This window comes from Balaenoptera ricei, chromosome 11 (assembly GCF_028023285.1).
Source record: "Balaenoptera ricei isolate mBalRic1 chromosome 11, mBalRic1.hap2, whole genome shotgun sequence".
Taxonomy (NCBI): Eukaryota; Metazoa; Chordata; class Mammalia; order Artiodactyla; family Balaenopteridae; genus Balaenoptera; species Balaenoptera ricei.
Genome location: NC_082649.1, coordinates 25,172,936 through 25,311,059, shown reverse-complemented (window position 1 = coordinate 25,311,059; position 138,124 = coordinate 25,172,936). Strand labels below are relative to the sequence as shown.

At 44.8% G+C, this 138,124-nt stretch overlaps 1 protein-coding gene and 1 pseudogene across 2 annotated transcripts; one reads left to right on the top strand and one right to left on the bottom strand.

Moving 5' to 3' along the window:
* Positions 1–45,346: 45,346 nt before the first annotated feature.
* On the bottom strand, positions 45,347–115,559 carry ELOVL5 (ELOVL fatty acid elongase 5). 2 transcript variants are annotated; one of them, XM_059938482.1, is made up of 9 exons: positions 115,398–115,559; positions 84,151–84,187; positions 70,352–70,417; positions 67,018–67,205; positions 53,499–53,576; positions 52,519–52,690; positions 50,714–50,838; positions 48,435–48,569; positions 45,347–47,165 (listed from the first exon to the last, which is right to left on the bottom strand). In XM_059938482.1, exons 3-9 carry the CDS (start codon positions 70,407–70,409, stop codon positions 47,022–47,024), a joined length of 900 nt encoding a protein of 299 aa, XP_059794465.1. In that variant the 5' UTR covers positions 70,410–70,417; positions 84,151–84,187; positions 115,398–115,559; the 3' UTR covers positions 45,347–47,021. The 2 variants fall into 2 exon arrangements, with proteins under 2 accessions (XP_059794465.1, XP_059794464.1); XM_059938481.1 differs by lacking the exon at positions 84,151–84,187.
* LOC132374370 (large ribosomal subunit protein eL22-like) lies at positions 105,112–106,692 on the top strand (annotated as a pseudogene).
* Positions 115,560–138,124: the final 22,565 nt, after the last annotated feature.

Sequence of the window (138,124 nt, the reverse complement as noted above, 5' to 3'; positions counted from 1 at the left end):
AAAAACTCCCAACAAACAAAAATCCAGGACCAGATGGCTTCATGGGTGAATTCTATGAAACATTTAGAGAAGAGTTAATACCTATACTTCTGAAGCTATTCCAAAATCTTGCAGAGGAAGGAACACTTCTGAACTCATTCTATAAGACCAGCATCAGCATCACCCTGAGACCAAAACCAGACAAAGATACCACACAAAAAGAAAATTACAGGCCAATACCACTGATGAACACAGGTGCAAAAATTCTCAAGAAAATACTAGCAAACTGAATCCAACAGTACATTAAAAGGATCATACACCATGATCAAGCGAGATTTATCCCAGGGATGCAAGGATTTTTCAATATCCACAAATCTATCAGTGTGATACACCACATTAACAAACTGAAGAATAAAAACCATATGATCATTTCAGTAGATGCAGAAAAAGCTTTTGATAAAATTCAACATTGACTTATGATAAAAACTCTCCAGAAAGTGGACATAGAGGGAACATACCTCAACATAATAAAGACCATATATGACAAACCCACAGCTAACTTCATACTCAATGGTGAAAAGCTGAAAGCATTTCCTGTAAGATAAGGAACAAGACAAGAATGCCCACTTTCACCACTTTTATTCAACTTATTTTTGGAAGTCCTAGCCATGGCAATTAGAAAAGAAAAAGAAATAAAAGGAATCCAAATTGGAAAGGAAGAAGTAAAACTGTCACTGTTTGCAGATGACATGATACTATACATAGAAAATCCTAAAGATGCCAGCAGAAAACTACTACAGCTTATCAATGAATTTGGTAAAGTTGCAGGATATAAAATTAATATACAGAAATTTGTTGCATTTCTATACACTAACAACAAATTATCAGAACAAGAAATTAAGGAAACAATCCCATTTACCATTGCATCAAAAAGAATAAAATAACTAAGAATACACCTAAGGAGGCAAAAGACCTGTATTCTGAAATACTGTAAGACACTGATGAAAGAAATTGAAGATGACACAAACAGATAGAAAGATATACTGTGCTCATGGATTAGAATTAATTTTGTTTAAATGACCATTCTATCCAAGGCAATCTACAGGTTCAAGGCAATCCCTATTAAAATACCAATGGCATTTTTCACAGAACTAGAACAAATAATTTTAAAATTTATATGGAAGCACAAAAGACCCCAATAGCCAAAACAATCTTGAGAAAGAAGAACAGAGCTAGAGGAATCACACTCCCTGACTTCAGACTATACTACAAAGCTACAGTAATCAAAACAGTATTGTACAGGCACAAAAACAGAAATATAGATCAATGGAACAAGATAGAAAGCCCAGAAATAAACCAACGCACCTATGGTTAATTAATCTATGACAAAGGAGGCAAGAATATACAGTGGAGTAAAGACAGTCTCATCAAGGTGCTGGGAAAACTGGACAGCTACATGTAAAAGAATGAAATTAGAACATTGTCTAACACCATATACAAACATAAACTCAAAACAGATTAAAGACCTAAATGTAAGATTGAATACTATAAAACTCCTAGAGGAAATCATAGGCAGAACACTCTGACATAAATTGCAGCAATATTTTTTTGGATCTGTGTCCTAAAGTAAAGGAAATAAAAGCAAAAATAAACAAATGGGACCTAATTAAACTTAAAAGCATTTGCACAGCAAAGGAAACTATTGACAAAACAAAAAGACAATCTACTAAATGAGAGAAAATACTTGCAAGTGATATGACCAATAGAGGTTAATATTCAACATATATAAACAGCTCATACAACTCAACATCAAAAAAACAAACAACTCAATTAAAAAGTGGGCAGAAGAACTGAATAGACATTTTTCCAAACAGGAAATGTAGATGGCCAATAGGCACATGAAAATATGTCCAACCTCGATAATCACTGGGGAAATGCAAATCAAAACCGCATGACATATAACTTTACACCTGTCAGAATGGCTGTCATCAAAAAGAAAACAAATAACAAATGTTGGTGAGACTATGGAGAAAAGGGAACCCTCATATACTGTTGGTGGGAATGTAAATTGGTACAGACACTGTGGAAAACAGTATGGAGGTATCTCAAAAAACAAAAAATAGAAGAAAAAATTAAAAAAAAAAAAAAAAAAGAAGAAAAAATAAATAAATAAAATTTTTAAAAAAGAAAAAAAAAACAAAAGAAAATAAAGAGAGAGAGAGAGAAAAAAGTAAAGAAATATAGAATTACCATATGACCCAGCAATTCCACTCCTGGGTATACATCCAAGGAAAACAAAACACTAATCTGAAAAGGTACATGCACCCCAGTGTTCATAGCAGCATTATTTACAATTGCCAAGATATGGAAGCAACCTAAGTGTCCATCAGGAGATGAATAAAGAAGATGTGGCGTATATATACACAATGGAATACTACTCAGCCATAAAAATGAACAAAATCTTGCCATTTGCAGCAACATGGATGAACTTGGAGGGTATTATGCTAAGTGAAATAAGCCAGACAGAAAAAGACAAATACTGTACAATATCACTTATATGCGGAATCTAAAAAATACAACAAAGTAGAGAATATAACAAGAAAGAAGCAGACTCACAGATCTAGAGAACAAACTAGAGGTTACCTGTTGGGAGGGGGAGGGACAATACAGAGGTGGGGGAGTGGGAGGGGCAAACTATTGAGTGTAAGATAGGCTCAAGGATGTATTGTACAACACGGGGAATATAGGCAACACTTTGTTTGTTTTAAATTAATTAACTAATTTTTGGCTGCTTTGGGTCTTTGTTGCTGCACAAGGGTTTTCTCTAGTTGTGGCAAGTGGGGGCTACTCTTCGTTGCGGTGTGCGGGCTTCTCATTGCTGTGGCTTCTCTTGTTGCGGAGCACGGGCTCTAGGCATGTGGGCTTCAGTAGTTGCGGCACGCGGGCTCAGTAGTTGTGGCTCGTGGGCTCTAGAGCACAGGCTCAGTAGTTGTGGCACGTGGGCTTAGTTGCTCTGCAGCATGTGGGATCTTCCCTGACCAGGGCTCAAACCCGTGTCCCCTGCATTGGCAGACGGATTCTTAACCACTGCTAGGCAACATTTTGTAATAACTGTAAATGGAAAGTAACTTTTAAAAATTGTATCAAATTTTTTTTCTTAATTTTTAAATAAAGAAAAGAAAAAATTTAGGACCCAGCATAACGAGTATTATATATACATATATGGAGTGATGGATGTGCTAATTAATTTGATGGGGGGAATCCCTTCACAATATATATCAAATCATCACTTTGTACACTTTAAATATCTTACCATTTTATTTGTCAATTGTACCTCAATAAATCTGGGGGAAAAAAAACTTATGAAGTTCTAATAGTTAAATCAATGTGGTATTGGTGCAACAAAAGGCAAATAGACTTATAAAACAGAATAGAGACCAGAAGCACACATATATGAATGACTAATTTATAATGAAGGTGTTGCTGTGTATAGTAGAGAAAATACAGTCCTTTCAAAAAATGGTGCTAGGGCTTCCCTGGTGGCGCAGTGGTTAAGAATCCGCCTGCCAATGCAGGGGACACGGGTTTGAGCCCTGGTCCGGGAAGATCCCACATGCCGCGGAGCAACTAAGCCCGTGCGTCACAACTACTGAGCCTGTGCTCTGGAGCCCGTGAGCCACAACTACTGAAGCCGTTGTACCTAGGGCCCGTGCTCCGCAGCAAGAGAAGCCACCGCAATGAGAAGCCCGCGCACCCCAACGAAGAGTAGCCCCCGCTCGCTGCAACTAGAGAAAGCCCGCGTGCAGCAACGAAGACCCAGCACAGCCAAAAATAAATAAATAAATTCATTAATTAAATTTTAAAAAATGAAATGAATTCTCCACCAGCTGAAAAAGATGCTGGCAAGAGAACACCATTGTTTTCTATTTAACTCTTCATGAATATTTTCCCATCAATTCTTAGCCAGACGGCTGGCAGTAAAAATACTTATCTATTCTTTCATTTACTTGGATCAATAGAGTCAGATTCTTTAACAAAAACCTCTGGGTCACTGCTTGTTCCATCCCCGGAACAGGCTGTTCTAGTTAAATCAAGGTGAGATCAAATGTTTCAGTCCTGCTTTCATCAGCCAGCACTTGAGTCTATGCGGAGACTGTCTTCCTAAGAGATTATGAATAAGGTAAGGAGAAGGGGCCACGGCAGAGGAAAAGAAGCACAGCCCAACAAACACAAAGGGAAAAGAGAAGCAGAATTTATATATATATATATATTTTTTTTTTTTTTATATAAGAATTTATATATTTTTGTTTTTCTCCCTGAGACTGTGGAAACAGTCACAGGGAAGCAGTGGTTCTCAAGATGACTCTGACCTTGCACTGGTCAGTGTTTGCAAAGAGTTTTGCTCCGTCTCCAGGCTCCAAGCCTGCTATGCAGAGGATCCCCGTCCTCTCCTTTCCTCCCTTCCTCCCTCCCTTTCTTCCTTAGCTCTTGGTCTCATTCTATTTGTTTTTAAACTCAGGTTAATTAAAGTATACTACTTAGAGTAGTATATTAAAGTAATTAAAGTATAATTACTTAGAGTAAAATTCACCTTTTTTTGGTGCATAGTTCTATAAATTTTGACAAATGTATACACTTACATAACCACCAAGATATAGACCATTTCCACCAGGATATGGAACATTTCCATCCCCACCCCCCAAATTCCCCTTGCCTCTTTGTACTCAGTCCCATCCTCCTACCCTAGGCCCTTCAACCACTGATCAATTTTCTGTCCCTTTAGTCTTTTTCAGAATGTCTTATAAGTGGAATCATAGAGCATACAGCCTTTCGAATCTGGCTTCTTCCACTCAGCACAATGCTTTCATGATTCATCCATGTTGTTTTGTGTATCAGCTGTCTATTCCTTTTCACTGCTGAATAGTATTCCATTGTATGGCTATTGGTTTATCCATTCACCTGTTGATGGACAGACAGTTGGTTTGTTTCCAGCTTGGGGCTGTGTACTCGTAGTTTGTTATGAATATTCAAACATACATAAAATTGGAGAGAGACCAGTGGAGTGAACCCCCCCCCCAGCATTGGTGAAACTCAATAGTATAAAAATGGTGTTGTGTCTTCTATATCTATCCCTTTTTTCTTTCTTGCTAAAATATTTTAAAGAAGATGCTGGAAATCATATCAAATCCCTAAAAGCATGACAGATCTCTAAAGCATGACATTTTCTTATACAACCACAATGCCATATTTACTCCTAACTAAATGACTTTTTCTTGGTATTATTCACTACATCACCCAGAATCAGACTTCCTTGATTATCTCAAAAATGTCTTTTTACAGTTGGCTTCTTGGAGCTAGGGTCCATATTACACAACGTTGTTATTGCCCTTTAGTGTTTTCATCCAGACTAGTCCCCTCTCCTTTGACCTCCCATGTCATTGACTTACAGAAAACAGGTCTGTTTTCTTACAGAATGTTTCCATATTCTGTATTTGTTGCCTTGCTTCCTTGTGGTATCACTTAACTTTCTCCTCTATTTCCTGCATTTCATGTAAGTTAGCTCTGAGGACATCATTAGATTGTTGGGAGTATTAAAAGATAAACTGAGGTATATTAAAATTTTTAAGTCTATCTGAGCAAAAATTGATTCCACATTGGGCAGCATCAAACCAGGGCTAGTTAGGAGTCCTCCACTAGCAGGAGCTGGGAGAGACTTTTAGAGAGAAAAGGCAGAAACAGAGCATGGAAATTACTGATTGGCTGTAGCTTAAAGCCTAGTTGGCTGTTTGTGATTGGTTGTCCTTAGGTTTCAATTTCGTAACCTTGAGGCATTTACAGGCTTAGGTTTTGCTTTGCTTATTCAGGTCGTCATGGCATTAAAGCCACCTCGGGTCTATGGCCTCCTTGTTTCACTGATTTAACAGGAGCAAGACTCCTTCCTCAGAGGGGCAGTGGGCTTCCTGTCCGTCCCTTCAGGGTCCCTTGCCTGCTGTCCCTATTAGTGATGCTAAGTTTGATTGATGTCAGAACACAGGTGGCAGGCCAGGCGTGAAGGGGACCATCAAGCCATCTTTTGAAAATTGTGCTGTTCTATTTGCATGATCCTCTGTGTTCCCTCCCAGGGAATCATGGTACAGATGTGGAAGCCTGGGCCCACTGCTCCTCACTCTCGCCTATACGCCCACCCAGAAGGAACACTTTGTCCTAACAGCTGTATTTGCCCCTGACTGCATTCTACCTGGCTTAGTGCTTGCATTTGTGCCCGCCCCCTTTAGGGTGCAAGGCTTTGAGGGCGAGGCAGTGGTTTGTATACCTTCTTCCTCCTATTTGCCTAAGTGGTGTGATGTTAGCACTAAGAGCACAGCTCCTGAGGGAGACCACCTCTGTTCGAAAGCCTCTCTCCTGCGTGTTGATTGTGCACTATGGACAAATGACTTGGACTCTCTGTGCCTTGGTCTCTACCCCTTTAAAATGGGGATAGTAATAGAAACTAATTCATGGGGCTGTTGTGAGGATTCCATAAAAATTCAATAAAAATTACATATCTTCATCATCCTTATTGTGCATAGTTGGCTATCTATACATAACTGTCTCTGTTGACAGCTCAGACACTGGTATATCTTGTATTTGCTTCATGCTCAAGAATTAGGCACATGTGTACAGTTGATTTTTGCTAGTTCATAGGATTCTGTGACCTCCAAACTGGTGGGTACAAGAGATTATCTGGTCCAGTCCCCAGCCTTCCAGGGTGGGGATAAGATGTTGTTCTCATCTTACAGAGGTTCTAGTTGGAGCCCTCAGATCCTAATTCATTCAAATAAGGGGGAGGGAATTGAAGATTTAATGGCAGATGAGACGTGATAAGCGATGGGATAAGTGGGTCTTGGTGATGATACAGCGAAGAAGTGCTGGAAGAGGACTGGATTTCAGGTTTCCTACTTCCAGCTCTAGAGCTCTTTCTACTACAGCCTAATATTCATAGATTTATCTAGTGTTTGGGTCTTCACTTGTAATTAGTGACTTGACAATAACTGTAGCAATGAGCAAAGACTAAACTGAAGCTGCAAAGACAATTTTGCAGGAAGTCTATTTCTGCAGCACTTTGCTCTCAGCTTTGTCGCATTTTTTTCCTTCTGCCTGTCTGTGATTAATGCTCTCGGTCGAAAAAACGAGAAAAGCGTGCTTTTGCCTGCTTGAATATCTGTATGAGTACAGGAGCTATGGTCAGGCCCTGGTAGATGACTCTATCATCTTCCTACCTTAATCCCTGCTTGTGGGGCCTGGGTGCAGGCCAAACAATTTAGTGCACCCCAGGGGGTATCACCTTCGGGACAAGGCCACCTAACCCTAATGGGTGCACACACACCTCTTCCACGCCCACCAGCCCCTACATCTGAAATACAACTTTGAGAAAGTCTTTCCCTCCAGCCAAGGTGTAGTCTTCAAGATTACCTCATTAAAGTGCAAATGAACCCTAAAGAGATATGAGGCCCATTGTACTAATTAACAATGACTCAGTGCTCCTCCAATCAATCTGATTACCCCTAGGAGAAGATCCCTAACACTTGCTAATCACCCTTTTAACAAAGGATCCCAGCTTCCAGCAGGCAATGCTTTAAAGTAGATTTGAGAATATTGTTTTATTTCTGTTGTATTTACTTTTATGGTTACTTTATATTTGTGGCAAATGCGTTTTCCATTTTAGAATGTCACATAAAATTATCTTTTAAGATATATTTATTTAACTTTGTAGAAAAGTGAATAAGTTTAATAAAAGTTATTAGGCAAATAACTATGGAAAACAGTATGGAGTTTCCTTTAAAAACTAAAAATAGAGTTGCTATATGATCCAGCAATCCCACTCCTGGGCATATATCTGGACAAAACTATAATTCAAAAAGATACACTCACCCCTATGTTCATAGCAGCACTATTCACAATAGCCAGGACATGGAAACAACCTAAATGTCCATTAACAGATGAATGGATAGAGATGTGTTATAAATATACAATGGAATATTACTCAGCCATAAAAAAGAATGAAATAATGCCATTTGTAGCAACATGGGTGGACTTAGAGATTATCATACTAAGTGAAGTAAGTCAGACAAAGGCAAATATATGATATCACTTACATGTGGAACCTAAAATATGACACAAATGAACTTATTTAAAAAACAGAAACAGACACAGAAAACAAACTTATGGTTACCAAAGGGGATAGGGGGTGCGGAAGGGATAAAGCAGGAGTTTGGGATTAACAGATACAAACCACTATATATAAAATAGATAAACAACAAGGTCCTACTGTATAGCACAGGGAACTATATTCAATATGTTGTAATAACACCTATAATGGAAAAGAATGTGAAAAAGAATACATATATATATATAATCATTTTACTGTACACCAGAAACTAACAGAACATTGTAAATCAACTATACTTCAATAAAAAATAAATAAATAAATAAAAATAATTGTTTTAAAGTTATTAGGCAAATAATAACACAGATGGTGCTCAGTAATGGCAAAAATCGGGAAGATTAGGTGTAAAAGACAGAGTAGAATTATGCCACTGCTGACCTAGTAAAAACTTGGCTTAACTTTTTAAAATTAATTTTATTTATTTTTTAATTTAATTAATTAATTTATTTATGGCTATGTTGGGTCTTTGTTGCTGTGTGCGGGCTTTCTCTAGTTGTGGCGAGCGGGGGCTACTCTTCGTTGCGGTGCACCGGCTTCTCAGTGTGGTGGCTTCTCTTGTGAAGCAAGGGCTCTAGGGCGTGCGGGCTTCAGTAGTTGTGGCGCGTGTGCTCAGTAGTTGTGGCTTGCAGGCTCTAGAGAGTTGGCTCAGTAGTTGTGGCGCACGGGCTTAGTTGCTCCACGGCCTGTGGGATTTTCCTGGACCATGGTGCAAACCTGTGTCCCCTGCATTGGCAGGCAGATTCTTAACCACTGTGCCACCAGGGAAGTCCCTAAAATTAATTTTAAATTATAAAATGTGTAACCAATTCAAAGAAAGCTTGGGAAATAAAGAAAGGGAAAAAAAAAACCCAGCTATAAACCTTTCACTCACAAATATCATCTGTGATCCTATTCACACTTGGGTGTTTACTGGGAAGGGTCTCTGGGATACAAGAGACATGGCAGGTGAGTCTGGTAGGCTGAGAAGGGGATTACTAAATTCCAAGGTGACTGCCCAGGAGAGAGACTCCTGGAACAGGTCGGTATTAAAAGATGGGAGGAGGGGGAAGGCATGGGGTAGGGAGGTTGTAACAAGAAGAAAAGAGATTGAAAAGGCAGACGGGAGGATGTCAGGGGCACCATTCCCTGGGTATGCTCAGCACAGCTTTGTCTGGGTGACCAAGTAGGAATTATTTGAAGGAAAATCTATCACCTAATTGCCTAATGGCCAGATGTGACCTTCCATTTTCAAGGACTAGCGACACCTTCCGGAGAAGATGAGGAATAACTAAAATGCATAGGATCTATTGATATACTCAATATCTTGTAATAACCTATAGTGGAAAAGAATCTGAAAAAGAATACATATATGTAACTGAATCACTTTGCTGTACACCAGAAACTAACACAATATTGTAAAGCAAGTCTAAAAAAAAAAAGAATAAGGCTACACGGTGTGCATGGGTAGGTAAGCTTAGTGTTTCAAGGCACTGCCGTTCTCTTACACCTTCTCAGAATAGATATAATTAATTTCACAATTACAAGGAAAAACCTGGTTTAAAAATATAGATGATTCTGAATATTATTCAGCCTTCAAAAAGGAGGAAATTCTAACACGTGCTATAAAATGGATGAAACTTGAGGACATTATGCTCAGTGAAATAAGCCAGACACAAAAAGACAAATACTGTATGAGTTCACTTACATGAAGTATCTATAGAGTAGAGGTATAGGGACAGAAAATAAAATGGGGGTTGGGGAGGTGGGGAAACGGGGAGTTGTTTAATAGGTGGAGTTTCAGTTTTGCAAGATTAAAAGCGTTCTGGAGATGGATGGTGGTGATGGTTACACAACGTGAAGATACTTAACACCACTGAAATATACACTTAGAAATGGTTAAGAAGGTAAATTTTCTGTGTGTGTAATTTTCCACAATTAAAACAATTTTTAAAAATATATAGATACTCTGGAAAATTTGTATACAGATGTGACTAAATGGAACATATCAGATTTTTCCCTCCGTGGTGGAAAAGATAGGAAGTATGAGATTTCTAGGTGGTTAATGAAAAATTTGTTACCCAAAAAGATGGATTTCAAAGACTCGGAGCACTGTTTTCTTTTTTCCTCCAATAGAACTATATCACATGAACTACATTATGTTGTTCTGACTTCCCCTAAGTGTGTTTTTCTATTTTCCTGGTAACAGTTTATCCTATTGTCTAAACAAACATTTTCCAAAAGCCCACGATGCATTGGCACTGCCCCAGGCAGTGGGTATGCGATGGTGAGTCTAACAGAGTCACCTCATTCCCTGCCCTCATTGGCCATAAGGCTCCTGATGAGGAAGACAGCTCGTCACATAACTAACTTATGATAAATGTCATGAAACAGAAATTCAAGAGGCAAGGAGAGACCGTTATTAATAGAGTCTGAGGCTTCAACTGGAGTTATGGAAAGGCTGCCCTCGCTGTGGTAGATTAAAGGTGGCTGCAAATTCTTTTGCCCTTCCCTCATGGAGAGGCAGGTTTACCTACCTTCCCTCTGAATCTAGGCTGGTCTTGCGACTAGTTGGAGTGTAGTAGACATGAGCCCATGTAACTTCTGAGGCAGGACACTAACTTCTGAGGCAGGACACTAACTTCTGAGGCAGGAGATCTGCAGTTCCTGCCTTTGTTGCTTGGAATGTTTTCCCCTGGAAGCCAGCCATCATGGACTTAGGACTGACTACCCAAAGACCACCATGTTGTAAGGAAGCTCATTAGGCATGTGGATAGAGAGAGGCCTCTTGGAGGAGCACCCAGGCACCAGCTATGAGAGTGAAGACTTCTTGGACCTTCCAGCCCAGCCCAACCAGCCCAGCCCAGCCACCTGATGACCCCAGCTGACCCCACATAGAGGAGAATTATTTCACTGAGCTGTCCTGAATTCCTGCCTCATGGAATCATACACATTGACATTGCTAATAAGTGACAGTGCTGGGAGCAAATAAAATCCATGTTGTTTTGAACCACTATGTTTTGGGTAGTTTGTTACACAACTATAGCTAACCAAAACATTGAGGAGGTGATCTTTGAAATAGAAATGATGTTTGAGTTTTAACACATGAACAAGTTTCCTAGTAATGTACCGTGGCAGTGATTTTCAAATTGTGCTTTATAGAACCATTTTTGGATCTGTAAGGAAGAGAAAGGGGTAGGGACCTGACAGTTTGCAGCAGGGTAGGGTTGAAAGACAGTAAATGAAGTAGTCGTTCCTCAAGCAACGGAGACTTGTTTTCTCTGAGACTCACAGGTCCAATGTTGGTGGGATGAATTTGTAACATCTGAAATCAGAAAGATTTGAGAGGTGTTCATAAGGGACTAGATAAAGGTCCCTAATGTTTTCTCTGATTTTGTGTCACCAGGCTATCTGTAAACTTGTAAGCTTCTCGTTCTTTCTGTTAACTCTCCTGATCTCTGGTGTCCATCCCTGAACTTGAATTTCCTGATGCTGCTATGTGCCCAACCGCTAAAAGCCCAGCTGCATTAGGACACTCTGTTGTATACAAAGGGAAGAATTTCCTGGAAGGCCTGACATCTGCTTCTACTGCGCCACCAACCACAACACCTGCAAGGCCCTGGTCCCTCCAGAAGGCGGCACTGGCTGGCCAGGCCTTGCCTCTCCATCTGCCTCAGGAGCTCATGAGTGACAGTGCGGGGAGTGGTCCCTATGCTGAGGGAAGGGCCTTACCCACATGTGCTGCACACCTGTCGGTAAGAAAAGCCTGTGTCCTTTGGGCAGCCTCTCTAGCCGTGGGGGAACATATTCTTTCAGATAAAGTCTTCCTTTAGCGAGTGGGAGGAAGATAAGGTAGTACTTGAAATGCTGCTATCTTGGCACCAATGGCCTTTCCTGAAATGATAAATCTATCTGTTAATGGAACTCATCCATGTATAAATAGCATGTTTTGTATGTGGCATTGTGACGGAGGTTTTGCTGTGAGTCAGAAGACGTCAGTTCTACTTTCCATATGAGCTGGAACTCTGAGACATGCTGCTTTATTAGTCAGAGTTTTCAGACCTCAGTTTCTGTCTCCTTCACTGGACTGAGAAGGATTCGAGGGCAGGGAACGTTCTGGTCTCCCTTGTATCTCTAGCATCAAGTACAGGGCTGAAATTGTTTGAGGGCAGGAAGACATAGGAAGGAGGAGAAGAAAGAAGGAAGGGATCCACCTCGTAGCACCAGCCACGGGGTCGGCCATAGGGAGTAAAACAATTCGCAGGGTTTGTGGAAAGGCAAGGGGTGGATCTGGGTGGCAAGCTTCTTAAGAGGAAGTGGGGCTGCAGCAGAACCTCTTTTGCATAAAGGGCACTGAAAATAGAATGGAAGTGGACATACAATCGAATGCCTTGGCAACCCTGCCTTGCTCCTCCCAAAGCTACTGATGCTGCAGGATGACAGAGCAGTGGCGCATGAGGATGGCAGCTCCGTCAGTGGCAGCTCTGTCTGTCTGACTTCTTTTCAGTTACCTCTGTGGAGGGCAACGAGGATGGGGGAGGTCAAGGAGCCCCCGACACAAACATGGAATTTCGACTTAGTTTCGTGCCAAACTCACCTGATGGCTGTTCTTCGGTGCCCTCAATTCTTCTGATTTTGCAGAGCGAACTCTCATTTTACGAAGTGCCAGGATTTCACCTGGGAGCACCTGCTGCAGAGGGCAAAGGAGTCAAGCTAATAAGCTCTCCCGTTCCGCTTCTTGCAAACGGCTTCAATTTTGAAAGGGAGGGCACAATTTTTAGAATTCCTTCTTGCTTTCATCTGTACCCTGAATGATTGACTCCTAGTGTCTCCCTAACATTAACCCATGTTTCCTCTCCAATTGTTTCTGGGGAGGCAAGAAGTGAGTGCACTTTCAACCCAGACAGAGACCAGATGTCTATTTTTTTTTTTTTTTTAATCCTTTTCAATCTGCCTCCTTCCCCAAACCCCAACTCTCCATCTTCTGCCCCCACCTCCACCCCTCCTATTAAAATCGTCTCCATTAGGTCTCCAGAACTATTAGGTTGGGAGAACCTTGTGAGATAAACCTTTAATAATGTTTAAAATCCAGTCTAACTCATCCTTTGTTTAGAAAAAGTGACTTCATTGGATCTTCAAACAGATGATAGCATTACTTGACTTATGCCATTAAAATGCAGAGGCTGGGGTAAAGGGATAAAGAGACACACAGCTCAGCATTGGGGAGTTCATTTAAAACTTCCACGGCCTTTCACAGAGTAGGCAGGTGAAGTCACTGTTTACTTACAGATCTTAAAAATACTTTAAAAATCTTACTTCATTCTGTGGTTCATTTTTGTTAAAACATTCTTTACTAATCTTAAAAAAAAAAAATCTCAGAGAGAAAATTAGAATTTTCTTTCATGGAGTTCAAAATCTATGATCATCTTTCAGGTAAATTTTCTTAAGAGAAAACTACACACAAATAGTTACATTTGGGGAATGTTTGTGCCTACAACATAAAAACATGCTCTATGTGAGTACTGAATAGTTCCTAATATTGACTTATCTGATTAAATGTATTGTTTCTTTTTTTTTTTTTTAAAGATGTGACTGTGGTGACCAGTAAGAAAGCCAGAAATGGGGTTTCCCTTGTGGCACGGTGGTTAAGAATCTGCCTGCCAATGCAGGGGACACGGGTTCGAGCCCTGGTCCAGGAAGATCCCACGTGCTGAGGAGCAACTAAGCCCGTGCACCACAACTACTGAGCCTGTGCTCTAGAGCCCGTGAGCCACAACTACTGAGCCTGGGTGCCACAGCTACTGAAGCTCGCGCACCTAGAGCCCGTGCTTCACAACAAGAGAAGCCACCACAATGAGAAGGCCGCGCACCGCAACAAAGAGTAGCCCCCGCTCGCTGCAACTAGAGAAAGCCCACGCAGAGCAACAGAGACCCAATGCAGCCAAAAATAAATAAATAAAATAAATAAAAATTTTTTTTAAAAAGCCAAAAATGATGTTTGAGATTAAATGCAAAATCTAAAAGATGTCTGAGATTAAATGCAATGAAAAATGGATGCATTTGGTGACCCTGCCCAAATCAGCTGATGTGTTTTAAAGTTGTACTGAGTCTGGTTATGGTGGCTCTTGACATGTAATGATTAAAATTTTAAATAGACAGAATTTGTCCTTTAATGAGCTAAAGCAAGGTTTAAATAAAGCCCGAATCTGACATTCATTCTTTACAAAGTTCCCAGGAGTCAAGTCAAAAAAGGGATTTCTCAGTTTCTCTGGTATGGCTTCTGAAAATGAAAATTGGCACCTAAGATCTAAAGAACAGAGTGTTAAGCTCTGAAATACAAATGCCTTAAGGCAGAAGCACAGATGGGAGGGGAGAAGGGGGACAAAGAGATTTTTTTTCCCATGAACATATTGTCCCCAAAAGGTGCCTTCTGTACAGTTTTTAAGGTCACTTCGACATGATGGTTGTTAAGACTTTGAAAAAAAAAGTTTGAGGAGGCCAGTGTGAAATGCTGGGATGAAACATCAGCGGTGAAACCACATCTGAGACAAATAAAGGTCACTGAACAGAGAAAGATAAATACTGTATGATTTCACTTATATGTGGAATTTAAAAAATCGAAAGAACAAACATAACAAAGCAGAAACAGACTCAGATACAGAGAACAAACTAGTGGCTGCCAGAGGGGAGGTGGGTGGGGGAGGAGCAAAATAAGATGAAGAGGTACAAACTTCCATCTGGAAAATAAAGAAATAAGTCACGGGGATGTAATGTACAGCATGCGGAACATAGTAACATTGCAATAACTTTGTGTGGTGACAGATGATTACTAAACTTATCCTGGTGGCCAATTCCTAATGCATATAGATGTCGAAATACTATGTTGTACTCCTGAAACTAATATAATATTATATGTTGACTATACTTCAATTAAAAAAATAAAAAAGCAAAATGTGAAACCTAAATATAAAATAAAATGAATATAAAAATATAAAATATAAAATATAAAATATAAATTAAAATGAAATTGAAAAAAAGAAGGTCACTGAAGCTTGGCATCACTTTTATTTTCTCTCTCTCCCACCAAACAATGACTCTGCTCACATGTTAAAGAAGGACATATTTGGTGAGAATACATTCATCCTCATGTGCTATGTGGATGAAGAGAACGTTGCAATAGTGTATGACACAGTGTGTTGGTGCTTTCCATCTTAAGTACCTTGTATTGCAATTGTATTTACTAAGCTTAAGAAGATTGTGCAAGGTTAATCTCACACACACACACACACGCAAACATCAACCTCCCCACTCTGCCAGTAAACCCAAAATAAATCTTATCTGCTCCAAATGCTTTCTTCAATAGCTCCCACTTCTCTCAGGATTTAGTCTGGTCTGGCAAGGCAGGTGCAGCCCCGCAGGAGCCGGCCCTTGGACCCCTGCATCCGTCCATCTCCTCCCTCCCTCCTGATGCCTCATGTTGGCTCTGAGGTCCTGGAACCCGCCCCACCCCTGCACCTCCAAACCTTTATTCTTCCTGCTCCCTTTACCTTCATGTCTGCCTAACACTGACCAGTCCCTCCACATTTAGCTCAATGTCACCTCCTCCTGAGAACAATCCTGGACTATCTCCTTGCTCAAATCAGGATTGGTACCTCACAAGTGTGTTCCCATGCATGCTCTACTACAGTGTGACACTGAATCAAGACTCTTCCTTTTCCTGTTTCTTTTATAGTAGCACAAGTTCCTGTCCCATAGCAAGTGTCCGCATTTGATGAATGAATTGTTTAATCAGAGTTTGTTGTTCATCTTGTTTCTAGCCCACTTTAGCTTACTCGTGTGCCTAAATGGGTGAGGACAAATAAATCTTAAATAGTTTGCTTGACTAAAAAAAAAAAAAAAAAAATATATATATATATATATATATATATATGTGTATATATATATGTTTTTGGTTGCACTGTGTGGCATGTGAGCCTTAGTTCCCTGACCAGGGATTGAACCCGTGCCCCCTGCAGTGGAAGCGCAGAGTCTTAACCACTGGACTGCCAGGGAAGTCCTTGAAAATATTTTCCTGATAGTCATTTGGCAACCTGAAAATTAGTGGGGGAAGTAATGATAGTTACTGAACAGACTGCCTTTGTTTATCTTCTGTGGATCATTTATTTAACCTGTGAATTATTTTTCTTGGGATAATAATAACTTAAAATAATGAAGACCACATTTATTATGGGTATATGCTAAACACCCTTTTTTGTTCCAAGGGCTACAATTGCAACTCCAAAATTTACCTTCTTCCGCCACCGTGTCCACCCCCAACACACCACACACACACACACACACACACACACACACACACTCCCCTAGAGCCACCTTACCAGATTTCATCTTTATTAAATAGAGTCCCTTAAGACAGATGCTAGCACATTTCCAAAGTCATAATGAATCTTGTAAAGCTACAGAAAATGATGATAAAGAGACCCATTCAGTTGGCATATGAGGCTCCCCTTTGACCCCTTCAAACAAACCGAGAAACCAAGAATGAAAAATCCTCTAAGAAGGCAAAACTTGGAATATTCTCCCAGCACCATTAAGTCCATCACACCCAGTCATGTGGATCTGAGTACAAAGTCAGTTCTGCAAGTCAGCTGTTAGAAGAGTTATTTTAGAAAGATAATCCCAGGAAGCTTATTTCTACTCTCTTTGAAGTAATGAGTCCAATGAACTCTTGAACTGGAGACTTGAAGTCCCTAATTGTTCCGGTCACTTGGAAAATTGAGAATTACTCTCAATAATTTTCTATGTAATTTATTGGAGAGCAACAAAAGTGGCTGACAATATTATTAGCTGGACTTTTGGCCTGTTTTGTTAAATACCAGATAAAACGTTTTAAGGATGGAGCTTGAAAGCCTAATTAAACAACATTAAAAATAAATGTCTCAATATCAAGTATAGTTCATATTTACAAATGGACATGAAGGACTATTAGAACATTTTAGCCAACAATTCTGTGTTTCAGAAAATGAGGTTATAGATATGGCGGCGTAGAATTCGGCATAGAAAATTTTTCCACAAGGTATAATAAGAAAGAGCATTAAACCAAGAGACTTGACTCAGTTTTAGGGGCTTTACTGGTGGCGCAGTGGTTGAGAATCTGCCTGTCAATGCAGGGGACACGGGTTCGAGCCCTGGTCTGGGAAGATCCCACATGCTGCGGAGTGACTAGGCCCGTGAGCCACAACTGCTGAGCCTGCGCGTCTGGAGCCTGCGCTCTAAAGCCTGTGAGCCGCAACTACTGAGCCTGCGAGCCACAACTACTGAAGCCTGCGCACCTAGAGCCCGTGCTCCACAACAAGAGAAGCCCCCGCAATGAGAAACCTGTGCACCACAACGAAAAGTAGCCCCTGATTGCCGCAACTAGAGAAAGCCTGCACAGCGATGAAGACCCAACATAGCCAAAAATAAAATAAATAAATTAAAAAAAAAAAAAAAGACTCAGTTTTAGTTTTAGTTTTGCCTGGCCAAGTCACTTCAACATGAACTTGGATTTCCACAGCTACCAAATAAAGGAGTTGGGCTTTTAGTCTCCTTACATCTCTGACCATCTGTGTTCGATATTCCATATACAGATAAAGGAGGCCAAATGTTTCTGGTCATACCAAGTACCATTTAAACAAACGACCCTCTCTCATCTTAGTGGAGGAGGAGGTTATATACATGCCTTGCTGCCCTTCACCCTGGGGAATGCAGACGGATCCCAGCTAGCAGCCGCCAGCTTTGCCAAACTGGCAAAGTGGGAGAGCAGCCAGACGTGCCAGCAGTCAGGTAACCCATCCTCAGGAGGGACAATGGGGCAAGTGCACATGGTTCCAGGGCAACCTCCGTTCAGTTTGTCTGTTCTGTGTGTAGAGCCCAGGGCCCTTCAACTGGCCTCGACCCATCTACCTCTTCCCTCTGCTTCCCACACACCTTCTCGGGGTCTTTATTTCCCTTCTCTCTGTGCAGCTGGCTCCTTGTTGGCTCGTTATAGAAGATAATGTACCCAAGTCATTCACCACCACCTCAACCTTTCTACAACGTCTTCCTTGTTGCCAGAACCCTGATTTTGTTCGAGGGTGTCCCTGGCCCCAGGTGGTTAAGTGAAGGTCTCCAAAGCCTCAGCCCCAGGGGGAAACACTGACTGGTGACAGCCAATCATTGCTCCCATCTCCTACTGTCCTCACTGGTGATTGATTCAGGTGCAGGCAGGTACTGCAGCTCTGACCAGTGGAAGGTCTGCCAAGGACTTCTGGGAAAGCACGTGCTGTCATGTCTGCATCCAATGCCCTGGATGCTGTGGTATCTTTTTTGTTGATGTTGTTTTTCATCTGTTTTTTTTTTTTGTTTTTGTTTGTTTGTTTTGTCTGAACAACGTGGCATGAGGGATCTTAGTTCCCTGATCAGGGATTGAGCCTGTGCCCTCTGCAGTGGAAGTGTGGAGTCTCAACCACTGGACTGCCAGGGAAGTCCCACCGTGACATCTTTTGAAGATGAGAAAGATAAACTGATGGGTGGAGTGGCTGTGTAGATAACTAGAGAGAGTCACCTGGGTCCTTGGTGATGTATTAATAGCTGAGTTGCTTAATCAACCTCGGAGCCCCTCTACCTCTCGAATTCTTGCTATGTGAAGTAACAACTTTTCCTTATGGTTTGAATCAGAAACCAAAAGCATCTTACTGCAGCTCATGCCAGGCCACTGGAGAGGCAAGGAGGAAAGCCAGGGCTTTAGAGTCACGTGGACCTGGTTTCCAGTCTTATTTCCTCCATCTGTAAGTTGTTGCTGAGGAATAAATTACCTCAAAACTTAGTGGCTTCTTAGGGATTCCCTGGTGGTGCAGTGGTTAAGAATCCGCCTGCCAACGCAGGGGACACGGGTTCGAGCCCTGATCCGGGAAGATCCCACATGCTGTGGAGCAACTAAGCCCGAGCACCACAGCTACTGAGCTTGCGCTCTAGAGCCCGTGAGCCACAACTACTGAGCCCATGTGCCACAACTACTGAAGCCCGTGTGTCTAGAGACTGTGCTCCACAACAAGAGAAGCCACCGCAATGAGAAGCCCACGCACTGCAATGAAGTGTAGCCCCTGCTCACTGCAACCAGAGAAAGCCGTGCAGCAATGAAGACCCAATGCAGCCAAAAATAAATAAATTAATTAAAAAAAAAGATATTTAAGAAAACAAAACCCAAAAACTTAGTGACTTAAAAACACCAAGCATGTATTATCTCTCAGTTTCTGTGGGCTGCAAATTTGTGATTGGCTTGGATGGGTAGCCCTGGCTTAGATTTCTTCCTCTGAGACTGTAAACAGGTGTTGACCAGGGCTGCTGTTCATCTGAAGGCTCACCTGGGGCTGGAGGGAACCCTCAGCCCCTCTCACCTGGGCTACTTCTCGGGGCTGCTTGAGTGGCCTTGGTTTTAAATAAAGGTTTTATTATTACTTAGGTATGGCAAGGCCAACAGATCAGGAGATGACTGCCAATGAAAAGATAGCTTGTTATATTTACAGATTCTGAGGAGGGGTACTTCCACTACATGGGAAAGCACTGGGTCAGTCAGGAGGCAGAGGTTATAAGGGAAACACGTGGGCAAGAGCCTTTATTGTGGGCTTCCCTGGTGGCGCAGCGGTTGAGAGTCTGCCTGCCAATGCAGGGGACATGGGTTCGAGCCCTGGTCTGGGAAGATCCCACATGCCGCGGAGCAACTAAGCCCGTGCGCCACAACTACTGAGCCTGCGCGTCTGGAGCCTGTGCTCCGCAACAAGAGAGGCCGCGACAGTGAGAGGCCCGCGCACCGCGATGAAGAGTGGCCCCCACTTGCCGCAACTAGAGAAAGCCCTCGCACAGAAACGAAGACCCAACACAGCCAAAAAAAAAAAAAAAAAAAAAAAAAAAAAAAAAGAGCCTTTATTGTGGTTTCCACAGGAAGGAACAGGCAGGTGGCGTGAGCAGGCTTACCTGTGTCATAATCTACACACCAGTCTTGATTCAGTGTGGGAGGAGACTACACAAAGGTGTGAACACCCAAGAGGAAAGGATCATCGGGGACCATCTTGGAGGCTGGTTACCACATGTTTCAGAAGTTGCTTAACCTCCAGGTCTCGGTTTCTTCATCTGAAAAAGAGGGTAATAATATTGCGTTAGTCACACTTCTTGGTTGCAAGCAATAGAAAATGACTCTGGCTTACTTAGGCAAAAGGGGAACTTATTGGATGAATTTGGAGCAACTCACATAATAGAAAGGAGGGCCATATACCGAGGCTCATAAGATGCTCAGGAAGCAAGGGAGGCCTGGGAGCAGGAAAGGTCACGCAAGGTTGAAGCCTCAGGATGGGTTTGGTTGGGAAACTGGTATTGACATCACGTCCGCTGGACACGGGGCATTGTTGCCAGAGCTGAATTCTCAGCACTGCGCTGTCGCTCTGAGTAACTCTCAACTGCTTCTGTGCCCTGAAAGTTCCACAGCACAGGGACCTCCTGTCCCCTCTGCTTCCAAGAATTCAACAAATGTCCACTACAAAGACCAGCCTCCTGGGACTCTCGTTAAACAAGAGTATAAGTCTTTGGAAAGCTGAGAGCGATCAGTATTGTTGGTTGTTTAACTGAAGGAGGAAAGTAGGCACCTTGGGACGGCACAGAGTGGGTTTAGGGATCTCAAGTTGAAAGTGATCTCACTTAGACCCTGAAGCATCCTCATAACATTTCCAGACACACTGATCATTTCCAATCACACACTCATTCCAACCCTGCTCTTAAATGTATATACACATTTTAGGGAATTCCCGGGCGGTCCAGTGGTTAAGACTCCGAGCTTCCACTGCAGGGCATGAGGGTTCCATCCTTGGTCGGGGAACTAGGATCCCACATGCAGCGCGGCGTGGCCAAAAAAAAAAAATTTTTTTTTAATTGCTGAGCTTTATGTAAATCCTATCTCCGCTCTGATCTGGTTGCAATCAGAGTTGGAGGCAAGAGAATAATCTGTAACCAAAGAAAAGTAGAGTGAACGGGAGAGGGATAAATTGGGAGATTGGGACTGACATATACACACTACTGTATATAAAATAGATAACTAATAAGAACCTACTGTATAGCACAGGGAACTCTACTCAATTCTCTGTAATGACCTATATGGGAAAAGAATCTAAAAAAGAAAAAAAGAGTGGATATATATATGTATAACTGAATCACTTTGCTGTACACCTGAAACTAACACAACATTGTAAATCAACTATACTCCAATAAAAATTTTGAAAAAAGAAAAGTGAAGGTTTCCTGTCAAAATTGCAACCGCGGCCCCTTTGTACCCTGACATGAGCCACGATTAACGTTGCTGTCAAGTGGTGGTGCTTCTTTGTGTCATTACCTTTACTTCTATCTCAGTTTGAGTTGTCAGGGCAAGGCAGGACACCTCTTCGCAGAGAGCCTGTGATTTGTTAGCTGTTGGCATGGGTCTTACTGTTCAGATGCAATTGTTTTGTTCAAAGTGTTTCCTGCCTTGGGTTTGAACTCACTGAAGGTAACATATTTAACTTGTCAGTGACTCTCAGACTTCAGTGTACCTGAGAATCACCAAGATGGCTTGCTAAAACACAGATTGCTGGACTCCACCCCCAGAGTCTCAGATTCAGCAGATCTGGGGTGGGGCCTGAGAATGTGAATTTCTTTCTTTTCTTTTTTTTTAAAAAAATTAATTAATTTATTTATTTATTTATTTGGCTGCACTGGGTCTTAGTTGCGGCATGCGGGATTTTCGTTGCCGCGTGCGGGATATTTAGTTGCGACTTGCAGGCTCTAGTTGCGGTATGTGGGATCTAGTTCCCTGACCAGGGATTGAACCCAGGCCCCCTGCATTGGGAGCGCGGAGTCCTAACCACTGGACCACCAGGGAAGTCCCAAGAATATGCATTTCTAGGAAGATGCCTAGTCGGGCTGATGCTGCTAGTCTGGGGCCAAACTTAGAGAACCACTGACTTGGGTGACTTGACGCTGGTGCTGGACTGCTCTGTAAATGTCTTATACTCTCCCCAGTAATTGCCTTTCATAAAGAAAGCCAAGACTATACTCACAGAGCAAAATTCTATGAGACTCGGAAATAAATATTGAACCACGATTCAGTTAGAAAGATGTTCGATGGCACAGAACAGAAACTTGACCACAGAAGCTTAACCCGATAGCAGTTTATTATTTTCTCACATTCTCCAGTAGACCAGAAGCTGCCCAAAGCTGGTGAGATGATTCCACACGACCAGGGACTCAGGGTCTTGCTAGCTTTCTTCTCTGCCACCCTTGGTAAATGGCTATTGACCTCACAGTCACAATATGGCTGCTGCACCTCCAGGTATTGCCTCTGTACTCTAGGCAGGAAGAAGATGAAAGATGAAGAGGATATGCATGTGGGAGCTTTTCTGGCAGCTCCTCTATAGACTTCTGTTCCCATCTCATTGGCCAGAACTATGTCTATGGCCACACTTAACTTCAAAGGAGTCTGAGAGAAATCATAGTTTTAGTTCAATGCTTGTTGACCCAAATAAAATGGGGTTTAGTTAATAAGGAAAAAAGGAAGAATGGGTGGTAACCAGCAGTCTGTCTCAGCATTCACCTGTTCAACTCCCAAAGGATCCCACACTGCGTACTCAGGCCAAGTCCACATCCTGAACTAAACCAACTACACAATAGCTGAAGGGCCAAAGGAAACACACGGAGAGACTTTCCACACCAGCATTTCTTGTTGCAGGCAAATGGGTATGATATGAAAAAGGTAAACTCTGGGTTAGAACTTGTTTCTTTTTATGGGACCTCTGTGAAGTTTTATTATGCTTACGTATATAATGACTTTCCAAGACAAGGTTAAACATGCTGTGTTTCCCAAGTCATTTGACAGCAGAAGCTTTTAAAGAAATTTCCTGGAGTATCTCCCTGAACTAATTTCCATGGGACTTTTGCCAGGAAACCTGACCCATACAGTATCAAGCAGGAGTATATTTTCAGAGCCCCCATAGTCAGAAAAAGTAAGTGTGCTCTTCTCGACTCAGTGAGAGAGTCCTATTTTTCCTATGGGGAAGGAAATGAAAATAGGAGCAGTTGGTGAGTCAGGACATGGGGTGTGGTTCTGGTCTGCTGTCTGATAATGGAGTGAACTTGACAAGGGCTTGCCCTCTCTGAAGTTCCTGCTCTTATTTGCAAAATGAGATCTGTAGGCTATCACCAGGCTGCATCCCAACAAATGAAAAATCTGCAACATCACAGCTCTTAGAAACATCAGGAAGGAACGTCTGGATAACTCTTTGCTAATGGGAGACAAGAAATAAAGAAAAAGGCTTAAGATAGAAAAGTCTTTTAGAAGTCAAGAATAGTTTTAAGAGGAAAGGAATACCTTAATGAATATGAAGGATGGAAAATGTGGGATTGCCTTAGTTTCCTATGGCTGCCTAACAATTGCCACAAACTTGGTGGCTTAAAACAACAACAAATTGAGTCCTGGAGATCAGAGCTCTGACTTGGGTCTTACTGGGCTCAACCAAGGTGTCAGCAAGGCTGTATCCCTTTCTGGAGGCCCTGGGAGAGAATGCACTTCCATGCATCTTCCAGTTTCTAAAGGGCTGCCCACATTCCTTGGCTCGTGGCTCCCCCACCCCGCCCCCCTCCCACCCCGCCCCCCTGCCCATCTTCAAAACCAGCAACACTGCATCTCAGTGACCACCCTCCCCTGTCACATCTGCCTCTCTGATCACAACTGGGAGAAGGTCTCCCTTTTTAAGGAACCATGTGATTGGGTTGGGCCCACCCAGATAATCCAGGATTACCACCCACCCCCCAAGGTCCCTAACTTAACCACATCTGCTGCTTTGCCATGTAAGGTAACACATCACAAGTTCTGGGGATTAGGGTGTGGACATCTTTGGGAGTGGGGGTGGGCATTATTCTGCCTACCACATGGATGAAATCTATTGTTTAAAGAAGTGCAGGGGTTGAGAAACTAAAGGATGTTACGAAAAATTGAAGTTAGGCTTAACAGTTTTCTGGGTACAAAGGGGTAGTGAGAGTTGATACGAAAAAAAATCCAAGAAAGGAGATAAGTGACAACATGAACAGAAATAGGACAACACTAGTTAACCGTGTTAGAAGCACTGAGCAGAATGGAGGGCTTAGTGTGGGATTGCTTTTTTCTGTTATGTATCAGACCTTCACAAAACAGAACTAAACATCTAAAACTCACATCATTTAAAAAGCAAGACTCTATTAGCATTAACTAAGTCAGTGCTGCAGGGCCTTGCTTGGCTTTCAGGGGTGGAAGGCTGTAGGGGGAGCCCCAAGCATGGTCTGAAATCATCACAGAGCCCCAGACAGCGTTTGGAAGAATTTACAGGAACCCAGTGAGGTGAAGGCAGCCTTGCCTTTGTTTGTGGTTTCGGGCTGTGGAATGGAAAGGTACTTGGTATTTACATCCAAGGTGAGAGTGGGCTTGGGACCAAGGGTGGCTGAAGCATCAGTCCAAGGGTCAGTAATGATGCCGAAAACTCGACCTCTGTGCGTCAGTGCCGAATGGAATCTCGACAGAGTTTTGGGTGAAGTAGAAAAGAATAGCTTCACTGCTTTTCCAGGCAAAGAGGGCCACAGCGGGCTCCTGTGGGAAGATTTGATGAGTTTTATAGCATAGTTCAAGGGTGGGATTGCTGACAAGATTAGGGTGTGTGCAGGGCCTGACTCCTCTAATCTGGTCACAGGTAATCTTCTTGATGAGCTTCTCTGGTTCCTGGCCTCAGGTGGTTTCTTGGCTGTTCCTCCCGTGATTAGCAACTGTTCAAATCTGCCCTTTGGAACTCAGAGAAGGTCGTGGAGGCTGGATTCTGTTCCCTACAAACAAGGAAATGGAGAACAGAAAGTCTCCCATGCCCAGGAGCCCCACAGGGTCCTGCTTGGTTTCAATAAGACAGCAGGAAGCAAATTCCAGTAAACAGATCCAAGTGCAGGTAAACACGGAGTCTCTCTCAGCCTCAGCACTGTTGGCGTTTGGGACCAGATAACTCTTTGTTGTGGGCGGCTGTCTTGTGTGTCGTAGGAAGATTAGCTGCATCCCTGCATTCTACCCATCTGATGCTGGGAGCACCCTTCCTCAGGTTGTCACAACCAAAAATGTCCCCAGGCATTGCCAAATGTCCCTTGAGGGGCAACATCCCTAGTTGAGAACCACTGGTGTAGACTGGAAACCAGCGAGGAGAAGCGGCGAGCCAGTAGGTGAAGCCCAAGAACCTGCAGAGTTTCTCAGCCTGCCAGGACCCTCAGTGAGGGAGCCTTTGCCTGGTCCTTTGGCTGGAGCTTTCGGGCTATCAGGGAGCCAGCAGGAGAGTCCAGCTGGTTTGCATGTTGGTCTCTAAGTTGGCCTCCAGGTCAGGAGAGCTCAGGATCATTTGTTCAGGGGTTGCACTCTCTGGCTATTGTCCATTTGTTCAGGGGTTGCAAGCACAGGCTTCAAAAGGCAATTCACCTGGGCAGGTGACAGGCTTGTTTGCAGTATAAACAGCTTAGGATCTATTGTCTTATTTCACTTCATCTAAGTTAACTGCCAGCTCTTCTGACCCCTGGTTTGTAAAGGAGGGAGAAAAGGAGGACGGTGGAGATTCTGGAACCCAAGCAGGGCCACGTCAAGCCGACACAGATTAGTTTGTTTAGATCGGAAAGAGTGCATCTTTGGTGGGTGAATTAGAATAGCGAGTCCCTCTGGGCGGGTCAGGAGCAGGGCTGGGAGAGCAGATGGCACGTGATCTGCAGCCCTGGGCCCGCTCAGCAGGGAGCCCAGCGAGCAGCTGCCCAGCCCAGGGAGGCCAATCTCCACCTCCCACTCTGCATCCCACGTACTCCAGGAGACAGACGTTCGCATGTGAAAACCTTGGGACTCAGATGCGACACTGGGGAGCCCCTAACTATGAGAGATCCTAAACTTTCTTATTTTTAAAAAAATATTTATTTATTTATTTGACTGTGCCGGGTCTTAGTTGCGGCACGTGGGATCTTCGTTGCTGTGTGCAGGATCTTCATTGCGGCATGTGGGATCTAGTTCCCTGACCAGGGATCAAAGCCGGGACCCCTGCATTGGCAGCGTGGAGTCTTAGCCACTGGACCACCAGGGGAGTCCCAAGAGATCCTAAACTTTACACCAGCAGAATTAGAATTTCATACAACACATGGTTGAAAACAAAGGCAATGATTCTGTAGGAATGAGTGAAAGGTAGTTTAGAAATATTCTAAGTGAGAAAAGGAAAGAGTAAAATGGGCAGTTAGAAGAGGCTGTACCTAGCTGCCTCTGTGCATCTTGCTGGACAAACCTGTTCATTTATAACTTTAGGACCTAGATGATGAGGGGGCCGCAGAGGTGAACAAAAGCTGTGCACTTTTACGAGTGAGGGTAGACCTCTGAGGGCTCTCCTGAGTTTCAAGCACCAATGGCCCAAGGCTGCTAGTTTAGGAGATGCCGTTCCCCAAAGCTACACATGGTCTGCTGCATGCATTTCTGTGAACTTCCTTCGATGACCCTGGAAGACCAACAGTGCTAATCCTCTTCCTGGATGGGCAAGGTGTCATCCTGCCAAAGGGACAGAGAAAGACATTCTATAAACTTTCTTTAAAAAAATATTTGATTTATTTATTTGGTTGCGCTGGGTCGTAGTTGTGGCAGGCGTGCTCCTTAGTTGTGGCATGCGAACTCTTAGTTGCAGCATGCACGTGGGATCTAGTTCCCTGACCAGGGATTGAACCCGGTCTCCCTCCATTGTGAGCTCAGAGTCTTAACCACTGAGCCACCGGTGAGATCCTGAAAAAGACATTCTAAATCAAGAAAACTCTCATTAAGTGCAGAGGTTTCCCTGTGTTATAGATGGAGACCCAGAAGCACAGTCAGGCAAGCTGCGGACACTTGCAGGGCCTGGGGTGAGAGAGGATAACTGTCCTTATAAGACAAACAGAGGACAGACAGAGGGAGGAGAGGGGGAGGCCATGTGACCAGGGGGCAGAGGTTGGAGTGATGCAGCCCCAAGCCAAGGAATGCTGGCAGCCATCCAGAGCTGGAGGAGCAAGAAAGGAGTCTCCCCTGGAGCCTTCGGAGGGAGCACTGCCCTGCCAACACCTGATTTCAGACTTCTGGCCCCCACAACTGTGAGAGAATAATTTCTATCGTCTTTAGTCACCACATTTGTGGTAATTTGTTATGGTAGCCCTAGGAAATTAGGCCTCATTACAATGATTACTAACATGTTGAGCATCTATTAGGCCTGATTATGTGCCAGGCACTCTGCTAAGCTCTCCCCGCTTTTTTTTTTTTTTTTTTTTTTACCAGCATTATCTCATTTAAGCCTCACAAGATATGTGCTTTTATTATCCCCATATTGCAGATGAGAAAAGTGAGGTTAAAACAGGCAAAGTAGCTTGCATGTCTTGTAAGCTGGGGTTGGACCCAGGTCTTTCTGACTACAAAGACCTCCTTTAAGCACTCACGGAAGCCTCCCTGCCTGATTCATCCAGCTGGGTGGCTTCTGGCTGAGTGTCACGTGCTCTTTGCCCCCACACTTAAAAAGAGGCCCAATTCTTTCAGCGCCCTCTCCCCCAACCCTCAGCTCCTTATCACCCCCTCAGAAGTGAGGTATAAATTACAACTGCCTATTCTTCTAACTCAGTGGATCATGGGAACACCCTTTCCCGTTATAAAGAAACATTTTAGGCACACACAATCACACATAGCTCTTTGTACCTCTTTAGCCTCTAGGTCATTGGGGTTTATTTGCAGATGTTGCCAAGATGAATCAGAGATCTGGGGAAACTATCTGTCCCTGGAGAAAGAGAGCCTTCAGGATGTTTTTTTGTTAGTTTCTTTTTGCTGATTTTGAATTTGTGTGAAGACTATCTCCCTGTCCCGGGAGAAATAGTTAGAAAAGTTTATTTTCTTAAGACTTAAAATATATTCTCCAAGCTCACTAAACTATCAGAACATCAACACTGGACTCTGCTGATGGCATGATCTAGGAAGTAAGCATTTCTTTCCTTCTCTGCTTTTGTCCTATCTTTTGGGGACTAGATGGGATGTTTTTCTCTATCTGCTGATGACCCTAATAACCGTGTGTGTACATGTGTATGTGTGTGTGAGTGTATATGTGAGTGTGAGTTTGTGAGTATGTGTATGTGTGTGTGTATGTGAGTGTGTGTGAGTGTATGTGTGAGTTTGTGTGTGAGTGTGAGTTTGTGTGTGTATATGTGTGTGTGAGTGTGTATGAGTGTGAGTTTGTATGTGAGTGTGTGTATATGTGTGTGAGTGTATATGTGTGAGTTTGTGTGTGTATATGTGTATGTGTGTGTGAGTGTATATGTGATTGTGTGTATATGTGTATGTGTGTGTGAGTGTATATGTGTGTGTGTGTGAGTGTGTGTGTGTATATATATGTGTGTGTGTGTATGTGGTGGTGGTGGTTGGGGGAAGGGGGTTTGGATGAAGTGGTTACTCTTATTTTGTTGCCCTTTATTTCTTTTCTTTCACACAAAGCTACCCCGTTTTACAGGTGGAAACGTTGAGTCCTGGTGAACTGAAAGGGTTTTCTCCGAGATAACTCCGCCAGACAGACTTAATTACAAATGCTGGCTTATCCTCCTAGGAAGCCTTCCGTTTAGTGACAATGGGAGCTGTTATACAATGAGTTTTGAGGCTAATTTTAAAGCAAGTCATGTGACCCTCCCGTTGCTCTGACCCAAATATGAAGCAGGGATTCTAAGTTGCACACAAAGGAAACTACAATCAGTCTGGAGGCCCCACAGGAGCAGTTTGGTTGATTACAGGAACGTGAGCCTTGTGTCTCAGCCCCTGCAAGGCTCCATCCCTTGGGATTCACGTGGCATCCAGTTAGGGCCCTGCCTGGGGGACAGTGCAGAGGGGACCCCAGTCCAGTGCCAGGCCCCGGGACTGACCCTGGGTCATTATCTCTGCCAGATACCCAGAGTCATAAAGAGATGCTCCTCTAACCTCTCCTGTGCCTACCAACAGCAGCTGATAGAGGTTTGAAACCAGTACCAAAATGTCCTCTTGACCCCTTTGGGGGGCTGATAGTGAAAGAGAAGGACAGAGCCGGGACTGTCCACAATCCTTAAGGCAACCGGGAGCTGAGAAGCGTTAGTGCAGACAGAGGGCTCTGGTTTCATAAAATGAAAACTTACCCCTGATCTCACCTTTCTGAACCACTTTTTTTCTGTTCGAGGCTCCTGTACACAATCACTGGCTCCGGGAGCTTCCCTCCTCTTTCATTTCTCTAAACCAAAACCTGCTTCCAGGAAAGCATCTGATAAATTCATTTGCACCAAGAAGAATGGACAAATGTTATCTTCTGGGGTGCATTTGCATTGTGAAGACTTAAAGCAAAAGTGATGGGTCTCTGTGCAATGTCAGAGTCAAAGAAATTAGGTAAGAGGGGAGGGACCTGCTTAGGGGCAGGCAGCTCAGCAGGGGAAGGTGGGCAGGAAAATGAGTGGGAAAGCAGGACGTCATTTTCAGAAAGGAAGGCGAAGTCAGGAGAAGGGGTCCAGCAGCAGATAAAGGAGGTGATGGGAGCTGAGATGTGAGCATCAAACACCTTGAACTGAAAACTCATGTTGGAAGTTATCTGCTTTTCCCTTCAAATAAAACATTCAAGAAAAGCAAGTGTGTATGTAAAACTCAACTCATTTACTCTTTCATCCATTCACTCATCCAAATGAAATTGTATTTACTATGTTCCATGTATCAGAGGCAGCCAGAAACAAGATACTTGAGGTCTCTCTACACATGGAACCATGGAACATTCTCTCCGACTAGTGGGTGAGGCTAACAATAAACATAATTTCATGTGGTTGTAAGTGCTTTGAAAAAAATAAAACAGGTAAGGAGATGCAAGGGTGTTGGAGCTGAAGGGCAGTTCCCCGGGGGAGGGTTATCTAGATGAGGGGTAAGGAGAGACTTCTATTTAGGGTGGCTGGATTTAGCAAATAAAAATACAAGACAGACAGCTAAGTCTGAGTTTCAGATAGATGAGGAAAACTTTTCCAGTATAAGTATGTCCCATGCAATATTTGGGGGCATACATGTACTACAAAAGTATTTGTCATTATTCTGAAATTCAGTTGTAACTGAGTATCCTACATTTTATCCTGTAATACCTCTCCTCCTCTGGAACCCCCATGGAGGAGTGTTCCAGGATAGAAAACAAGGAGTGCAAAGATTCCCAGGCAGGAATGAGCTTGGCTTGCTCAGGAAGCCCTCCGTGGTCAGATTCGAGGGAGCAGGGAGGACAGTGGTAGAGATGACCTCACGCAGGGGAGCAGGGGCCAGATCACGTGGGCCCCAGGCCAGTGTGAAAAGTTTGCATTTTATTCTGATCTGTGGAACTTTGAGGAAAGCTCTCAGCACTGCAATTATGCATTTTCACGAATACTCCAATTTAGTATTGTGTTTTCCAAAACAGGTGCCACTCACTTTGCTCTAAGACCAGATTTTAGGACTGGAGAGTAGTTGAAACCAAGCAGGATTCTGCAGGGCTTTCTTGGGGACAGACCCCCATGTCCCCTGCCTCTTGTTTGTAGAAAAGCTTTAGCCTCCTTGTCCTTCCCTGAGTTCCAAAGAGCAAATTTAATGAGAGAAATGAGAAAACACAGAAACAAAAGAAAACGATGAAGCAAGACAAAATAAAAATAGTTGAGCCATAAAACAAAGTCAAGGACATTTAGTTCCTCCTCAAGGGTTATAGATAATATCTTGAGCCATATCCTTGAGTTGTTTTACAGGTACTAAAACCCTCACCAGGTGGAAGAAATCAATTGCTGACCACCAGCATGTAGACCCCAGACCAGTTGGAACCAGAAGGTTGATAATGTTAACTCCTGAAATAACACCCTGTTACCTCACCACCAACCAGTCAGAAGGATGCCCACGAGCTGATCAGGGATCCGGCAACCTTCACCCCTAATGTTACCTTTAAAAACTCTTCCCCAGGGAATTCCCTGGCAGTCCAGTGGTTAGGACTCCATGCTTCTACTGCAGGGGGCATGGGTTCAATCCCTGGTCAGGGAACTAAGATCCCACATGCCGTGTGGTGTGGCCAAAATAAAAAAATTAAAAAAAAAACAACCAAAAAAACCCTTCTCCAAAAGCCATGTGGGTGTTCAGGTCTTTCTAGCATGAGCTGCCAGTCCTCCTTTCTTGGTCCCACATTGGGTGCTTTACAATAAATGTGCTACTTTCCTTCATCACAACCCGGTGTCAGTAGATTGGCTTTACTGCACATCAGGCAAGAGGACTTAAGTTGGGTTCAGTAACATAGGTGACCCTGGCCTGAGGGAAAGTGAGCAATATCTCCCCTAAATTCACTTGACCTCCCCCATCTCCTGCCACCCATTCACTACTGTCTTCAGTTTTCCTAGTACTGGATAGTCTTTTATTATACCATAAGAAATGAGCTTAAAATGCTATTGGGAGAAGAGATTTGGGGGCTCAAATTCTTACTAGTGTGTAAATGACTACTAGAAAGTGTTTTGAAAGTGAGGACAGAGAGAGCATGTAGGTCAAGGGAAGATGGGGAAAGAATAAAGAAGGGAAATTTGAGGGTGCTGATGTCAAGCGCTGGCGGCTTGACCTGTTCGCCTAGCTGTGACCCTGAAGCCGAGTGTTGGCTGAGTAGAACTACAAAGCAATTCGCCCCCCATCTCTGTTGAGATGGCCAAGAATCTCTTGGAAGAACGAAGCTGGCTGTGAACTGATACTGCCAGATGGCAGAGCAGTCAAAATATTTACTGTGAAGCCCACATTGTTTGGGAAAAGGCTGAACTTGCATTCCTGCCGCAGACCTTGGCGGGCTCCTGCCTCCTCTGCCATTGGCCTCCGTGACTCACCGAGTGAATCATGGCTCATCTCCAAAGGGATTTATCGATCTGAACCAGCCTCCCCTCTGGCCTTCCAGTAAAAGATGCCCTGTGCCGAAAAGAGTCCTGACAGCATTTCTGTGAGAATGGCCCTGCCTTACTTTCCATGTAATGTAGGGGTTTAGGACTCAAAAATAATCTTGTGAGGTGAACAGAAAAGCAAGCATGCTCTCCATTTATACATGGGGAAACTGACTACAAACGGACCGTCTTGCCCCAGGTTTCAAGGGGGCGAGCAGGAACTTGGACCTTGGACTTGGGTCTTTTCTAACACAGTAGGGGCTGTCAATTCACCTGGAAATTATCTAACGATTCATGCAAGATCGCATAGCTTCTTGCTGCCTCTAAAACAAAATGTTGTTTTTCTATTAAACCACGGTTTAGACATCAAGAGCAGCATCCTCAAGGGGAAAGAGGGTGTCTTCCATTTTTTGCAAAGCACTCATTTCAGATAGGTTGAATCTCTGGGTGATGGACTGACTGATTCTGTCAAAAAAATTTAATGACTCTCCCATTATACAAATAATAAGTATTTATTGCAGAAACTTTGGAAATTTTAGAAAAACACAAAGGAGAAAATAAAAATCACCTGTAATCTTCCCACTCAGTTACAATCGCTGTTGACATTTTGATATGTATCCTTCCTATCTTTTTACATACACATAGAACCATATTTTAACAAATTGGAAAAAGTGTGGTATAAACTGATTAATAACTCACTTTTTCATTTAATACTTCCATGACCATTTTTCTCACATGATTCAAGTTTTTTCAAAGCATGTTTTTCTTAATATAAATTTATTCATTCATTTATTTAATTTTTGGCTGCATTGGGTCTTCGCTGCTGCACGCAGGTTTTCTCTAGTTGCTGAGAGTGGGGCTACTCTTTGTTGTGGTGCGCAGGCTTCTCATTGCGGTGGCTTCTCTTGTTGCGGAGCATGGACTCTAGGCGCGCGGGCTTCAGTAGTGTGGCACGCAGGCTCAAGAGCGCAGGCTCAGTAGTTGTGGCACACGGGCTTAGTTGCTGCGCGGCATGTGGGATCTTCCTGGACCAGGGCTCGAACCCGTGTCCCCTGCATTAGCAGGCAGATTCTTAACCACTGCGCCACCAGGGATGCCCTTCAAAGCATGTTTGACCCATTGCATACTATCCTACGAATGATGTACCTAATTTACTTAACCCATGCGGACTTTTAGGTTGTTACCTTTTTTTTTTTTTTTTTGGCCTCACTGCAAGGCATGTGGGATCTTAGTTCCCCAACCAAGGATTGAACCCTTGCTCCCTGCATTGGAAGCATGGAGTCTTAACCACTGGACTGCCAGGGAAGCCCCACAATTTTTTTTTTTTTTTTTTTTTAACTATAAACACCACCACAATGGGCATCCTTGGTCTTATAAAAATTTACTGATGTAAAGTGACCCAGTGATCTTGTCTGGGCATTGGTTTGCAAAAAATTTAAAATGAGGGCAGACATAGAGATAGTTAATAGGCTATGATTTTTGTCAGTTGGAGAAGGGAGAGAAGTGAGGCCACCGGTTTCAGGTGTCTCCTCTATAAAGGTCCCCTCCTTCCCCGGTGCTCTCAATTCTGCTCCTCTAACGTGGCTTTCACACTGTGTATCACCTCGGCCTCCTCTGCAGCTGCCACTGCTTTCAGCTGTCATCCTCTGCTCCCCTCCTGTCTCCGCCTCGTGGGTGTGGCTCTCATCACAGCCCCTCTGGTCTCCCTGGCTGTTGATGAATGTTTTCTGGGTCTCGACTCAGTGCCCAAAACATTATTTCTAAGGGCAGCACGTCCTTGAGGGATCCTTGTCACAGTATCTGAAGTCATGCCCACAAAGCTCTTTGGCAAATCACTGCACGGTTCTCCTGTGGTTGCAGCCCACGGCCAGCCAGAGCTGCCCCCGCAAGTGGCGGGAAGCTCAGGGGTAATTAACAACGGGGCCACCTCTGGGTTTCTCTCGTTCCCTCACTGGACCCGGCTAACATCCTTCCATTCTCTTCTCATCAGGCACCATGAGTTTGTTAGTTCTAATAACAAGTAGAACATTTGGAATGATCATTATTTCCAAGCTGTAATTCAAGAAAACAGATGAAGAGAGGTCATAAAATCAAATAAGGCCCAACTGAGGCGCCTTTAAATAAAATCTCGTTGGTTGCAGTCTTCTAAAAATAGTTCCCAGCGCTGTCCCTCACCTTCACAATTATTTTCGTCTTCACTTCTAAATCTGAACGGCACAGAGCAGCAGAATTTATACATTAAGTTCATAAGAGAACAGATAGCTCGTTAATTCTTTTTTTTTTTTAAACGTTGGCTTTTAATTAATTAATTTATTTATTTATTTTTGGCTGTGTTGGGTCTTCGTTTCTGTGCGAGGGCTTTCTCTAGTTGTGGCGAGCGGGGGCCACTCTTCATCGTGGTGCGCCGGCCTCTCACTGTTGCGGCCTCTCTTGTTGCGGAGCACAGGCTCCAGACGCGCAGGCTCAGTAGCTGTGGCTCACAGGCCTAGTTGCTCCGCGGCATGTGGGATCTTCCCAGACCAGGGCTCGAACCCATGTCCCCTGCATTGGCAGGCAGACTCTCAACCACTGCGCCACCAGGGAAACCCTCGTTAATTCTTAACATTGGTGGGATATGACTCTTCACCATCATATGCTCGATTCCGAAATATATCTGGGCCCGCTTTGCTGACATGACTAAGATATCTTATTGATAACCATGGTGCCCTTCTTTTTTAAAAAAATTTTTATTGAAATATAGTTGATTTAAAATGTTGTGTTACTTTCAGGTATACAGTAAAGTGATTCTGTTATACATATACGTATCAATATAAATATATACATTTTTTTTTACATTCTCTTCTACCAGGGTGCCCTTCTTATGAGAGACAAGGTCACAGCTCTCCACCCCCCCACCAGAGGGTGTGAGCGACCTCCACGATAATCATCTCCTGTCCATTCATTCACAAATTCATTTTTTCAAACATTTGAGACTCTCCTATGTGCCAGGCAAGAGAAAAAGCCCTTGTCTTCTAGGCGGGAGACAAATAAATAAATACATAAGAGAATGAAACTCTTACACAGGAAAATAAAGCCAAGTAAGAGAAAGGAGTGTGTGAGGAGGGTGTAGGGAGGTATTTTAGACCTGCTACTTAGGGAGGCCTCTAAATTTAGGGAGGTGGCATTTAAGTGCAGAACAAGTCAAGGAAATAACTTATCTGGGGAGGAGCCACACGGACAAGGCCTCAAGATGGGCAGGGCTCGGCTACAGGGAACCAGCGAAGAGGATTGTGGCTGAAGCCATGAGTCAGGGGGTGGGCGGGGAGGTCTGAGGGGGCCGGGACAGCTCCGGAAGAGCCTGCAGGCCATGGAAAGATCTAGGATTTTTAAACTTTGGGTTTATTTACTTATTTATGGCTGTGTTGGGTCTTCATTTCTGTGCGAGGGCTTTCTCTAGTTGCGGCAGGTGGGGGCCATTCTTCATCGCGGTGCACAGGCCTCTCATTATCGCGGCCTTGTTGCGGAGCACAGGCTCCAGACGTGCAGGCTCAGTAGTTGTGGCTCACGGGCCTAGTTGCTCCGCGGCATGTGGGATCTTCCCAGACCAGGGCTCGAACCTGTGTCCCCTGCATTGGCAGGCAGATTCTCAACCACTGCGCCACCAGGGAAGCCCAAGATCTAGGATTTTATTTGCTGCTGAGCAATTGTCCGGAGGTGGCCCTGAGGTGGGGGAAGCTGGTGACCCCGAGGGGACCTTGGTCAGCTCTACCATGCTCTATTTTAAATGCCAATTCACAGCTGACTCTCGAGTCCCTGAACGCAGGTTTTCCCACCTTGGGTCCCAACAAGCTGGGAACATTTAGGGATTTTTTTTTTCAATTGAGGTATAGTTGATTTACAATGTTGTGTTGGTTTCTGGTGTACAGCAAAGTGATCCAGTTATACATGTATATATCTATTCTTTTTCAGATTCTTTTCCATTATAGGTTATTACAAGGTATTGAATGTAGTTCCCTGTGCTATACAGTAGGTCCTTGTGGGTTTTCTCCTTTATATATAGTAGTGTGTATCTGCTAATCCCAAACTCCTAATTTATCTTTCCCCTACCCCCTTTCCCCCTGGTAACCGTAAGTTTGTTTTCTAGGTCTATGAGTCTGTTTCTGTTTTGTAAAGAAGTTCATTTGTATCCGAGTCCCCCCTGCAGACCCTGTGATCTATGTGTGTCTTCTCCAATCCTGGACAGCCACGCTGAGTTATAGGAGGTTAGGTAATTTGACAAGGTCACATTGTGTCTTAGTTCAGGCTGCTGTAACAGCACCATAGACTAGGTGGCTTATAAACAAATGTATTTCTCACAGTTCTGGAAGCTGGAAGTCTGAGATTAGAGGCCAGCATGGTCAGGTTCTGGTGAGACCCTCCTTCGGGCTGCGGACTGCCGACTTCTTGCATCCTCATATGATGGAGAGAGAGAAGCAAGCTCTCCTGCCACTCTTAGAAGGGTGCTGATCCCATTCACGAGGACTCCACCCTCATGACCTCGTCTAATCCTAATCACCTCCCAAAGCCCATCTCCTAATACCATCACACTGAGGGGTAGGGTTTCAATATATGAATTTTGGGGGTGCACAAACATTCAGTCCATGACACATGGTGAGATTTAAACTTGGATCTAATTGGCTGGAAAGCCTGTTTTTCTTACTGTACATCGTGTTGTCCAGTCCTTCCTGATTACTCCATTCATTCATCAAAACATTTATTGAGCATCTGCTGTGTCTGGTTCTGTGCTGGGCACACACTAGGGATTAGACACAAATAAGAGACAGTTCCTGCCCTCAAGTGTCTTAGAATCGAATGGGCTGTTTATAATCCATACGGCATCTTCCAGAATGGAGTGAGATTATAACACACAGCCTCCACCACCCACCCACCCACACAGTTTTAGTCTTTCTGAAATGGAGATCCGTCTTATTCTTCTCATTAAAGGACCTTGGCAACTGCCAGGCAGGATGCGCCACTGCCAGGCATGAAAAGCAGTGGTTGACCCATTGTGTCCTCGGATGACATTGGTACTACCGTTCACAGTTGGATTTTGCTTATATTTGAATCCTTAATTGTTGCTTAAAAAAATCTTCAAAGACATCACCCTATGGTGCAGGGCTGAAATGACAAGATATCAGTGTAGAAGCCTGCCCGTCACGTGGAGAGCAGCAGGAATCCCAGATACTCACAGAACTGTCAGAGCCCAGCATGGGGCTCACTCATGCTTGGTGAAGGGCCACCGTTCCGGTGGAGAACAGACAGCTCTATCAAGACCTTCCTGATGGCTTCCTAGAGAAGGCGGGAAACTTCCAGTGATATCTTATTCAGCTCAAGAAAATAAGTACCAATTTAAACACATACACAGACACTCCAATATCCCTTCATATGCCTCAAAACCATCTCAAGTATAACAGTGCCTGAGATTATTCTCAATGTCAGTACCCTGCTTATGTCCTTCAGAACAGTTATCATAATTTGTAATTATTTGGTTTGCTTGTTTTTGTCTTTCTTCCAGAATGAGGTTATCTTTTCATTGCTGTTTCCCCAGCAACTGGCAAAATGCCCAGAGCACAGCAGGAGCATCAGCAGGAGTTGGAGGAAACAGCAAGTTTCTGAGACGCCATATACTTACCAGTGACCAAAGCAATTTGGAACTGTCTTCAGTGTCTGAGAGAAACTGACTCAAAAGTTTTATTGCAATGCAGATGCAATAAGTGCTATATTGATATCTAAGTAAATATATGCTACTGTCAGTTCTTTAAAAACAGAACAATGAATGCAAAATGTGATTATTTTTCTGACCAATTTTTTTTTTTTGGCTGCGTCGCACGGCATGTGGGATCTTAGTTCGCTGACCAGGGATCATACCTGCACCTCCTGCATTGGAGGGGTGGAGTCTTAACCACTGGACCACCAGGGAAGTCCCCTGACAAAAATTTTTATTAAATTTACAGATATGATTTGGCGTTACCTTTTATGACTTGGTAGTTTCTTTTACTCAGTGGCATCACAGAAGGAAGAGATAGTACACAAGTGTAAAAGTCCTTTAAATATGACAAAGCATTAAATCAGATAGTTTAATATTTGGGGATCTCTGTACAATTCTCCCAGCATCTCTAATCCATTAACTGAAACTCCTCATTAGATAATGTGTACTTTCCAAATAATTTAAAATCACACTGATGTAAGCGTGGAGGTAAATTATCACGCTGGTTGGAAGGGAAGCAGCCAGCATGGGAATAATGGAGCTGTAATCCTGTGCTTTAGGAGCTGGTCTGAGGGGCTGCCTTCTGGGCGGCTCCCTGCAGGGTGAGCTCATCAGCTTGGAACAGGTGGGCCCATTTGAACTCTGGTGTCACACTCACCTGGTCAGGTCTCGGATGCTCTCTGGGTCTCAGCTTTCTCATCTGTAATGTGGAGACGACAGACGTTAATACCTGAGGCGGGGAGGAAAGCACCTGTGTCTCGTGCTCAGTGGGCGCTCGGTACAAGGCACATGTCTCAGTCGGTTGGGGCTACTGTGATAGAACACCATTGACCGGGAGGCTTATAAACAATGAACATTTATTGCTCACAGTTCTGGAAGCTGGCAGGTCCAAAATCAAGGTGCAGATTCGGTGACTGGTGAGTCCCGGCTTCCTCACAGACGGTCATCTTCGCCCTATAACCTTACCTGGCAGAAGGGACGGGCTAGCTCTCTGGGGCCTCTTTCCTTTATTAAAGGCGCTAATCTCAATCACAAGGGCTCCACCCTCATGACCTCATCACCTCCCAAAGGCCCCACCTCCAAATCCCATCGCCTTGGGCATTACGTTTCAACAGATGAACTTAACAGGGACACAAACATGCAGACCACCGCAGCGCTCCACACCTGACTCCCTTCTGGAACACCTGAACCAAGCTGAGTCCCTTCAGTGATTTGTAAAGCTGGTGAGGGCACCGCAGCTGTTCAGCTCAGATCATAAGAGAAGCTGCTGCCAGATGTAAGCTATTATATATAGAATGGATAAACAACATCCTGTTGTATAGCACAGAGAACTATATTCAATAGCCTATTCTAAACCATAATGGAAAAGAATACTTTAAAAATGTATATAATTGTATAACTGAGTCACTTTGCTGTACAGCAGAAACTAACACAACACTAGATCAACTAGACTCCAATAAAATAGAAAGGAAAAGAGAAGCCTCTAGAACAGTGCTCCTTCTCTGGTGCTTTTATTCCATCAGTGTTCCTGTCTTCTTCCTTTTATCTGAACGTGGTACTTCCCTCTTTTCCTGCCTCTGCTTCTTCAGAAACTTCATCACAAATCCCACCACAGGTCCTGGGACACAGGCTGTGTATGCTTGGATCTTGGGCCAGTGTGGACACTTGAGAGGTTCTTGAATTCCTTGACCTCCTTTCATAAAGGGCCTTATTTCAATCACCTCCCACCCATTCTTTTCTGTATTGAGATATATTTAAAACATACTGTAAAAAACATAAAGTTCTTTCTCAAACATATTCCCCAAACATTAGGGATGAATCTAAAACAGGCCAAATAAAATTATGCTGTATTAAATCCAGACAAGAAGGTCTCAATTTCACACTATTCCTCTTCAGGGCTGTATTTTCCAAGCAGCCCAGGGTCCCACAGAGCCGGAGAGGTTGACTGTTGCAGGATTCTCTGCATTGTACACTGTGTGCTCAACATCTCACCTTAGAGATGCATAGGAAGCATGTCAGTGTCCTGGAGAGGCAAGGGGCTCTGTCTGAGTTCTGTTTTGGAATCACAGAATGTTCCATGGAAGGGCCTAGAACACTCCTACAACCCTCTCATTTATAGATGAGACCCAGAGACTTATGATGTGTCCTACCAGAATTACATGCAGTTAGTGCTATAAAGGATAATTTTTGTTTTTGAGTGACCACTTATGATTAAACAATTCTCCTACTTAAAATCATTTGGTGAGACAACTAAATTTTAGACATCCAATTTACTTTTTTTGAAATCTGATTAAAAAATACAGTAAATCAACTATACGTTGATTTAAAAAGTGGAAAAAAAAGTGGAAAAAAATACAACAAACTAGTGAATATAACGAAAAAAGAAGCAGATTCACAGATACAGAGAACTAGTGGTTCTCAGTGGGGCGGGTGCAATATAGGAGTAAGGGTACTAAGAGGTACAAACTATTAGGTATAAAATAAGCTACAACACGGGGAATATAGCCAGTATTCTGTAAAAACTGTAAATGGAAAGTTACCTTTAAAAATTGTATAAAAAAAAATCAAAAAAAGAAATTTCAGTTCCCTTACCAAAAGCTAGTATTAACTGAGCTTCAACCAAGGATAACCTAGTGGAAATAATTTGTGTTGAGCAACAGAATTTAAAATCTGATGAAAAATTGATGAATGTGCAACATTTCCTCGTTTCCTTACCTATTTGGTCTTTCATCCTTAATAAATAGGTGGCTGTTACTGTAAAGCCCTGTGCCAAACACCCCACATCTCATCTCTGCCTTTAACCTCAGCCATCTCAGTCACACACCCACAGCGCTCTTCACAGTTGAGGAAACTGAGGTTCCGGAAAGTGAGGTGACTTGTTTGTGGTCCCACAGTCAATAGCAAAGCCTTTATTCTAACATGTACTTGGTGCTGGACCACTTCCAGCAGACAGGAGCACTGCTTGCGGCCTAAGACACTGTGCCTGTATCCCATCACACCCAGTTCTAAAATAAGGATGGGATTCAGGACCTAGCTTGGGGCCATCACTTTCCTCTTCTGGAGCCCTGAGGAAAGCTAGACTTGGATCCCCTCTGCTCCCTTGTGTGGGCATGGCCTGACTTTGGGCCTTGGTCTTAAAATACATTTTACCAGGGGGGCTGGCTCTGCGTGAGCGGCACTGCACGGTGAGCAGGCAGGCGGGGTTTGGTCACCCCAAGTCACGTGGCCTTACAAAGGACGGACCACCTCGGCACTTCACGAGGGGGCACAGGAGACACGAGGTTGCTGGAGCCTGGTGTTGATGGTTTGCTACAAATAGGTAGCTGTTTCATTGGGAAGATTGTCAAGGGGAAGGCACACAACTTGCTAAAAAGTGCTAGCTTGGTTGAAACACTGTGAAATTCATCCATCAAGGGAAATCCACATACACACCCATTATTTGAATAAAGAATGCCAGTAGTAATATGTATTGATATAATCACTTAAGAATTTTTTGTTTACACGCCAACATGGAATCCTACCCACGATCCATACCCTTGGGTGCCCCAAGTTTGGTTCGGAGGAATTTTCAGAAGGGCTGAGGCCCCTTTGAGTCTGCCCCATCTGATAAATGACTCCCATCAGTTTATAACTAAGACACGAGAGCCAATTCTTGTTGCAGTCACCCTTGGAGAAGAGGAGGAGGTCATCTGGGCAGGAGGCATAGCTACAGATGATTCTTTCAAGGCTAATTACAAGGAAGGAAGGAAGGGAGGGAGGGAGGGAGGAAGGAAGGCAGGAAGGCGTAATTCCAGAGAAAGAGCCCTGGGAACTCTGAGCAACATTCTGCACACTTGATCAATAGGAACACCCAAATTACACCCTCTTTCCACTTTACCTCTTGTTTTAAAAATAAGCAGTTTCTCCCACACACCCAACAGTTCAGTGAAATGTGTTGTCTCACTGTCCCAGCCTTCTACTCGTTTGCTGTATTTGTTTTCTGAACTTGGAATGCTGTCTCCCCGGTAACTGTCAGCCGCCACCTATTGAAATCCAAGTCATCTTTGAAGGCTCAGATTGAAGGAGCTCTCCTTAATCACCTTGCTAGAAGAATTCTCTCTCCCTGGACTCTTATGATTTGTGTCAATCTCACGCTCTCACCACAAACCACCCTCTGTGGGAGTCATCTGTGTGTATGTTTGATGCCAGTCTAACAAAGGCTCCTTTGGGGACTGCAGTCTTTTCTCATGGATCCCTGTTTGCCCAATACACCTAACTCAGTCCTCTGCACCAGGCGCTCTCCCAGTGCACCAGGTGGTCAACACAAAAAACATATACGGGCAACAGAGGGATGGTGAGCACCCTTCAGGAGAGTCTGAATGATCTGAGAAAGGGGACAGACACTGACCACCATGATTGGCTCTCGGCCACCACTACATCGCCAGTTACTGGGTCCTACTCTGCCTGTTCCTACAACTTCTGCCCCGGAGCCCAAGCTGTCTTCCACAAGCTGGGTGCAAACTATAGCAAAAGTCAGCCTGGGAACTTTCTCGCTTTGGGTGAGTGCCATAAATATGTTGGAAAGGACAGAAAGCGAAGCTTATAAAAATGTCAAGGACGACAAAGATGAGTTTTAAATCTATGTCTGGGGCTTCCCTGGTGGCGCAGTGGTTGAGAGTCTGCCTGCCGATGCAGAGGACACGGGTTCGAGCCCTGGTCTGGGAAGATCCCACATGCCGCGGAGCAACTGGGCCCGTGAGCCGCAGTTACTGAGCCTGCGCGTCTGGAGCTTGTGCTCGCAACGGGAGAGGCCGCGATAGTGAGAGGCCCGCGCGCCGCGATGAAGAGTGGCCCCCACTTGCCGTAACTGGAGAAAGCCCTCGCACAGAAACGAAGACCCAACACAGCCATAAATAAATAAATAAATAAATAAATAAATGGATCATCACGTTTAAAAAAAAAAAAAAGTGAAAAGTTGATTTAAAAAAAAAAAAAAAAAAAAAGATGATTAAATCTATGTCTGCAATGAGACTTAGTGGCTGGTGATTCAATGCTATGAAAGCAGAAAGCAAACTAAGGCAACCACTATTTTGCTGCCATCTTCTCCATCGAAGACAATATTCTCCAAATTAATATTGAAGAGAAGCTGCTTAGTATTGAAATCTCAGACTGACGTGGGGATAGTGGGAGACACCTGTTTAAAATCGGTTCACATGAAATAACACTGTGTCTGCGGATGGAATCGCAGAACTGCTGTCAGGGATCTGGAGGAATAATGCACCAGACCAGAGACTGATGAACCTGTCCTGTTTTCCCAAGAGGAAATAAAGCAGATTCCAGAAATTCTGAAACTCTGACAAAATCTGGAATAATATAGTCATACACGTTTTGACTCCCAACAATTGCTGGTTTCATTTCAACTCACGCATTCATTTATTTAGGCTGCGTTGGGTCTTCATTGCTGTGTGCGGGCTTTCTCTAGTTGCGGCGAGTGGGGTCTACTCATTGCAGTGGCTTCTCTTGTTGCGGAGCACGGGCTCTAGGCGCGCGGGCTTCAGTAGTTGTGGCTCGCGGGCTTTAGAGCGCAGGCTCTGTAATTGTGGCGCACAGGCTTAGTTGCTCCGCGGCATGTGGGATCTTCCCAGACCAGGACTCGAACCCGTGTCCCCTGCATTGGCAGGTGGATTCTTAACCACTGCGCCACCAGGGAAGCCCCTTCTTTTCAACTCTTGATTTAACAGAGTATCCTACCCAAGTAACTTCCTCTCCTTTTTGATAGGATCGTTAGAGCAACTAATCAAGGAAGTAACAGTAAAACAATAGCTGCTCCTTTAAAGGGACCAGCTAGGCGGACTGAGGTAGCAGCTAACATTGAGTTCACACTGTGCTCTTTGTGGTTCCAAGAGGTTTGTATACATTAATCTATTTAATCCTCATAATGACCCTGTAATGTAGGTACTAACATTATTCCAGTTTGACAGATGGGAACACTGAGGCAAAGTTAAAGCAATTTGCCTAAAGATCATACAGATAGGATTCCAACCAGGCAATGTGGCCCCCAAGCTGCGCTTCCCACATTAGGCTACTCTGCCTTTCCTATAAATGGCAAGGCTGCTCAAGAGGGGAAGTTGGAATCCTCCCTTTTCCATACGGGTGTGTGAACTTGCCCTTCCACTTCCGTACAGGAGAGAGCAAAGGGTGGGAACACGTCTGGCCTTGCTCAGCCCTCTTACCTACTCACCTCTCTGAGGGGAGGAGGGCGTCTTTTTGGTTGCCAGGATTGGGAGATACTACTGAGCAGGTAAGGTCATCAGGGCAGAACCTGACACTGCAAGGGAGCTTGTCGTCGAAGGTGGGTAAATTCCAGGACTGACATTCAAAATATTTTAATAATCAGTTCATCACCAGACCAACAGACTGGGGGTAGCCAAAAACCACTGGTGTGCCAGTGCCGACTGTGGTACATCAACAGGGTCCGCAACCAGGGTATTCACGGAGCCCTACTGCGGTCTTCGTATCACCGACCAGTCTTCTCAGTGACAGATGAGCTATTCTGATTTCCACCAGTCTGGTTTTTTGACGTCTTTTCAATTTGTTCTGGACCCAGAGGGGAAGGAAAGGATATAAGTAATCATCACCACCAAACCCCAAAGTCCTCTGCATTTTTCAGATGATATCCCTAATACTAAATTCAGTTTCTGATGATAGTTTTAAGGTGATATTGACAAACCAGTACACACTCAAGGCCAGGATCATGCCTGCACTGGGGACTCTGTGGTACGAAGTGGAGGGAAGAAAGAGGGGCTGTCCGTATCCTCATTTCCATCGTGGATGTGGACGGACCTGGTAAGTCAGAATGGGGGAGGCTTGGGGGGGCAGGGCCTGGGACGTGAAATGGTCTTTGGCAAAGAATGTGACACAGGTGGGCCCTCATTACTCTAGAGTAGGGGTCAGGGAACTATGGCCACAGGCCTTCGGTTTTGCAAATAAAGTTCTACTGGAACACAGCCACGCCCACCCACTTACGTATTACCTGTGACTGCTTTGGAGCTCTATACCAAAGGCAGTTGAACAGTGCGGACACAGACAGTGTGGACTGCAAAGCCTAAAACATGTACTATCTGGCTCTTTACAGAAAGAATGTGCAGACCTCTGGTCTAGATCTAGGAAAGTAACTCTAATAGCCTGGGGTAGGGAGGGAGGAAGGAAAAAGGAGTGGACTTCGAGCTGGGGACTTTAGTGGGCAAACTGGGAAAGGCTTAGAGGAAGGAATTGGGGTTCAGCCACCACCATGTCTTACGATGTGGGGATCCCTCCTCCTGAGGCTGAGCCACAATATAACCTTCCAAACTGAATTATTTACATCTATTTGGGTGAGTTCCTAGATGGTGAAGAGAGCGGATTTTTCTCCAGTCATTCAGAATTAGCAGCATATAAACAATGTAAAACTAAGCACAGGTAATCAAAAACATTTTAATGATTAATGTTTAGACATTATTTAACATTGTGGGTATATCCAGATGAGCTAAAGCACACTTTGACAGCACACTATTGAATGTTATACTTTCTGTATTGAAATATGTAAAGACATTCGCAAACTAGTACCTAGGAAGACATACATTTACAAATATACACATTCTAGATTTGATAAGGTAAATGTAAACAGATGCTGTGACTCCTTCCAAACAGAAATCCCACAAGACTAATTAAGAGAACCAACTGGCTCCCTATAATATGAATGTGCAAAATTAAAGCATGATAAACTGATATTTACATAAATATCAAACCAACAATTCGTTCACACATTGTCAATGACCTTCTCAGATGTGTCATGAGTGGTTCAGTGAATGTTTTTTTCCTCCAACGGAGAAGGTATTCAGAGGCTAAATTCCAACACTTTAAAATGACACACACAACAGTCCTTATCTGTTTGACCACTGCCTCTAGGGTATGAGACATGATTTTATGATAAGCAGTCTTATTTTTAAACAAGTATTTCTAAACAAATCTTTAGATTTGAAGGATAAAAAAATTACAGGTGCTATTAGATTTACATTAAACAAACCATCTCTATCCAATTCCCCAGTTCTCTCATGCTGCAGCTATCTGTTTAATTTTACCTTAAATTTTTCTAAGGTCCTTTCCCCACCTTTAATTCATTTTGGTAAGCTAGGCACATTTTCAAAGGAAGCTTATGTCAAAACAAATAGTCCAGAAATCAACCCAAATTTGGACCCTGGCAACCAGTTCCCCACTGCTCATCTATGGGACTCTGTCAAATGGTAAACATTTAATCATCTCTCTTGAAAAGTATAAATCTTCTCTCACAAGTGGAAAGCAAAATGGGCTTTGTTTCCTGTATAAAAACACTTAGCACTTCTGAAATTTAAAACGGCCTACTCATCCTACACACTTCCTAAAATCCTGAAGACAAAGAATATATATTTTAAGTTTCATCAAGACTGCTTTAGAACCCCCCCTCCCTTTTTACATTATTAATAGTGGCACTCAAAATAAAAAAATAAGATCTGTTAAAAAGTTAAACTGACTGTTCCACTAGATTTGAACCTGCCTGATTTAAAGCCAATATTACAAAACTGAAGGTGCCGATTTCACATGTACAAGTCACTTGAAACTATGTGTCACATGATAGTTTCATAAATCACGGTCTTTGATTTTTCTGAACAGAGTTAATAGAAATGAATAAAAACTTGAAACATACCCTAATTTAAACTAATACGCTTTGGGCCCTGTTTTTTAACTTTTAAGGCATGTGTGTTTCTCTACTGTAACACCATTATACAAATTTACAATCACATGCATGATCTACAGTTAAAAAAAAAAAAAGTGTGGATTACAGTGTTATTAAATTGTGAATCACAATTCAGCACCTATCATGTTATAACTAATAAGGCAACAGCAGTGTCGTGTACTACAACAACACGCCCTCCACAGTCTAGCGCAGGGGTCGGTGAGAGCCCAGAAATGTTAAAAATCTTATGCCTACTTGGGTAATCTGTCTACATTTTCTAGGGGTTTGGAACTGATGGAAGAGGTCCTACATGAGTCACACTATTGTAGGCCGACTAGTTACAGCAGCTGTTAACGAGCATTGGGCACAATCCATTTGTGCTTACAATCAGACGACGTGGCTCAGAGGCTGTCAACCCTCGGGCCTCAGTCCTTACGCTGCTTCCTCGGCTTCACATTGTTTTCCAGGGAAGAAAAACTGCTGGTGTGGCCGTTCACGGCCGTCACGGAGCCGTTCTGGTGATCCTTCTGGTGTTCTCTCCTCCGGGAGGCCCCCTTCTTGTTGTAGGTCTGCAAGGCATAAGGGCAGATGGGAACCACGGCGGAGGCCCAGCTGCATCCCTAACGTTAGCGCCTTTGGGGACCAGTGGTATCATATCAAGAAGCAACGTCTGTGGTCAAGCGACCAGGAAAATGTTTTTTTGCCACTGGTTTCAATCACTCTTCCATTTTTTGAGGCTCAGCCTGGTAAGTTCAGTGAGTCACAGGCTCACTGTATCAATGTGATTTGAGAGTCGGACAGAAAACACAATTTACACTTCACTCAGCTCTGCCCTTCCACGCTCCCACTGCGGTACCTTCTGTCACTCACATCCTCTGCCTTCAAAACTGCCTCATGACTTCAGCAACTATTTCGGCCCTTTATGTACAAAGTGCTCTGCCACGAGGGCAGTCAAAACAGGTGTGGCTTCAGCTTCGTCGGGCCCTATCCTTTAACCTCCCTCATACCTGGTGAATGCCCCAAAGTGTAGCATGAACCACCAGCCCGGCAAGATGTGAACGCAACTCAAAGCCGCCACCCCAGGAGTGTCTGGGGAAAGGTGTCCGTCTGCATGGGGCGCAGGGAGGGGCAAACATGCTGCTCTGCCCCCTCCCCCCCCCCGGGGGGGGGGGAGGGATGCCCAATGTGACCCGGCTTTACTCCCTCTGTCCTTGCTCCTCACCACCCCCCGTATGCCTGCCCAGAACCAGGCCCTGCTCATGGAGCACGAACACACGAGCCCCAGGGGTGACGGGACACAGGGGAGCCAACAGTGGCCACAAAAGGTCAGGCTCCCCTGTAGGTAATCTGCCCTAAACAGACCCTTCCAGGACCAAAAACCTACATCACATCATGCACTTGGGAACGACCTGCACCCCCAAACCTGAGCAGCGGGGAGAGAAAGTGTAAGAAAACCAGGATGAAAGGCTGGGCTGAGTTCTGTCTATAGCTGGGGTCTGTGATGGAAATCTCTTCAGACATTTAATTAAGCCCCAAAGTTTAGGGCAGTGGGGCTGAGGGACATGGGATTGAGACTCACCTATGGCGGGTCTGCAGTGGCCACGAGGGAAGCGGTACGGGGCCTGCCGGACAGCTCTGCTTTCCCACAGGGACCCCGAGCCTCCCTCATCGAAGACCTGGAACTCCAGAGGCCTGGACAGACTTCAGTACCTCCTCCTACATTGGCAGTGACCCCCACCCCAGCCCCACCAAGGCAGGGGCTCCCCATTAAAGGAATGAATGAGGGCCTTGGCTGCAAGGACCCCAAATCTCAACCGCCACAGAAGAGTGAGATTTACCTGAATATAGAAGTTTGTGAAGAGGGCAATCAGAGAAATCATGTATCCGATCTGGAAATACAACCAACCAAGAGGGAAGGCGCACGGCCAGATGACCCCGCAGCTGGTCTGGATGATGGTCAGCACAAACTGTAGCTGGTGGGGGAGGAGACACAGCTGAGCACGCGGCCACGGCCCAGGGTCAAGGCATCCGCCAGATGGGCGCTCTACCCCGCACCCCCAAGTTTCGGAAGGAACACTTATTAACCTTTCTGTAGGTACAGAGGTCATTTCAAAAACACGGTGCATGTGCTAAGCGTACCCAAACTCATTATACATCTGAATGGGTCCTATGTGTACACTCCTGCCCTTCCAACTACTGAAACCATCTTCTCTAAAGCTTGGGGAACAGCCAGCAACACTGCGTTGTATATTTGGAAGTTGCTGAGGGTAGATTTCACAACAGATATGTATATCAAATCATTACGTTGTACACCTTAAACTTACACAATACTGTATGTGAATTATATCTCAATGAAGCTGGAGGGAAAAATGGAAAACGTGTTTAAAAAACTAATACACACACACACACACACTTCAGGAATACAGTATAGGAGATGGAAGAGTTTTGTTTTTTGTTTTCTTTGTAAAGGAAGGATGGGTGTGGGGTGTATGTTTAGAGGGACCAGGGACCTCACCGCAGGACGTGCAATCCCACGGGACACTTTCCGCATCCTTATCCGTGGACCTTCTGGGTTTGGTGAAGGCTGAGGCTGGCAGACAGACTTATACTCTGATTGGCATACAATGCTAATTCCCTAGATTATTTCTGACAAGTCAATCTTGAGAAGCAGGGCAAGGGCCTGGGGAAATGGGGAGAAGGAGCTAAGATAAGGCATGGTTGCTGCTTACTTTAAGGAGTAACAGCGGAGGGCAGGGCTCTGCCCACTGGATTTCGGGCCCACCTTTCAGTGCTTCTATGTAGGGAACTGTTTTTTGTTTTTGTTTGTTTCCTTTTTTAAGGTTAAGTATTCTAGACTGAGAAGAAACTGTAAGTGGTGCGTAGAATAAATCTAGGCGAACTGGGTGCAGTCTTCTACCTCAAAGGGCAGAGCCTAATGGGAGACCAGCTCTCCAGGCTGTTCCAAATTCTGCTTCTGCAGCGCCACGCTGCGTGGAGCAAATCGATCTCTGCGTCACTTCTCAAGTGTAACAGGGAGGCTGAAGAACAATTATCCTTCCTCACAGGTGGGTAAGGAGAAAATTAACAAGGACTGTCCAGCCGCTGGCAAAGAGATGATAACGAAACGCCAAACACATAAGCAGCTCAGAAGGTCTCCTCAGATTTTTTTTTCCCAGAAGGTTATCTTTCAATATCGAAAAATCGCAATTGGCTTGGAGGGATCTGAATCAGCTTGGTTTCCTTAGAAAAAAATGTACCAATAAGGCAAGGCCAGGGCCAGGGGTTTAATATCTAATATTGACAGGTTAGCTAGCTCTGGCCTATTGCCATGTCCTCATCTATAAAATAGGGGTAATAACACAAAATCAGGCTAGTGGGACAATCCATGTAAAACTGCTTACTTGACATGAGAGCCTGGCACGTAGTAAACTCAACAAATGTCAGGATTTTAACGTGAGTAGTAACAGTTAATAATTAGTTTATGAAAGAAATCAGGAAGGGAAAGGAATAGGATGTATAATATACTGACAGCTGAGGAAAGCTTTAAAAAGGACGGTGGGAAATAACCACCAAGTGCGAACAGCTGCTGGGTGGCCCTGGCACGTGGGCCCAGGAAGGGGGCTGTCACCTGAGGCACAGCAGTGCCATCCTCACCACCACACAGGCTGAGAGGTGGCCCGGCACCTGCATCCTTGCTGCCTAATAAGCTAGCACCCTGGGCTCATGCTCCTCTCAGCAAATCCTGGAAACACAGATACACAGATTTCACCTTGGATTTGGGTTCTAATTAGAAAACATGTGCACACACATATGCTCTGTGCACAAACTCAGAACAAATGGCTGAACTTGAAGTTAGAGAGTTAAGATTTAGTCCTTGTTCCGCAATCCAACTAGCTGCACGCTCACAGGCACGGTCTCTCCATCGACTGAAATGAACACGATTCCCTGCTCTGCCCACTTCAAGGAGTTTAACTGGACCCAGAGAGAGAGGATGGGAAAGCCACATCTTAGGTGCTAGTAAACAACAATGAAGCCAGGAGGGCAGCAAGAGCACCCCAGGAAGAGCTCGGCGTTCCCCAGGTGGCAAGTCCCGGGGCAAAGAGGCCACGTCACTCACCAGCTGCCCCTGCGTGATGTACTTCTTCCACCAGAGGTACGGCCTCATGGAAGGGACGGACGACAGACCGTAGTACGAGTACATGAGGACGTGGATGAAGCTGTTAAGTGTGGCACCAAAATAAGCTGCAGGAACAGAGGGAATTGGGGAGGAGGATGCCTGAATGTTTTATATGTAATAGGTCACAAATAAAATCCAAGATTCTTTCTAAATCAAAAAAAAAAAAAAAAGTGTTTTTGAACAGGGGCTGGCAGACACGGCGGCAGCAATCTGGCGCTGCGCGGGCATGCGATCAGAATTCAGTTTCCACCCGGGGAAGGCCGTCGTCATGATGCTTAAGCCCAGGGTCTGCTGCAGCTACCAGGTGGGCATCCAGCACAGGAGTCAGGAGACCACCTGCCCCACTCTGGCACCTAAAGGTTTTGCTGCCAGGCCCCCAGTGACTCCCAGAGGCAGCTGCCCAAGTGCCTCTGACTGCTGCGTTGAAGACGTGGGGAAGACAGCCGACGGGCAGTACGTTCAAAGCTGGCTGTCTCTACACATTTGCTGAGGTCTGGAGAGGCCTTTGAAATCACCTCCTAATTATTCCCCAGGACTGCAGTGCGGAGGCCATATATTCTTATCAATAATAGAGTCCAGAGCCTCGTTCCTTAGAGATGAGAGACCCATTATTTACGTCTTAATTTATAATTTCCAGTAGGACCAGCAGGTCTTTTTTCAGACTCTCCGCCCTCTGCCCCCACAGTAAGCAATCAAGCAAAGCTACCAACATTCCCCCTTGTGCGGTCAGACACACCAGGCTGGGCTATGATAGTAACTGGTTGCGTGACCTTGGACAAGTCATGTCCATTCTCTGGTTGTTTCTCATCGGCCAGGTGGGGCTGGTGATGATCTGTCATCCTGTGGGATCTTTGACATTTAAGGTCCTCTTCTAATGTGGGGAGGTGCCGTTTCTACTAGAAAGTTAAGTCAGGTAACCCATGGCCATGAGGTGTGAGCTCTACCAACCCTTCTTTTGTCTCAGGGTTCTCCCAAACTGGAAGGGGCTGTACTTGGAAAGTCCTTTCTGGTTCTAAAATCCTCTGTGTGAATCCTGGTGGGCCAAGTTAATCAAGGGTGGCGCTATCCTGGGGAAAAACATATGTGAATAGACTCAAGGGGTCCTGATCAAATCTGTTGGTGATGGATGACAGGAATTTTGACTGGGACATGTTAGAACTCCTGGGCTGAAACTGACAGGGACAACTTAAATCCCTGGAAATTATAGGACACTTCAGACTACAAGCGGTCCACATCCTTCTTAGAGAATTTACTTCAAATGTTGGCGCTTGTCACAGAAGCTGCTCAGCTAAACACGCTTCAGGAAGGCGAGAGTCACTATATCAGAGTATGTGCAGACTCCCTGAGGCACTACAGCTAAAGCTTGTTCTCCGGTGCCCACTCCATGGTGTGATTCCATCTTCCTGGTCTGTCCCTGTCAGTCACACATCTTCCAAATTATAGGGAAAACAAGGATCAGGAACAATCTGGAATAGAGAACTCTGTCCTGATTTCTTCATGTGCCCCAGGCTGGGAATCTGGTCTTTCCCTCATCCTGCCAAATCAGCACAGGATGTGCACCAAACTAGAAAAAGGTTCTGTTAGCTTGCTGAGTGCACAGGCCCCGCAGACTATCGTTAAAGGCAACCTGGACACCACGTTCAAAGGCTTGACCTAGATGTCTACAGAAACAACACCTTTTCTCAAAGCCTTAGTTTCAACTCAGCCTTTCCGCTCACACCTGTCCCCAAAGATGCCAGACTCACAGTGGCCACAGGGGACCCAGTTCATCACGAACCACCAGATGTTGAGCATGGAGGCGTGGTGGTACACATGCAGGACTGTGACCTGGTGGTTGTTCTTGCGCAGGATGAAGAAGAAGGTGTCCATGAACTCAATGAGCTTGGAGAAGTAGTACCACCAGAGCACGCGGACGATCTAGGAGGAAGGGGCCATCAGCGTCTTCCGGGTTCTGCGCTCAACCCCAGGATCCCTCCGCACCGCCCCCCCCCCCGCCCCCACCGACTGGCCCCGCCAAAGCCAGTCACTCTGCAGTGCCTTTAACCAGAACACCGGGGGCTGTGTGGGGGGCTGCGGGGAGTGAAGGCAGGGAAAGCTCTCAAAGGTCCACCAACCCCTTTCATGACTCTAACAGATCCCTGCAGGCCGCCTGTTCCCTCTGGAAGGAGCCTACAGAGCCATCGGAGGAAGAAAACCACATGAAAGGCACTTCTGCTTTCAGGGGCTGGCGTGGGGCAGGTGACAGACACGAGGCAGAGGAAGAAAGGAATCAGGGTATCCAGTGCCAGGTTCTGCCCAATTAAACGTGCCACATGGGGTCTCTAAGGAAATGACTGCCACGCTGAGGGTAGACTGCAGCGTTTTGTTAAAACAAAACCCAAAAAGCACGCCAGAGTGGAAGCTGGAATCGACAGACCACACTCAGAGGCCACTTAGAGGAATGATTAAAACACTTAAGACATCCTTCCGATCCTGTTTATATAAACAGAGCACAAATACTGATAAATGCATGCACATTTTTTTCCCCTGGAAGCTGTTAACAGGACTTACCTTTTGCAGAGAGGGAGATTTTAGTTTCCATTCTATACTTTTCATGCTGCTTAAGTTTTCATACCATGTGCACATACTGCTTTTAAAGTTCTTTAAAAAATGTCCACAGGGATTATCTGGACAGCCATCTTGTCTTTTGAACAATTTAGTTATAAAAAAAAAAAAAAGACAATACCTTCATGTCTGCTTCTCCTCTACTGCGTGTGCCCTGACAGAAGAAGTTGTACTGGCCTTCCCATACTCCCGTCACTAACTGGAAAAAAAAGAAAAAGGGAAAAAGCTAATCACCAACAAAATAAGAACCAGGAAAAGCCCTATTCAACTGAAGTTCATTAATTTGAGAATCTGTGCAGACTGACCTTGGGCTGTGCTGAGGCAAGTTTGCTCTGGGCAAAAAACCATAATGACAAGGGATTGTGAACTAAGGGGGGTTTAAATGACTAGGGACTCAATTTCACAAGGGGCAGGCCCTGCTTTGCCAGGCTGCCTCTCTCCAGAACCCTCAGTTCCCCTGGGCCCGTCACAGGCACCTCGCCAATTCCGAGGCCCAAGCGATCCAATCATGGGCTTGGGTCCTGCCCTGCCGCGGCCTCAGGGGAAACCACAGGCTTTCTCAAACCTGAGGGTGTAGGACCAGAATCACCTCAAGGGCACAGTGAAAGGCAGACTGCTGGGGAGTGTTTCTGGTCTGGCAGGTCTGGGGTGGGGCCCAAGAATTCCTATTTCTAGCAGGTTCCCAGGTGATCCTGATGCTGGTCTGGAGCCCCCCTGCTGCAAGCCTGGGGCCACCGAGTCCAGCCTGAGCCTCTTCACTGTGTTCCGTTGCTGTGTCATCTCCGGATCCATGAATGAGACCTCTGCGAACTGAGGAACCGTGCCCATGCCTCGGAACTCACCTGCAGCAGAGTAGGCACTGTGGTGGCACAGCGAGGACCCTGGACTTCGGGTGCAGAGCTGCAGGGTCGCCAGTTCTCCATGAGGGCCTCAGCTGCCTCACCCACACATGAGGATGACGCCCGGCTAGGGGGAGACCTAAGGACCTGCTCCAACGGCCCAGAGGGAAGGTGTGATTTGACTACCCTGTGCGTGTCCACTATGTTCCAGCCGGACAGACACCCACGAGCTGCGCCTTTCTCCACGGAGACCGCAGCTCACCCCCTCCTCCTGAAGCCTCGGCATCCTCAACTGTTCCTGGTGGCTCTCCCTCTGGTGGTCAAGTGGGGCCATGGGAGGAGAAACCTCAGGTGGTCTGTCTTGTCGTGCTTGAGCTCATCTGGGGAGCCAACACGAGGAACCGGCCACTGGGCCCCCAAGTGTGGTTCTCAATGTGTTTCCCAGTCCAGCTGCGCCAGCATCACGTTGGGAACTCAAAAGACATGCAAATACCTGAGCCCTGCCTGGAGCTTCAGAGCCAAAACCCTAGAGAATCCAGTCCTGTGGTTTACAAAGTGTGGCCCCGATGCAGCAGCAGCAGTATCACCCAGGAGTTAGCTAGAAATATAAAATCTCAGGCCCAACCCCAGACCCACTGAATCAGAAATTTCTGGGTGTGAAGCTCCGCGGTGTGAAATCAGGTTATTCCACAGGTGATTTTTGATGCAGCTGATGTTTGAGAACTGTTAAGCTGTGGCTCCCATTCCAGCTGTAGGACAGGCTCACCGGGGGAGCTTTTAAAAATTGCTAATGCCTGGCCTCCCCCAGACCATTAAACCAGAAGCTTGCAAGGCAATTCCAGTGTGAAACTAGGAGTGGGAACCACTGGTTTCATGCTACCTGATTCATGTAAGAAATGGTTCACTCACCAGTGCTGCACGAAAGATGTAACCGAAACACAGGACTTTAGAACCTCGCACTGACCACCTTCCCCCACACTGCCCTCCAACAGAGTTTGGCTGCACACAGATGCCCTCAGGGAACATCAGCTGATCACTGAGGGTCTGAAGACAAAGGGTTAAACTTCCACCCTCAGAGACAAGAGCCAGCACACTCAACACCCTGTTTCAATCTAGTTTTCCTTCTACTAACTTCTTTAAGAGCTAACATGGTTTTTGTGGCCAAAGACCAGCCCATCATTTTATGATGAAAAGAACCCAGGATTAGGGGCAGAAGTACCAGGGCTAGTTAGCAACCTGCGGCACGCCAGCTAATTCCCTTAGGCCTTGGTCATTCTTTACTGTAAGCAGATGAGGCTGGATTAAATTATTTCCAAAGGTTCTGTTTTAATTTTCTACAGTTACTAAGTTAAGATTTTTTTGAAAACAGACCACACATAAACTACACTATACTACCTTTGAAAAACCAGACCCATAGGTAATTTATTGGAAGGTATATTATCTTTCTGGTCCTCCCCTTTCTAAAGTCATGCCAGTTAAGCACACCGCATGTGGACCTATCAGAAGTCCCAACAATCAAGATACAAAGCCTGAGTCTAAAGTGGACTGCGTGTGTGCCCGCGCTGGGGTGGAAACCTGAGGGAAGAGAGGTGTCGTCTTGGCACAATGTTCTTTGCTGCCCTTCCTTCTACCCCATGAGGGAGCTGATAAATTTTCTTCTGTGGCTGGAGGGTACAGAGACAGAACTTTTTGGAACTCCGCTGGGTTAAAGGATGGAGATAAAGAAGCCTAGATCACAGGTGTGAGCCTCTCCCAGGTGAGATACAGTCTCCAAGTGCAAAATCTGTTTCCCTTGTAGAAAGTCCCACCCCTTGAGCCCAGCTGGATGTTTCATGATTCCGTGCTTCTGGTCACAGGAGCAACTAGGAGAGACAGTGTGAATACTTCAAAGCAAACTCGTCACCACTTCTGGGCATCTCCTCTAAGCACATCTGCTTTTGCCCCTTGGCAGTAAAAAAGGGGAAACAACTTTCAAAAACACCAGAAGAGAATGTAAAATCTTTGTTCACAGAAGCCTTTCCTTAAAAACAGAAACTTGTAGTTCTTTTACATCACCAATGGGAGGGAGGGAGCACAAAAAATACTATGAAACAGCAAACCATGCCTGTTCCTTTATATATAAAAACAGATGGCAGCTCTTTAGGCCTCATTTTCCTCACTCTTCAAACAGGATAAAAATTATACTCGGGCCGTGAGAAGTTAACAAGATGTGTGTAATGCTTATCTCACCCAACCTGGTATAGAGGATAAGCACAGCAACGGTTAGAAATGACCATTACTTTATCCTTTTCAACTGCAGTGCTCTCTGCACCCATGGACCCCCATCTCCAGCTCTCAAAATCTTATTCATCCTTCAAAGGTCACCTAAAATTTTATTGTTTTTCATGATTGCTCCCTTGAGCACTCCAGCTGAAGCCAGTCCCCTGCCTCCGAGCCTAGGTGCCATGACTTACACCTATTTGCTTACGTGCTCCTTTAAGACCCGTCACTGGCTCTGTCTGAAGCTCCTCTGTAAGCTCTCAGAGGCTGCGGCTGCATATCTGCGTCCACAGAATTCATCACGGGGGTTGGGGGAGATGGAACGGGGACTCGTACAGAAGAGATGCTGAACAAATATTTGCTCAATAACAACAAACAAAGTGTTCAAGGTGCTGCTTCTTGCCCCTTAAATCTAGGCCCAACGTTTTACTTGCAGGGGGAAAAAAAAAGTTTCTGTTTACAAGACGAAAACCAGTCCTCATCAAATGTCATACTGGTGACATGGAGTTTAATTCTTAAATACCCTTGGCTTCAAAAGGGATAGGATATTTAACACATGAGGATCAAGCACCCGAGTTCAAGTTTATTCACCTAAGCTTCTCAGCCACGCTCCGTACAGGTGGCCAGTATCAGGGTCCCGCTCTCTCCATTCCCGTCAGAAGAAAACGGCATGTCTGAGTAACAGAGCCCGGAGGCTCTCAGCCGAGGCCTGGCCTTCCCTCCAGCCTGAGAGGAGCGCCTCAGAGGAGACAGTGCTCTCGCCAGGCCTGGCTTCCCTCCAAGAGCTGCTCTGGGCCATCCCTGGAAATTCATCACACTGCAGCCCCAGGGAGGGCCCAGGACGTGGGACCAAAGGGGAGGCACTGGAAGTGAGGACAGGGCTCTACCCTGACTTCTGGAAGTCATCCCGAGAGGGCAGGTCCGTGCTCCAATGCAAAAGCAGGCCACAGCGAGCAGCTGGCCACCACCTCCCCAGCTCCTGATGCCACCGGCCACTCCAAGAGCAACCGACGGAGCACTAAGTACCCTACACCTGGCTTTTCCCCAGTAACCGAGACACACACAGCACTGCTGTGAACCACCACTCCTTCTCCGGAGTAAAGCAAACTTCAATTAGGCCATGGGCGTGTGCAGAGCTATAATTAAAGCCTAGCTAGAAGCTTCCTTCTCTCCTTACGAGACAAATTCAATAACCAAAAGTGGTTTCGTGCATCTTTTCATTTAAAGAAGACAACTGAGGTGAATATCACAGCTGGGTCTGGATGATGCAGTTCACGGAGTGATTCATCTCTAGTTGATTGTCTAGGTGAGAGTTGACTTTTCTCATCTAACACCACAATTTAACCACAAATGTATACCCTATAGCATGATAACCACTTCCATGGCACTTTCTGTAATGCCACCAAAGCATCTCAAGAAACAAGATCATTTGAAACACTTTAAGCAGAAAAATGTCATCCTGTGTGGCCCGTATCAGTCACTCACCCCAACAACCCAAGAGCAGTAAGGTGACCCCTTTCCAAAAGGGGCTAATGGATTTAGTGATGCGGGTTTGCTGAGCTGTGTGGTTACTTCCCCCTAAGCAGAAATGGAATGAAAGGTAACGGGAACAGACACTATGCATGCTGAAATACCACCATCCCGGGACCCGAGGGACTTTGCTAAAATAAGCACCACCACCAGAAGTGTGTGAGGTTGACATCTTCCCAGATTTGACTGTTCCTGTGGGCATCTACTACAAGTGTGTACTTCTTTAGACCCGGTACAAGTTCATGTTTTTATTAAGGGAAACAGAGACGAGTAGTGATGTGGCTGGTCCGAAGTCACACAGCTTCTCGGTGGCACTGCTGGGACCAGCACCTAGGAATCCTGACTCTCGGTCCAAATGCAATCTCTAACAGCACTTCCAAGCTCCTCTGACCTTCTTTGTCTGTTTTTGTGTCTTTAGTAAGAACACAACGAAGATAATCTATTCATGAAGAATTCTATGGAAAAGCAGACCTTTCGCTGCATCTTTATCTTTAGCAGATGTTTGGTTTCAAATGAACCATCAGCTACTCCCAAACTAAAAGTACCTCTTTCTCCCAGGTTTAGCTGGCCAATACTGGCAGTGCCATTATGGAACAGGGTCAAGTCAAAGCATGTGGTTTTGAATTTCAAATCTTTCCTGTCCAGAACAGAAGGATGCCCATTAAGATAATTTCATACCCGTGACCTCTAAAAGTGTTTTCTTCCACTGAGGCCCAGGAACCCGTTGGGTTACAGCCGACTGCAATACTCTTGGTTACGTCATTAAGTACAGGCTCTGTACACTAGAGAAGGCTTCAGAACAAAGCACAAAGAAACAGCTTGTCCTCAGCCTAGCCTGACACAGGTATGTCTGGCATTCTTCCCTCAACCCTGGGCCCTGTCCATTCACGCTAGCAGTCCTTTTCTCTCACTATTCAGCCTCCTGAGAGGTGGTTTCTGGTAAGTTGCTTCCACGTACCCCACAAGAAACACTCATTTTATATTTTACGGGACTGGCTGGGAGAGAAAACCCAAGCTGAGGCTCAGTGTTCTGAGGCAGTGACGCACAATGGCCTGAAGCACAGACTCGAATCCCAGGTCCACCCGGGGCTTTGCCTCTGCAGAAAGGGGACAGTGGCAGTGTGACGAACAGTGAGTGAAGCCAGTACCTGGCATAAGGCAGGCACTGTGTATATATACGTCTTTGCTATGACTCTACACGAATGTCTGCTCTTTCTGCCCCAGCGCTTGAAGGCTCGTGACTAGGTCTGCACTGCTGCTGCTCCGACTGTATACAGAAGCCCCACCAGAGCATCCTCTGCATACTTTAAAGAGAGACCTCCAGCTTACCTACTGACTCCTGCTTTACAAACTGAGTCTGCTTTAGTGGAGGATTTGTAGACCGGTTCCTTGTTACACCAGCTGTAAGGCTCAGTTACCCAGGTCTGTAGGGTCAGTTTAGAGGAGTCAGGCCTTGGCTCTGGACCAAAGCCAAAGCTTCCTCTCTACTGGAAGGCATCCCTTCCCTGTACCCCGGGAGTATGGCTGAGGGGAAGGCTGTCTGTCAGAAGGCTGAATCCTTCTCTCCACCCGTCCACTGCAGGCATTCCCTCAGGGCAGTGCCAGGTAAATGGACAGGCAGGTAACTGAGGCGCTGCTTCTCCCTGAGAGAAGCTTCTTTCTGAGCAAGGAGTTTCAGTGGTAAGGGAACTGTGAGTGAGAAGTGTTTTAGGCAATAGTTGGGCCTTTCCTGTAAGTATTCATCTCACCAGAGTTTCAACCTCTGTTCAATGGGGAAAGGCAGAATAGTACTAAATGTCTTTTTCAAAGTATTTTGGGGAACAAAATCATTTCTAAATAAAAGTCAGTAATTACTTGCCAGGTCTTTTAAGTGTTTTTCCAAATCCTATTTTTTTCCACAATAACATATCTATTTTAAGAAAGCCTGAAGGGAAGGAAAAACAAGACCATTTAGAATATAATGTCTCCAGAGCAACTGCTCTGCAGCTCTATCGAGGACCTTCAAAGCCAGAGCCGGGGAGGCAGTGCCGTTGGGGGCCTGGGGAGACGTGCTGACAGCACCGACGCCACAATTACAGAGGGGGCGGAAAGCACAAGCAACACACCCTCCCCGTCAAATGCTCAACTTCTCTCATCCTCCGCATAAAGCAGCATCGGAAATCTTCAAGAGAAGATTCAAAGAAAAAAACCACTGACGTCTGGTCCTGGCAACGCAGCAAACTGTGCGAAAGCTGAACCACCTCCCCCCCGTTAACACAAGGCAGAAATGCTACATGAAACACCAAAAAAACCCCAACACCGGGCTTCCCTGGTGGCACAGTGGTTGAGAATCCGCCTGCCAATGCAGGGAATATGGGTTTGAGCCCTGGTCTGGGAAGATCCCACATGCCACGGAGCAGCTGAGCCCGTGTGCCACAATCACTGAGCCTGCGCGTCTGGAGCCTGTGCTCTGCAACAAGAGAGGCCGCGATAGTGAGAGGCCCGCGCACCGCGATGAAGAGTGGCCCCCGCTTGCCACAACTAGAGAAAGCCCTCGCACAGAAACGAAGACCCAACACAGCCAAAAAAAAAAAAAAAAAAAAAAAAAAAAAAAAACTCCAACACCACTAATGCCTAACTGTAAGGTGAGGCTTCCCCTAAAAAAATAAGTCAGAAAAGAGGAAGTGAGCTTACATTCCAGTTCTTTTAAAAAATCTTTTATTTGGGGCAGACACTTTTACCTGAGATGACCCCAGCAATACTAGCTTGGGATGCTTACACGGGACACCCAACAAACTGTCCTGTTTTTGTTTTTAAAAAAGGTAAAGAAATTTAACATAGGGTCTTCCCTGGCGGTCCAGTGATTAAGACTCTGTGCTTCCAACGCAGGGGGCGCGGGTTCGATCCCTGGTCGGGAAATTAAGATCCCACATGCTGTGCAGTGTGGCCAAAAAAAAAAAAAAAAAAAATTAACGTTGATATAATAATTATTCCCAGAGGCATGACCTCACAGATATAGCTGAAAGAAAATTTTTTAAAGGATATTTTCAAATAGCAATACAGCAAATGGTTAAGTTTGAGATCACAGTTGTATCTAAGTAGGAAAAAAGACAATGTTTCCATGTTATGAAGTGAAAAATAGAACAAGCAGTGAATTTTTAGAAATAAAAGATGTATAGTAACTGAAACTAAAAATGGCTGAAAGAGCAGATGAGACACAACTGAAAATATGAGTGAATTAGAGGAATGCAGGAGAGAAATAAAGATGCAAAAAATACGAGAATACATAGGGGTGAGAATGTCCAACACACATCTACTACGAGCTCCAGCCAGAGCTGGTGAAGGAGGAGAAAGCATCGAGGATATGATACCTGACGACTTTCCCAAATTAAGAAACACAGAAATTCTCAGCTTGGATGTGCACAATCCTGAGTGAGATAAATAAAAGTGGATTACTATCCAGGCATACTCTGTTTCATTCTTAAACAATTTTAGAAATATCTGGAAAGAAAAAGATTACCTACAAAATGAACAAAAATGGGAGTGCGGCAGACTTCTCTGAAATAAATCTGCAAAGTGCTGGGGGAAAATAACTGCTAATTTAGAATTCTACGCCCTGCTAAAATACTATTCAAGCATAAAGTCACATAAATGATGCTCAGACAGAGACTGAGTTTACCCTTCCCAGAAAAGGAACTACTTCAGAAGAAAACTGAACCTCAAAGGAAAGAATGGATTTCACAGATGAACAGTGTGCAAAGAAAATCAGTAAGCACAGACTGTAATGATGACTGTTTAGGACCTCATAAAGAGGTGGAATGAAACACTTGCCAACAATAACATGGAAGATGGGGGATCAGAGCCCAGATCTTCTACGGTCCTTGTATTGTTCAGGAGTAGAAACAGTAATTCACTTTAGACTTTATTAAGTCAAGGGTGCATGTTAAAAACTTATAGGTAATTACTAAATAATAAAATTAGAATAACTTTTAAATCAGTAAAATGAAAAAAAAAATTCAAAAGAAAGCAGGAAAGGAATAAAAAAAGAGCAAAGAAAACATACACACACACAAACACACAAAGGTGATAGAAATTATTCCAAAATAACGATTATACTAAATAAAAATGGATTAAAATTTCCCCACTAAAAGACAAGAGAGTGTCAAGATTCAGTCATTAACTCCTAAGTGTATACCTGGCCTAAATAAATAAATAAATAAATCACACTTGCACGCAGGGACATGTCCAATAACATTCAATGCAACATTGTTTTTGTTTGTTTGGGGAGGAAGGTTTCTGATCAAGAAAAAAACTTACTTTTTAATTCCTTCTTAACTGCAAAAGCCTTTTATCTCAAATGCCAACATATACATTTATTTCTAGCTAGTAAAGCACATGAGAATTGCTGCTTTGGAGAATAATTAGGAAAATAATACAATTTTGTTTCTGTAATACATTAAAAAAATGCAAAATGCAAAACAAGAGTGAAGTTTCTGCAAAGGAGAAAGATAGTGTTGGGAGATAATTCTCCAAGGATCTCAATGCAAAATTGTTACATTGGAAATAACGTACATGTCCATCCAAAGAAAAATGGATAAAATGGCATAATAAACTCTAACACTGAAATAATACAGAGAAGTTAAAACTAATGAAATGAAATCCATAAGATTCAACATATATTCTCAAAATATAATGCTGACTGAAAAAAGCTATTTGATAAAGAGTATAAACTGTACACCATTTATGTAAGTTAAAAAAATTGTCTCAGAATATTCTGTAAGTTGTCACATATACATACATGTTTAGTAAAAGTATAAAAGCATATTCAGAAAAGAAACGAACTTCAGAAGAAAGTTAAATCTGTGAAGGGGCTGTGCTTTAGATGCATTTTTGTCATGTTTTCCTTTTTAAACAAAAAATTCAAACCAGTAATGTCAATATTTGTTAGGTGCATAGATAAATATAATACTTCTATGATTTTATTTTCCATATTCTGAAGTAGTTTTGGACTTACAATTTTAAGTAAAAATTGCAAAGGGAAAGAAAAAAGTTTTGAATCTATGCCAATTCAGATCACCTATCGAGTTAGCTATCAATCATTCTCTAAAATTACATTTTAAATGTTCTGAATGTTTGATTCATTTCACTGAATTTTCTCACACTACTTCACAACACACAGTTCTAACTGCAAGGGAATAAACAAACACTCAAAATAATCTTGTTTGTAATCTGTGATTTATCTTTGTTAAATAAAGTAAAACGTCATTCTGGCATTTGCTTTTTTATGTCTTAATGCTGAAGCCATGCTAACAAGGGGACGGAAAAGATGTGGAAGGAACATTGTTACTACAGCCAGTGAGGTGCGTGAGAGAGACCCAAGGCTGGAGGCACCGTGGGCACCCCCGGGGGCACCGTGATGGGAGAGAAGGCGTCAGGCTCCTCGGGACCACGGGGAGGCAGGAGAGGCTGGGATCACTGCTCTAAAGCCAAGCCCTCTCAAGATGTCACAGAGGAACTGACCTTGAGAAGGGTCCTCAGAAGCGAGACGGGGACTGTCAAACCGAGGCAGGCTTAGGTTTGAAGGAAGTGGAGTTTCTAGGGGGGCAGAGACCCAAAGAAAGGAAGGATCTGGTCTTGGGGGTTTGAGTGGATGGGGCACTGGGGCAGGCTGCTAAGGAGGGCAGCCAGCCGTTCTCTCCATTCAAGTTCAAGGTTGACGTGCTGTGCGTGCTGAACCTGCTTCCTGCTGCTACTGCTGAGCCCCGCGATCCCTGCACGGGGATGCTCCCCTCCGGACCGTGACAAACCAAGCCATTGGATCCTCCCTGCTTTGCTGACGAGAGGCCAGAGGCCAGGAGCAGGGCGGATATACCAAAAAAGTTACAGGTCAGGACAGAGCAGCCCCCTGAGTGTCTGACATGTTAACTAAGGAGTTATACTACTGGGTGAGCCAGGGGAAACCTGAGTCCAGCCCAGGTACACCCTGCACAATGAGGGAAAAGCCACAATCTGGCATCTGGTGGGTGGGGATTCTCAATCTTGGGGACAAAGGGAAAGATGTGTGGATACACTGTCTGAAACCACAGTGGGGCTTCCATTCAGATGAAACATGCCCTGGACCTGGGAGGTCGGTGGGGAGGGGGTGAGGTGGGCTGGAGGAGTAGGGGTGTGGGTGGAACGGCACACAAGATTTTTATGTTTGCTATGAGGACACAGGTTTACAAAGCTGAGTGAGTAATGCAAACTAAGTTGTTTCTCTTCTATAACGACATTTTATTTGAGCCTTTACCACTGACTGTGATCTTAGACAACACCTAATTTAATAAATGAAAAAATGCTTGCCATGAAGTCCTCTACTCCTAATCTAAAACATACCACTTTCAAACATACTTCTATTCAGGGATTATGACCTCTTTCCCAGAAATAAACACCAAGTTCATGAGGCAATCAGAAGTAAAGCCACGTCTCTCTTTTTAATTTTCTTTCTACCAAATGCAGAAGCTATGACCAAGTTCCTTCTATATCTTAAAACTCAGTTTCACAGTTATAAGACAGTCATTTGGTTACTTTTCTTCTAGTCATTTTAAAACTTTGTGACTCCTCTCTCATTTCCTTTTTATCTCTCTCTTTCAAGATTTCTCTTCTCTCCTTGCAACAGTTAATTTTCTTTATATTAACCTAGAACTTTGCCAAGGCAGCTGAGAATTCATACCACAGGATTAAACAAACAAAAATATCAATGGCTACATATTTATTTTTAAGATTCTTTACAGACCCAAATATGTAGATAAGCAGGAGGGTAAATAAAGACTAATCGTTGTGACCATGCCAATGGTGTGACCACAGGCAGTGGCTCCAACTCTTGGGATGTTTCCCTGAAATGAGGGCCCAGCTGGGCTCCGTGGCCCCCTCAGTTTGTTCGGCTGTAAAACACCATGACTGCCCCGTGTTTCAGTATTCATTGGACTATAAATGCTAAGCAAAAAAAAGAGGAAAAACCAGTAGCTAAAATGAAATTTAAAACTTGACAAAAGGTATGTTATAAGGGTATTCCTGAGGGGTTTATGTAAGTACAGGAAAAAAAAAAGTCAGACAAAATCAAAAAGAAATATCATCTAATGTGGGTACTAGGGTTTATTTTCAACTCGGGAATATCTGATCTGGGCCTATTTTTATAAACTTGGTTTAATTTAAGGATTATTGCCCCCTTATCCATTACTTCTCTATGTACTCTACATTGTGGGTTAAGCACGTTACTTTCCTCCTCTGTCTATTTCCTGAATCTCTCTATTCAGGGCTGTGACACTGCTCAACATCTTCCAATGTTTTCGCCAAGCTGTGCTGGAGGGAAATCTGTACTTCCTATTATAATGCTTTTAGAACCCCCCAAATTCAGCCACATGCACTTGGAAGCAATCTACCCAGCACTCTTCTTCCCCTCTTTACCAGGGAATTACCTGTTTGAGAGGTTAATTATGAAGTTGTAATTATATCTCTAGGGCTTGAGAAACATATAAGGCAGATACTTAAGTTCTGGAAGATTTAATAGTCTTAAGTACTTTTTCTCTAGAATATTGCTAGGCGTAATAATAAACTCTATAAGAGCCTTCTTAAGGAAATGGCTCTACCATCTATCAAGTAGGGGAAAGCAAACGGTTTGCTCTAAGACACCTGACAGCTTGCTGCGGCTTTGTCCCTGGAACACAGAGATGAGCACAGTACTGGGCCCACTCCTGTGCACTGCCCTTGCCTCCAGGCCCGCAATCTCCATCTCGGAGGCTAATTAAGCTGCTTTCGCTCTAGCCAGAAAGGAAGCAAAAAAGGAGTTGTGAGCATTTCACATACTGTCAGGCATAAAAGCAATGATAGTAGCATCTACCAGCCTAGTCATAAAACCTTTACCTTGGCTTATGAAACACACTGGGGGGACCAGACCTAGACCTCTCCCAGCGGCAGTGCCTCTGACGATCAGACACTTGCTTCCCACCAGCTCCTGCATCACACGCACACCCCCGCACACGCCCACACGCAGACGGGGAGACCCCCGTCACAGCCCGAGGCTGCTGGGGAATTCACTGCAAGATTCGTATTGATTTCTCCTCTTTTCTTCTCCTTTACTACTCCTTGGAGAATTAAAGCCACAATGAAAGGTTAAAAATCCAAACAGGAGGTCTTGCAAGTGTTTGTTTTATGTATGGCTTAAGCCTCAGCCCCAGAGATTTAGCAGTAGTTTTGTACTGTAAACCTGAACAGTGTAGTTCTGCCCCTAAAAATGCATACAAATCGTACTTATCACGGAGGGAGCTTTCCTCCCCTTCTAGCTTTAAAGGCTAAGTGACTCTACTGTCAAAATAGGAGGCTTAAGTTTTGATTCTGATGTGTCTTTCACTCTTACTTAAGCCTTCGAGATCATCAAATTTGGTTTTCAACATCCCTGTTATATAGAAAAAATAATCTGGCCTGAACTTAGACCATTCCAACCCTAAACGCAGACCTCACTATCTAGTCTTCTTAGCTTTGAAAAAAATAACCTGTCAAAGCTCCAAGCTGTTTACAGTGATCAGATCAGGATGGAGAGGCTGACCGACCACAAACATAGCAAATGCAGACTCTGCCCACTTCCTTCCCCGGCTGCCTCCAAACAAGAACCAGGCATTTATTAAATGCTTCATAATAAAAGGCCCACAGATCTGTTTTTTGCGTTCTGTTCGTTTTCTACTCTGTGTTCTGCTTGCGTAAGAGTATTTCTGAAAATATTTATTTTAATTCTGAGTATAATACAGAACATAAATAACAAAAGAATCCATAGCAAAGCCTTCTATTTTAGATAGATGTGCCCAGAAGGCACATTTGTACAAATAACTCTGGCGTTTTGAAACATCGATTTTATAACATCCTCGAAACGCATTACCGTACCTGCCCTCCCTGTTCTCTCCCCCCCATGCAGCTGCCTTTCTCCACTTAGGAGCACAATTCAGGACAGTGACACGAGTACATTTAAGTGAGAGGAAGCTGTGTTAACCTCTGACCTACCTCACAGAACATATAGAGAGACAGCAGCGTGAGTCCAAGGTTATACACCACTAAAATCCCCCGACAAGAAAACGGCGGCCTATTCTTCATGTATTTTGGTCCCAGCCACACAATTAGCAAGTATAGGATGGAGCAGAGCAAAGTAGGGATATAATTGTCCAGAAGAAACCATCCTTTTACTCTGAGATCTGGAAAATATTAAAAGAAACAACATTTAGTGATTAACAAAGTAGATACAAAAATAGAAACAATGTTTTTCAAACATTCAAACATTAATTAAAACTTCCCAAGCCAACAAAGCAACTGGAAGAGGAACTGTCTTCAATATACAGCCTCAAGGTGGGGCTCACATTCATGTTCTGAATAACGACACGCGTTATTATTCACAGGTTCTGCTAAATAATTTTTAAAAATCCTTTCCAAAGAATCTTAAAGAAGCCAAGGAAGGGTTCGAGCCCTGGTCTGGGAAGATCCCACATGCCGCGGAGCAACTAGGCCCGTGAGCCACAACTACTGAGCCTGCGCGTCTGGAGCCTGTGCTCCGCAACAGGAGAGGCCGCGACAGTGAGAGGCCCGCGCACCGCGATGAAGAGTGGCCCCCGCTTGCCGCAACTGGAGAAAGCCCTCGCACAGAAACGAAGACCCAACACAGTCAAAAATAAATTAAAAAAAAAAAAAAAAAAAAGAAACCAAGGAGAAAGCTCAATTTTCCATTAACTGGATTGATTAACCAGGCTTGCTGAATTATGCATGGGACAAGGAAACCCTAGAAATGGCAGTCTTTGAGCTCCAAAGCCCTCCATCTCAGCCCAGTGTCAGCCAGTCTGCGCAGACTCCGAAAACGTGCCACTCAGCCAGCTCAGTGATCGTCTCTGATTCAACAGGCAGCGTCTGCCACGAGTGCCGTGGGCAACAGCAGCGGGGATGATATTTTAAGAAGTGAGGGTGAAGCAGCAATGACCAGGTAAGTGAAGAACAGAAGCTCGAGAGAGAAGACCTATACTGATTCAAGGAAATTACTGGCACAGGAGGGACCTCCCTGGCTCCCCTCCCCTCTCCTAGGCAGGAAGGAGGAGGAAACGGAAAATTCACTCCAAGTCGCTGCCGGCGGCAACCTGACAGCCCTCCCGTGGCTGGGAGCAAACTCCCTGGCAGCCGGATCCCTTGGGTGTTATATGTTCCCTGCAAGACTCAACTCCATCCTCTGGCTGACTCCCAGGAAGCCATCTCTGCAGCCCCCCCCTCTGCATCCTGCTACGGTGAACCCCCAAACCTGTAGCCCTTCACTCTACATACCCTCCACGGCCCCCCCACTGTGGAGCTCAGAGGCACATGCTGGTTTCACCTCCGTATCTTCTACGTAGCAGCAGCTAAGTGGGGACAGTGTCTCAGCCCCTTCTTTGAGCTCCTGGCTGGACCATCTTGCTACTCTCTCCAATGCTCTCTCTCTTGACCTTGTAGGACAAGCATAGGTTAAGTGGAGCATACATCCACTTGGGAAGCCACTGTCAGTCTCCTTTCTTGCCGACACCCTAAATTCCCCGTGTTTCTTCTCTTGGCTTTAGAGGGAGACGCCCTCCACCCTCTCCCCACTAGTGATGCTAAGGTGGTGGCCACTTCTGCCGAACTGTGCTTCCCAGAAGCCCTTCAGGGGAGCGGCCGCCCCAGTGAGCTTAACAAGATGATTCCTAACCCCTTCTGTTCTCAGCTCTGGGCTGGAAGCCGTCAATTCTGAGAAAACAAGTTCCTCTGTAGCAACTAACATCAGACTGTTACAAACGTTGATGTGTACATAATCACAAACACAATAAATGCGCCCACAAAAACCTCCCATTTCCTTTTACTTAAAGCTGTTTTGCACTGTGCTTTTTAAATTTTATCACAGATCTTCATTCTTCTATATGACCAAGTATCCAAGTACTTCCTGGGTGGCTGGCCCCAACCCCAGGCGGTAAATCCTTAGGGATCTAGTCAACTGTGGAGACCTAACCCACTCCCTGGGGACTGGCTCAGACATAAGCATGTGGAGCAACTGTGGCCACTGAACTCTTGAGGACATGACAGTTTGTGAAGAGCTCTGGGGAAGAATTTACTTGTTCTTAAAACCGTGCAAATGATCAGACTTCTCCCTCTTCCTCTGGAGGTGCAGCCTAGAGCTGTAGAAGCCACCTTGTAACCACGAAAGGTGGGGAAACCTATCCTGAGGACAGAGCTGCTGACATACCGAGGATGCAAGGTAGGAAATGACAAGAATGGGGTTCTTGGGTATCATCACGGAGCCCCTGAAGTAACTCAGATCACATAATGTAAGCTAATAATTTTTATTATTGTTTCAGCCATTTAAAATTGGATTTTTGATCCAGCAACACTCAAAGAAGGCATCGTCCCAACACCAGCACAGAGAGAGGGATCTGGCTTGTTCTTTTCCAAGGGCTGCACACTAATTTAACTTGTCCCCTACGGATGGGCTTCTAGATTATTTCCAGTTTTGACAAGCGATGCTGTTAAGCACCTTCCTTATATGTATCTTTGCTGAGTCAAAGGACACGAGCATTTTAATTTCAACAGAAAACACAACTGCCCTCCAGAGAGGTTACCCCAAGTTAGACTCTTTCTCCACATCCTCACTATTACCACAGATGGTATCAGCCTTATTTCATCTCTGCCTTACTAACAGATGAAGTTCCTTTTATTGTTTTCTTTTGTATTTTAAAAGACACAAGTGAAACTGAGAATCTTTTCATCTGTTTAAAAGCCTCTTGCACTTTTCCTAAGAATCTTCCTGGGAACTCCCAAAGTTCCTTCTTTACAACTAAGACATTATAGATGACATTAGAAGAAGGTGTAATATGGAGCTGACCTACTTCCTAAAAGGTAATGAAAGATGAGCAAAAGAGCTCAGGTGTATATATCTAGCCATTGACGTGACACAACACAAAAGGACATTAAAAAGCCCTGAGAATTGTAAAAGGGGAAGAGTTTTAAACTCCTATTGCAGCAGTGCATTTTGGAAGTCAGTTTCAGCTGGAGACTAACAAGAACTGAGGAAACCATGCCACCAGCAGTGGTGAAATCTGTGGCATTCTCAGGCTGCAAGCTTGACAGCAAACCTGAGCTCCAGCCAAAGTCAGCAGAGGGTCACAGCACCTGTGTCTCCGCCCCAGCAGCCAGGGGACCTCAGAGGACTCCAAGCCCCTGGTATCCAGGACAAAGCGTTAGTCTAATCATTGGAAAATGCTCATGTTTTCTAGAATGTCTTTGTGCAATATTTACATGTGCCTGTAACAAGGAGCGGAGGGAAAGGAGGGGGGAGCAAAACCCAAAACCACCTTACCTCGGGGGCCGAGCAATGCCTGGAAATAGGTACTAAGTGATGCATCAAAGTGTTCCATTTTAAAACCTATTAAGAAAAAGAGACATTGATTAAATCTCTACTCAAAATGCTTTTTGTATTTTTTCATAAAACAACAAGAACAAATTCTTTTCAGGGAACATGCTCTGGACAAGGTTAAGTTCCTCATGTTCAAACAATTTCTTTTTAAACTCACAAAAGTAACCTATGGGCTAAGTTCTAATTTGAAAATCAAAAGAAAAGACACAATCCCGTGAATTCACTTTATAAATGAAGCGCCAGTTTTCTGTGCTTCTTTTCTCAGCTCTGTAAAAACTCTCTCTGTGAAGCTGAAATCTCAGTGGGGAGAAGGATGGAGCTGGATAGAAAGGAGGCAGACAGGGAAGAGCCCACTGGGGCAAACAGGACCGCCACAGGGAGAAGACAGTTCCCCTGCTGGGTACTTTTATTAATTACTGTCTTAACGTACTCACGTCCATAGTAAAAAAAAAATTCAAACATTTAAAATGAAAAGAGGAGGTAAGAAAAATCTCATCACTTTGCTCCAACACAATCCCTCCACCCCACTGTTAGAAGGAGCCTACTGGTATACTTCCAGAGATTTCTCTCTTTTGAGCACAAAAGAAGTCATGCCAAATGGGAGTTTTTACAATTGCTGGTCACAACCCATTAATAGATGATCAAGTCAACTTCGCATTAGAAATAATAAACTGATCATAATAATCAGAGTGCTTTGCCCTTAGTGAGAATGAATACTGTCGTGAATCTTCAGTGTTACTGTACCATACTTATGAGTATGATGTACTCAGCTGTGATGTGAAATATATTCTTACTGTGGTAACTGCAAAAAAAAAAAAAAAAAAAAAAAAAAAGGCTTGGAAAAATACTGCCGATTTGTTTCACTGACAACATCTTGGAGATGATCTCCTATCACTGGTTACAGACCTACCTCCATCTTTAAGACTTTATAACTCCCTATCTTCCCCCCATTTAAGATTTACATTTACAGGGTAGCGAAGCATCTTTTCATCTGTGTATTGACTAGATTTTCAAAGTTAGGAGGCAGACGTTTAACTGTCTTGGTCATTACTCTCATAATGAGAGTCATTACTCTCATAGAAACTCACTTTTATGAGTTCATCAGTTTTTCATTAGAGTTCTGAAAATTCAGTTCTGCTTATTCATTCAGTTCAGCAGTACAGTCAGTTACCAGAAACCTGTACTTGTCAGAGTCTTTTACTCTCATAGAAATAACCACAAATATTTTTGCTTCCAAGGGCAAAGGCAGAATTGGTTTCATCAACTAGGCAGTTAATCATTTGCCATCCATGACACCTTGAAAGCAGCAGCGACCAGGGTTCCGTTCCAGCATCTGTCCTGCCCTGGGGGGAGACTCGCAGGGCGCGGACTCCCTCGGCCAGGAAGCCACCAGCTCCCACACACCCAAGTGCCAACCATTTGATATGCCACCTTTGTCATTCAACAGTTACACAACCAGGCAGAAAAGCATGACAGGCTGGCAGGTGATTAAGAGGTTCCACGTTGGGCTCCTTATCAGACAATTTGGGTTTGAAACCCATTTTTTCCACTTAATAGTAATATGGCCTTGGACAAGTTATTTAGCCTCCTACCTGTAACACGTGGGAAATAATAATTGCCCCTCAGGCTGTTAAGAAGAGCAAATGATCTAATACACTAATACCCCTAAGGTCCTTAGAGCAGCGCTTGGCACGCAGCAAGCCCTCCCATAAAGGCTTCCTGCTGTGTGTCTGCCGCAGGGTCCACTCCACAGTGGATACCGCCAGCGCCCGTGTGCCCTGCCCACTAAACTCCCACCAGTGAGCTCACAACGTCCGATGCAAGTCCTAACACCCCCAGGGGGCAGCGATGGAAGGTGGGATAGTTGACAACATCTCAGGAGAGAGGCACCTGTCAGCGTGAAGCATTATCTGAGCATGAAAGATGAGGCTGAAATGAACGTACTAAACCTGCCGTGTACAAAGGATTGTCGAATAGGGAAAAACACAAAGAGCTCGCCTGGAGGCCTAGAACAGATTAGACTTTCACGATGGGGGAGAAGGCACGTGCTGAACACCAAAACCAACCGAGTCTGCCAACAAGCAGATGTTGGAAATGATGCATATACGCATTAACAACAAGCTGTAAAAGTCCTAGCAAGTAACAGCATTCTGGGATCTAACATCAGGAGCACACCTGACGAAAACAGTAAGAACATCATTCTCATTTTTAACTAAGAGCCCTTTCACAGGAGCCTGTAACCAGTTTTGGTTTCTATGTAGGGAGGATGTAGAAAAGCTGGAAACAGAAGTAAAGGAGTGCTCAAAAATGACAGGAAACAGACCTGTGGGGTGGAGGTGGGGGGAGAACATCCATGGACTTAGGGAAAAAATGAGGCCCAGGAATGGGTATAAATGACCCATCGTTACAAAGATGACAACGCTGACGTCATGGCAACAGAAAAGCCGCCTGGCTAAACACAAGGTAAAATTTCAGTCCAATCACTCTGAACCCAGCAGCAGGCCCCCAGAAGAGACTATGGGATCTAGTATGTGGTGATACTGAAGACGCCTGTTACAGGCCGTCTGTCCTGAACAATCCGAATCTGAACCCGTCCTGAGCCCTGCAGGAGGCGGCAGCACAGAGGCTCATTCTAAGACGGAACATCTCCACACGCTTCTGTCAGTAACGGCCCAGCTGTTCTTAGACCACATTTCTTCTCAGCTTGAGAATTCTCTCAGGCTTGCAGAACTTTTCACCATCAAACTCAGGAACACGTCAAAGAGCTAGCCAAACAATCACAACAGTAGTAATTTTCAGAGAGAGTTGCTCATAATTCCTGAAATGTCTATGTTGAAAAGGGGGAACATGAGGCCCTAACCAGCAGAGCCCTTGGCCGGGGAATCGGAGGCCTGGTTGTGGGCTGGACGTGGCCACGTTCATGGCTTTCCCCATCCTCTCCCCCGGCCATGCCCACAACTGGACACGTCCAGTGACCTTCTCAGAAGGGGCTGTTTTCACACCGGTCACCAGGAGGCTTCTCCAGCAAAGGTTTGCTTTCATCATCGCAGCACAGTGCCGTGTCCCTGTCCAGCCGGCCACACGTCCAGATCCCTTAATACCATGGATTCATTTCTCATTCACACCACACGCTTACCAAGCGCCTGCCCCGTGCCAGGCGCAGAGGCAGGACGGCCCTGACGGGTGCAGCAGGGAACAAAATTCCAGGCTGGGCAGGAACACACACGTAAAATACGTTACGTAATGTGACTGTCAGCAAGAAAAAATAAAGCAGGGTAAAGGGGATAGGATCATGGAGCAAAAATTTACTTTGGAAAATGCGGTCGTCACTCGGATAAGGTGACCACAGAGCAGAGAGAAAGGGCACTCCTGTTTGAGGGCCAGCTGGGGGCAGTGGCCTGGGGCCATCGCCCCTCTGTCCTCCCCTCCCCGCCCACTGGGGTTCACAGAAATCAACCCCACGGTGCGGGGAGCTCGTGGCCACCGGCTGGCAGGGGAGGCGGCACCTTAGCTGCACTCACACCCATCCCCGCGTCCCCTTCGCAGCTCCCGGGCTGGCCCGCCTGGCAGGAACAGGACAAAAGGTCCCAGCAAGTGAACTCCTCCCACCGGGCCGGCCAGCCCTGCTGGGCGAACTGCGCACTTGCTGAGCAGCCTGTGGGCTGAGCTGTGCTCTTTTGTACTTTTCTAAAGGAACAGGAGAGGCACGGGGCCCTGCAAAGCCCTTTACACTCTGCCTGGCGATCTGGGATCACGGGAATGGCATGACCCACTTTACACAAGGTGTCCAACCGCACGGCCAGGTCTGTGGCCTGCCTGACTGCGGCAGATCCCCATCTTCCAAGCTGCACGTGGGCTGGGAATGTCACTTCTTAACAACCAGCCAACCTACTGGCAGCTTGGGCGAGCTGGGCCACGCAGGCACACAGCTGCTCTGGACAATTGTACTAGCAGGGACCAAGCCCAGGCGCTGGGCCCACGCAAGAGGAGCTCTGGTCCTGAGCGCAGCAAAAGAATAAGCCATTCTTTGATGTGACTGGTTCCCCACACTCAGACAGGAAAAAGGAGAGTCAGCACCTCCCAGGGGCCAGATCACGCTGACACCAAGCCAAGCATCGCCTCCCCACCCTCTTTAACCAGGAGTCTCTGGCACTTGCCCAACCTGCGGGGCCTCCCAGAATGACAGGTCACGACAGGGAGTAATCAGATACATTAAGGAAAATTCCAACCACAACAGCATCCAAAAGCTCTTCACGAGTTCAAGGGCCACACACAGAAAATGACAACAGTGAAAACAGGATAAGGGCAGAAAACACGGGCAGGTAAATTAGAATAGATTTTAAAGAACTCTTGTACGCACATTTCCCAGAAGACACTCTTAGTTGAAAGCCACTTCCCACTATCAAATTCTGGAGTGTTTTTGGTAACCATGCAGCTGTATTACAATTGCGCCTCATGCTAAGTATCTCACTAAGAAAAGAAATGATTAACTAGGGCCAGCAATTACCCTGTATTAAAAGAGGATGAGAGAGCATTCAGTACACCTTCATCTAAATCAAGGATTAGTTCTGTGACCCGTGGCAAGTTCCTGGCACGTGCACTACATATTTTAGGGTTGAGGTGAGCCTCAGGCCTAAATTCAAGAGAAACGTTCAAACTACCACAGCTCAGAATACACAAACCCGGAAATACCTGATGAAAACAGGGCACAAAAGGGCAAAACCTGAATCCCCCAAAGAGAGCCGGGCTCCTGTGGAAGATCCATCTGTCCATGAGTTAGCTCTCCGCAGGAGCAGGCCCAGGTGAGTCATCTGCGTGAGGCTGAACAAGCATTCGTTTTCACTGTGATCTAGTATCACACAGAATTTGCTGGAGGTTTGAAATAAGACACAACAAGCTTTACGGCAAACCAGTGCCCCCCCCCCCTTTCCACGTGGCCCACAAGAGAGACAACAAACTGTGAGCAAATGGGGTGGTGGGGTGGCCACAGGGAAGGTCGCTGGGGTTAAGGAGAGCTGCTCCCACCGCGATTCTCAAGATGAAGTTACTGGTCTTGGTAAGAATGCAAATGTTGAGAATATTGGCCATTTATACCTGGAGCAGGAGAAAGTGAGAAAGCTACCAAGCACGTGAAAAGTGCTGGGATCTTAAGGCAAATTTGTTTTAAAGGATAGCAAGATTTTAAAAAATTATCATAGTAAAGGAAGTTAATTACCTAAACCCACAACCAGGCTGTTTGCTGACTCTAAAGCTTAGCAGTGACGATTTATTTTCAGGGTCAAGACCTGGTTTTTCTTGCTGCCAAGGCAATGGTGGCAGGGAGCAGTCAGCTTGCTTTGAAAGCCCCCTTTCCTGTGAAATCAGTCAAGTCACATTGCTTTTGGTTTAAAAATGTGTTTACTGCAGACATTTAACTACTGTTAGCTTCCTCATCGTGTCCTGTTTTATTTATTTATTCATTGAGAATTGTCGCAGTTCATCTAAAAATGAGTCAGCTAAACTGAGCTTCCAGCTCCCAGGGGTCAGGAGGAAATCTCCCTCCACTTTCTATTCTCCAACCCATTCATCCCCTTAACAGTCAACTCCTGTTAAGCAGGCATGGGAACATTCCAAGTTGCTGCCAATAACACAAAACATTAAATGGTGCTTTAATTTGGTAGTCACAACACCGTTTCTTGAATTTAAAAAGGTTTTTCTTGGTTGGAGAAAATCAGCTTGGGAATGAGCGGAGGAAAATAACCACATCTGCTCAGAAATGTTAAAATATACAACTGTCATAAAGACCCTAAGGGGAAAAACATCTAAGCACTAACAAGCTTCCAGATATGAAATCAAGTTGACAAGAGAATCCCTTTAGAGTGCTGGCACTTAAAAAGAAGATAACTCCGGATTAAATCTTGGCTCGGGAGAAATTATCTGCCACATCAACAGTGGTCCCCTCATTTCGACAATCCAGGAACCTATGCTTACTCTCATTCCCCCATAGGCTTCTCATACTCTCTTATCCTCATTCTAAGGGCACATCCAACTCTCGTTAATACTCTGATGGAGTCATTTTCTCCTACCGCACAGCAAGCACGTGGGAAAGGACACAGCTCTAGCTGGGCTTCAGGCCAGTCACTGCAAAGCTGGGGCACCACCAAGTCCTGCTACAGGTCAGCGCTGCGGTTTAAGGCTGAGCCCCTCGTTCTGGTGTAATGGACAACTGGGGCGGGGGAGGGGACTGTAAATGCTGCCACACTCAAGTTCTCCCTTATACAAAAGTTAGATGAGACAGGTTGAAAGGGAAGCCCACGTCACCTCCAACTCCTTGGCTGCAACCAGTTAACTGAAAAGCACTATTCTAACCATTGCCGGAGAAGGACATTCTATTCTTCTAAAGCGGTGGAGGGTCACACCCACTCTGTTCGTAAATGAATCATCTGTGGTCCTTCCTCTCTGTTCATTCTGTCTTCACCTTTTCTCCAAGTCCCAGGTTAGGTGTCAAGTGACTCTCCCTTGGCCTCTAGTAGCTTCTAGGGGAATTCTTATTCAGAGCTAAGGAACAGAACATATCATCAAAGTTCTTCCCCAGTAAAGACCTCACACACCAACCCACTTACCCCACAAGCATCTGGAGAGGGGTTCACTGTAGAAAATTACTCTTGGATGACTCAATTCTCATTTGAAATCAGAAGAATAAAACCAGTGACATTTGGCTTCGGCTGAAGCACACTGTCATTTGGAAGAAGACGAAGCGAATATAGACACAGAAAGCCCCTTGCCGGTGGATGAAGGCCAGACTGCTGCGGATGGGTGGAGAGCTCTGCTCCCACAAAGAGCTTTGCTGACAGTAACTCATCAATGCACACGAGGCTGCGGTGAGACAAGGTGAAAGATCCGAGGGCCGGGATCAGGCCTTCCCATGACTGGTTTTACTTCTGCGCTCCTGGTGATGCTGAGAGTGACTGCCCTTCATGCCACCAGTCATCGGAAAGGCAGCTGAATATTTAACAAGCGCCTACTATGTGCCAAGCAGTATACAGTACTGCTCGTTAGGAAAACGACAGTGACAGAGACAGACATCACTCTGCCCTCCTGAAACAAAGTGGTTAGCAGTGTGCAAAGACCCTGTGGGGAGCACCGGTCAGGAGCCCGATAGCCAGGGTTCCGGTCCCTGCTCCACCACTTACTAGCTGTGTGATCTTGGGCCAGTTACTTAATTTCCTCACCTGTAAAAGAAGGGCCATTGACAGTGCCTTCTCCATGGGATTAAATGAGTTAATAATATATGTAAAATATTTACAATCATGCATGCACACAACAGATGCAAACGTTATCTGTGTTATTATCATCATTACAAAGACCTCTGGCACTGACCAATTTCACATTCAATGTTCATGAGAGTTTTTGCTAAGCCATAGACTGGTGTCCCCTGCAAAGTCCACGGGCAATGAAACCATCCCACATCCACACCTCACAGCTCTGGCATTCATTCTCTACTTTGGATGGGATGACATAATATGTGCAAATCCAGGAGACTTTTAAGAGTCTCTAGATAAATTCTCTGGAATGTTAAGGGGACACTGGTCACTGACTTCTGAGTGGAAGAGAAGATCAGTGTTCATACCATCAGCACAGAGCAGAAGTCAGTCTGTATCTGACATGCCTTTTGTACTCCTAGCAACTAGCACATGGTAGATGCCCAATGAGTTCATTCATTTACTACAGCTGCAGAGGGGGCTGAGATGCCAAAGGTCACAGACTTTGGGTGGAGCCGAAGTTTGAAGCCAAGTCTCCCACCCCACAACCTACTGCTCTTAAAATAGCCGGTATGGGGGCTTCCCTGGTGGCGCAGTGGTTGAGAATCTGCCTGCCAATGCAGGGGACACGGGTTCGAGCCCTGGTCTGGGAAAATCCCACATGCCGCGGAGCAACTAGGCCCGTGAGCCACAATTACTGAGCCTGCGCGTCTGGAGCCTGTGCTCCACAACAAGAGAGGCCGCGATAGTGAGAGGCCCGCACACCGCGATGAGGAGTGGCCCCCGCTTGCCGCAATTAGAGAAAGCCCTCGCACAGAAACGAAGACCCAACACAGCCAAAAATAAATAAATAAATAAATAAATAAATAAAAAACAAAAAAACAAAAAAAACCCGGTATGGCCTTTCAAGGGGCATCTTCATAAGATCATTGTAAAGAGGATGGTGACAATATGTATTAGTGGTTTTGAGTTCACACGGCTTTATCCATGAGAATAAATGCAGAATTAATTTTAAATAACACTATCAAGTTAAAAAACAAAACCAGTTGTATTCACAGTGGGATATTACTCAGCCATAAAAAAAGAATGAAATATTGCCATTTGCAGCAACATGGATGGATCCAGAGATTACCATACTGAGTGAAGTAAGTCCGACAGAGAAAGACAAATATCATATGATATCGCTTATATGTGGAATCTAAAAAATACCACCAATTAATTTATATACAAAACAGAAACAGACTCACGTAGAAAACAAACTTATGGTCACCAGAGGGGAAAGGGGGACAGAGGAGGGATAAATTAGGAGTACTATGGGATTAACGGATACAAATTACTATATGTAAAATAGATAAGCAACAAGGATTTACTATATAGTACAGGAAACAATACTCAATATCTTATAATAACCTATAATGGCAAATAATCTGAAAATATATAACTGAATCACTTTGCTGTACACCTGAAACTAATACAATATTGTAAATCAACTATATTTCAATTAAAATTTTAAAAGATCAGTTGTAGGGACTTCCCTGGTGGCACAGTGGTTAAGAATCCGCCTGCCAATGCAGGGGACACGGGTTCGATCCCTGGCCCGGGAAGATCCCACATGCCGCGGAGCAACTGAGCCCGCGTGCCCTAGAGCCCGCACACCGCAACTACTGAGCCCACACGCTGCAACTACTGAAGCATGCTTGCTTGAGGGCCTGCGTGCCACAACTACTGAGCCCGTGTGCTGCAACTACTGAAGCCCATGTGCCTAGAGCCCGCACTCTGCAACAAGGGAAGCCACCGTGATGAGAAGCCCATGCACCACAATGAAGAGTAGCCCCCACCTGCTGCAACTAGAGAAAGCCCTGTGCAGCAACAAAGACCCAACGCAGCCAAAAACAAACAAAATGAAAAAACACAAAAACCCAAAACAACCAGTTGTATTCACTCATGATGCTTGGTAAGAGACCTTAGAAATCTCCATATTAAGACCTATTTGGGAAGTCAGCGGGAAAAGGGTGGCAGTCCTCCTTGGCCTCATTTTCATATGCCCATCATCACTTCCACTATCTCAATCAGTGATAAAATTACAGGCTTATGTTTAAAGTGTTGTGATTGTCAGTTATACTGCAATTATCTGCTCATTTGTTCATAATCCCCATTAAGCTTCAAGCTCTTCAGGGCAGAACCTCTGATGTTCCCATCTGTGCCTTCAGAGCCTGGATCTGTGCCTGACAGATTGCCGACTACTGGCTGAAAGTATGAATGAATGAATGCCTTCACATCTTTCAGTTTCACATCAATGGGTTTTCCAATCTGTCCGCATCTCAAAATCACCTAGAAGCTTTAAAAAACAGATTTCTGGGACCCACCCCTAGAAACTGATTCAGTAGTCAAGAGGCTGAGAAATTTGCTTTTTTTTTTTGAAAAGTTCCTCAGGTAATTTTGATGAGCTGCCAGCCTTCTTGGGGAACTACTGCTGTGTATATAAACTGGGCTTTGGGACTAATGAAATCTGTTGCAGACAATATCCATGTATTGTATTACAATGACAGAGTCTAGACTAGGACAGGGGTCAAGGAGAAAATGTTTTTCATTCCTACAAATTAGGTTACAATTCCCTGTTTGCTGTAACTCCACCAGCTGGGGCGGGGGATGGGGGAATCATCTCTTAAGCTGAAATAAACCTCATTAAGTCAGAGATCAGTTCTCCTACCTTCTAAACACAGTGTTACACAGCACATATAACATACAGCCAGCAGGCATGAAGTAGTGTAAGCCCTTCGTCCACTCTGGAATGTTGTTATAAAGAATACCACCCCCCCTCCCCGCCCCCCGCCCCCGGCAGGAGGCGGGACCCCTTACCCTCTGTCAGCATTTCCCAGTCTGACAGGTGTCAATGGAGGCCAGGCCTGTGAAGCGCAGCGAGGGAGGGTCTATCCTGCTCCCTGTCACCCCCAGGAGCTGTTCTCGGGACACAAGAGGGATTTAGTAACCATGGGCTTGGTCACACTGAGCTGGGGACGTGTGAGGTGCCACCAAGTGGCTGCCAACGCCAGAACTCACAGCACATACCTGCCCACAGCCAACTGGACGTACTGCTTGGAAGGAGGCAAGGTGGACAAAAGGAAGCATCCCGACACTGGCCAAGAGGTGGGCTCTGGCTCAGGCCCCGTTATTATCAGTCCTACACTGAGCCACTTCCTATCAGCTTCATTCCCTGGATTAGGGGACAGAGGTGTCTTCATGTGAACTTGGCATCTGTGGAAGGCAGCCTCTAAGGTGGTCCCCAGGGATCCTTTCCTGCATTGGACCAGGGCTGTGTATAGGGCCAATAGAACACATCAAAAGGGATGGTGTGTCACTTCCGGGATGAGCTTTCCGTAGCTGGTAGGTCAAGTGGCCACCTATCAGCAAGGTAGTGTTACCCCAACAGCTCTGGCCCTTTCTCTTTTAGAAAGATCCATATGACACCCACTAGGAATGCTATCATCATAAAGACAGACACAATTGTTGGTGAGGATATGGAGAAATTGGAACACTCATACATCATTTGGGATTGTCAAATGGTACATCTGCTGTGGAAAATCGTTTGGTAGGTCCTAAAAAAGTGAAACGCAGAGCTATCATATGACCCAGCAATTCTATTCCTAGGTATATGCCCAGAAGAAATAAAAACCTGTACACAAGTATTCACAGCAGCATTATTTATATTAGCCAAAAAAATGGGGGGGGGGGTACAAACCCAAATGTCCACCAACTGATGAATAAATAAAAGGTAGTACATCCACACAATGGAATGTTTTTCAGCCATAAAAAGGAATGAAGTACTGATACATGTTACAACATAGATGAACCTTGGAAACATTATGCTACGTTAAAGAAGTCAGACACAAAAGGTCACATATTACACGATTCTATTTTATAGGAAATGTCCAGAATAGGCAAATCCATACAGACACAAAGTACATTAGTGGTTGCCAGGGGCTGGGGAAGGGGAGGATGGGAAGTAACTGCTGACGTGTATGGGGTTTTTGAGGTAATGAAAATGCTCTGGAATCAGATGCACTTAAATTAAAAATAAACATTAAAAAATGAGAGATACTTAAAAACAAAAAGCTTTAAAATTCTGCACGCTCAAGCTCACTTGTAGAAATCCTTATACTAAGGAAATAAAAGCAGATGTGCATTAAGATTTAATTATAAGATTGTCATCAGTGATATAAGCAGCAGAAAAATACCCATTTAAAAGTAACTTGCTACATAAATTATGGTACAGGCATACAAACAGTATGCCATCATTAAAATAAAGTTACTGGGCACTTATTCCAGAGAAAAGATTGACATGCACACAAAAACCTATACGTGAGTATTCACAGCACCTTTATCTATTATAGCCCCAAACTGGAAACAACCAAGATACTCCTCAACAGGTGAATTATTAAACAAATAGTGGTACATCCACACCATGGAATACTTCTCGCAACAAAAGCAACACACTTCTGATACATGTAACAACCTGGATGAATCTCTAGACTTAGTGGAAAAAAGCCAATCCCTTTATATAACACTTTTGAAATGACAAAATTATAGAGATGGAGAAGAGATGAGCAGTTACCAGGGGTCAGAGATGGAGTGAAGGCAGGAGGGAAGCAGATGTGGCTATAAAAGGGCAACATGTGCTGATGGAAACGTCCTGTATCTTTTCTGTAACAATGTCAGCAACCCCATTGTGGTACCAAACTACAGTTCTGCACCATGTTACCAGGGAGGGGGAACTGGGTAAAGGGTACTTGGGATCTGGGATCTCTGTGTTATTTCTTAGTTATGAACCTGAAATTACCTCAAAATAACAAGTTACATTAAAAAAAAAAATCCACAAAAGTGGAAAACAAACCAATAAACAAGACTAAGCATTTGACTTTTTAAAAAATTCAACCCCCTCACGCCCCCCTTGCACCTCCCACTGACACACAGTTGTGACTTTTTGGCATCTGTTAATGAGTTCTGCTGGAAAGGAATAGTGTGAACTATTACCTCATTCATGAAAGCTTAACCCTTCACCTAAATGCTAGAGTTTTCACTACTTTAATTTTCAGAGCTGTCTGATTTAGCTTCCCAGTAAACGCTTATTTACCCAGACTACTCAGGCGACAGGAATACTGTTTGACCAGCCTTATGTTCTGATTGACTTCAAGGGACCATACCTCTCACATAGGCCAGTTTTCAGAGAGTAAGAAAATTAAACGTATCAAATAAAATCTTCCCGAATAAAATCAAAGCTTTGATGATTCGGGGGCATTCTGTGATCTTGAAGTGTTCCAGGGGCTGAACTATGAACGCCCAATCCCATTTTACAGAACCATGGATGAGCAGGCATAGATAATTGGGATAAATCTGTAAATCTATTACACCTCTCTGGTTTAAATAAGAAGTTCCTGCCATCCGTTATTTCCGTGCCGCTTTCTATTTTACACAGAACATAGAAAACTTTAGGTATCATCAATAGTTTTGAGTTGTCAGATTCTAGATGTTTTTTAAATTTCTATTTATTTATTTATTTATTTATGGCTGTGTTGGGTCTTCGTTTCTGTGCGAGGGCTTTCTCTAGTTGTGGCAAGCGGCGGCCACTCTTCATCACGGTGTGCGGGCCTCTCACTATCGCGGTCTCTCTTGTTGCGGAGCACAGGCTCCAGACGCGCAGGCTCAGTAGTTGTGGCTCACGGGCCCAGCTGCTCCGCGGCATGTGGGATCTTCCCAGACCAGGGCTCGAACCCATGTCCCCTGCATTGGCAGGCAGATTCTCAACCACTGCGCCACCAGGGAAGCCCCCTAGATGTTTTTTGATAAATGAAAAATATGAAGAAAAGCTTACTTCATTATGAAAAATAAAAACTGCTTTCTTCCATCTTTTGGGTCATTTTCTTATCAATCCAATGAAAAACAGAAAGTGGCGAAGAAGCACTTTTATAAAGTGGAGGAGTCCTACCATTCTGTGATTCCGGTTTCCTGGGTGTGTGCAGTGTGGGCGCAAGTTGTGCCCTGCAGGGGGCCTTGCTGCCCTCAGGACAGGAAGGAGCCTTCCATGCCCACAGCTGCCCAGAGCACAGACACTGTCTAGCAAGGGCTGTGGGGACTTCTGTAACCCTCTCTCAAAATTCTCCAGTAAGATTAGATCTCTTCCTAGCAAAGCTTTTCTCCTTTTCACCTAGTGCTACTTTCAACAACCATGCCACTGTGTTTAAAACCCCCTTGACAGCCATTAAAGGTGAAATAACTGAGAATTAGGCCCTAAAGTGATTACATTTTAGTGGAACTCCAAGTAGTTTAGCAAGTCACATTAATGTAAATGAATATTCTGACTGGCTAATAACAAGATTTTCCTTTCATTTCAATTCTCCCCAAGTACCAATATCCAACTCCAAGCTGTCATAAAAGCCATTTTGCCGTAACAAAATGAAGAAAGGCAAGCCAGTGATCAAATTAGCATGAAAATTAGGTACCCACCTACAGCTGGAACACTGAGGGAGCGACACTAACAGATCTGAAAATAAAAATTAAGGACACAGTTAGGAGGGGCAAAAATATTTATGTATAGAACTTGTAAGGCACTGCAAAGTAAAGGAGCTGTTACAGTGGAGGATTACTGGACTAAATGTCAATATTATGACACAGTATGAGTGTGTTTCGTGTTTGGTAATTGCAATCATTGTTGCTTTTGTTCTGGTCATCCATTTACAATGCTTGGTGTCAGTCTATTTATCTCTTGTAAAAATAAAATACAGTGTGTGTGTGTGTGTGTGTGTGTGTGTGTGTGTGAAAAAAAAAAAAGAACTTGTAAGGTATCTTTCCTGAAGAAGTCAATCAGGTGAAAATTTTAGGAAAAGAATTGAGGCATATAAAACGGCATATACTGTTTAACAACATGCCTTTCGTGAGCATCAAATGTGTTTAAGGCATCACGGTAGGTGGTAGAGATAGGGAACGTGGTCCTTCCCCCTAAACTAAGAAATCTAACTATCATCCAGCTAGAATCCACATTCTTAGCTCATTTAAAAACACAAATGTTCCGAAACTACGTATAAAATAGATAACCAATGAGAACCTACTGTACAGCACAGGGAACTCTACTTAATGCTCTGTGGTGACCTAAATGGGAAGGAAATCCTAAAAAGAGGGGATATATGTATACAGATAGCTGATTCACTTTGCTATACAACAGAAACTAACAACACTGTAAAGCAATTATACTCCGATAAAAATAAATAACCCCCCACCCCAAAAAAAAAACCCCACAAATGTTCCAAGACAAGAACATTTAATTGGGGGGGATAGATATAAAAGGATATATAATATCCTACTTTGATTTGGAAAAGCTATCACATTTTCCTAGACAGAACCAAATAAACACACTTAACTTGAAGAAAACTAACGGGACTACAGAAGCAGTGACATGTTTAAAATATATTATGGTTTTCCACAATAATTTTCTTCATATACATGAACAATTTAATATATGCCCTCAGGTTGGAGAAGGAAAGGAAGAGTGTCTTGGTCAGCTTGGGCTGCTGTAACAGAATACTATAGACAGGTGGTTTAAACAACAGACATTTATTTCTCACAGTTCTGCGGGCTGGCAAGACCAAGGTCAAGGTTCATCTAACCCTTCCCGAAGGCCTCACCTCCAAACATCATCACACAGAGAGTTAAGGCTTCAGCATATGAAATGGGGGGTGAGGGCACACAAACGTTCAGTGTATAACAGAGGGGTGGTTTTGAGAGGGAAAGGGAATGACCGTAATTGCTACTTTTAGAAAACCTAGTCTCTAAGGTGAATCATTTTCATTCATTTACTCCCTCAAGTTATCAAAACATATTATCTCTACTTTACAAAAGGGTTGTGTTCCAGATGTTACTTTGTAAACTAGTCATCTGGCCTCTGGAAAATTCTATTTTCTGTATTCTATTTTCCATAGAAATAATGTGAAATTAGCAGTTCTGGACCTTTTGGGGATCCCACCCCAATTGTAAAAATATGATTAAAGCAAAGGTTAAAAAAAAAAAAAAGAAAAAGTGAAGGTGACCCTCTATCCCCAGATGACAGAGAATTTGGATAAAACTGACAGGCTCCCCAAAATCCTAGGGACCCTCAATCCCCAAATTAAGAACCCTAGCTATAAGTAGTTGACAGATCTCCAGATGGGCCCTAAACTACTTAACTCATAATGAAGTGGTGCCTATGAGTATAGATTCTCACTATTTCTACACGAAAATAATTTCATGTAATATGTATAATGTGAGTTACTACCCTCTGGGCTCTGACACTTAACACTGTAATATGATCTTTGGTAAGCTGTACAGACCCCGGTTCCCTGGACTTTAAACACGTGTGTAATGATGCGTACACCCCATGGGGTTGTTATGAGATGATATGAAACGCTGGGGCAATGCAGGGGCACTTCAATTCGCGGCAGCTGCTTTTATGATCCTGGAGCACACAGTCACCGCACCGTGGGAGGCACTGGGACATAGAGCCACAGGACACACACCTGCCTCCGGAGAAGTCAGTCCCACTAGGGAGAAATGATAGCTAGCAAGCTGAGGGAGATGCCTTGACAAAGCACGTACCGATTCTACGCAGGGACCGGTGGGTCACAGTCACGTGTAAGACTTGCCAGTGGGAGATGGGACAAAGGGGAGGGGAGAGAAAAGTGAAAACCCATGTTGGAGAAGCAGCTAAGGGCTCTACTGGTTGATTTTAAACTGGGGGCGGGGGGTGAGAGTGAGGGTGGGCGGGAGGCTGGAAAGAGAGTGATATCAAGGTCAAGTCAGAAGACTTGACTATTGGCCACAATAGTCCACACAGGAGATGGAGGACACCATGAGGCCACGGCAGGGCAGGGAACCAGGGGCCACAGGAGGGATGGCGGGAAGGCGAGGGGAGGGAGAGGAGGAAGCCCCAATTCTGGTTCTGACTCTTCACCCTGCACGCAGTGCTATCCTATGAGTCAGGGAGCACAGGGACAAGTAGGAGGGAAGAAGGGAATAGGGAAGGTTCTGACCATCTAGAAATGTACCGCCCGGCCACCGATTCTGTTCATGACAGACGCATCGTGCCTGCTGAGTCAACAGGCAGGCCATGTGTTGTGAATTACTGGAGTGCAAATCAGTGAACATTCACTGTAGTGATGTGTTCTCTTATAGGGAAAAATCTGCAAGATGAACTGTGCACTGAGTGAGTAATGTTAAGTATAAGAAGTTCAAGCTTAAGCTAGGACCTAAGCCACGCATTTGTTTAGGGATTTATGCTCTTCTTGTCCTAAGAAAACACTAAGCCAGCTACACTCCAACATGAATTACACACTTCAGGGGGTTGAATTATTTAGCAAATTGCTATTTCCCTTCACTAAATGGTCTGCTAATGACTGCCACAAAAAAGCTTTCCAAAGTCACTCTCCCATCACAACATCTCTCTGCGAGAATCTGAAAACCACTTAGGACAGCGCAGGCCACCATTTCAAATGATTTTTCTTATTTTCAAGTCCTTTTCTTTGAAGAGCATCATGATGACAGCAAGAGCAACTGACACTCAGTCCTTACTACGTGCCAGTCTTTCTGCTATAAATTTACAAGGATGATCTCACTTGACCCCTCACACCAGCCCTTTCCCACATCCCCTTTTCACAGGTGAGCACACTGAGGCAGAGAGCAGCTAAGTCCTTTATCCAAGGTCATGCCAATAGCAGGCAGAGTGACTCCACAGCCTGCTCTTTTAACCACTGCACTCTAGTTCCTATGTTACACTAAAAATAAAAAAGGGATGTTTATTGCAGGAACTTGAAAAAATAGAAGAGGTTTTTTTTTTTTTTTTGGTTTCATTTTAAGGTAAAAACAAAAAGCCTCTGAGAGTGTGGTAGAATCCATGTCCCTCCTTCTGCCATTTACAAGCAGAGTGATCCTGGGCAAGTTAACCTCTGAAAGCCTCAGTTGCCTCACCTGAAATATTCCCTTCAAATGGGAGTAAAAATAATACCTATGTACTCAGATGAAATGGTTCGTGTACAGCATTTAGCACAGAGCTATCCTAGTATTATATAATAAATATATAAATAAAATATAAATATATTCCACTATTCTGTATGCTTTAAAAAAGCATATACTTGTATAATCTTGCATTTCAACACTGCAGCAATTACTATCTTCATGAACCTAATCTGAGTTTTGGAGCAATAGTTATACAAATGCTTTAATTATTCCCCCATTATTAGTCATTTAGTCTGTTTCCAAGTTTTTACTATTCTTTTTAATAAATTTATTTATTTTTTGGCCACACTGGGGCTTTGTTGCTGTGCGCGGGCTTTCTCTAGTTGCGGCAAGCGGGGGCTACTCTGTTGCGGTGTGTGGGCTTCTCACTGTGGTGGCTTCTCTTGTTGCGGAGGATGGGCTCTAGGCATGTGGGCTTCAGTAGTTGCAGCACGTGGGCTCAGTAGTTGTGGCTTGCAGGTTCTAGAGTGCAGGTTCAGTAGTTGTGGCACACGGGCTTAGTTGCTCCGCGGCACGTGGGATCTTCCAGAACCAGGGCTTGAACCCGTGTCCCCTGCACTGGCAGGCGGATTGTTAACCACTGCACCACCAGGGACGTCCAAGTTTTTACTACTCTTAAATAATATTGTGATGGCCATCTCTGCACGTAAAACTTTAGCTGTATATTAAATTACTTCCTTGAATGAGATTCCCAGAAATTGGCCAATCATGTCTAAGGGTCTTCATATAACATATATTGCAAAATTTCTTTCCAAAACATTTTCACCTACTAACATTCCTACCAGCAGGGACTATGTGAACAGCCTATATAAACTGCACCCTGGCCAGGATTGGGTAATGTCATGAAGGAAAAAGAGATTTTATTTTTTAGTCTAATACAAAATGCTCTATGTGTATATTAGAAATATAGGGCTTCCCTGGTGGCGCAGTGGTTGAGAATCTGCCTGCCAATGCAGGGGACACGGGTTCGAGCCCTGGTCTGGGAAGATCCCACATGCCGCGGAGCAACTGGGCCCGTGAACCACAATTACTGAGCCTGCGCGTCTGGAGCCTGTGCTCCGCAACAGGAGAGGCCGCGATAGTGAGAGGCCCGCGCACCGCGATGAAGAGTGGCCCCCGCTCGCCGCAACTAGAGAAAGCCCTTGCACAGAAACGAAAACCCAACACAGCCAAAAATAAATAAATAAAAAATAAAAAAATAAAGGAATTCCTTTAAAAAAAAAAAAAAAAAAAAAAGAAATATAAATCATACAGAAAGCCCAACAGCTGAATAAACATTGAATATATGTATAAAGAGTCATTTCTGGCTAAGGGTCATAAAAGAAAAATGAATAATAAATTCTGTGTATCTTCTACTTAAGAATTGATTTGTGGGGGCTTCCCTGGTGGCGCAGTGGTTGGGAGTCTGCCTGCCAATGCAGGGGACACGGGTTCGAGCCCTGGTCTGGGAGGATACCACATGCCGCGGAGCAACTGGGCCCGTGAGCCACAACTACTGAGCCTGAGCGTCTGGAGCCTGTGCTCCGCAACAAGAGAGGCCGCGATAGTGAGAGGCCCGCGCGCCGCGATGAAGAGCGGCCCCCGCTTGCCACAACTAGAGAAAGCCCTCGCACAGAAACGAAGACCCAACACAGCCAAAAATAAAAATAATAAATAAATAATAAATAAATAATTTAAAAAAAAAGAATTGATTTGTGAATATAAGCTGGAATTTAATTGGTCACTTATGTTAAGAGTTTTTCTTTCTCTCAGGTTATTAGTAAATGGAATTGTCTGCATTCCACAAAGATCCCCCCTCAAACCCAGGAACTCAGTCTAGTTACCAATTTTTAAACCTCTAAGAGAAGCATTCGTCTTACATACACAATAGTGATCCTTGAGGACAGCATGCATTTAAAAAGCACAGTCCAAGCATTTGTTAAGTATCTATTTTGTCTAGGGACATGGACTGTTTTTAAAAAGTGGACTCTACAAACCCAACCACAAAGGAGCCCCGCAAAGCAACAGTAAATCCGCTTCTAGTAACAGAGGCTCATAAAACTAGCTTTTAAAAAGCCAAATGTTTTCTGTATTTAAGAACTTGAATTAAGATGATGCTTCCAGGTGGTTTTTAACTGTGTACGTAACATTTTGCAGAAGACAGGGCATTGTTTGCCCCTCAGTAGCCAAGTCAGCCAAATCCAGTTTATGTCATTAGTATTACTATCAATAAAGCATCATAAAACAGCCTGATTTTTCCAATCCCATGTGGAGGCACTGAGTGAGCAGTTAGAAAAATATTTTGACTTGTTCACAGAGAAAGTTCATATGCATTTCACAGGATACAAATGAGAAACCCCAAGGTGTCCTCTCGCCTGCACTTTTCAGCTCAGTCACCTGCATCCAGAACAAAAAAGGTTGAACCCAAAGCTTCAATTTAGAATAAACCAACTGCTATTTGGATCATAAAAATCCTCATAACGACAAGTGGTCCACCATCGGGGGAAAGGAAATTCTGATCAGCAAAATGTCAGGCAGGCAATGAGATAAGCTATACAAGGTCTAATAGGATGAAATGGCATTAACTCTGGCCCAATTTATCCCAGCATCAAACAAATCTCAGATCATTACAGACTGTAACGCCTCATGAATGAGTTAAGAAGACTTCGTTATGAAATCATAATATTCTTCCTTTAGAGAATCCCTGGCTTCAGGGTGGTAAGATCATTAAAAATAGAGAACACAATGATGATTATCTGAATAGTAACTAACACTGAACGCTCAGTGTGTGCTAAGCGTCACTCCAGGCACCCTCACGTGCACCACTGGATTCAATCTTCTCAGTAACCTTGTAAAGGGTCTTTTCCCTACTTTACAGAGAAGGAAATGGAGGCTCGCATACTAGAAGGTACTGCACACGATGACAGAGCCTGTACTTGGTTCAGGGGATTCAAACAAAGCTCTTAGCTGCCTCTCATGCTAAAATCTGACTAAGTTTAACTCTGCTAGGAAAAACTAAAGTACATCCAACTGGCCACCTACAGATATCTGTAACACACTACTGGGTTCTAAGTAACAATCTAAGGTTTTGTAAGGAACGATTTATGCCCAAGGCATCCTAACACCAAGACAATGGTGTACAAAATCAGAATGTCACTGGACCCATGGTTACTACTGGTTACAATGTTTATGGGACATACACTTGATTTGGTTTTTCTTCCCCATTCAAATGAGTCAGAAAGAAGGTTGGTGGCCTGCTCACAGCATCCATGAGGTCAGATTAAATCTCAGGTAGCAAGCCTGCTTAGAAATGACAGAAAAGCAAATAATGGTGATAATGTAATTTCAGTGAGGCTATAAGCTGAAAAAAATCTCAAGTGGAAACTTCTGGTTTAAGTGCCCTGGAGGATAACATGATACGGAACGAGAAATGTGTCCACCACGTGCAGCACTGGCCAAGATGAGTAATGAAATGAGTTCCCAAATCCCTTTAAAATATGGATATGCAGCATATAATTAAATCAGTATGGATCTATCTCTATCTCTAGATATTACATCAACTGATGTAATTAAAAATACACAATTTTTTTTTAGAACCTGGATATACAGTTAAAAGATTTAAAAAATAAAGAGACCCATGGCAATGAGTTTGGGATAACGATCTAGTCTTAAACCAAGACCGAAAGCTGAGGAATGGGCTATCATAAAATCAGAATGCCTCCATCTCCAAAGAGTATCAAGAAGGAGAAGCCTTAGCTTGAGGTTTGACATAGAACTTTCAGAGAGTACAAACACCAGAGAGGGCCTGTGGGTATATTGCATAAATAAGCACCTCCCCCCACCCAACAGCTGGGAGTACAGATTAACCTGAGGCCAAGGACTTTTTTTGGACGCTGATAACCCCATTCCCACACAGAGTGAAAAAGGTAGAAAGGCACTGTGCCAAAGGTCGCTGGGTCTCCTGACTCTGCCCCACCCCTAGGCCCAGTTCCAAGGTGAGGATCCCATCCTGGGGTTAAGTTCCATCAGGAAGGTCAGTGCTCAAGCTCATCCTCCAAAATGCCATTTGCTTCACACTCCATTTACCACCAACCAACCTCCTCGGGGTTGGATGTCCTGTCCAAGAACAAAACAATGTATGGAAAGCTACAGCAGAGGAGAATCATGTGGGTATTACTCTTCAATCCAAAACAAACTCTAGGTTAAGATACCCATTACTGTGTCATAAACCAGCATATGATACTTACAGCCAAGTGTCACATCTTATCTATTTCAGTACCCATATCTTATCTATCACTTACAGGAATTTAGGGTGGTTATGAGCCCGCTATGGATACGTATGTGTGCCAACTATGTACAAGCACTCTTCTTGATAGAGTGGGCGGGAAACAGTCCACAACTGCCTAACTTATCTGGAAGCACATACACACAGAAAGTTAATACCACAAGAGCACCCAGTAGACGAGAAGAAGCACCAAAGCGGGGAGCACTGTGGGGAGGAGGGAGAGACTCCCCAGGGGAGCGGGGCTTGGACCAACCCTTAAAAGAGCAGTAGGTATGGGTAGGCCAAGGGATTTGGGAAGGGTATTCCAAATGAAGGACATCATCCAAGGAGCAGAGGGGGAAGGGGGCCGCCACACTTCGGGAAGAATGGAGCGGTCACATGATTGACTGGCACATGATATGATTCCGCCTTCACCAGAAAAGTGTCGGCAATGATTCAAAACACATTAAAACATGTGAATGCTCCATAAATGTTAAATGAATTGATTCCGGGCAGTGGATCAGGGCAGACTTCACACAAGTGGCATGGGGCCAGGTTATTAAGGGTTTTTACAAGGCGGAAGGCCTAGGAGGCAGAATGCTGATGGGTGTTTCAAGCCGAAGCACACCATGAAAGGAGGCGTGGAGGCGTGGAAGGATACGGCAGGCAGGGGGCAGCGCACCTGGGCAACAACATCATCTCTAAGCATGCTGATGCTCTCCCCTGTACCTTACATACCTCCACCTCTCCCATCCGCACCGCCACCCCAGGCCGTGTTCTTCCACGTGGACTCCCAGCTGGCGAGCCCCGGGCACCCAGCCCTGTCCCCTCCCATCCACCTCCACACACTGCACCAGGGCCACCAAAAGTTACAGGCCCACTCCTGCCCGAAGCCTTTCAACAACGGTGTCCCTTGTTCTTTGGATACGACCTACAATCCCTCATTTGCTTACAGCCCCTCCATCACTGGCTCACAGCTGCTTCCAGCCGAAGACTGCCCTCCCCTCGTGCCCACTGCCCCGACCACACCCACCTCCCTCCACCTTCTCCTTTCTGCAGGCACGTCCTATTCAGGGAAAGCTCCCTCAGCCTCCTGCATAAAGGTCCCTCTGACCTCACCTCTGCATAAAGGTCCTTCACTCAGACAAACATTCCCTGACTCCTCTTCCCCAAAGCCCCAGGTTTGGTGAGGTCCCTCTGTTTACACTCTAAATCACAGCCCAGATATGAACGAACACTGAGGACCTAAGTGCTTGAGGACAAGGGCTGTGTGTATCTGCTTCACAGGGACCATCAGCTCGGTGCTGGGCACACGGGGGTGCCCACTGCATATCTGGGGGATGAGTGCTGCAGGGTCAAGAGGCTGGAGAGCAGGCTGGGGATGAGATAGGGAAGACCTTGAAAGTCCTCTGACCTTCATTCCATGGGCAGTCGGTGAAAACAGCTGGGGCCCCAGGCAGCCTCACCAGCAACGCCGCTGCCTCCATCACTGCTCCCGGCACCAACCAGGCGGGCTGACTCCCTTTATGACCTTCATCAAAGGAAGCAGCAAGAAAGGCTGGGGCTGCTTCCCACTCCCCACCCCACGCTGCCCCCCGCTTCTGAGGGAGTCCCCAGAGCAGCAGGGCTGCCTCACCACCCAGCGGGGCAGGAGGACACGGCTTCCACCTCACCTGCCTCGGATGTGCGGTCGGTCGGTTCATGCAGCAGGCGGCACGGTGCCCCTGATCTGCGCGCAGAAGAGGCTCCCTCCGCTGCAGATAGGCTCTAACTCAGGGCCCCAAATTTACCCCACTCGGAAAAAGGACACTCCTCCCCCTCTTAAAAGAGGGTCCTCCCCCGCCTGCCCCCACTGGCAGCCAATTCGCTGTGGTGATTACCATCACCTGATCTAGAACTTCGATGCCCATCCGCCCCCAGCGCTGGCTCCTGGGGTGTGTTTCCCCTCAGCCTGGACCTCAGTCGGGCACCCCACAAATACTCTTGACACCACATCTGCCCCTGTGGAGCCTTAATCCTCGATAAATCCAACTGGCCGAACTGACTCGTTTTGCTGAGATTCAGGCTGTCAATATGAATTCCCTGAAACTCCCTCGCCTTCAAATGTCAAGGCACTTGTTACATGCTACAAGTGGATGAAACTCCAAACATTATGCCAAGAAGCCAGACACAAAAGGCGACAGTGTATGATTCTGTTTATATGAAATATGCAGAATAAACAAATCCATAAAGATAGAAAGATTAGTGTTACCCAGAGGCTGCAGGGAAAGGGCGGGCAGAGAATGGCTGATGGGCAGAGGGTCTCCTGTGGGGGATGAAAATGCTTCAAGATTAGACACAGGTGGCTGGAGCACCACAGTGTGGGTGAACTACATGCCACTGAACTGTCCACTTCAAAATGGTTAATTTCAGGGACTTCCCTAAGGGTCCACGCTTCCACGGCAGCGGGCACGGGTTTGATCCCTGGTCGGGGAACTAAGATCCCGCACGCTGCACGGCCACAAAAAAAAAAAAAAAAAGGTTGATTTCGCAGACTTTTGCTTGAAAAAAAAAAAATTCAAATACTTAAAAAAAAACCCCAAAAAACAACCTACTCTTTCCCCTCCCAATTCATAAAGGGAGGCTTAGCATCTCCTACTTTCCTGCCTCCTTCAAGAATTGACTATTCAACTCCACTTCCCCCTTTACCTTCAATTTCCTCTCTCTGTAGGATCCTTTTATCAGCTGACAAATCTGTTCAAGTCTCCCCAACTTAAAATCTTTCCCCTTAACCCTATTTACCCTTGAATCTCACCTAGAACCACCTCAAGATCTCATAAAAAGCAGCCAACGTCAAACAGCCTTCACTTTTTTAGCTCCAGTATTCCCTCTAGTTCTGTTTCCGGCAGTAAGGCAGTCTACAGATGCTGAAACCTATGTGCTACTTCTAAAATTGACAGATAAAATATACACAAAACTTATAAAAATGAATGGACGAACCTGCAAGAGACGCTGAGGTCAAGACTGAGCAGGGCATGAGTCAGTAAAAGGAAGCTGTCAGACACCCTGGGAGTTGCACAGTCTAGAGAGACCTGAGCCACACATGGCTATTTAAATGTAAATTAATTAAAAGTAAATGAAAAAACTCAGTTCCTCACTTGCATTAGCCACACTGCAAGTGCTCTGTGACTGGTGACAACTATACTGGACAGCGCAAAATATATCCCAGAGAAACACCTCAGCATCTGGAAGCGAGCAGCTCAATGTGCACTGGCACCTCATTCAGACATCACAGAACCTGAGGTTATAAGAATCCTGAAAGAAGTCCCTAGAGTAAAGGAAAGGGGAGGCAGATGCCGGGTTGATGAGTCCCCAGAGCAGAACTCTACATGATCAGACATATGAAAAATGCCAGAAGAACCTTTTTGTAACACAAGAATATAAAGGTTAAATGGTTAAAGAGAACAAGGTGGAGATGTGGGGACGCGATGCAGCAAATTTTTATTAAAGCAAAAGCACTGTCCAAAATCAGCAGTAACTAAAAAAAAGGAAGTTAAGTAGTATCTATCAAACAGGCATGAACAAAAAGGAAATTAGCTATTTTAAAAACTATTCCAAAAGACAGCCAATCTGAAGGCCCAAATACAATAATGTATAGATGGCAAAGAGAATGGGCGGGGGGAAAAAAAAGAAATGAACATCTTGAACATCTAAAAAGGTATTTACGGGATTTCCCTGGCGGTCCAGTGCTTAAGACTCCGTGTTCTACTGCAGGGGGGGCGCAGGTTTGATCCCTGGTCCGGGAACTAAGATCCCCACATGACGCGCCACGTGGCATGCATGCATTCATACATACATAAGTAAATAAATAAATAAATAAATAAATAAAAATTTTAAAAAAGGTATTTATGCCACACTGAGACCTTACTCTTGATTAACTCCTTTCTGCTCTGGATTTTTATTTTAAAAACTGACCACTAGGGCTTCCCTGGTGGCACAGTGGTTAAGAATCCACCTGCCAATGCAGGGGACGAGGGTTCGAGCCCTGGTCCGGGAAGATCCCACATGCCGCAGAGCAACTAAGCCCGCGAGCCACAACTACTGAAGCCCGCGCGCCTAGAGCCTGTGCTCCGCAACAGGAGAAGCCACCGCAGTGAGAAGCCCGCACACTGCAACGAAGGGTAGCCCCCGCTCGCCGCAACTAGAGAAAGCCCATGTGCAGCAACAAAGACTCAACACAGCCCAAAATAAATAAAATAAAATAAATTAATTTAAAAAAAAACCAACAAAAAACCCCTGAACACTATAGTTCTCCAGTACAGCATCTATGCAAGCAACCAGCATATTCAGAGGACATAAATTTACTTTTAAATATTATCCTACCGAAGTATAGTACCTACAGACCTACAGATACATTTATTTGATAAAATGACCAAAACCAGTCCACCTGATGAAGTTCACGTACAAAGGTGACATTCAGAGATCCTCCTGTGACATAAATCAAGAAATTTACTCAGGCAGAAGGACTCAGGAGGCAATAGCTGATGAAATAAGACACCCCCTCGCACCCCCGTGAAGGATGTTTTCATAGCCAAGCAGAAGGTTGGTCCTTATTTTAAAATACAATAGGCTATAGTTAGAACAGGGGTTCTCAAAGTGCAGGCCAGACACCTGAGGGTCCTTGGGTCCTTCTCAGGGGTTGTATAAGATCAAAACTATTTTTGTAATGTTACTAAGAGATTACTTTTTCAATCTCATCTCTCTCTTCACTGTTAAGTGACCCAGAGGCTACATGATGTGTGATATCTCAAAAGATTGAATGCAGAAGCAGAGAAGAGGAGCCAGCTGTCTTTCATTAAGCCAGATACCAAAGTGATGGGCAAACACAGTCAAATGTTGTCTGGTTTCACTAATTTCTTTTTGTTTGGAAAAAAATATTTTTCATAAAAATATAGATAATGTTATCATGTAATGGGCTAATTATCATTTTTAAATGTATTACTATTTAAAATTATTTAAAAATAATTTAAAATCAATTTCTAATGAATAAATACCAATAGATATAACCCACATAAACAAAAGCTCTGAGGTTCTCAGTAATTTTTACAAGTGCAGGTCCTAAGACCAAAAAGTCTGAGAGTTGCTGTATTAAAAATTGCATACAATCCCACTACTGGGCGTATACCCAGAGAAAACCATAATTCAAAAAGACACATGCATCCCAATGTTCATTGCAGCACTATTTACAATAGCCAGGACATGGAAGCAACCTAAATGCCCATCGACAGACGAATGGATAAAGAAATTGTGGTACATATATACAATGGAATATTACTCAGCCATAAAAAGGAACGAAATTGAGTCATTTGTTGAGACGTGGATGGATCTAGAGACTGTCATACAGAGTGAAGTAAGTCAGAAAGAGAAAAACAAATATCGTATATTAACGCATGTATGTGGAACCTAGAAAAATGGTACAGATGAGCCGGTTTGCAGGGCAGAAGTTGAGACACAGATGTAGAGAACAGACATATGGATACTAAGGGGGGAAAACTGCGGTGGGGTGGGGATGGTGTTGTGCTGAATTGGGCGATTGGGATTGACATGTATACACTGATGTGTATAAAATTGATGATTATAAGAACCTGCAGTATAAAAAAACAAACAAACAAAACAACTAATACTAAACTTTCATTGGGTTATCTGTATGGAAATATGTTAATATAAATGTTTCAGACATTACGTGAAATTTCTAAAAATCTTATATGTTCTGGTATAATGTTATAAGTCATAATTCTAGTTATTACTTTAAAATGTATATCTCAGAAATAACTAAATTTCCTTGTCAATTGTACTATTATGAACTTTCATCAAATCTTTAACCGTGAAAAAAAAAAATTGCATACAGAATTTTTTCCCCTCTGTAAGGTTTTATCTCTTAAAAGACATAAATTTAGCTTCTCAACTTAAAGGCAAAATTCCCAAATATACCTCAAAAAGAGCCAGCTAGGGCTTCCCTGGTGGCGCAGTGGTTGAGAATCTGCCTGCTAATGCAGGGGACGTGGGTTCGAGCCCTGGTCTGGGAAGATCCCACATGCCGTGGAGCAACTAGGCCCGTGTGCCACAACTGCTGAGCCTGCGCGTCTGGAGCCTGTGCTCCGCAACAGGAGAGGCCACGATGGTGAGAGGCCCGCGCACCACGATGAAGAGTGGCCCCCGCTTGCCACAACTAGAGAAAGCCCTAGCACAGAAACGAAGACCCAACATAGCAATCAATCAATCAATCAATCTTTAAAAAAAGAGCCAGCTAGCAATAATGAATAAAACGTACAATAAATATATTTTAATTTAAAGCACTCTGTGAAATAATTACATTCTTACCGGTTTCCCAGTAACTCAAATTATATACAGCAGGATGAGCTGATTTTCACATTAGTATGTGGGCTAAAAACTCTGAACGTTTCTTTAGCATGATACTAACTTCCCTTTCAAATGAAGATACTCCTCGTGGAAACTCTTATTCACCAAAACCTAAAATTTTAAGTCATAAGTAATAAGACCTAAGTATCCTGTGGCTAAGTCACATTAGGTAGTACTGCAGCTAGAATGTTATTAACTCACCAGCCAGTACACAGATGCTGAAGTGCTTATGTACATATATATATACATACACACACACATACATGTGAGAGAGAGAGAGAGAGCTCAGAATCAGTCAAAAATTCATTTTCCGGCCACTACAAAAGATCTTTTAAAACACCACACTTTCCATTTGCCTATCGCCTCAGTTGTTCAATTGTCACTGGGTCCTCCGTTCTCTGACTCATGTTGCTACTGAGTCCAAGAGAGTGTCAGGCAGGAGGTTTCCCCAAACTTAAAAGTGCAGCCTGCTCAGGGGAGCACATCTTCCCGCTCAGGGGCTCACCTCCTTCTCCCTCTAAATGGGGTGTCAGTGGCAGGTATGTCCCTGACATCACACAGGAATATAATTACCAACAGGAAAGCAGAGTCCCCACTGGAGGAAGAAAAGCAGGTCAGCAGAGACAGACAGAACGAATACGAATAAGAGGGAGAAAATTACAGGACACTCCCTTCTCCAAAATAAGAATCTGAGAGTGACATTTCAGAGCTCCAAGCATGACCCCCCATCATTTATTCCTCTGACAGAGAGCAGTGTCAATGGGAGAACAAATCCTGTGTGAAGCTTAACACTCACTTGCTATAAAGGTGCATTATGTCCTCCCATCGGTTGTGAAGAAACCCAGTGCTTTCAAACAAGAGCTCAGGGTGTTCACCTTAGGTCACGGCCACAGTGCAGCTATCTGCAGGTTTCTCTCTACAAAATGTTTTCTCTGTTTGCTTTCTTAGTTTGGAAAACATTACAGAGAAATGCCTGTACGCCAAGCAGACTGCCTCATCAGGGGAAACAACTTGATTTCAAGAAAGAAAAAAATCATGACTGTTTCCTGGGGACAGCACAGTTGAAATGTCAATAATGGGCACCGGGGTCTGGACCAACACCTCCTCCCCCACCTCCTGCTCAACACGGCTTAACCCTGCTGCACTTGGTTCCCGGATACTGTGGGGCCTTTGTCTTACAGGGATACCAACTGACGTGAAAGACAACTCACCAGGTAGCATCCACAAATCTTATTTAATCAAATCAAAGAGCAAAGGGAAGGGAGAACAGAAAGTTGAGTTGGTTAACTTAGAACGAATGAGATCTCGTGTTAATCTTATTTTTTCTGGAGAATGAAATGTAAGTAACTCATTGAAATTAAACTGATTTTCATGTGTGGTTTATGGACATTATTAGTCATAACTCATCTTCACAGGCTTTATTTTTTTTTTTACTTATATTCAGTACAACCTTCACTGAAAACTTCTAGACTTATATTACTTGGTACACTGCCACCAAGTAGAAGGACAGCGATCAGAGTGCTAAGACGGCAGCAATAGACAGGTAGGAAGGCAACGTGGTGCCACAGGAAAACACCTCTAATGTCAATACACTCTACACAGCTCCTCGGAAATGGTCTCTCTCCCATTTCTCAGGAAATCGGTTATAACTTCAATCATTACAACCAAGTTCATTATGAAGAACAAAGGAATTCAGAAACCAAGAACTTTCAGGACTTTGCGTAACCAAGTCTAAAATAAGTATATATATATAGTTCAGTGGCAAATTGATATTTTTAAAAAACAGATGTGGAAATGTTCTAGCAAGTACCATCCATTTCCCTTTTTCCAACACAAGCCAAGTTTTGTTTAGGGCTCTATCCTCCCCAGCTCAGTGGGTGAGATCTGATAGGGTCAGGACCCGGGGGCAGGTTGGGGGTGGGTAGGTAAGCGTGTGACCCTGAGTGACCAGCTGGGTGATAGACCAACCGGAGCCAGAGAGGCTTCTGGGAAGACGACCTGCAGCACGGGGTGAAATATGCAAGGAAGGGGTCATGGATGATGTTATTTTTAGTTTTTTAAAACAATTATTTAGTATTAACTCATTTTTATTTACTAAAAAAATTTTTAAAGCTTCACAGAATAGGACTTCCCTGGTGGTGCAGTGGTTAAGAATACTCCTGCCAATGCAGGGGACACGGGTTAGAGCCCTGGTCCGGGAAGATCCCACATGCTGCAGAGTAACTAAGCCCGTACACCAAAACTACTGAGCCTGCGCTCTGGAGCCCGTGCTCCGCAACAAGAGAAGCCACCGCAACGAGAAACCCACAATGGAGAGTATCTCCCGCTCACAGCAACTAGGGAAAGCCCGCACACAGCAACAAAGACCCAACGCAGTCATAAATAAAAAAATAAATAAATAAATAGGGGGGAAGAAAGATTCACAGAATTCAAATGGCCGCAAAAATATTTAGGCAAAAAACTTCTTAATTTTAAGGAATGTGACATACTGGATTCTTCAAAAGGGCTGCTGAGTCTCTTCACCAGAAAAATTTAAAGAAAGGGTACAGATAAATCATGACCAGTGACACCCAATCCTGTATCCCCAACTCCACGCTCAAGGGCCAGTTTCCATCTGCTCTCTCCACCTACATACATGTGGTGCTTCTGAACCTTAAACCCAACAAGCTAAGCCACCCTTCCTCCTGACTCCCTCCAGGTGATTTCCTGCCCAATCACCTTCCCAGGAACCCAGCCCTGAAAGCACACTTCCCCCCAGCGTGGATCCCAGGCCAGCCAGGGCTTCAGGCCTGTCAACAGGCCCTGAGATTCCAGTCACCCACTCCCCCGCCACGGCCTGCCTCATCCTCATCGCCCCTTTGCCAGAACCATCTTCTATGAACTCCCTGGCCTCCAGAACCTCCCCTCATCCAGTCCATCTAATGCATGAATCTGTCACATTGATCTCTTCAAGCACAACTCATTCACTCAGCAAACAAGAACTGACCGCTCTATCAGGTAACCAAGGACCACAAACTTAGTGGCTTGAAACAACACAAATGCATCTTAGGGGTCAGAAGTCCAAAACGGGTCTCAACGGACTAAAACCAAGGTGTGGGCAGGGCTGCGTTCCTTTTTGGAGGCTCTACGGGAGAATCCTTTTCCTCGCCTTTTCCAGCTTCTAGGGACTGCCTGTACCACTCCATTCACAGTCCCCTCCTCCATCTCAAGGCCAGCAACACTGGGCCAAGTCTCCTCACACCCCACCCTTCTAGTTCTCTCCCGCCTCCCTGTTCCACACTTAAGGACCCTGGAGGTTACACTGAGCCCACCTGGATAACCTAGGACCCTCCCTACTTCAGTCAGCTGATTAGCTACCTCAATTCCGTCTGCAACCTTAATGCTCCTTTGCCTGTAACCCCATATATTCACAGGTGCTGGGGATTAGGACATGGACATCTCTGGGGGCCCTTATTCTGCTGACCATAAGCACCTGATACAAGGCACTGGGAGGGGCAAACAATAAACACAGACTTTGCTGTCAAGCTTGTGTTAGTCCTTTGATACCAAATGTTAATTGGCTCCCACTGCGAATTGAGCCTAAACCACTTAATCTTCTATTAAAGCCTTCCATGATTTCGAAACACTCCTGCAGGATTATCTCACACTACTTCCCTGAAGCACCCTAGCGCTGTCCTCAACCTGCAGAGCTGGGAGCACGCAACACACCGGCTTCTGCTCCACAGCCACATGCACACCACGCTCCAGCTCACACGCCACCTGCCCTCCCTCTGCCTTCTCTGAATGCCCACAAAGCCCTGTTGCGCCAGTTGGCCATTCAGCAGTGACACAAAGGGTTCAGGCAGAGGGATGACCCGGTGCTGCTCTGAGCCGGCTGTGCGGCCCGGGCATGCCACTTGACAGCCTTGCTTTCATCATCTGTCAAGTGAAAAGCAGCCCAAATTATTCTAAATCCGTTCCCAGTTCTACGAACTGGGGGGGTTTGTATCCATTTCTCTCAACCCCCAAAGTCACTGTCCAATCAAGGTCACCATCACATCAACTGGATTAGTGCACTCCCTCCCGATAGAGGGTCCCTGCCTCCAGTCTTGCGTTGCTCCCCGCCCCCCCAAAAAGCATCTTTCTAGGTTACTCACCTCAAAACCAGTTAAAGGCTCTTAGGAAAATGTCCAAACCCCTCAGTGTGGCCCCAGACCCCTGCTTCCTCCTTCGATTTTCCTCACTATCAGTTCCTCATGTGCTACCTGCTTCCTCACCTCAGAGCCTTTGCCTGAATGCCTACTTCCTCTTTCCACCAGGCAGATGTCTGCTCGTTCTCCAGGCACCCTTCCCCGGCCCTCCTGGTCTGATTTACGGGTCCTTCCTGTCTGCGCCCATAGCACCCCACACTACGCTCTCCGTTCTCATCACCGTGGTACTAGTATCTGTTCCCCATCAGTATCCTCCAGACTGCAACTTCCACACGGGCAGCACCGTCAACCTCATCCACCACCCTAGGTACAGACTGGGGGTGGTCACCCAAATTCTGGATAGAGCAGCAGGACTTTTAGCTGCTCACAACCACCCAGAATCAAGATGAGATTTCCCGGTCTGTCTTGCAGCTTCATGTGGCTGCATGTTTAAAGTTCTGGCCAAGCAGACACAGCAAAATTGTCTAGGGGCAGTTTCTTGTAACTTCCCTAAGAGAAAGCACGAATGAATCCTCTGTCCTTTCTACCTCTGTCTCTTCCTCCATTCTGCTGCCTCTAAGCCTTACACACAGTGAGCTAGGAGCCTACAGTTGGGTCATACCTGTACCTCTTTCTCCAGCCCTTTATGGGAAATACAATACCTTGTTTTGAGATGCCATTATTGGAACCATTGTTATTTTGTAATCTCTGTCACCCGCATTCAAATTTAACTGCAACACACACAGTCATATCCACAGCACCAGTAATTATCTGTTGCATCAAGTACATACCTCACCTCTTCTACTGGATTATAATCTATTTGTCAGTAGGTGTATTGTCATGTGTCTCTGTGGGATCCATGCACCCAAGCAGAGGGCAGCACACAGAACTCCTCAACGGTGAATAAGTGTAGATGGTCAATGAATTGATGACCACGTGGCTACTGATGCAGACAGGCTCAGTCCAAGCTACACGGGCTACCTTAACCTTGGCTCACTGCTGCGGCCAACCAAAATAAAGTTAAAAAAAGAGTGTCTGCACTACTATGTGTAAAATAGATAACTAATGAGGACCTCTTGTATAGCACAGGGAACTCTACTCGCTCTGTGGTGACCTAAATGGAAAGGAACTCCAAAAAAGAGGGAATGTATGTATACATATGGCTGATTCACTTTGCTGTACAGCAGAAACTGACACAGCAGTGTAAAGCAACTATACTCCAATTAAAAAAAAAAAAAGTGTCAGTGTCTACCATTATTTGGTCAGGGAATAGTTCAGAAGCCTAGACACCAGAGTTCATTCTCTTCCCTCCTCGGGCACAGGGTCACCAGTGTATTCTATCACTGGCTTATTCCACCTGAAAGCTCTACAAGGTAATACGCAAATAAGCAAGGTCCTTTAACACAGACATTAAAAGAACATCCTCTGCTCCTGGGCAGGTGGGATGTCTAGCAATTTGCTCTACTCCCTCAGCCTGGTTGGGGGAACAGCAACCCTAAACAGGGAAGCCAGTGCCCCAGAGCCCGCTTCCCCAGGTGGGCCCCTCACCTGTGCAGTGTTACGAAGTCTCAGGCTTCTCTGGCTATTGAGGCATACTCACCTTCACACACAGCCATAAGCACAGATTACAGAACTGATCATACTTGAAAGGTACATATTTAGAGACATTCGTGCAAATCATTGCCAGATACCTACTACATGCCAGACAGTACACAGGTACCAAGGATACGTAGGGAGCACGCCAGACACTGAGCAGAGAGAGAAGGAAAGCACTAGTCATCCTCACTTGACGAATGAGGAGACTGAGGCACACAGAGGTTAGTTAGTTACGTATAACTAAGGTTACACAAGCCGGAAGGGGTGGGAACATCTAATTGAGTCAAAAGCATCAAAGGTTCTAGGCTGTATGAGTTTGACTTACAAAGAACAGGACTTTTCTGTTATTTAGTTTGCTTTACTTTTGTGTTTCCGTCGGTGGGGAGCAATTGAGGAAGCATCCAAGTACAGCCTACAAGGCACATCTGGGGAGATGTGAGCCTGTGGTGTGTGCAGAGTGAAGAGCGCAGGCAGGAAACGACGCTGGATCAAGGATGGCCCTAACAGGGAGTAAACGAAGGTTTTAGGGTGGAGCGCATGACCCCATTAACCTGTCAGAAGACCTCTGTGGCAGCACAGCTGGGAGCAGAACACAGGGAGGCAGGAAGGAGCAGGGGGAAACCAGGCACCCAGGAAGGGTTGGCGGGCTGTGAAGGCTGGGGGGCAGCGGACAGAGCAGAGCCCGAATGGACACCTGGTGACTGACGGCTGGAGGGAGCGGGGGAAGGACGCAGCTGACAGGAGAAGGACCCAGGCAGTGCCGCCAGCCTGCCGGCCTGGGCAAACAGGTGATGGCGGTGCTCCTGGCCATGCTGGCCAACAGGAGACAGGTTTGGAGGGCAACCAGGTGAATCAGCTGATGAGAAGTTCTGAACCTGGAGCTCAAAAGAAAGCAGTGGATTAGAAATAAAAGTCTGGGGTGGGGAGTATGACTCCGCCTGAGGGGGGAGCACGGCTCTGGGGGAGGCACGAGGGCCTCGCCCGCCCGGCCCCTGCATGGCTGGCAGCTTGCAGCACATGGCGCTCTGCAGCATCCTGCCGGGGCCGGGCTGGGGCGGCCGCCGGGGCCCCCACGTGACGGGGAGACCCGGGACTCTCGGAGGCCGTGGCTGGCGCTCGGGGCCCTGCCTGCGGCCAGCGGGGGGCAGCGACTGCAGCCTGGGTCGGTCAGCGGCCCTTGGAGCCCGGCCGGCGTGAGGCAGCCAAGGCCTGGGCCTGGTTACCTGGGCGGAGGGCGGGCAAAGTGGGGACCCGCCACCCCCGGGGACCAGTGGGAAGGTCCATGGAAGTTGGACCTGGTCGGCCTGTTTTCAGAGGGAGGCCCGGGTTAGAGGACCCTTTAGCCACTGTAGAGGAAGTTAGATCTTCAGGGTGCAGCTCTACAGACCCTTTTGGGTGTCGGGGGAGGGCCCAGTTCCATTCGCTCTCACCCAGGCTGGGCCTGGGCCGTGCGGTGCCCTCATGTCACTCTGGCTGCAGATCGTTCTCCTCCCAGGTCACTGGGAGAAAGTTTTCCTACCCTCCTCCTTTGTTGGGATGCCCTTGTTAACATTTTCCGCTCACCTGCATCTTTCTGCCTGGGTGGGCTTTTAAGGCTTCTAGGCGTTTGTACGCTTTTGGTTTAAAACCATGGTGGGAGGTATAGAGCCCATTGCTGGCAGGTCTTTTACCTGCTGATTGTATATTTCTGGGGCTAGATTTTTAAAGCAGCCCTTTTCGTTGTTACTAGGAAGACACGTTAGGGAAAGAAAAAAAAAAAGAGTGACTTTTGTCGAAAGCTAAATGTTTGAAAAATTGACCCAATTAATACAAGTTTTAGGTGAAGTTCTTTGAGACATGAAGGGAGGGAGGATGTGTTCTTGGAAAGGTCTTTTCAGATTCTGAAAGGTTTTTCAAAGTGCAAGCGTTGGGGTTTCCCTGGTGGCGCAGTGGTTAAGAATCCGCCTGCCAGTGCAGGGGACACGGGTTCGAGCTCTGGTCCGGGAGGTCCCACATGCCGCAGAGCAACTAAGCCCGTGCACCACAACTACTGAACCCACATGCCACAACTACTGAAGCCCGCGCGCCTAGAGCCTGTGCTCCGCAACAAGAGAAGCCACCGCAACAAAGAGTGGCCCCCGCTCGCCACAACTAGAGAAAGCCCGCGTGCAGCAACGAAGACCCAACGCAGCCAAAGATAAATCAATAAATTTAAAAATAAATAAATAAATAAAGTGCAAGTGTGGAAAAAGCTTGTGGCGAAGGGGGGTAAAAAAAAGTAGGTCCAGAAGTTTACTCCTGACTGTACCCGTCCTGTAGAAGATGGAATCATGGATGCTGCCAATTTTGAGCAGTTCCTTCAGGAAAGAATGAAAGTGCATGGAAAAGCTGAGAACCTCAAAGGAGGTGTTATAACAACCGAAAGAAGCAAAAGCAAAATCACTGTAACTTCCGAGGTGCCTTTTTCCAAAAAGTATTTGAAATATCTCACCACAAAATATTTGAAGAATAATTATCTACATGATCGGTTATGCGTAGTTGCTAACAGCAAAGAAAGTTATGAGTTAACGTTAGTTCTAGATTAATCAAGATGAATAAGAGGAGGAAGATGAGGACTGAAACTCAGTTATCTGGAGTATTTTATATGAATTCTTAAATAAAATTTAGGAAAAAAAAAAAATGTCTGAGATGGACAATGGGTTGGGTGGGTGGGTGAATACTTGAATCCATGGGTTAAATCACCCACTGAGATTGGTTTTCCAACAGTCCTTTGCAACTATTCACGTACATCTTGAATTTCGGGAAGCACTTTAAAATATGCCAGTCCCATTTCCTGAAAGACGGTGAACTCAAGCATGGAGCTCTGTACCAGGGCTCAATGTAGAGCACCCACCTCACTCTGCACTCGTAGCCACCTTCCTCTGGGTCGCTGAGCCTCTTCCAAACCTACCGCGCCTTGCAAAGAAAACAAAAAGGATCTGTCATAACAAGCCCAGTACATACAGCATTCTCCTGGGTTCACGAAGTCCTGAAACACTGTCTTTAAGGGGGTATTTGGAGAAGTTCCGACCTGTTTCACAGGACAACTGCCTTCTTGGCTGAAACAGACTTGCAGACAATGGAAGGCCGCACAGATCTAGATATGAGATCCTCTGCAAGCCTCTAACCGGTCCCTTAAAGACCCAGCTTAAACAGGCCGAGCTCTACTTCAACCCCATTTCTAACACACAAATCAGAATGCAATTGCAAATAGCTGGGAGACAAACATTTAAGAGGCTTTTAAGCAACATTTTGTGCTATGGGCAGCTACTTATAATTCTAAATCTGATTGCAGCCTGATGTGATCACTTGATTAACTGACGTGATTACTTGAATATTCAAAATAAATTGTCATGTTCTCCAAGCTACTTCATACAAAATATACAAAGGCAGCGTTACAGCTTTGGTTGAAATTAAAAGAGGGTGGAGAAACATAATTAACAAAGATAAGTTATGCACCCCCCTCGAGAGAAAATGTCTTAGATATTAATTCAAACCTGTGTAACATAAATAAGGGTGTGACACGAAAACACATTTCTTTTTAAAAACTCAATCTAAACCTCCATATTTTATAACTGTTGTTCAGGTGTGTGTGTGGGGGGGCGGTGGGAATGGGAGGAACAGGCAGAGTTAAAATGTGTTTCCAAAAGAAAAAAGCCTGGTACGATGTGGCATTTTTAAAAGCAAACACAACCCAGCAATCAATCTATCATCTCCTCTACAGAGTGTCTAAAGCCAACAGTTATTTTATCACCTGGTTACATTCCATGTTAATATATAAACTGTTCTGTGAATTTTGTGATCCTCGTATTTTAGGAATTATGGTACTTAACAGCCATCATAATGTTGTCAGACCTAGTGACCCACACCCAGAAAGAAAATGAGGAAGTCCTAAAAGAGTAAGAATCCCAAGAGAACTGAAGGGCTGGGGAAGGTGTTATTCTGAACAGCCCGAACAAGCAGCCTTTAACCAGGCCTGTGTCAGAATGACCCAGATGTTCTCAAAACACACAGGATGTACACCTCTACTCAAGGGAGACCAGACAATCCGCAGATGGAGGCTCCCTGGGGGATGTGGGTGCCCTTCCCTCCCAACCCACACCCCTCAGGTCTTATACACCTTGTAGATCAAACCCAGGCGGCGGCGCTGGGGTCAGACAAGGAAACCGACGCTGGATGCCCTCAACCAGTCTGGGTTTCAACCCGGCCTCTGTCACCTGCTAGCTGGGGGGCCTAGAACAAGTCACTTAACCTTTCTGTGCCTTAGTTTCTCATCTGTAAAACTGGGGTACCTACCTCATGGGGGGATTTGGTGAGGCCAAAATGAATTGACAGATGTAGAGCACCTTAGAAAAGCACCTGGCATGTAGTGTATTTAGCACCCACAAAACAGCCTCATTCTCTTCATAAGTTGAAAACATTGCCCAACTGCAGTGTCATTTATTCTTCTGAAGAGCATGATAACAGAAGATTGAGTCAGCTGAGTAAACAATGCTTCAGTGAACATCCTATCCTCTAATAGAGGGATTATTTTTTAACTACGCTCATCAAATTAAGTCAGTCCCCTACTTAACGTTTATGTATAATACCGATAGTCTGGACACCCTCCAAAGGAGGCACAGGTATTATCACCTGCAAGTTCTACACCGAAGTCTCAGAGGTGGAGTGACTGGCCTGCCGGAGCCTGCCCAGCCTCGTGGGGCAGAGCTGGATCCCTTTCCTGTGCAGCTGCTAACCTGAAAGGCCTCTTCTCCAATCCCCTTCCTATAGCTTTGCTAACTTTAAAAAAAGCACAGTAGATACTCTTAATAAATGCACCTCAGATCCACAGAAGAGCTAAACATTCAGAAGTTCTGTAAGAAGTAAACTCAAATTTTCACAGAGGTACATATCAGCTCACAAACAGGGCAGACAGAGGTGTCAACAACTCCCGTAGATATTAAGGTAATGTATTTCTTCTGCCAAAACCTGAAGCAGAGGTACCCTGAACGCTACCCTCAAGGGACGTACAGCGCACGGCCAAACTTCCCAGGGAAGCAAATGAATAATTATTGAGTTCGGTGTCATAAGAAACTATTCTTTGGGGAAGGAGAAATTCACAACAATTACTCTGTAGGAGTGTGTGCTATCCCAAGACAGAAGGAACAGGTACTCTGGGGTTCAGAACAACTCAGATAAAATAAGGACCGGAGTGGCCAATTCTCCAGTGTGGCTTTAATTAGGTCTGTTTAGTATGCACTTATCAGAGATTAGCTCTGACACAGTAAAACTGTTGACAATGGGGAAAGAAAAGGGCAGAGGGCGTGTGCTAGCAGGAGGGCGTGAACCTAGTGTCAGGATTGTCGTTCGAAACTGCAGGTGTTTCAAGAAAATGGTTATTCTAACTGCAGAAAGCATGAGAGTCCCAGCACTAAAAATCTTAAGTGAAAAATTATTTCCTAAATCCCAGTCAGCAAGAAAACATACATCAAACAAAAGGTGCCAAAGTCTAACTTAAGATACAAGGAATACTGAGACATCGCACACAACTGTGCTTAAATAGGAAGGATACGGATTCAGTATTCCTAAAAACTCACCAAGTATGAATATTTTCAATCCAGGGGCCACACAATTCTAAAAGCAAATGCATTCAAGTCAAATAAAAGTGTTCCCATAGAGGAAACGTGCCAGTGGGAATCAAAGAGCTTGGTAATGATAACATTTATGGGTTGAAATCGGGATCGGATGGGAGGAGGTATTCTATGACAAAGACTCAAAATGAGGCCAGTCTACCCTCCTGAACAACTCACTTTGCTAGGCCGGAACATCTCCAGCGGTTACGTTTAACCTCTTAAGGAGAAAACTGTTAATTTCCATCACTGATTCTGACATCTACCTTACTGAGACCTAAATGATTTCAACTTTCATTCTCTATCCCTAGTCAAACAGAAACAAAGGATTTGCTCTCGGCAAAAGTGAAAATAAAAAATTTTCGTTCTGAGATAGACTTGAAAATCACCTTGGTGTAACTGTTTACTTTTAAAGAAAGGGACCAATGCCCAGAGTTGATTTTCTTAAGGTTGATGGCAAGTTTAGGATAGGGAACCAGGGCAGCCGGGCTCTATACAAGGATGAGGCACTCTACCTGAACCACTGTGCCTTCCAAACCTCTCAGATTACTTCCGTTTTAATAACAAAGAAGTATGCGTGTGCTTTACCATAATCCTGTATTAGGAGGCAATGTTTATTTTAATATCTCTTACATGAGCTGAGGTAACTCAGTGGGTGAGAGGAGCCCAGAGGCCTTGGTTCTCACTCCTGGCTCTGCCAGCAATTGGCTCCATGAGCTTCAGCAATACTGAGACTTTGCTTTTCTCACCAACAATACTTCATTAAAAGCTGGGAAGCATCCTGATTTCAGTAATATTAAAATGTGAAAGAGGGCTTGTGTGATTTTACCATGCCACTGACTGTAAGCTGCATCTCTACCCAGATATGTTAAAATGTGAAAAACTGCCTGAAAATGGATGAAATGTGGTGGAAACACACACCTGTAAAGTGGCGGACAAACACCGGCTGCAAACAGGACCGGGGACCCGAGAGGGGGAGAAAGGGCCTGTCCGGATGGAACGTGGGCCCTTAAGATGTTTCCACCTGAGGACAAAGCCTCCTCCCTCTTCCCCCACGACACCGCATTTCTTCTAACTCCCAGGCCTGAGAGCGCCCTTCCTCTTGCTGGCCCTCAATCCAGCTGGTCTCCAAGTTGCGTAGATCCTGTCCTAGAAACATCCTCATGTGATTAGCTCGCTTCAGTCTGTGCTCATGGCTGTGGCTCCAGGTGAGGCCTCACCACTGCCCTGGCCTCCAACAGCCTCCCAGCCCACCCCCACACAGCCCCGGTGTCCGTCCTCGCCAATCCCCGCCACGCACTCAGACCACACTCATACTCTTGGAACACAGGATTCACAACGCACTCCTTCTGGTTCAAAAGCTTCAGCGGTCCTGTTACCCAACGTCTCAGGAAAGACAGCAGGCTAGTGGGTCAAGACCACCCAGGCCGGAATGCTTTGTGATCTTGGGCAAGTCTAAAACTTCTGAGTCTCCATTTCCTCATCTGTAAAGTGGGAAAGCTCACAGTACCAATTAATAGTACTTGAGATAAATCCACATAAAAGAGCTCAATGCATAGTTTGATACGTAATAAGTTTAATAAATGTTAGCCCTTATTATTATCAACAACTTGCCTTCCTAACCTTTCTTTCTACTTCTGCCCTATTAGCTTCAGGCAACTGGGCTACTTGCTTTAATGCCCAATGATTCACTTGTTTGCTCTCCAAACTCCCTCTCCTAGAATGCCCATCCTCTGACCTCTGTGCACCCGTAAGATTCCTCTATGACAGGTGAAGTGAAATTCAAATATTGATTCAGTTCTCTTTCATTTAATCCAATCATCTCTTTGATGGGGCCTGACATCCTTGGAGGCCCTTATAGCCGACACACCCCCATGTCCACAGATGCCCTTCCTGAAAGTGTAGTTAGCGGCCAGGTAGGTGAGATGAGATTTAAATCCACTTCCTCAGTTTGGGATGGGCCCCAGGTTATCAGATTTCATTGTTCTAGTTATTACTTCAAGTAACCATGGCCAAAATCAATCACCTCAAGGCCAAGGACCCTCTTTGGAAGGTGGTGGGAAGGGAAGTTCCCACTTGAGAATATGGTAACAAGGGGTCCAGACTAGCTGGCAGTCATCTTGCAAGATCAGCCTATGGACATAACCAACATCTGAGGAGACTTCAGAGAAACAGAGCAAAAGTTCTGCCTATGGGACTTTTCAGGTCAGATGGTCATTTAAGCCCATCTGCATTGGGCTTTCTGTCTCTTGCACGAAAAACAGGCCTATCAGTGCTAGGCACTGATACATCTAACATGGTGAGTTCTGCCACAAAGCTGTCCCAGAAACAGTGAGACAAGCCCCCTGGAAATCTGCTTCTGATACCCTTCTAGTCCAAGGTACAGATTAAGTATGGGTATAAAAGGATTAAAGTGTAAACTCATTCAGGAAGCCCTTTGGAGTCAGAAACTGTCGTTCAGCTTTGTATACAACCTCTTCCCCCAAGACACACACACACACAGTACACACTCAGTAACTGACAAGTCAATAAATTAATAAAAAGAGTAAATCAAATGTGGGCTAAAAGGAAGGAATAGACTTGACACAGATTTGAAAATGGCAAATTGTTAATCTTGGATGGCTCGAAGATGGACCTTTAATCATGAGGTTAGATTTTTAAGTTACAGAGTAACAGAGTTAAATAAAGGGCAGAGCCCACTGACCAAATCCTCCCAGCAGCAAGGACAGAGGAAGGAGCAGGTATGTTACAGGAGACAGAGCTATGTGATTTGCACAAGTCACTTGGCATCTCTAGGCCTTAGTTCTCAATTCTTTATAAAAGAGGTAGGGGATAGCACTTCTCACAGGGAGGCTGTAAGAATTACGTACCGGGGGCTTCCCTGGTGGCGCAGTGGTTGAGAATTTGCCTGCCAATGCAGGGGACATGGGTTCGAGCCCTGGTCTGGGAAGATCCCCCATGCCGCGGAGCAACTAGGCCCGTGAGCCACAACTACTGAGCCTGCGCGTCTGGAGCCTGTGCTCCGCAACAGGAGAGGCCGCAACAGTGAGAGGCCCGCGCACCGCGATAAGGAGTGGCCCCCACTCGCCGCAGCTAGAGAAAGCCCTCGCACAGAAACGAAGACCCAACACAGCCATAAATAAATAAATAAATAAATAAATAAATAAATAAATAAAATTACAAAAAAAAAAGGAATTAAAAAAAAAAAAAAAGAATTACGTACGGAAAGCAACTATTAATAGGAAGGTGCTCACATCTGTAATACCTGAAACTGAATGCATGCAAAGACAGACCTATTTTGGGTAACTAACGGAAAGATTATCCCATCAGTAACAGAAGAGTTGGTAGGCACAAAGAAGGTATTAAACATAATTACAAATTTTCTTAGGGGAAGGATGTGGCCCCGAGTAAGAAAGAAGTAAAACCATCACTCACACTCTCTACTATCTACTTAGGCATCAAAGTCACCCTAAAGGAAGGTAAACAGTTTTGCCTTGATTTGTATAATTCAAGTTGGAAATAAGACACCCAAGTACCGATACTCACTCCTACAAACAGGAGGGCAATCAACAGTTATGCTAAGAGGAAAAGAGGAGGCAGTGGAAAAAAGATTCTTGCAAACATCCAAAAATTAAGAATTCTGACACTCCTCCCGCACAAAAAAGAAAAAGGAAGCTCAGTCGATCCCAGGGAAGGAGATAACTCACCTCATTTTCAAAAGTGACTTTGCAGGAATAATGGAATTACTGTCTGTGAAAACCTAGTTTTAAATATTTTCCCAGTTACTTGAGATTCTCCAGCTTTATCCTTGGCCACATCCCCTAAACCTCACTTCCCCTTCCCCAAGAAGAAAAATAAGTGAAGAAGAAACATTTATCAAACCACTATTTGACAAGCCCCATGCTGGGCACTTTCAACTGTGTCATCTCTTGGAATCCCTAACAATTCTGCAACGTGAAACCTGTGGACAGACGAGGAAATTGAGTCAAGAGGGTGAGGACAGTGTCTGAAGTTATGATGTACTTTTCTTGAAAAAAATCTGGCCATCAAATCTTAATACACTTTCTACTTTCACTTTTCAGCCCAGTTCTGTTCTGTATTCTGTAAAATTAACCATCTGTAACCATCAATAACACTCTCCCTTTTGTCTTCTGTTAGAAACAGAAAAGAAATACAAAAAAGAGGAACTGTACAGAAAAAATTCCTGGCAATGAGAAGTTATAATCTGGGGTAAGAATCTAAAAGGGACATGAGTGACATTTCTCTTTCAAGTACGGAGCTTTCCTTGGAGAATCCCAGGCAGCTTCCGAACGAACTAAAAAAGTGATCCGCTTGTCCCCTAACCGCAGATGGAAAGTTAAAGTGTTCGTCCACAGCCAAACCCGCTGTGTCCCTGTCTGAGATTATGCACCGAACGCTGTTGGCTGAGAGGTGGTGCAAGCAAAACAAGTGCACACCAACAGGTTATCTATGGAGTGGTTAGGCGAACAAGTTACAAAACCTAACAAGCAACGTTAGCTCTTCCGTACTACCCTATAAAGAAAGCACTTCCTGCCACGGGGCCCGCTATTAAAGAATTAAGGCTGCTCGCTCCCCACTATTCTCCCGCCGCATGCCTAGGTTCCGCAGCCCAGCTCACAAGTCATGCACTGGATTCTTCCATACGGGACTCCTCACCCCTCATCCCAAAGTGGGCCAAATGCATTATCCAATTTGCAATCAAGAAGCCAGGAGCTGAGCTGAACTACAATCGTGAGCAGGGGAAACCATCAACCTAAAAGTGCAAGGGCACGGAACGGTTGCACGACACAGTTTAAAAGAACAAGCCTTGCTCCAGGCACGACTCCCTCCACACCGAGGCGGGCGTGCGGACGCGGGGGTGGGGTGGGGGCCGAGTCTTACCGCGTGTAAACTGTAAAAGAGCCTTTTCTTTGCCACTCGCAGCAGACGCGACCCCAGGGCTTCCCCAGCCACCCCCGCGCTCGGACTCCCGCTAGGGTCGCCCAGGTGGCTCTCCAGTCCCCTCCCCCGCCGGCCTCCCCGAGGATCCGCGGGCTACAGTTATCTGGTTTTAATAAAAACCGAAGCGTTCCCAGGCTAGCGGGCTCCCACTCCGAGGGGCACAGGCGGGAGGGTAAGAGAGAAAAGGAAAGACCGGAGGCGCCGCGCACCGACCCGCGTCGCGACCCCGTGGCAGCTCTCCCAGCTCCCTCGGGTTTTGTTCTCCCCTGAGGAAGCGCGATCGCTCTCGGGGCTCTTCCCCGGACCTCCGGCCGCGCGTTCATCCCGCCCGGGCGGTCAGATCCGAGCGCAACAGCCCACCCGCCCTGCTTCCCGTCGGAGCGCCGGGTGCGTTCCCGCCGCGCCCATCAGCGTGCACACTGCCCGCCGGCGGCTTCCACCGCCGAACAGGTGAGACAGCATCGCGCGGAAACTCCCGAGACGTCCGCACAGCTCTCCCCCCGCCCGCCATCGCGCCCGGGAGCGGGCCGGCGCCCCCGGAGCTGCCGAACTCCTCCGCCACGCGGGCGCAGCGCGGGCCGCGCCGGCAGTCGCTCGTGCGCACCGGGCTCAGGACCCAATGGTGGGTCGCAACCCTCGGTCCCGGCCGCGCGCCGGCGCGGGTGTCATGGCCGAGCGGCGGCCGGGCGAAGTTTCCTGGAGCCGCCCGCTTACCCCTTAGGCCGAGGGTGGCTGCGGCTCCGAGAAGCGGCGAGGCGGCGGCGACGGCAGCGCCCGGGGCCAGCCGAGCCAGGAAGAGGCGGGAGGGAGTGACGGGCCAGCAGCAGCCGCCGGGATGGGAAGAGGAAGGCGCCGGGTATCTACAATCTGAACGTGGGCTGACCGTGACGTCACAATGGCGCGGCCAGCCAATCGCCGCCGGGAGGCCGAATCAAGCGCTATGATGTCATGCGGCCCCGGAGCCAATCGCGAGACAATAGAACTTTCGTGATTGTAAATTCCAGAATCCGACGCAGTGGGGAACCGTGGTCTGGGTTGGTCCCCTCCGGTTCACGTGTCTCTGGGCAATTTTATCCCCTTTCTTCCTAATAAGCCTGCGTGGAACGCAGAGCCTGCGCAATAGCACCAGTGAAGTTCCCGATGCCCTGAACTCTGATTCTCTTAGTGCCGGGCGTGGTGAGGTTGTGTCCGCGTTTGGACAGCAGAAGCCCACTCTGGTGCCGTCTCCTCGCGGGTTCTGGAAGGGAGCCAGTTCCTCTTGGTTTTGGATGAAAGGGTTAAATGCCTGCGGAGATCACCGGAGCGAACAAGATAAGGCAACAACAAAAAAGCGCTCAAAACTGATGCTATAGCTTAACTCCCGGTGGGTAGATTTACCGTGATTTTTCTTAGGGATTCTGATTTTCCCTTAGTGATCACTACCAACTCCCTTTCTTCTCAAGACTTTTTGTAGAAGGAGAAAATGTGGTGGAGTAAGTGACATCTTTTCAGCTAGACAGGTTTAAGCACGTAAGACAAAGTGCTTTGTGCTCAGGGCACAAGTGGAAGATCCTTGCTGTTTTTCATTGATATTTGGATAACTTAAGGCCTTCATCATCCTAGTATCCTATGCTTTCCCCATATCAAGCCCCAGTAATTAAGCCTTTCTCCCAGTGCCCTCTGGCTGTATTTCTATTACCCCATGCCCATGGACCCAATATAGTCAACTGTTTAATGTAGGCAAGTTTATTCTTTTATTTTATTTTATTATTTATTTTTGGTTGCATTGGGTCGGTTGCTGTGCGCGGGCTTTCTCTAGTTGCGGTGAGCAGGGGCTACTCTTCTTTGCGATGTGTGGGCTTCTCATTGTGGTGGCTTCTCTTGTTGCAGAGCACAGGCTCTAGGCACGCGGGCTTCAGTAGTTGTGGCTCGCAGGCTCTAGAGCGCAGGCTCAGTAGTTGTGGCACACGGGCTTAGTTGCTGCGTGGCATGTGGGATCTTCCCGGACCAGGGCTCGAACCCGTGTCCCCTGCATTGGCAGGCGGGTTCTTAACCACTGGGCCACCAGGGAAGCCCAAGTTTATTCTTTTAGGTATTTACAATGTTTATCATGTGCCAGCCGTTCCAGGCCCTTGGCCATTGCCCATTGCCTTAAGAATACAGGTGTGCAAACTATATACAAATGAGATAATGTAAACATAAACAAATAACAAGATTTTTAACAGTCGATTGCCATTCAACTCCACAAACACTGACTTCAGTTTGACAGATACTATGCTAGGTGTTAGAAATAAAAAACTGCAAGGATCCCCTCCCCCTGTGAAATGATATAGTCAGGAAACAACTACCATGGAGAATGGTAAACGCTACGATGGAAACCAAGATAAGCAGATTAATGAAGAACTTTCTGTCAAGGGGCATGTGAAAAGCATATGCCAGAGGCATAGAAGAGTTGAGCAAATGTATCTCCTTTATTCTTCACTCTTCTGCCTGCAGTTCAAGGCCAGAGCTGGTTCAGCTCTTCATCACCCTAACAAGTTCTATCTTTCCAGGTTTTAAAAGTTTCAAATTTAACTTGATATTCCAAAAATCTCCAGTTTTACACCACACACAATTGTTTTTGTTGTGTTCACCTATCAATAAAATGTTTTCGGCCATACTACCAAAATATCTGTATTTATTTTTAATTATGGACTTATATAACTGTCAAGTCATACATTAAATATTAAATAATTTTTTTGTATTTTAAGAGAAAAGTAAACACAAATTTCTATTATTTTATTCCTAGCCCCCAAAGGATGCCTTTTCATATGCCCTTGACAAATAGGCCTTAGTTATTGTCTGTGTATCTTGGTTTCCGTTAGAGCATTTTTCACTCTGCATTGTAGTTTCCTGACTGTCCCATCTTGTTCAAAACCATGGGGTGCTTGTACCTCCACTTTAAAGAGCCCTGTGTTAGATTGTAAACTCCATTGGAGGGGGAAACATGTTGAATTTTGCTCATTATTTATCACCAGATCTTACTACAGCCCCTGGTATATACTAAGAGCTTAATAAATATGCTTTGAATAAGTGTGTGAGCTCTTACTCCCCCTCACCATCATCACACTAGTGCTTCCATTTTCTGCTCCAGAACTCCAACCCTCTGTCAGATGGTTATGTCCCAAGACTATTGACTCCTCTCAAACCTAAGTTAGTAAGGTCATGTTCTCATTCTTTACCCATCCAGAGACTTAGGGTTCCCAATACATGTATAATTTAGGGAGAAATTTCTGCCCCCCCGGACAACTCATCTTAACCCTGCAGTGTAAACTGACTACCATGACTTCAGTATGAGTTACTCCAGATGGCAACACCATCGCATTCATGGATAAAGTTGCAAGAAATGACTCTTCAACTTAACTGTGGGTATTTTTTTCAAAATAGATCAAAAGAATGCCTAGGACTCCATGCCAAGTTTCAAGGAAAGTGTGTTACTGAGTGTCAGAATCAAATTCCTGACCAGTTGGGTTCTAGACCCTGTGCTGGAGCCATCCCAATCCTTATAACCAGCCTGTCAAAAATGAACCCAAGTAGGTGCAGTACAAAGCCCTGTAACTCTTGCTTGCTTCCCTATAGCAGCGGTCCCCAACCTTTTTGGCACCAGGGACCGGTTTCATGGAAGACAGTTTTTCCACAGACCGGGGTAGGGGGTGGGGTGGGGATGGTTTTGGGATGATTCAAGCACGTTACATCTATTGTGCACTTTATTTCTATTATTATTACATTGTAATATATAATGAAATAATTATACAACTCACCATGATGCAGAATCAGTGGGAGCCCTGAGCTGGTTTTCACTTGCCACTCACTGATAGGGTTTTGCTATGAGTCTGCAAGCAATTGATTTATTATGGTCTCTGTGCAGTCAAACCTCTCTGCTAATTATAATCTGTATTTGCAGCCACTCCCCAGTGCTGGCATCACCGCCTCAGCTCCACCTCAGATCATCAGGCATTAGATTCTCATAAGGAGCGCACAACCTAGATCCCTCACATGTGCAGTTCACAGTAGGATTTGCACTCCTATGACAATCTAACGCCACTGCTGATCTGACAGGAGATGGAGCTCAGGCGGTAATGTGAGCGATGGGGAGCGGCTGTAAATACAGATGAAGCTTCTCTCACTCACCCACCACTAACCTCCTTCTGTGTGGCCCAGTTCCTAACAGGCCACAGACCGGTACCAGTCTGTGGCCCGGGGGTTGGGGACCCCTGCCCTATAGCATCCATGGTAGTCCCCTGAGAAGTGATTGTTGAATTATCTTCATGTAATAGTTAACTATTTTATTCCTTCTCCTCTTCTTCCTCCTGCTTTTCTTTCTTTATTTTTAAAATTCTGGCAGCATTTTCCCTTCTGTGATCCCAGATCTCCTCCAACCATACACTTCCAAGTGTATCAGAAGGTTGCTTCAGTATTGAGAAATATTGGGAGATTTGTTCTATTGTTGTAGCATCTGAAGTTGAATTAAGAAATATGACTGAAAGTTTCATTAGAATGCTGTTCTAATGACTGTTGTTTGATTTAAAGGTGAAATACTACATGTGCTTAGGAGGTATTTGCACAACCCAATGAAACTCTCTTTTGAGATAAAATACAAGCCTATGTTTGCCTCTGGACATTTGAATGTTGATTAAAATATAAACCAAGTATAAGCTAGTTTATGCTAAGGGTAACACTATTCAGTCTCTGCCTTTTGTTTTTCCTCCCCGTGATCTTACTTTTTTCTTCTTTTCTAATTTGTGTTTTCCGTTATCTTGTTGCCAGGGGCTCCCATTGGCCTGGCTTGTCTTTGCTGGAGAGAGATAGAGATTAAAGGGCAGTTTCCTTTCCTCCTCAGACCTTGGGGTTTGTTCCATGCTTCCATTGTTACTTTGCTGCTACTCTTCCTTGTTGCTGGTCAACATGTAACCAGGTTTATCTCTATTCCTGTCCTTGAGTGTTCATCCTGATGGATGTGCGCTACTGGAAGGCACTGCCCATTCCTGTCTACCATGTTGTTTTCCCAATGGCTAGCAGAACCTCCGACAAATAGCGGATGCTCATAAATATCTGCTGAATGAGTGAACAATTTGAACTGTTTCTGGATTCTCTGGTCTTTTCTTCTCCACTTCCTTTCATAGTCTTTAGTACTCTATCTGGGAGCAACTGGGCAATGAAAGGCATCTGTGTCCTCACTTCCCTCTATCTATATTACTTCCTAGGTGTATTATCATCCCCCTTTTATGGCTTTGGATTCCATCTACAATCTGCTGACTCCCAAATGTATTTCTCCAGCCCAAACCTTTCCCCTGAATTCCAGACTTATATACTTAACAGCCTATTAGTGACTCCTCCTCTTGGGTGTCTGTCTACAAGGCATCTCAAACTGAGAATAATAAAAAGTGAACTCTTGATTTTTCCCCAGACCTGCTCCCTCTGTGGTGTTCTCAAGACAAACACCTTAGAGTTATGTTTAACTCCTCTTTCTTTCACATCCTATCTCCATGCATCAGCAAAATCCTGCCTAGTCCATCTTCAGAACATATCCAGAATCTGTTTACTTTTTACCCTCCTTATGACAGCCACCGGTTTAAGTCATTATCAGCTGTTTCCCAGAATTTTGCAATAGCCTCCAACTTGACCTCTACTTCTGTGTTTTCCTCCTATGGTCTATTCACAACCCAGCAGCCTGAGCAATCCTCTTAAAACCAACTTCAGATTAAGTCGCTTAAAACAATCTATCAAACTCTTAACTCAGTAAAAGTCAAAACCCTTAAAACAACATATAAGACCTTTGTCATTTCTTGGACCTTCTAAAGCTACTCTGTCTTCCACCTGCAACGGCCTCCTCCTTATTCCTTGAGCACACTAAGCACTAGAATTGCCTCAGGGCCTTTGCACTTACTCTCCCCTATGCCTAGAATAATCTAACCCAGAAATCTCCAAGGCTTATACCCTTGTTTCACTCTGATCTCTATAAATGTTATCTTTTGGAGAGCTCTCCTTGATCACTATCTAAATTTGTAACATCTCCCTCCTTGCCTCCCTTTTACTCTGCTTTATTTTTCTCCTTAGCACTTATCACTGTCAGACATACTATAGGTTCACTTTAAAAATTTTTATTTATTTATTTGGCTGTTCTGGGTCTTAGTTGCGGCACGTGGGATCTTTGTTGCCGCGTGCGGGATCTTTAGTTGGGGCATGAGAGCTCTTAGTTGCGGCAGGCATGTGGGATCTAGTTCCCCGACCAGGGATCAAACCCAGGCCCCCTGCTTTGGGAGCATGGGGTCTTAACCACTGTACCACCAGGGAAGTCCCTGTAGGCTCACTTTTAATATTTGTTTATTCTCATCCCCCTGTTAACTCACTGAGGGCACAGACTGTTCTGTTCACCACTACTTGAAACCCCAGCACCTGGAACATTGTCTGGTACCTGGTAGGAGCTCAGTCAGTACTTATTCAATGGATAAATTAATGAACAAATGAATGGAAAATTGAAATGCAGATCAGTAAGATATGCTTTTACTAGGAACCCCTTGGCCAAAAATTAAGTCTAAGAGAAAGAAAATAACAACTACAAAAATTTAAAAAATTACTATCGATGGGTAATATCTTTCTGTTCCCCATTAATGATAGTAAGTTTTTCCTGCCACCTTTCTGAAATGTTAAAATCTGAAAAGTTGGGGCTTCCCTGGTGGTGCAGTGGTTGAGAATCCGCCTGCCAATGCAGGGGACACGGGTTCGAGCTCTGGTCTGGGAAGATCCCACATGCCGCGGAGCAACTGGGCCCGTGAGCCACAACTACTGAGCCTGCGCGTCTGGAGCCTGTGCTCTGCAGCAAGAGAGGCCGCGATGGTGAGAGGCCCGCGCACCACGATGAAGAGTGGCCCCCGCTTGCCGCAACCAGAGAAAGCCCTCGCACAGAAACGAAGACCCAAGACAGCCAAAAATAAATAAATAAATAAATAAATTTAAAAAATCTGAAAAGGTAACACACCCCAAGAGAATACTTAACCTTTTTAAAGTGCTATAAAAGAAGAAAGACTATAACTATGGTTACGATGAAAAAGACATACCATTGTCTTAAATTGGTATGAATTCGGGATGTCTTACTCTTCTATAAATGCATCACTTACCTTTTTTAAAAATTAATTAATTTGTTTTTGGCTGCATTGGGTCTTTGTTGCTGCGTGCGGGCTTTCTCTAGTTGAGTGGGGGCTACTCTTCGTTGTGGTTCTCGGGCTTCTCATTGCAGTGGCTTCTCTTGTTGTGGAGCACGGGCTCTAGGCACGCAGCCTTCAGTAGTTGTGGCACGCGGGCTCAGTAGTTGTGGCTCGTGGGCTCTAGAGCGCAGGCTCAGTAGTTGTGGTGCACGGACTTGGTTGCTCCGTGGCATGTGGGATCTTCCCGGACCAGGGCTCGAGCCCATGTCCCCTGCACTGGCAGGCGGATTCTTAACCACTGCGCCACCAGGGAAGTCCCGCATCAGTTATCTTGAATATCAAGCACTTTCTCTTGAAATAGAGACTGTTATGATATTTATTTAGATGATAAGTCAAATTTGGCACCAGTTCTTTTTCTTTTTACTACTTATAAATTTCTAAAGCCTTTCCCAATACACTCTCCTTTTATCCTTTCAGCACCATAATGAGATGAGAAAATTGAGCCACAGAAGGGTTAAGTGACATCGCAAGGCTGCAAAGCCAGTTAGTGAAAAATTAAGATTGAATTCAGGTCTCAGTCCTCAACATCTTTACAGGCTGAGCTATGTCAAAGGTAAGATCTTAAATCAGGAGAGCTTTTCAATATGTCCTTTACTTTGCTGGTTATCGAAAGAGAAATTTCTCAATTGATATTTTCATTCTATAACATACAAAGGAGCTAAAGAATTCTAGGAAGTAGACAAAAGCAGATGATAACCAAACTTCTGGCTAAAAACTATGTGCAACGGGCAAAGAGTAGTGACGTGGTTCTGTTGTTAAGAACATGCTTGTGTGGACTGTGTCCTGGCTGAGCAGTGTGTTCTATAAGTGCTCTAGATGAGTTTGGAGTTGGTGATACAGTACAGAATATGCTTTGCCCCAATTCTGTTATTTATGAAACAAGTTTTCCAAACATTAGCCATAATTGGTTTAATTGTTCTAGGTTATGTGATGTATTAGTTATATGCATAACGTGTCATAAAACGCCTTGCTTTTGTACACCTGCAATTTATTTTATTTTATTTATGTTTGGCTGTGTTGGGTCTTCGTTGCTGTGCGCGGGCTTTCTCCAGTCGAGGCGAGCGGTGGCTTCTCTTGTTGCGGTGCGCAGGCCTCTCATTGTGGTGGCTTCTCTTGTTGCGGAGCACGGGCTCGAGGTGCATGGGCTTCACTACTTGTGGCTCACGGGCTCTAGAGCGCAGGCTCAGTAGTTGTGGTGCACGGGCTTAGTTGCTCCACGGCATGTGGGATCTTCCCAGACTAGGGCTCGAACCCGTGTCCCTTGCATTGGCAGGCGGATTCTTAACCACTGAGCCACCAGGGAAGCCCTGTACACCTGCAATATTAGACATGTTCTTACATGTCGAAAACTGGTGGTGCCATTTCTTTTCACAATCTCAAATTCCCTTTTTGCTGAGAGTAAATGTGGCATCTTAAGTCTCAAATGAAATCTACAAGTGTATGTTACAGTTCTATTATTTCTGCAAACTATTGCTTGGCATCTGATGGTGAAGCACATTTTTTTTTTTTGAAATTCATATATTCCCTAATGTCAGGTTCACTCAGTCAATTCTCTTTCAGGTTTAATAGCTTTATAGTATTGTCTTCTAATCTGAATGATTAAATGATGCACTGCCCTCCATCAGATGTATTTCAACAGAATGGACGCAGGTATACAACTTAAAAAGCTGTCAGATACCCCACGCTTCCACTGCAGGGGACATGGGTTCGATCCCTGGTCGAGGAACTAGGATCCCACATGCTGCACGTGCGGCCAGAAAAACAAAATAAACAAAAAACAAAATCTGTCAGATACCCTATACACATAAAATTGTTTAAAGTCTAGCAAGTTAAAAGTACAATAATATGTTATTACTTGTGCATTTTGCTAATCAGGAAGATTAACTTCTACATAGTCTTAATCTATATGTTGTCTTTTCATTTTTCTCTCCACCTCCTCCCACCCTTTTTACTTTCTGAATGTAACCTAGAACAGAATGTTTCTTTCCTATTCTCCCTGTAACCAGAGCACTCTGTACAGGCCTTTGTTTTATCACTTATGATATTAATATTGTAATTATTTGCTTTTACTTCTCTTCCACAACTCAAGGCTGGAAGATGTGTCATTTATCTTTGTTCCTCTAGCATTATGCTATACCAGATACATAGTAGGCATTCAATGAATGTTTATTGAATCAGATTTTCAAAGACCATTTACTTTCTTCATGATAAAGACGGCAAATAAAACATAGTAGGCTGTTTCAGGATATGCATGAAAGACTTTTGGAGCCCCAAGTTTATTTCAACAGTTTAATGTTATTTAATAATGCAGTAGGCAGCTTCTGAAAGTGCCACCAATGATCTCTGGCACCTGATATTCATGTCCATGGATTAGACCTAGTAACTTGCTCCTAATAGATAGAAAGAACATGGCAAAAATGATGGAATGACATTTACAAGATTAGGTAGAAAAGAAGTGACTTCTATCTTATTGGCTCTCTCCATATAGCTTCTTGACTTGCATGCTTTGATGAAGCAAGGTGCCATGTTGGAGGTGCTCACATAACAAGAAACTAAGGGTGGCCTCTAGCCAATAGACTGCTAGGAACTGAGGTCCTCAGTATGACAGCCTACAAGGAACAGAATCCTGCCAACAAAGTGGATCCTTACCCAGTGCAGCCTTGAAATGACTACAGGCCCAGTGGGCATCTTGACTGTAGTCCGTGAGAAACCCTGGAGCAGAGAACCCACCTAAGTAAGTGATGCCCCGATTCCTCACCTACAGAAGCTTTGAGTTAAAAATGTTGTGGGGGACTTCCCTGGTGGCGCAGTGGTTAAGAATCCGCCTGCCAATGCAGGGGACACGGCTTTGAGCCCTGGTCCAGGAAGATCCCACATGCCGCGGAGCAACTAAGCCTGTGCGCCACGAATACTGAGCCTGTGCTCTAGAGCCCGCGAGCCACAACTACTGAAGCCTGTGCGCCTAGAGCCTGTGCTCCACAACAAGAGAAGCCACCGCAATGAGAAGCCCGCGCACTGCAAGGAAGAGTGGCCCCCACTCTCTGCAACCAGAGAAAAGCCCGCGCACAGCAGCGAAGGCCCAATGCAGCCAAAAAATAAAATAAATTTATATAAGAAAAAGGGTCTTCCCTGGTGGCGCAGTGGTTAAGAATCTTCCTGTCAATGCAGGAGACACGGGTTTGAGCCCTGGTCCAGGAAGATCCCACACGCCGCGGAGCACCTAAGCCCGTGCGCCACAACTACTGAGCCTGCGCTCTAGAGCCTGTGCTCCACAACAAGGGAAGCCACCGCAATGAGAAGCCCGTGCACCGCAATGAAGAGTAGCCCCCGCTAGCCGCAACTAGAGAAAAACCCTGCGCACAGCAACGAAGACCCAACGTAGCCAAAAATAAATAACTTAATTAAAAAAAAGAAGTCACTAAGCTCTGAAAGTGAGAAAGCCTGGGAAGTTGCGTTCTGGTTAAATAAATCAAGAAAAATTCCCAAAGACTAGGGATAAAGGGTGCTACAGTGAGTGTATAGGACAAGCACAAAAAAGACAAAATTAATATTCAGGAAACATTCATGAATAGTCTATTCACTTCTTAAATTAACCTGGGCACCTAGCAGGGTATCTGCAAGTCAGTTGATGCTAAGTTGATATTTACTGAATCTTCTTTGGGGACCTGGTGTGTGCCAGGAATTGAGATAATAAAACTGCAATACTTGGTAAAAAAGTGATGTACCTTAAGAAGTGCAAAAAAAGGTGCCACAGGAATTCAGGTATTGGAGAGGATGAGAAAAGAGTTTTGAGGAAGCAGGGCCTTTGCAAAGGCTATACCCTCCACTTAAAACTGCCCACCTCCCCTTTTCCAGGTCTCAACTTAAAAGTCACCTTTACAGATAGGTCTCTCCTATTACCCCGGCTAAAATCAGTTCCTCACCTCCTTTCCCTCAGCCACTAGTTTACGCTCAATTCACAGCACTTCACACAATCTGCGACTGTTTTGCTTACTATTTTTATCCCTACCTTCCCAATTAGGCTTTAGACTTCGTGATGGCAGAAACAAGTCCGCCTTGTTCACTGGGGTGTGCCAGGCATAAAGTATGCGCTCAATAGATATTTGCTGGATGACCCAATGTAAAATGCGAAGTCAAAAAAGGGTGCTGGTCGAGGGATGGAAAAAAGCTGCGTGTCCGGACGTGGATTCCTGTCATAGCTCTTCCTCCGAAGAGCTCCGGGCCATCTTTGCACCACCAGGCTCCGAGAGCCCAGGAGGGATCCTCAGGGGGCGGGGACGCCCTTTGCGCCGGCCGGAGGGGCGGGCGCGGCTTTTCCTCCCCCAGTCCAACCTCCCGCGCCCAAGTCTGGACCGTAACACCTCCGGGGCCCCCATCACTTCCGGGCCCTACAGCCACGCCGGGCCCTGGGACCACAGCCCGCCCCCCGGACCCCTCCTCCACTCTCAGGGCGTGGGGACCGTTAACCGCCTGCGGCGCAGGGCGGTGCCACCCCGGCCCCGCGCCCGGCCGCCCTCCGCGGCCCCGCCCCGCTCCCCCGCCGCGGTCACCCCATTCATCCAGCGGCCGTGCCCGCCAATCACCGCGCACCCATAGCTCCGCATCTGGCGATGGGGCGGGGCCGCGCCGGGCACACGCTCATCCTTTCCCGGCCCCGGGCTCGGGCCCGGCCTGGGTCAGTCCCGGGCAATGACCTGCCTCGGCCTCGCGCTGACCCGGCGGGCACTTGGGTGAGGGTGGGGAGACGCCGGGCGAGGGGGCGGAGAGCTGTGCGGGCCGGACGGAGGAGTCCTGGGATCTGAGGGTGGTCGGGAAGAATGGAAAGTGGTCTTGACTGCAGTGGTTCCACACCCCTCGGACCTAGAGCCCAGAGCATCCAGATTGGCACGTAGGAAGCTCCCAGTCCCGAGCCGCGCCCCTGGGTGGAACTGGGTGGGGCAGGAGAAAAGGGGAAGATGAAGCAGCAAGACAATGTGGCTCTGGACAGCTCAGCCCAAGTGCGGTGCTAGGGAAGGCCTGTGGAGAGAAGCCTGAAGTCCTTACTCATCTCTCACAGTCATCTTTTATAATCCGGGAATTAGCCCGCAGTGGTAGACTTTGTTAATGCTTGTCCAGGCTGCCGAGGGTGGGGATAAAACAAAAGGCTGCTTCTATAGAGATAAAATTATATTTACTCTTTGTATCTTCAAAAATTGTGTGATATTGAAAATATCTGTCCTACTGTGTTTCATAAATGGACTTTTGTTTTTTCTTCTGAGCTATCTACCATAATGTCTTATTCATCAGGAAGGATTAAGAGGAAACCTAGTGGCTTTTCTGTTGGTGGCAAAGGTCACTCCCTTCTTCCTCCCCCTCCCTTCTGCCCCCTCCCAAAACCTTAAGGCACAGAAAACAGTTTGACCACAAACTGCTACTAGATATTTTCACTTCTCACCTAGTCCCCCTAACCAGTCTGTAGTAATAGGTATTACCACCTGTTTTAGATGTCAAAACAGGTTCAGAGATTAATCTGGCCAAGATCACAGTTTGTGTATCGCAGAGTTTGGGCCCTTTCCACACTTCTTACCCCCAGATCATGGAATCCACAATAAACGGAAGGTAGAAAGGAATCTAATGCTTTTGGCACCCTTAGCTAAGGACGGTGCATCTAGCCCAGTGTGCAAGCACTTCTTGGAGATGGGTTTGTATTTCTTGAGAACTCTGTCAAGTACATAGTTTTCGTGCCAGAACTTTGAAGGGTAGAAGGAGAGTTCCTTGAAGCTCTGAAATGCTAGGTCACATATGGGCTGATGTCTTTTGTAACCCTAGCCTGACCTGAAACAAAACCCCTTTTTGTAATTAAGTGTTGCCTGCCGGGATGCTGGAGGGCTGCCCAGGTCTTGTTCAGGGACTTCATTCTTTGTGGCAAGCAGAGTACAGAAAAGTTGGATCAAAGAGTTAATTAGGTCACAGAATGCTTTTTGGAGGAAGAAAGTAGCAAACTATGATTAGACTTTGACCTCAATCCAATTTAACAGATTGACTGGGTCTGTCTGCTCCATACTCCAGGCTGTGGACACACAAAGATGGGTGAGAAGCTTTTCCACCTGCTGGAAAAGATTACAGTTAGGGTGAGGTGCATTAGTGACCTGAGTGTATGAATAACAGTAAAGGAAGATATACAATGACAGTAGATAAATACAAGGTAAGAATTATGGTTCAGCTTTGACCAAGCAGCATAGGTCAAAAGGCTGAAGAAGGAAAGAAGGGCCCTTTTAAGAGCCAAGCTGCAGAGTCAGGACTTTTCTTCATCAAAGTGGCCTTTAAAAGAAATGCCAGCCCAGCATTCTTAAATGTTCTTTAATAGCTTTCCCGTTGCGTTTGGTACAAAATCCCAAATCCTTACTATGATATAAAAACCTGCATAAGCTGGGTCCTGCTTACCTGCCCATCCTCCCCACTGTCTACACTGAGTCCTGCTTATGTACCCATTTGGTGCCCTGCTGTCTACACTTGCACCATTCTACTCATCTCTGTTTCTCAGAGATGAAATTTTTCTCACCCCAGGCCTTTCACACATGCTGACCCTCTGCCTGTCACTTTACTACCCTACCCCTCTTCTATACCCCGTTCCCCAGCTCATCTCTCCTTCCTTCTCAGCTTCAAGTTGCTTCCTCTGAGAAGCTTCTCTTCTACATAAAGCCCACGATTATAACTCCCATCAGATCTGTTTTTTCTCCAGGTACTTATCAAAAATTTTTTTTAAAATTATTTGTACTGTTTTTTTAAAATTAATTTATTATTTATTTATTATTTATTTTTGGCTGTGTTGGGTCTTTGTTTCTGTGCGAGGGCTTTCTCTAGTTGCGGCAAGCGGGGGCCACTCTTCATCGCGATGCGCGGGCCTCTCACTGTCGTGGCCTCTCTTGTTGCGGAGCGCAGGCTCCAGACGCGCAGGCTCAGTAGTTGCGGCTCACGGGCCTAGTTGCTCCGCAGCATGTGGGATCTTCCCAGACCAGGGCTCGAACCCGTGTCCCCTGCATTGGCAGGCAGATTCTCAACCACTGCGCCACCAAGGAAGCCCTATCAAAAATTTTAAGGTATTGTTATTCATGTGATTCTGTTTGACATCTGCTTGTCCTGTCATCACACCCTATTTTTCCATAAGGTTTATAACTATAAATATGTGTGTGTGTGTGTGTATATATATATATATATATATATATATATGTATGTATTTATGCAATTACTTGTTTTTAATGTCTGCTGGCCCCACCTGGTTTTGGGCTCCATGCAGACATAGATTTGTTTCCCATTATGTCCAGTGGTTAGCACATTGTCAGTGCTCAATAAATATTTCTCGAGTTAATGATCAGGATGAGTTGTTGGGAAATAGTGGGAGGCAGGCTGAGTAAGGTAGGATGGAGTGGACTGTATAGTACCAAAAAGAGGCGTTTCTACTCGGTTAGACCTGCACTCTTCAGTATGGGAGCCACTGGCCACACGTGGGTATTTAGCACTTGAAATGTGACTAAGGAACTGAATTTTAAATTCTATTTAATTTTAATTAATTTACATGTTCTAAAGTATATTTAGAACAATGTGGGTATATGAATCTACTTTTTCAAATATATATTTTATGAAATCTAAAAGATCAATTTTTTGTTGAAAATTTATCATGTGAATTGAGAAGAAATACACTGGACTTTGAAAACCCCATACAAAAAAATAATATAAAAATAATGTAGGGCTTCCCTGGTGGCGCAGTGGTTGGGAATCTGCCTGCTAATGCAGGGGACACGGGTTCGAGTCCTCATCTGGGAAGATCCCACATGCCACGGAGCAACTGGGCCTGTGAGCCACAACTACTGAGCGTGCGCGTCTGGAGCCTGTGCTCCGCAACAAGAGAGGCCGCGATAGTGAGAGGCCCGCGCACCGCGATGAAGAGTGGCCCCCGCTTGCCGCAACTAGAGAAAGCCCTCGCACAGAAACGAAGACCCAACACAGCCAAAAATAAATATAAAAATAAATAAATAAGACCTGGTGCAACCAAATAAATATTTAAAAAAAAATAATAATGTAAAGTATCTCATTTTTTCCTACTGATTACATGTTGAAATTGTAATATTTTTGATACATTAGGTTAAGTAAAATATATTTTTAGAATTAGTTTCACTAATTCTGGGATAAGCCCAAAGAACTGAAAATGGGGACTCAGACAGATACTTGTATACCAGTGTTCATAGCAGCATTATTCATAATAGCCCAAAGATGGTCACACCCAAATTTCCATCAAGAGAGGAATCAATAACCAAAACGCGATATATATAATGAAATATTATTCAGCCTTAAAGAGGAATGAAATTCTGACACACGCTACTACAGAGATGAACCTTGAAAACATTATGCTAAGTGAAACAAGCCAGCCACAAAAGGACAAATAGTATACGATTCCACTTATATGAATAGTCAAATTTATAGAGACAGAAAGTGTAATAGAGATTACCGGAATGCTAGGGCAAGTGGGGATGGGGAGTTAGTGTTTAATTAATACAGAATTTCTGTTTGGGATGATGCAAAAGTTCTGGAAATGGATAGGGCTGATGGTTGCACAGCATTGTGCAAGAACTTTAATGCCACTGAATTGTACAGTTAAAAATGGTTAAAATGGTGAGTTTTTACCACAATACATTTTTAAAAATTGATTTCACTTATTCCTTTTTACTTTTAAAAAATGTGGCTACCAGGACTTCCCTGGTGGCGCAGTGGTTAAGAATCCGCCTGCCAATGCAGGGGACATGGGTTTGATCCCTGGTCTCAGAAGATCCCACATGCTGCGGAGCAACTAAGCCCGTGAGCCACAACTACTGAGCCCGCGTGCCACAACTACTGGGCCCGTATGCCTAGAGCCCGTGCTCCACAGCAAAGAGGAGCCACCACGACAAGAAGCCCGCACACCGCAACAAAGAGTAGCCCCCGCTCGCAGCAACTAGAGAAAGCCTGCGCACAGCAATGAAGACCCAGCGCAGCCAAAAGATAAATGGAATTAAAAAAAAATGCGGCTACTAGAAAATTTAAAATTGCATAAGTGGCTTTCTCATTATGTTCTATTGGATGGCACTGGGTTAAACAATTGGGAACCCTGGGGGTGGATGAGTAAATTTCTGAGATGAAGGTTTCACTAATGTCCGTGGCACCAGGAATTCTGCTTTACAAGGAGGGTAAGAGGGTAGCAGATAATGATGAACCCAAGAATTTAGGATTTGGTGGAATACGCTCTGTATAAAAAGGCATATGAGGGAAAGCCTGGGGCGGGGAGGGATGCACAGTAGGATTTAATCTGGGAAGGGCTTTCTTTGTGGCTGAAGTGAGAACCTTCTAGAGATAGTGGTATCTCTACTGTAATGGGATAAGTTGGCAGTAAGCCCAGCATGATGTTCCTTAATTGTTGTGGGATCACATGAGTACTGTGTGTGAAGAGCTTTCTAATCTGAGAGGTGCAGGTGGGGTGAGAGGCACAGGTGAGGCGCAGGTAAAGTTAATCACAAGTATGAGATTTTTTTATTGCAGTCAGGGTGATGCTTTCCATCTGCTCTGGCTTCTGCAGAGAAGCTCGAGCTTTGGGGCTATTTCTACCAGTGCCACATATTTGATCTTTTATATAAAACTGTGAGAAGGTTCATTTGTTATGACTCCCTGATACCTCAAGTATAGAAACCCGCTCTTCCAAAGTTGCACTGTCACCAGTTGAAGAATGTTGTTCTTGGAGAATGGTTGTCTTCATGTGTCCAACATTGTCCTATTTGTGAGGTTTTCAACCACCCAGAAGATAGGCAAGTACTGACCCAAACATAGAATGTGCACTGGGCCCAAGGACAAAAGGTATGGGAGAAGGTGGCAAGACAGTGGTCGGAGACAAATTCAACTGTTCCACGTTTTCTGACACTCAGAGAAGCCAGTGGGAGATACAAGATCCAGAACTGATGCAGGGCGGATCTTGTGGATTCTCAGGGATTTGAGCCTGGCCCCAACACATCCTTACAGCCTTCCAGACAGTTTAGGAAACAGCCCAGCTCTTTGGGCTTACCCCAGATTAAGAATGGCCATCACTGAGGCTGGACACCAGGTCCAGCCTGGTAGGCATCTCCAGAAGTAAAATTTCACCTGGGTTGGGCTGAAGCTGACTCTGACCCTGGGAATATCAGGGGGGAAAACCCAAGCTCACTGGGGAAAAAAATCTATACACCTAGAATATGAATTCAGTACTCTATAAAACAATACAGGGTCATTCTCTGCCCAAATGAAATCAGAAGCATAATAGAACTGCTAAAAAGTTTGTACCAACTAAGTGTTTAACCTGTCTTTCTATTTATGTTTATTGCTGTTTTTTGATTAGTGTAGTTTAGTTCTTTTTAAAGATCTCTGTGAGACCTAAGATTATATCCTGGTCTGACCATTCCAATAGTTATCAAAAGTCAGTCCCTGGACCAACTGTCTCCAGCATTGTTGCTGGTATGGGGTGAAGGAGTATATTTTTAATACCATCCAAATTCCCATATCCTAACCCCAGTGAAAATAGTGTCTTTGATGGGACTTTACCCTTAACTCCTATTGTAATGGCCAGATCATGGCTAGGACTTCGCATTATGTTTTTAGATATCATAAGTAATTGAGTTTCTAGTGTGAATTATTCCTTTTTGTCAGTTCTGAAAAGAAAGCTCTATTTCTGTCCTCCACTATATTTAAGACATTCCATGGCTATGTTTGCTCTTGACCAAGTAAGAATTCGAGGTAGTTATCTGAAAATAGAGGAGGATCTGCTTTGGCCTTAATCTCTTAAGTAACAATTGGTTTAACTTAACTTGGTAATGATTCTAGCATCCATCAATTCCCACTTCAATGGGAAATGTGAGCATAACACAGGTTCCCAGGGAAACGAAGAGGCATGGGGAAGAAGTACTGATCTATTAAATGCTTCGATTGTCTGAGATTAACTATACAGATATGGCTCCAAACAGGAGACTATGAAAAATCACTATTTTATAATTTAGCAAGTTTCTTGACTCATTTCTTCTTATCTGTAATGCCAGAGAATGCATTTCAGCTACAGATGCTAAGGGATTAAGAGATAATCTAAACCTTTTATTCTAGCAATAACTATGTCATATAAATGTCAAGGTTCTTTAATCTTTTGGATGGTTCTGAGAAAACCCCAGTGGTATTATATGTAGTGTGATTATAGTGTATGCACACTAAATCGTCCTGGTGTGGACATTTCTGGGTTCTAAATTTGTGGTAGAAGTTACTGTAGTTGTTGATTTTTATGAGAGGTTAATGGTTATGGTTCTGTGTGTTTCTTGTGCCTTTGTTTGTTGACAAGTCTAAGCTATCTTCCTAAAGTCATGTAAGTATTTACATACTAACATTCATTAGAATGTTAATGGGAAAGGCAGAAGCCATCGTTTTTGGCTGTTTCTGTTTTCTAAAGTGTTCATAAATTCCCAAATCCACATATTGGTTTTAACGAGTACAGATTTTAAAATCAGCTAAGCAACAGCCCTCAAAATAAAAGGAAGACAATAATTCACTCTCAGTATTCTAGATTAACAAATCAAATTGTTCCTTGAAATTGATCTTGTACCTCGTCAACTTGAACGTACAACTTTTACACAGTTGTGCAATTTGGGTTCTGCTTTTTCTTTTTTTTTTTTTAAAGTGTTTTATTTTTAGTTGCCTTGCAAATACATTTTTTTTAATTAATTAATTTATTTATTTTTGGCTGTGTTGGGTCTTCATTTCTGTGCGAGGGCTCTCTCTAGTTGCAGCGAGCGGGGGCCACTCTTCATCGCGGTGCGCGGGCCTCTCACTATCGTGGCCTCTCTTGTTGCGGAGCACAGGCTCCAGACGCGCAGGCTCAGTAGTTGTGGCTTACGGGCCCAGTTGCTCCGCGGCATGTGGGATCTTCCGAGACCAGGGCTCGAACCCGTGTCCCCTGCATTGGCAGGCAGATTCTCAACCACTGTGCCACCAGGGAAGCCCTGCTTTTTCTTTTTTTAATATTTATTTATTTAGGCTGCGCCGGGGCTTAGTTGCGGCACACGGACTCTTAGTTGCAGCACACGGACTCTTAGTTGCATCATGCTTGCGGGATCTAGTTCCCTGACCAAGAATCGAACCCGGGTTCCCTGCATTGGGAGCGTGGAGTCTTACCCACTGGACCACCAGAGAAGTCCCTGATTCTGCTTTTCCTTAACCTCCTAGTTAATTATAATGTTCTTCTATTGCTACATTATCTTTTATAAAATGTCCATTAAATGACGGTACCACAGCCATTGCCTACACCATTGGTGCTCAGTGCAAATTTCTAGGCATTGAACCAAACCTACTGAATTCAAGGTACAGTTGACCCTTGAACAACGGGCGTGTTAGGGGCACTGATGCCCTGTAGTCCAAAATCCAAGTGTAACTTTACAGTGGGCCCTCTGTATCCGAGCTTCCTCTTCATCCTCGGATTCAACCAACCTCGGATCGGTAGTACTATAGTATTTACTATTGAAAAAAATCTGCATATAAGCGGACCCGTGCAGTTCAAACCTGTGTTGTTTGAGGGTCAACTGCACTGGGGGGTGAGCTCAAGAACCTCATTATACAGTTTGCTTTACCAAAAGCAGTCATCCTGAGGTTAGAGGACAGCAGGGCCTTTAGAGCTCTGCTACAGCTGGAGAGGAAAGTCATTCTTTTCCACTGTTGTAAATTAATGTTGCAATAAATATCTTTGTGAACATATATTTTTCCTTCTTTGAATAATTCTCTTATTTTTGGTATATCATATTGAACCAAAAGTATGCATACTTTTTTTTTCTCTCTCCTGACTTTCTTATATTCTTTCCCCACATTAATTAATCAATAAACATTTCCAACAGCAGTAAACCCAATTTTAGCTACCTGTTGAATTCTAAACGTGAGACAGCCAATAGTTTAAATCTAAGGAGGTTAGTGGATATAAGATAAAATTCTTCCATACTCTACCTGGTTGACTAACTAGGTTAGGGAAGAAGGCAGCAGAGGTGCGAGGGAGCTGCAGCCACACACGGGGAACTGATCAGTGGTAACAGTATTAACTAATGTTCGTGAACATTTTCATACTTAGAGAGCAAGTTCGCATCCATTATCTGATTAGTTTCTCTCAACCCTGTGAAGTAGGTTGATTATTCTCATTATTTTTGAGGAGGTCAAGACAAAGTTGCTAAGCAATTTCCCCAAAGAAGCTAGTCATTTTCTGAATGTGCAAGGTTTTCTGCCTTTTCTGTTCTGTGCTGCCTCACCTCATATGCTGGGATCTATTTATTGGTGACATCCTATTCTTTTTTGTGTGTGTGTGATGATTTTTTGTAAAAATTTTTATTGGAGTGTAGTTGATTTACAATGTTGTGTTAGTTTCAGGTGTTCAGCAAAGTGAATCAGTTATACATATACATATATCCACTCTTTTTTAGATTCTTTTCCCATATAGGCCATTACACAGTATTAATAGAGTTCCCTGTGCTATACAGTAGGTCCTTATTAGTTATCTATTTTATATAGAGAGGTTTTCTTCTTTATCTCTAATTTTATTTCTGTTTTTAAAATTAGACAATTGCAATCAGTTCAATTAAAAAAAAAAGATAATAAGCAACAATTAGTTGCAAGGAATGGTACTGGCTACTGCAAGGAATACAAAGGTGAGAGGGCACAGCCCTGCGCCTCTTGGAACTTTCATGTGGGAAATGTCAACGGCATATTTCAGACAAGAAGGGCTCAGGGACTGGAGAGGGTTTAGTCAACTTTCTTCTCTGATGGTTGGGGAGACCACAGTCTAACATTAAAACTCCCCACCTGAGTTATTCCGAATAGTCCCCCCGTGCTGGTCGCCTTCTCTGGGCTACGAGCTCTTCATGGGCAGGGCCTGGCTTCCTTTGCCCATTTCCATCCCCAGTGTCCGTGCACTGCCAGGTACAGACTGGGCACACACGAAATGCCTCTTTGTCCTCAATTTCTTCCATACTGAATATGCCTCCTGATATATTTCCTCATTCAACAGGTATTTATTTAGTTTCTACTATGTGGTAGGCACTGCCTGAGGCTCTTGGGAGATCAGGGAACAAAACAGACAAAAAGCCCTGCCCTTCCAGAGTCAAAATGTATCATCACCCTTTTGCTTTCCAGGGGTTTGACACCCATATGGTATATGTTGCAGGGATGATGTTGAGTGTCTCTGCCTATAGCTTCAGTTCTTCTGTCCTCTTATTGCAAAAGAAATGCGTGACCTCTAATAGCTAAAGAAGTTTCAGGTACCTCCCTTTTACCTGTTTCTGTTAAACTTGAGTCTGCATAAATCTGAGCTTCAGAAGAATTTTTGAAATTTTAGGGAAATAAATTTAGGGAAATTTTAGGGAGAGTGAAGAAAGTGTGTAAAATTTTGGGAGCAGGTCACTGACCCATGTGGCCAGAGTGTGGGCCTTGTGGAACTGAAAGCTGGAAATTTAGGCCTGGCTTGAGATCAGAGTAGAGGACGTCGGGAGAAGCCATTTAGGTTTTGGGTACCTGAGAGTGTTTTGAGGTTTTTGAGGAAGAAAAATAAGATTTTACCTGGGTTAGGAAGGTTACCTTGGCAGTGGTGAGAAGGATTTGCCAAATGGGAATAAGACAAATCAGGAGCGGCTTACACAGAGACTGTTATGAAATAATGGACCTATAGTCAGACAGAGAAGAGAGGGGAGAGACTGCAGAAGGAGAGAATTCATGAGGTGACAGGCATCTGGGACATGGTTGGTGACATTCATTATCTGAAATTCAGGGCAATAAGCAGGCTTTTGAGTGATGAATTTGAGTGATATAATGAATGCAATTTTGGATATTTTGTACCAATTATCTAGGACAGTACAACTCCTATCATTTATGCCAAGTAATTATATTTAATTCAGCTCAACACATATTTCCAGAGTTCCTACCAGCTTAAGTGTTAGAGATCATACAAAGATGAATAAGACAAATCTTGCCTTAAATGGCTTTCTCCCAGATGAAGGAAATAACTACAAACAATAATAAAAGGTAAAATACAATATTTCATAAGAGGGGTACAGAAGCCATCAAAACCTGAAGAAGGAAAAGACTAGAATCCTTTAGGGGCAAGCTCTAATGGCTAGAATAGGATAGACTAGGAAAATAAGTTTTTAATTAAAAGACATTTGTTGGGACTTCCCTGGTGGCGCAGTGGTTAAGAATATGCAGGGGACACCGGTTTGAGCCCTGGTCCGGGAAGATCCCACATGCCGTGGAGCAACTAAGCCCATGCGCCACAACTACTGAGCCCGTGTGCCACAACTACTGGAGCCCGCGTGCCACAACTACTGGAGCCCGCCCACCTAGAGCCTGTGCCCTGCAACAAGAGAAGCCACTGCAATGAGAAGCCCACGCACCGCAACGAAGAGTAGCCCCCGCTCGCCGCAACTAGAGAAAGCCCACGCGCAGCAGCGGAGACCAAGCACAGCCAAAAAGAAATAAATTTATAAAAAAAAAAGACATTTGTTTCTTAAATGCTAAAAATATCTATTGAAATCATCAAATGCAGAGACATCTAATAAATGTTGACTCAGTGTGCACCCAAGTGTAATGAATATACAACGAAAATCTTAGTGAATTCCTTCCAAGGGAATGGCATGAGCTGTGTGGGTGAAAACTCATGCGAAAGACAGCTAAGAAAAAGAGATTGGCAAAGACAATTTGGAATATCTTGACATACTGTAGACTATACTTATAGAATGGAGATGTGCACACTTTGGTGAGCTCTTGTTTCTGCTCCCGGATGATTTGGCTGAAATACCAAGTCAGTAGGCTTTCTCTGGGGTGGTCAGTTCCCAGGCAACTTGGCTGTGGAGGGCAGCTTCTTTAAGTACTACAGTGGACACTATGAGCACTTGGACAAACCTCTTTTGCAACTCCTGGATTTTTCAGTACTATTTTTCTGAGTTTATTGATAAAAACGAATATGCCTTTTCTTCCCAACTGTCAGTGGTAAGTTCTCTGGTAAGCAGTACGTGAGAGCCAGGCTATGCTGCAGGCTGGTCAGTACCCATCTCCTTCCACATGCAAATATTCCTTCCTTCGTTGGCACAGTTACAAATATGAAAAAATGCGTTTTTCCTATTTCCTTAGAATATCCAACCATTGCCTCAGAGGAGGCAAACGCTTCCCTGAATG

What these genes read in the sequence shown, in the direction of transcription:
- ELOVL5 (XM_059938482.1), bottom strand. Translation starts at nt 70,409, where the DNA reads ATGGAACACTTTGATGCATCACTTAGTACCTATTTCCAGGCATTGCTC. An exon ending in GAGGAGAAGCAGACATGAAG is followed by an intron (nt 52,691 to 53,498) that starts GTATTGTCTTTT and finishes CCTTCCTCCTAG; the next exon opens with ATCGTCCGCGTGCTCTGGTG. An exon ending in CTGGGTCCCCTGTGGCCACT is followed by an intron (nt 50,839 to 52,518) that starts GTGAGTCTGGCA and finishes CTGTTCCTGCAG; the next exon opens with CTTATTTTGGTGCCACACTT.